This window comes from Amyelois transitella, chromosome 2 (assembly GCF_032362555.1).
Source record: "Amyelois transitella isolate CPQ chromosome 2, ilAmyTran1.1, whole genome shotgun sequence".
NCBI lineage: Eukaryota > Metazoa > Arthropoda > Insecta > Lepidoptera > Pyralidae > Amyelois > Amyelois transitella.
The window spans coordinates 7,114,561-7,217,063 of NC_083505.1; the positions used below are offsets into that span (position 1 = coordinate 7,114,561).

General features: G+C 34.6%; 5 protein-coding genes across 11 annotated transcripts; 3 read left to right on the forward strand and 2 right to left on the reverse strand.

Annotated features, from left to right (window-relative positions):
- The first annotated feature begins 18,701 nt into the window (after positions 1 to 18,701).
- LOC106133570 (uncharacterized) lies at positions 18,702 to 48,839 on the forward strand. The gene is made up of 6 exons (XM_013333352.2): positions 18,702 to 18,918; positions 43,173 to 43,371; positions 43,952 to 44,190; positions 44,310 to 44,570; positions 44,736 to 44,894; positions 47,450 to 48,839. The coding sequence occupies exons 2-6, from the start codon at positions 43,203 to 43,205 to the stop codon at positions 47,603 to 47,605; spliced, it is 984 nt and encodes a 327-aa protein (XP_013188806.2). The 5' UTR covers positions 18,702 to 18,918; positions 43,173 to 43,202; the 3' UTR covers positions 47,606 to 48,839.
- A 2,793-nt stretch (positions 48,840 to 51,632) lies between these two features.
- LOC106133625 (cullin-3) lies at positions 51,633 to 62,939 on the forward strand. Of its 2 annotated transcripts, XM_060945099.1 has the most exons (16): positions 51,633 to 51,796; positions 51,882 to 52,047; positions 53,387 to 53,584; positions 53,968 to 54,153; positions 54,786 to 54,989; positions 55,421 to 55,600; positions 56,143 to 56,337; positions 56,534 to 56,710; positions 56,904 to 57,074; positions 58,605 to 58,712; positions 59,072 to 59,196; positions 59,800 to 60,523; positions 60,746 to 60,915; positions 61,960 to 62,098; positions 62,411 to 62,563; positions 62,830 to 62,939. In XM_060945099.1, the coding sequence occupies exons 2-15, from the start codon at positions 51,988 to 51,990 to the stop codon at positions 62,561 to 62,563; spliced, it is 2,790 nt and encodes a 929-aa protein (XP_060801082.1). In that variant the 5' UTR covers positions 51,633 to 51,796; positions 51,882 to 51,987; the 3' UTR covers positions 62,830 to 62,939. The 2 variants fall into 2 exon arrangements, with proteins under 2 accessions (XP_060801082.1, XP_060801080.1); XM_060945097.1 differs by lacking the exon at positions 62,830 to 62,939 and having other exon boundaries at positions 62,411 to 62,762.
- Positions 62,940 to 62,946: 7 nt separating this feature from the next.
- Positions 62,947 to 67,447, reverse strand: LOC106133560 (tectonic-1). The gene is made up of 6 exons (XM_013333333.2): positions 67,312 to 67,447; positions 66,664 to 67,230; positions 65,395 to 65,616; positions 64,408 to 64,546; positions 64,145 to 64,326; positions 62,947 to 63,990 (listed from the first exon to the last, which is right to left on the reverse strand). The coding sequence occupies exons 2-6, from the start codon at positions 67,132 to 67,134 to the stop codon at positions 62,947 to 62,949; spliced, it is 2,058 nt and encodes a 685-aa protein (XP_013188787.2). The 5' UTR covers positions 67,135 to 67,230; positions 67,312 to 67,447.
- A 3,061-nt stretch (positions 67,448 to 70,508) lies between these two features.
- Positions 70,509 to 95,166, reverse strand: LOC106133607 (serine-protein kinase ATM). 6 transcript variants are annotated; one of them, XM_013333399.2, is made up of 36 exons: positions 95,152 to 95,166; positions 93,607 to 93,828; positions 92,643 to 92,739; positions 90,951 to 91,115; positions 90,335 to 90,558; positions 89,467 to 89,565; positions 88,811 to 89,047; positions 88,570 to 88,700; positions 88,251 to 88,481; positions 86,999 to 88,119; positions 86,472 to 86,899; positions 85,936 to 86,394; positions 85,427 to 85,753; positions 84,736 to 85,295; positions 84,472 to 84,643; positions 83,701 to 83,950; positions 83,188 to 83,426; positions 82,733 to 83,004; positions 82,176 to 82,386; positions 81,668 to 81,959; positions 81,013 to 81,474; positions 80,617 to 80,818; positions 80,133 to 80,298; positions 79,820 to 79,926; positions 79,270 to 79,377; positions 78,964 to 79,193; positions 78,395 to 78,619; positions 78,061 to 78,222; positions 77,622 to 77,728; positions 77,303 to 77,419; positions 76,960 to 77,070; positions 76,172 to 76,359; positions 75,780 to 75,886; positions 75,011 to 75,125; positions 74,602 to 74,744; positions 70,509 to 74,131 (listed from the first exon to the last, which is right to left on the reverse strand). In XM_013333399.2, the coding sequence occupies exons 2-36, from the start codon at positions 93,808 to 93,810 to the stop codon at positions 73,935 to 73,937; spliced, it is 8,466 nt and encodes a 2,821-aa protein (XP_013188853.2). In that variant the 5' UTR covers positions 93,811 to 93,828; positions 95,152 to 95,166; the 3' UTR covers positions 70,509 to 73,934. The 6 variants fall into 6 exon arrangements, with proteins under 6 accessions (XP_013188853.2, XP_060801768.1, XP_060801741.1 ...); XM_060945785.1 differs by having other exon boundaries at positions 95,029 to 95,160; XM_060945758.1 differs by having other exon boundaries at positions 94,953 to 95,160.
- A 2,188-nt stretch (positions 95,167 to 97,354) lies between these two features.
- On the forward strand, positions 97,355 to 99,052 carry LOC106133585 (pyruvate kinase-like). The gene has a single exon (XM_013333367.2). It carries the CDS (start codon positions 97,355 to 97,357, stop codon positions 99,050 to 99,052), a length of 1,698 nt encoding a protein of 565 aa, XP_013188821.1.
- Positions 99,053 to 102,503: the final 3,451 nt, after the last annotated feature.

The window sequence follows — 102,503 nt, forward strand, 5'->3', positions numbered from 1 at the left end:
CAAACTGTTTGTTATTCATCCAAATTTATTTTATCACCTTCAAAATATGCTCCTTTAGAAACGATACACTTACGCCAACGAATAATCCAATCATCAAAACATTTTTTAAACGCTGTTTCCGGAATTGAGGTCAGTTCTCGCCGCGAATTCTCTTTTATGTCTTCTACCGATTGAAAACGGGTGCCACGAAGTGGTAATTTCAGTTTAGGAAAAAGAAAAAAGTCTGCTGGAGCCATATCTGGTGAATATGGTGGTTGCTCGATGGTATTTGTTGAGTGTTTGGTTAAAAATTCGTTCACAATGATGGCCTTGTGCGAAGGTGCATTATCATGGTGCAAAATCCAAGAATTTTCTTTCCACAAATCTGGCCTTTTTCCTCGGATTTGCTCTCTTAAACGCCGCATAACACTCAAATAATATTCCTTATTTACCGTTTGACCTTCCGGCAAGAATTCCGAGTGCACAACACCGCGATAGTCAAAGAAAACAGTCAACATGACTTTGACTTTTGAACGACTTTGGCGTGGTTTTTTCGGTTTCGGTTCAGTTGGAAGGCGCCACTCCGAAGCTTGTTGACTAGTTTGCATGTCAAACTCGTAAACCCACGTCTCGTCACCAGTAACAATGCGTTTCATGAATGTTGGGTCGGAATTGACTCGTTCTAGCATGTCCTCAGCGACTCTCATGCGATTGGGTTTTTGAAAAAAATTCAGGTCTTTTGGGACTAGCCGAGCGGCAACATGTTTCATACCCAAATTATTAGTTAAAATGGTACGGATCGACTCGTGAGATACAGAAAGTTCGGTGGCTATCTCTCTCAAAGTTGAATGAGGATTTTCAGTCACTATTTCCTTCACTTTTGCGATGTTAACTTCAGTTGCAGACGTTAATGGCCTACCAGAGCGAGGCAAATCTTCCATCACATCTCGACCGCTTTTGAACGCTTTGTACCACTCATAAGCACGAGTTTTTGATAAAGTCGATTCACCGTAAGCCTTCTGTAACATTTTCAGTGACTCCGAACACGATATTCCATTGGCAATGCAAAATTTAAGACAAACTCTTTGTTCGATGTTTTTATCCATTATGAAATTAGCAATACACACTAGATATGATATAACTAAAAATAGCACTGTATTTAATGTAAACAACAGATGCAACTCAAACTCCGCGCCAAAATGGAAAACAGTTGTGCCAATCTAACAACAACAAAAAAAACAAAAATTTGAATTTGGAACCATAAATAAATAATCCATTCCCGATACTTTTCTGACTGAATGTATATTACGGGTAAAAGCCGGAGTAAGGTTACACCTAGGCCGGCTACAAGTACAAATTTCAGATATTGATGGTGAAACTTAGGTGTTTCAATCAAACAAATTATCTGTTTGACTAAAACTAGGTAAATTTAGCAGGTCGTAGTTCCCGTGTCCTAAAATAACTCGATTTTTGTGCTTAACCTTCCCTGCCTAGGTTTGATAATAACTATGTTTTTTGTGATCAATTTTCCGAAGTAGGTACGACAATCTTGGCGTTGTTTGGTTACATTTACTTATAGCCTCTGAAAAACGTTGCAGAGGTGAAGAGAGAGAAGAGAAGAAATGAAATAAACAGGCAGTCGCCCTAATAAGGGCGACTGCCTGTTTATTTTATTTCTTGCCAAACTTTACAATAGTAAAAATCTGACTTTCCCAATCTAGGATCATGGTCACAGGCAGATCTTAGGCTTTCCTCCAGAGATATGAGTAAGCAACCGGGCCTCCAAGAGAATGATGATGAACTATGATGAGTTATACATAAGTATAACTACAGTACAAGTATCAGCTACAATAGCTGATACGATGAAATTGGATATAAATCCATTGCAACCAACTCCACCTAGTGCAAGCCGGTCTGATAGCGAAAAAAAACATATGGTGACTCAGCTGCTTTTCTTATCACGCATACTTTCAGCTATACAGAACTGCAAAACTAGATAAAAACTCACTTTGACTTTAGTGTTTACATACCAAGAATATAGTTTCATACCTAAATTACGCCCCCTAAACTCAAATATTTAATAGACAGTTCAGTAAAAGTTCTATTGCTATGGACTAACAAAGGGAATTCATAATGGAATTCAATACAAATATTGTAGGTACTCATCATCCTGGTAATTGTTCTTGCTCTTTTCCCCGGAGAGAACCCGCGGCATTAGGACTACGATCGTGGAGTGGAAGGGACAGGTAACTTCATTCAAATGACTCCCTTCTGACCTTGAGCATTAGATCCTGATTCTACTATTATATAATGTAGATTTATAAGTAATATTTTTGTAGTTTGATTCTTAAAACAGATTTAACATTGACTTCCCTAACTTTTTATAGTCGTACTTGTATATCCTCAATTATTCATAAGGCTTCATTATTTTTATTTCAATATTAAAATTACAAGGGATCAGCTATTATTATTCTTTGAGGCGATGGGCTAGCAACCTCTCAATTTTTGAATATCAATTAAGTAAAACAGTGATTGTGTGTGCGCGTGACATAAGTCGGATCTGTAGCACATGATAAAGCAATATGAATTTTATAAGAATAAATATAACGTTTAACCAGAATAACGTTTCGTTACGTGTAATGAAATAAAAACTAATGATTTCGGACACATCAGATTATAAAAATGGAGCGATTGTAAAATCGTAAGGTTAAGCTGTAATAGTGGAGAACTCTCGATAAGTCTAGAAAATAATTTTGTATTAGATTTGCATTCTAATACAAAATCATTATATAAGAATGCAAATAGTGGCGAAGTGAAATAAGAAAAGAAAATTGTTAATGAATCTGAATGTACCCACAATATTAACAAACCTATAATTGAATAAAGTAAATTGGAAAGTATTCATAAATTTCCATAAGACCTAAAGAATCCACGGTCAAGGCAACTTTAAATGAACAACAAACTAAACAACAATAAAATAAAAAGCCAAAGAATGATCCATTTTGACCTTCTGCAACTTTAACATTGAGCTGTAAAAGGAGCTATAAGAAGACCAACATCTACCCTTTCATTTGGTACCGCACTCAAACTTATTTACATACTTTAGTTTGTTGACCCAATTTATTTCCCGTATTTCTTTTAAAACTGCTTGCCTTTCAACGGGGAACATCACAACAAACAGTAGACCAATTTTGATGCATTTCGGTTATACGCCTATAACCGAAATGTCTACATATTAGATTGGCTAACTTAAATACCTTTACCACAACATACGACAGGCAAGTTACTTGGCATAAAACGCTATTTTGTGGAGTTATAAATGCTAATTGTACTGTATTTGTTCAACTTCACAGTCTAATTAAATAGTAATGTTTTGTATTAAAGTTAAAATGTATTTATCTGTTAAATAAAAATTTAATACATCTCAGAAATTTCGCGTTTGAAATAATGTTTTAAGACACGAGAAGGTCACGCCATTTATTTTACATTTTATCGCATCCCTGGGATGAGATCCACTCGCAAGGAGGGATATGAATATCAAATGTAAAAGGTGCCTTGAACTGCATACTAGGATCATGTTTCCAAAACTTCACAAAATATTTCACTGATTTTCTTCGTCGCTTAATAATGCTAAATAATAATACTCTTGCATCACTGAAACTAAAAATGGCAGAGGAAGTGGTCGTAGAAAATTACAGAAAAAATTATTTTTATCTTTACACATAAAAACATATTTATACTTCTACTTATTTGAAAGATCAAAGAATTTGATAATATTTTTGCAGAGTTAATCTTACTTCGTATTCCTAAAGCAATGATGCGCAAGCGAAATCTGTGTGTAAAGAACCCCTTAGTTGTTGGTATGTACGTACATAATCCCAACAAATTTTGACCTCAACTTATCAGGTTCAAATCTAAGAAAGACGAATCGTAAATCCTCCATTGATCATTATTATTAGTTAGTGATAAATATGAGTAATTGTTAAGTCACGCTCAGCGGTTTGGGTCCCTGAATGCTGAAAATGCTCGTTAATCTTAACAATTATTTTTACTTTGATCTTATGCGATGGCCATATCTGGATGATCAAGTGACTTTAACTTAAAAAAAACTAAATTAATATATGGGGAATTATTGATTGCTAACCTAACCTACAATCTCGTTCATAAATACTAACACACGTTTCCAAATAACGGCTATATTATTTTGTTCATTTGTTTTACTCGCGAGCCTATTTATTTTTTTATCAAATTTCAGAAGCTTTACCTAACTAAACCTTAAAGTTTTAAATATTGTTACATACTGGCTTACCCCACAGCTACGAAATTGCTGTTTACGTTATGGCCATAAAATCATTTACTAGTCAAGGTGAGTTTTTGTGCCAAAAATAAATCGAGTACATCAACAGCTCACGGAACTGTCTATACAGGTGCAGAAAAAGGGGAGAATTTAAATTACGAATTACCTAATTCATATCAAGCAGATAAACAGGCATACGGCCAACCATTATGGATGCTCGCTCATACGTAGACGTAAAAAAGTTATTGAGATCTGACTCTGACGAAATCTCATGCCAGTCACTCCTTAAATCTCAAAATTTTTGTTTTGATGAGTTAATGAAAATGGAAAAAGTCTTTATTCGTTAAATAAAATATTTATTCGAAAGTGGTACAGACACAAAATAAACATAACAATAACGAATCCTTAAAACTAACACAGGTGTGCAGTGCAGGTAAGTTGAAATGATCATAACTCAGCGATCTTTTTGCACTGAATAGTACAAAAACGTTGATTTATGTAGTAACTAGCATGTTTTAAAAGTAGGGAGTAGATTTCAGATACCTAAATACATAGTAATACAAACTATGTACTTACTATTTTCTTGTTACTGTGTAAATTTCTATGCAAGAAAGATATTACAAACGAACAAACAAAACATAGTCTAAAACATGGTCATTTCACGTGGTCTGTCCCTATAAGTATATAGGTAATATATATAACATCAGCACTTTACCCGTACAAGAATTGCGTGCATTTATGAATATTATTTATTTTTTGCAAATTTTCTTAGTTTTGACTGGCACATAATGCTTTGTAAGTAAGGCTTAATAAAGGTTTGAATAAATAAATAGACACACTTTAGGAGTTTCAAAGCACTATTGCTGCGGCCATTTAGCGGCATGACAAAATGGATGCCAACGGTTGTAAACACCTGATACTAACTTAAATCTATAAATGTAATGAAAATCACTTGAACGTTAAGAAATGTTCAAATCTGAGAATAAAATTTTATAAATGGACAAAGGACAAATCCAATAGCTGACTGCGACTGTATGCTGAAATTAATAAAGAATGATAAACAAAAATGAAACTTTTCTGTTCACGAGAAAAAACGTCCAAACAAAGGTTGTAAAACGCTGGAATTTGCCATGTTGGGTCCTTGGGTAACGACGAAAATGTTTCAAAATTTTTACGAATTAACGGATTACGGGCTTATAAGTCACTTACAAAAGCTAGATTGTATAACAATATGTATTACGTACAAAGAAAACATGTCTGACGTTGACACAGTATCAGTACCGTTCACCAGAACCAATAAACTGAGTTGATTTGATATTTGTAATACAGACAGGAATATATCTAATGACGCAGGCAACCGCTAACGAAGGATTTTGGGAAATGCCACGGAAGTAAATCCCCGAGCCAAATATAATATCACATAACAATGATAATATACTTAATTTTAAAGTAATTAACTACTTCCGTAAATACACTCATGTACAATAATATGTATATCATGTCGTCATTCTTTGCACGGTAGACATAGTCAAAAGTCCCGAAGCTTCGAAGGCCACGTTCAGCTGAAGAGCAAATATTCCTTTGTAAATGATTAAAGAATACAATTGTGAAAAATTAAGAAGAAAGTGTTTGTAAGTGATACGTTTCCAATAAAATATTTTAGACACTTATTATGTTCTCATATAAGATAAGTATTGGTTTCTAAAGTCGCAAACTTTGCTGTCCTTCATTAACATAAATCTCTGCGTGCAGTTGCTTTAAGATTTTGTTCAACTTCTTGTACTTTACAAAACACGCAATCTTATTTTAGATACAAAGCTGTAACTAGAACGGCTACGAAAATTCATTGGATCACCACAGGACCACAGGACCACCTTTACCCAGGTTTCCGCTATATGCTACCAAATTTGCCACCGCGTTCTGCTGTGTTGCCCCATTGATTAAGAGACTATACAGTCTCGTTTCGCGTTAATTTAAACATGAATTTTTCATTTAATTACGTTGCATTAAAAATACCTCTCTGTTTGGATAAATCAATTTTTTTTTATTGAAACCGTGACAATAAGAAATAGCTACTTCATTTGTTTTGAGTACCTGTTCTAGTATGCTACATGTTAAGAATTTAGTTTAAAAATAATTATAAAGGAATAGTGTACGTGCTGTCAGTGATTATTTCTATTTAGAAGATAAACTGACTTTTAAGATAATAGAATAAAACATTCTTAAAATTTGAATTTGATCGTCATGACTAAAATAAACTTGTTTTGCTTTTCTTTTAAATCTTTCATTTTCCTTGATGAGTGGTAATTGCTTTGAAGATTTACTCTCTTGGAAATTACAGCTTCAAGGCAAAGCAAACCTTCATTTGCTTGAAATATGCACATTTCCACACGAAATTTTCTCTCACCGTAAGAGCATCGGATGTCATTAGTGCATTATCAAAACAGAGTCATTTGAACTTCGAGACCGGTGCGTTTGGTGGTAAAACCGTGGTGTGGTTACGTTTATCTTCACCACTCTGCCACCAACGCTTGTTGTGTGAAGATCAGGCTTCTTGACGACGAATAAAAAAATTAGATTTGAGCTTAACACTTAACTTTTAACCTTTGAAACATTAAATTGCGGTATGCCCTTTGTTAATCTTTAACCCCTTTTCCGTCAATTTTTATGAAGAGTTGTGTTAGCTTTACTTTATACCTGTTGTGGTTATAAATTTGGGCTGTTTGTGCAGGTCATCATGCTTTCAACAAAAGGAGATATATAACAATTTCTAACCCTTTTTTCAGTTAAAATATTGTTACCTGTATCACATTCAAATAATTATCACGTAACCGTGATATAAAAATAGATTTAAATAATAGAGTAGGCACAGAGTTCTCATTTGCTTTGTGTGTTAATACTGTGAATGAGGAAAAAAATGTGAATAAAAACGTTTGTCATTTATTAGATAATTGGAATAGAATAATACACAGCTGAACATTGCATTTCAGTCTTGACAAGTCTGTTGGCTATATCTACCCCGCAAGGGATAGATACATGACTATATGTAAGTATATAGATTAGTTATATATACGATATATACGAAATTACTAGCTAAATTTCATTCCCACAGAAATTTTGGGAAATCTTCTCTTAGTGTGCAACTGTGCACTCCTAGATTGCACACTACGAACTAACATGTCAAATTTTAAAAATTTTACACCCTGCTGTTTAAGCTGTGCGTTATCAGTCAGTCACTCAAGAATTGAATAGTTTTATAAAGAGGTAAGACATGTTGACTATTTTACGAGCTTTTAACTTGTAGTCTATCTTATCTTAATATATGTATATATAATTACATAAATGTGTTTGATTGGGTGAAGTCTTGCTTATAAATTTAGACTCTCACATCCAACGTCAATTTGTCCAGCATGGGCGATGTGGCATTCCACGAAGACTATTTTAGGTATTCTTCCTGAAAAAATACTTATTATTTTATTCTGAGATTTTAGCAGTAACAGCAATTTCCAAATTCTGACATTTTAATTTTACACAGAAAGCGATGTTGTCTTCTAACTGTAGGAGGGTACGCCTTAAAGCTGGTTACGTGTAGGTAATACGATACCTTCAATACTCTCAGCGATCCAATCCTTATTGGAAGCTTATTCGCAATAAACATGAACTAGGTACTCGTTTAACTTAGCCGTACCTATTGGTAGGTACGGTACGTAAGAACCAATATAAATTGGTTCTTAGGTAGGTATTATATTGCAACACAATACCTAAATTCCAAAACCCGAATCTAACATGTGTAGGTAATAGAGAATAACAATTTATTTTGCACTTTGGCCTTTTAAAAGCTTTTACTTTATAAAGTTGTTTTAATTACTTCAAGTCTTCAACTGCATTATAATGTTTTAATTTATGTTTTTATTGTATGAACAAGATTTGCCTGAACTTTATTTTGCCGGACTTTATATTATATTTTTACAAAATGTGTATTTGGTGGACTATTAATCTATACATATAAAAACAGTAAAAATATTTTGTCTGTACATTTATTATTTTTGACTGAAATGGATAATGGGACACTTAGAATTAGTAATAGAAAACAAAAAATTTTTTTTTTTTATTTCTTGTCTGTCTGTCTGTATGTATGATCACGATTATCTCCGAAAGTACTGAACCGATTTACTTGAAACTTTCACGAATTGCTTTGTTTTAACTCAGAAGAACATTTAAAGTTTGTATATAATAAAAAAGTTATCGACATTTGAATGAACTCAAGGCATGAGTTTGCCTGCAAATAAGTAAAGAAATTTAAAATTCAAAGTCATTTATTATTGTACGACAGCATAATTCCTATAACATATAAATATAAGTGGAAATCAGTTTGATAATATTCTGGTTTTGCCGCACATAACATGCGTAATTCTCACGTAAAAAGATTTTTGGTTTGTTTGTCTACTTTAGTACCGTGTGGTTCCCGGCACTAATAATGGATGTCATAAAAGGTGACTAAGGGATAGGCTTACAAACTTGGGATTCTTTTTTAGGCGATGGACGAGCAACCTACCACTATTTGAATCTCAATTCTATCATTAAGCCAAATAGTTGAACGTGGCCATTTAGACTTTTCAAGCCTGTTGGCTCTGTCTACTCCGCAAGGGATATAGACGTGACCATATGTATGTATGTAGTCTACTTTAATTTCGACACCACCGCAACGGCATCGATGGGCCAATGGTTGGCGCGTGAGACTGTGAAGTTGGCGGTCCATGTTTGAGCCAAAACAATATATTTTATTTTATTAATTTTTTTTGTGTTGTTTGAGTATTTTATTTAAAAAAAACGAAAATCAAAATACTACATATAATTAAACGGTAAAAATATTTTGTCTTTACATTTAACTGAAACGGATAGTGTTTCAATATTGGATTTTATGACTTTTGATTTTGTCCCAAAAAATCCCGAGAAAGGACGGAGTAAAGCACCCACAGCTATTACTCGACCAATATAAAGTATAATTCTATGACTAGAACTCTCTAAACTCGACACTGGCAAACATTCATAAAGAAGAGTGATTGCCAAAACGAAAAAAAGTAGAAACAAATAGATTCAGGCAACTACAACGTTTTAGACGCAAAGAGATCCGGCGCTTCGTTACAAAAAATTTTAAAAACAAATATCTGCCTTCACATTATGAAATCGTTTTGAACGAAATTGTTCATTTCATGTTCACTGTACCGTAAAAGATGTTATGATGAGTTCACAGTTATATAGAAAAATTTCAAGTCACTTCTGTTATAATATTATTTTCGTGCAAATTTACAATATAAGTAGGTAATAGGTTCAAGAAAATAATTTTGAGTGTATATTGTGAAGATATGTTGCAGAGAATGCGATACCAGTATTACGGAATTTTCGCAATTTCCCTGCAGCACAATATATTTTGTTATCGTTTCAATAATAAAAAGACCGAAACGTAGCCGTGACTCGTGAGATAAGGAAAAACATTTGATATATATCCTCAAATGGCTGGATCTATATCACTTACAAACCGTTACAGAATTTATTATCACACGTTTTATTATCACAAGTTTCCGCAGCAGCTGGGTTTTTAGCAACCAATATAACATTAAATATGTCAAAAACTTAACTCGTAATTTTGCTTTTAGCCTTGGAGCATCTCCAACGGCATTGAAAAATATGTAGATTACAATTTTGTACAAAGTTAAGCAGAATATAATTTAGATACTTTTTAGTTTCTTAATAGATTTTCAGGCAGAGCACAGAAGCTAAAGTTACAGGAAGCTTGGAATATCATTATAAAGTTAACTTCCTGACGTGATTACAGATATTTAAGTTTTGACATCGAGTTCTTTAAAAGGGACGGGACGAGACTCAAGGAACGACACATATCTAAACTTTAATATAATTTACTTATTGAAATTAAAAAAAGGCCTGCGAAGACCTATTTTCTGAACAAAATATTGATTTTGATTCTTGAGCTACTCTAGGGCTACATTTCTAGTCGCAGAAAATCGTATAATAACAGTCGGTAGAAAAGTTTTATAGAAATCTAGCTATCGAGGTACACTAAACATATGCACTCTTAGTTTATTTTTTAACTATATACGTTAGTTCAGGTACTTAGAAACAGATTTAGGAATTTCCCCATGAAAGCGCCAACTTGTTTAAAAATGAAATGAAAAAAGTTATCGAGGAGTGCATAGTGCAAGTGTTTGCATATACTTGACCGTGCTGTGAGCGTGTGCTCTCTGACTTCAAGTTGAAAATTACATCTCTTCAGAATTTCAATACTAAGCCGCTGAACAAATGACGAGAACTATCTTTCATTGCCATAGTTAGTATCTCCTTCCTAGAAATTTCATTTAGTTATAACCTGAACGACCGAACCCTGCTTGATGTTTTTTGTGAACATTTTCAGATAAAAACAGATAAACTGCTCAAAAATTTGGTAGTTTAATTTTCTTTTTAACGCACACAAAAAGTATTTTTTCCAAACACAGACGAAAGCCTGTGTACTCATAGTTGCGAATCGAACTTAGAACGCCAACGCCCAACTATAACGAAATTATCGTAACCTGTTATATTATGTGGGAAAATCATTTTTGATAACGAATTTTCGAAACGATTGGATGGGATTGAAATTCAAACAGTGATGGTTGTTAGTCCATAGCCTAAAGGAAAAGAAGGTAATTAGTTTTTAGGTCATTTTAATGGCTATTACTATCTGCATGCGATAAAAAGAGGCGGTACACCGAAACACCAGACTGGCGTGGAAGTTTGCATGGGGCTATTCCCTTAGTCGCATTTAATGACATCCATTGGAGAAAGAAGTCCAAAGAGATAATAGAAAGTCCTGTTCTGAAGTACTCGGAACCACTTATTACGAAAGTTTGCGAAATCCTCACGTAGAGTGATATACTTATTGTTAACTAGTTGACGCCCGCAACTCCGTTTGCGTGTTATTGGAAATACGTACGAAGGTTAAGATATGAAATTTAGTAAAGTATCGGTATATATTACAGAGTAGCTGTCGATGATGATCCAGATCATCCATTTTTTTTTTCGCCAAAAGAAAATGCTCATCAGGTTGAATAACTTTTGTCAAGACGTATTTTTCATAATTCAGATTATTTAGTTGATCTATGATAGTTCTGCACCAGGTTTTCCAGGTCTTCGATTTTTATACGCCAACAAAAAATGGCCATCAGGTTGCACAACTTTACTTAAGACGTCATTTCGATATTTCCTATAGTTTAACTGAGTTTTTATGGTTCGATATTAGCAGTACCAGATTCCAAAATAATACCCTATATGCTGGCCAGGTATAAGAGCTATACAACAAAAAAGTTTCATTTTAATCCGTTCAGTAGTTGCGGAGATTACCGTGTACAAACCAACAAACAGAAATACTTTTTTTTTCAAATTCATGCTTGGTTACTATTTATATATCGTTATAAATTATTTTTTTGAATATACTCAATGTACAAACAAAAATTTTTTACTGTTTTATTATATGTATTGATAAGGAGTATGATTTTTACGATTTTCTAACTTTGGCCTACGTTTCGCCCCTTTTACCTTCTTCCTTAGCAATAGCAACGAAAGATTTATTTTTGTTCCAATTTCAGGAAACCGATTCACGATTTCAGCTGAGCATAATTTTTTTTTTGAGCTACCTTTTCCTATCATAGATTCGTGTTTATTTTAATAAAGGAACTTCGTCGAATGTAAAAGATCCATTATTACGAAAAAAGTTCTTAATAAAAATAATTTATTACGAACTCCGGTAACAGTGTGAAGTTTCATAATTGAGGAGTTACGTTGAGCCCTAACTTAGAATTTCGTTTCAAATTCCCATTCGATGTATAATTCGACTTATAATGAAAAAAATCAAATATCTGTAAGAAAGATAATATCATATTTACAGTATACACATCATTATTTCACGCCCGTTTCCCATTTCCTAGCACAGATTCAGTTTTAAAAAGAAAAAATATATTTTTCTTTTCATTTCCCTTGATTTTTTTCCGTTCATTACCAACATGAAAGGGTATCTTTTCATGTTGGTAATAAGCAATAAATTCAACTAATCTGAAGTTGATGAAAAAACAGAACCCTCACTTGATCGGCTTAAGTTTCTATATCAATCGCCCATTTTGAAAGGCTGCGAAATACCCACGCCTGACAAGGTTAGCTTCCGGCAAGGAATTTCCGTAATGATTTTCTAAACAGACTTTTTACCAAAGTTTTCGTATAAAAAACAATCCCCTTATTTTTACTTGTAAATGTGAAAAAACAGGAATTTACTATTACTAAGTTGAGATACTTAATATTTACGCTATTTATTCGTTAATAGCGACGCGATGGAATTTTCTCTTTTAAACAAATAATTATAGTTTTGTATGTGTCGGGAAATATTGTTTATGTTACAATGGAAAATGCATTGACATGTTAAATTTATTCAAATAAGAAACGAACAGTGGTGGCGAGCGACTTTGATTTATGCTGCTTTCACTCAAAAGCTTGTTAAACCCCCATTTGTGACATTACGATATGAGAGAAAGCCTTTCTCGTTGTCTGTAGTGAAACAAGAATTGTGCAAGATTAACGAAATTGCAAAACTCCTTAACAATATCATTGTATATTTTACACCTACAAAAAAATCCGCATCATTTTTGCTGCAAACGGCGCCCTTTCATTCCTTTCACTTGGCGCTTTCCCAGAGCGCTTTGCAAATACCTATGCTTTCAAAATTTGAAATCTACGTTTGAACGCGCTGTTTCATACTGAAACTTTGATACAAATAGGTTATCAAAGCAACATCTTACATTCGTTGGTTCAAAATACAGTAAATTTGTATAAATAGATAAATTCACTACGCCGCTCTAGGCGAGGAAGTACATAAAGAGCTTTCTAGAATTATATCCATACGTATGAGTAAATACTTTAAGTCTAAAGTACCTAGCTGCGTCTTGCGACTTTCTAATTTGGTAGATACAATGTCAACTAAATATATTTCTCAATAGGATTTCTTCGCACGTAACCCTAAAAACAATACACATACACGAATCGAAATAATATAGGACTAATATTATTCTGATTTCTACAAAACTACCCTAAATATTTTGTTATTAATAAATAAATAAATACAATATAATTGATTGGTTAGTATCTTTATTTTTTATTATATACTACTTATTATTTTATACCTGCATGGTTTCCTGTACCAATATACCAAGAGTTCATCCGTCCAGTTGATTTTGCGTTAAATAGTTACAAACAATACCAACAAATAAAGTACAAACATATATTCACACCCTTACGAACTTTCGCATTTATAAATATATAATCATCTATAGTAATACTAGTCGTCCGCGAAATTATCCGAAAATATATCCTAAAGCCCTAAGCAGTAAAAAGCCTAAACGTAACTTACCTATACGGGTGCAATATGGTTTTATTTTATTCGTTATTTAAAAACTTTATTCATCTACACACATTCGAAACCTAATAAGAGGAAAAAGCCTACAAGCCTCAAAGGTAACCCAATATTTGAATCAATGTAATTAAGTAGGCATAGAGAGCCGAATTTCTCGTTATGTCAAACTGTTCAAATGTTCTTGATTAGGGTATTCACCTTTTTGTAAGACTAATTCTTGGATGAACGAATATGTTATGTGAATTGAATCATTTAGAGACATTAAAGAAATGACCGGATTACTCTTATTAAGCTTATATTATCGTATTTTTTTATTCTCCCATATCAGTACCAGATCTTATATAACCTACTCTACTATAGGCAGAACATAGGATAATATCAATATTATGGTGTCCCACATGCCTAATCGCAAGCAATAACACGTTGTTCTAATTGCTAGAGAAATATAATAGTAAGTGGCAAAGTGAAAAGTACCAGGATCTTATTGCATTCTAGGTGAATCTTTTCTCAGTTACGTTTACATGTTAGTTTAAATGCTAACAATGTTCATTGGGTGACAAAACCCGCACATTCCAATCTAGTCTGGCAGCTTCCACGAAGTCAGACGGTAATCGCCCCACTGTAACCTTTAAACGAAACGACCTTTTAAAATTTCAAAGGAAGATTGACGCCAAAGAGCAGCCCATCGTAAATACTTTATCAAATTAAAACGGCTGTATGCTGTCATCATTACAACTCCCGAGTAGAAGAGGAATTCTGAGACCGTGATTATTATAAGCATAGGCAACTTTTTTTTTCTCAGACAAATTTAATAGTCACGAATTGATAGGATGTTTGTACTATGTCAAGGGCAACATCCGAGCACGTTAATTACAATAAGAATTGCACCCCGTAGTGCGAACTTGGGGCTCGGTCGGCAGGGGACAAATAGGCGATTACTTCGCTATTACAACCATATACACATGTGACTGTAACTGGCCACTCATACTACTCTCTTTTATTAAATATTTATCTAGTTACTTGAAGTGGTAGTTTCGTTCAGCAATTTATATAATCGGTTGGGTAAACTGCCAAAAATTATTAACATTAACGTTGGCCTTTGTATAAATTTATCTAAAACTGCAATTGTAGTTACATGAAGCTGGTATTATTTGTGAACCTTGTGTAGATCGACGAAATTTTCCTCCCAAGCGACCTAAAATTACATATATCGTACAGAGCGACATATGTACGTAAGGGTCCAGAAAGCTAAGAATCTTCTCTTATTTAGCACAGTATACACAATACCTAACTTGATTATATTTAGGCTGCGATTGTTCTTAGATATTTGTACTTGCCTTCATAATTACAAACGCGACAGAAAGATCCCAGTGGATTGCAACACAAACAATGCTTCTAAATAAATTGCGGAGTTTGGAAACATCTATTGTGACTACGTGAAGTTCTTTAGCGTTACTTATATTATTTTAAAATGATATATCATTGAAAAATCGAAGAAAATTAAACGATTTTATTCAAAGCAAATATTTGTAAATTCTACTTGAAAGGCCATAGATTATTCAATAGTATTTGAAAGAGATCGAGCTTCTTAAAACAAAAGGTTACCTGTCATAGATTATTTTATTAGTACAGAGAGACTAATAGTATCTCTGTTTGATCTATTGAGTTTATTGTTCTTATGATAATACTAGTACAAAACAAATCAATGTTTTTTATGCACGCCTATAAATTACACCTGTATTTATTACTCGATCTCATCTCGCCCGGAGATTTCTGACGGACGGACACTGATGCCGTCTCCATCAGTCGCACGACGCACCCGGGCTCCTGTCCAGTGAGGTGTAGGTTCAACCAGAATACACACCAGAAGGAAGAAATGAATACCTATGGAATCTCTTTTTAAACTGTGCCTCTCAAACAGTTTTCAAATCTCTTCAAATAGAGTCATTAATATCAAAATATATTCAAAATTTATATAAAGACTATTTAATCAATGAGGAGGGGTGAGTATTTCGGGAAACAAGACTATAGAATAAATTATTCTAAATTCGGAACAAAGTGACAATGTAATGAAAGCAAAATCAAATCGTATTTTCGAAAATATTACATAGTTTTAAATGTAAAATTTAAACGCTGTTGTTGATTGTAAAATTTATTGTTAACTATTCTTAGTTTTCTCATTTCATGCAATTTTTTTTTTATATTTTACTAGCTGTAGCCCATGGCTTCGCTCACAGACATTGGTATAGTATCGTACTCCTACTGGTAATGGCTCTAGGTATACTTTGAATAACTTTGTCCACGAATTCGTACGCATTTGTCCGTAAGTACCTACTTTGTAATTAAATATACTTTACCTGGTCAAGTTATAATTATAGTAAAACTAACACAGTAAGATAAGTTTTTTATAACTACTCAAACTTTATTGTTTCTTTCCAAACACATTTTGTTTCGTTCTAGATAAGGGTTTTGCGTCAAAAATAACCAAGTTATCAATCATAATGAGTGCCATTATGTTCGGCTAGAACGTAGATTTAGAAAATTATTAATACAACCCCAGGCAATTGCATTTTATTAAGTGCTCTAAGTAGATACTTGCGTTGTCTTTGATTACGATAAAACTACATTTGGTTTCTTGTGAAAAATTTAACAATTTCTTATTAGGAAGTATAGTTTATCACATTTATATTTATAAATATCATTAAGCCAAATAGCTGAACGTGGCCATTCAGTCTTTTCAAGACTGTTGGCTCTGTCTACCCCGCAAGGGATATAGACGTGATCATATGTATGTATGTATGTATCATAAATGTGACCATATATAAGGACTAGCTGTACCCGCGACTTCATCCGCGTGGAATAGTTATTTTGGGCATCATTTATTTTTGCGAACAGCCTCCTCAGCTTTATAAATTTTGATTACCATAAAAATGGTTCTAGTGAGTTAATCTTAAAAGGTAGACATATACTGTCGTGGACATTTTTTAGATTATTTCAAGAGGAATAGTTCTTTCGTACATATATTTTTGGTATCTTGAACCGTTTTCGCAGCGAACGCAATGGGCTTCCATCTTATTCTCAAGGATGAATAATTTTCACCTTTTTTTTTACATTTTCCATAATTTCTTCGCTCCTATTAGTTGCAACGTCATGTTTTATAGCGTAAAGCCTTTCTTGACAAATGGTCTATTCAACTAATAATTTTTCAATTCAAACCAGCAGTTCCTGAGATTAGCGCGTTCAAACAAACTCTTCAGCTTTTTAATATTAGTATAAATAGTATAGATATTTAAGTATACTTACATCTATATTGTAAAAGGCCAAATACAAAGACCAAGTTTGCTATTTGAATTATTGTAGGATTGTTTTATTCTTAGTAGAAATTATGTTTGTATCACACAAGCTTTAAGGCCTTGCCAAATTATGCGTATCGTGTCGACTTAAAAGTTTCTTACTGACAGCCAACACATTATAAACGACATGAAAGTGCTACGAGTTACTGCTACAATTGAGAACTTTTTAAATTAATTACACTATCAATGAGAAGAATAAGATCTTCGTATTTTGTAGTCTAGATGAAATCACGATGAGAATTATAAGAGTTTTTAATTTGTTTATGCATTCAAAGGTCAAGTGTTGTGGATTTTCGCTCCACTTTGTTAACTAAGTAATCTAAATTTCACACCTATGTGCTGACATGTATCCTGAATTAAAAAAATATTTGTTTACTTGTCGTGAGAAGCTTATTAAGCCTGCTATATTCTGTTCATACTATAGTTATAATTCGCCTTATGTTACGGAACTGGCAACGTCATTCGCTCGTGTGTTGGCTTATGTATGGCCACAAGTGTGTTGCCCTCCACTGCTACCTATGCTTTTTTCGCTTTGTAACATTTCTCTCTCTCTCCACTTTGTTGTCTTCGCATCATCAATTTTATGTTTATTGGCATGCATATATCAAACCAGCATTTTCTTCAGCTTGTTTCTATAATACAATAAAATGTTTCTAAGAACAATACTTTTTATACAATGTTGCGATAAAAATTTGTGCTCTTTCCTAAAAGACGAAAAATTTGTCGCCTTAATTGGCCAATTAACAAATGTTGTTCAGAGCCCATATCGATCTTTGTCACGTCATTATTCAAATGCCCGCCACCTTGTTCTCGTAAGCTACAGTAAATTAAACTTGACATAAAACGGCACATTACTCTTCCGCTCAAAAGGTAATGTGACAAAAACTGGGACGGGATAGCAGCCCGTGTCTCCGTGGATTCGATAGCATCTGTTGAAATGTCAAGTTCGAATGTAGTGCCTTACAGTGGCGTAATTTATGTGCTGGAAGATTTGGCTACCATTATAATTTACTTTATTATTGTGTTAAATGAAATAAAACCTCTTGCAAATTTTGGATTTCATCAGTTTAATAACCTTTTTATTTTAGGGTTGAAATGTTAAAAATTACATTTCTAAAATAAAAATACCTATGGTTTTGATTTTTCTTCTCATGGCTATAAATTTATTTTAAATATATTTGTACGGGAAATGGACTATACAATAACAATAATTAGACAATCTCACATGATTCAGTGGTGCCTGCGCGATTGTCTTTTGAATTTGTGATCAAGGCGCGTACCGTGTAGTACCTATAGCATACTTTTAACAACTGCCTTAATAATTATATTTGTATTGACGTATTATTGAAAAACTCCCTGACTCGTGATATAAGTAGGTTTACTAAAGAATTTCTTTGGTAACTTCGAATTAGATTTCAAAATCGCAAATAAGTAAAGATTCATCAGTGACGTCTAAACACTTCTGTCAATGCCTTAGGGACATTGAACAGATGAGAGTACCTGTGAGGTACCTAACTCCATGAATAAAATGCTTGACGAATCAACAATGCACTACTGAAGATACCGTGAGCTCAGTACTGTACCAACCGGCGTTTTATTGTGTTTAGTTGATAAACGTGTGTCGCGCGCGCCGCCTGTGCTCCACTCCACGCGGCACGACCAGCGCGCGCTCCGATCATCTCGCGCCCAGTGCACTCCAACTATTTCCCAAAAAAAACATTACAATTCAACATTAATTTCATTTCGAAATTTGGCATTCTTCAGGAGCTGTATAGCCATTGTCAAGCTAGAAACTTCACAAGTCGATATACGGAGTTACCGATTGCAATCGATTCAAGGTATATGGAATAGGTTAACCTATTTTTCATTTAACATATTTATGTTTCATGGCTAAGGAGTGCATTATTGAGCAGAAATGTATTATTCTACTTTAAACTGTCCTCGTATGTATTTCTCTCTGCTTTGTTTACTAACGACCTATCTTGACTTGATCACGCAAGATGAAATTATAGGATAGTAAAGAAACATAGTGATTATGGCATGTGATTTCATTTTTGCATTGTAATAGGTAGACCTAAATTGGTATCTACACGGGTTTGTGATCACCACATCAAATAAATACAAATTACATCGTCATTATAATACGTGCTGAAATAAGTAAGATACGTGTAAAACTTGTTTACTGCGCATCTTTACAAATTACCGTGAGGAAGATAACAATGAAAACTTTTGTTATTTTTTAATATGTACTTTTAATTATAATTTCACAAGTTGCTGTACATAAATCTATTGTCAATCTAGGTTCTAGCCTGTGTGATTCCGACATTCAGTGTAAGTACATACATTATTTTTCAATCCCATACTTCATAACAAACTTTCTCGTTTACGAACTTAATAGGAAGGATAACCTTCAAGATACGCAATGTAATAGGAAAAAATCCGTAATATTATCGCAAAACTTTTTAAAGAGTAATTTTAAAAAGTTTCGCATATAATACGAGACTTCTCTGAAGTAAATCTGATAAATTTGCATCGTTTAATCGCTTGAGTTTGGAGGACAAAACTTCATAAAAGCTACAAAAATGGTCATAAGAAACATTATAAGGCCAAACAAAGTAATATCGCGGCGAGTGAGATATGGATAGGTATCTAAAGTTGCCCGGCGCGGAGAGTGTCGGAGACGGCGGCTGCTCGATCTTCAGACGTCATATCTGATGCAGCACACGTACTTGCGGTACTCACAAAGACTAACTGTACATATTGTATAGGTACATACTTTTAGAATAAAATACTATGTAGACAGGTTTACTTGTTAGTCTCTGTGTAAGTAATTTCCTAAGATATTTTACACACTATGAATCTTGCCGTGAAGCTCTCTGAAATGATGAAAAACAAATTTCATATTTACCGAGATGAATTCTTAATATTAATATTTGTGGCAGTCCAAGCATAAAGGTACCACTTGGGTGGTATTGAGTTAAGGCCATATTTGGATAGTTAAATAGTTGGTTGATCATATGGAATAAAAAAAAATTAATCATAATAACATTTCTTGGAATAAAAAATTTTCAAAGTTCACACTTACAAAAATCAAATTGTTGGGAAACAGGCATTGAAAGTTTAAGCTGTATTATCTAAAGATCTAGTTGTCAGTTACATAGATTATTATTTATTATTATAGAGCAATATGTTTAGTATAAAATCAATTAGTTAATGTTATGGAAACATTATCGAATAAAAAAATAGAAGCTTAAAACTAACTTTATAATAAGTTTAGTAAAAAGGCCCAGTTGAATACAATAAAATTTTAAACTGTAATAGCTAGAGATCTAGTTGTCAGTTACATAGATTCTTATTTATTACAATAGAACAATATGTTAAGTATAAAATCGACTAGTTATTATTATGGCAACACCATCGAATAAAAAAATAGAAGCTTAAAACTAACTTTATAATAAGTTTAGTAAAAGGGCCCAGTTGAATACAATAAAATTTTAAATTGTAATAGCTAGAGATCAAGATGTCAGTTACATAGATTCTTATTTATAATAATAGAGATATATATTAAGTATAAAATCGACTAGTTTTTATTATGGCAATACTATTGAATAAAAAAATAAAAACTTAAAACTAATTGGTAGTTATGTTAAGTTTAGGAAATGGGTCGAGTTGACCAAAATTAGGTTATATTTCGCGTACATTGTAACACACATTTATTAAGAATATACTACTCGTAGGACATTATACAAAAACAGATTAAATTTACGTCAAAAGAATAAAAATTAATGAATTAAAAGTCATTAATACGACACATTACAAAAAAAAAAGAATTAACCTATTACAGGTTTCAAAAGTCAGAATTAAATCTCAAATATTTTCTGACCTGCGCTTTGGACAAAAATATGACCCGTTTCTTACTTGATTGAGTTTTTGACAAACTGCGCAAATGTCAGTTTTCGGTTTCTGCACAACAACATTTGGGCAAAATGTTTCCCAGAGGTCGTACCAAGTACTCCTACCAACAGGAATATTATTCAGTGAAATTAGTGAATCACAATATGTTTTATAAACGTATGATTTGGTCATACTGCAAGGAAGTATTACTAGATCAGAATTATATCGGTGACCTGGTAGACGGCCAGGTAAAACTAAACCATTATCATTGGAGTACTGTTTTATATAATTAACTGCATCAGCTCTGGTTTGTAAATTATAACAATTGTAAGGAGCTTTTCGTGACTTATGGACATTTGGCGCGACACCGTTAGTCAAAAAATCTCTATTATAAAATATCGCTGTTGACAGTAGATGTCTTTGTGGTTGGTTAAACATCGACATTAGTTGTTATTTAACTCATTATCATTATAGAATTCAATTTCAATCATTCAATTTAAAGAGTGTTGATAACTGGTCCCTTTTCACTAAACATATAATTGCAATTTTCTCACGTTGTGTTCGTTATTTACAGACGATTATTATACGAAAATGTAGCCCATTGCATGTTGCATTAAAATCCATTAAAATCGCATAATGCCAATTTTCCACCTTTTTTCACAAAATCTCAAATATCTCGGAAACTAGAAAGTGCTCAGTGGGCCCTTTTCGCTTGGACGGCCACATTTTTACAAAGTTTGATATTATATAATAGGCGATCACTGTACACTGGGAAACATAATCTTATTAAAACGGAACCCTTTTCGTATAGGTTTCGGAAACCGTATTTATTGTAAAAGTTAAAAGAAAAAGACATAAACATAATGAAGTACTTATAAAGAATCATATAAAATCCGAAAACTATAGCGCAATATTATTTTTTAAAAAATTGGTTTGTATATTTTAACAGATACCGATATAAACTGATTCAAAGATACATTGACTATACGAAAATTGTGTTTCAAATTTTAAAATTAACCTCCATTTAGGCCCATGGATTTATGTTACGGAATCTATTAAACCTAACCAGCTTCCTTCGCTCATATATAATAGGCTATTTGACAAAGTTCTAAAAACTATCTTAGGGTATTTATTTGTTTATAAGGAGCCCTACAAAAATACTTTTCTGCCTTTATTACAGCTATTTTATTAAAAAATCGAAAAAGAAAATGAAATATTCAAATATGCCGCCAAAACGCAACTTTTAGCAATATGGCGGCCATGGCATGTAGTGACGTAAATTTCGTGTAAATATCATACAAAGCTTGTTGGTGTTTCGAAAAGTTTTGATTTTCTCTTGTTTTATTTAACTTGTGCCACGTCATATGTGTGAAAATAATTAAAATGAGTTCCTATAAATGTTGTGCAGTGCCTCAATGCACGAATACAACAATAAAATCTCCTACGAAACCGTTTTTTTTTTGCCGATGGATTTGAATATTCGCAAGAAGTGGTTTCAGATCATGATCTAAGATCAGTGGTTACCAAGATATAATTACATTGATGTTTTCACATTCCTCAGTTCGGCAGCATAGAAATCTGGATTGTCTTTGAAGAAGACGCCAACCATTATTGCGTCCACTTTTGGTAGGTTTCGACTGTCAGCTTTCGCGGAATTGGTTTTCATTATTAAATACCTATGTTATCTGAGTAATCCTGAGCGATCAAACACTTATAAAATTTTGAAAAATAATAGCGAACACTAAGGAACGGTACGATCCACAGTCTGTTTATGGATAATTGACGTCATAATAGAAATAGCCAATCACGTTCGTTTTTAGTCACGTGACAGCTGCATAAAAAACCCTAATTTTCTGAGACGGATTTTGTTAAAATAATGCAATATTTTTATCTCGCGTTATTACAAATCGCTCCAAAAAAATAATATTAAGACGGATGACATAAAAGAAATGTGTATTTTTAATACAGTCAAATAGCCTATACATACACAGTCTCGCAAAGACCGAGAGGGGCACGTCCAACTGTACGGCTTAATGATGGAATTGAGATTTAAATAGTGACAGGTTACTTCCCATCCCCTTAATGAAGTCCCTTAGTCGCATTTTGGAAATGGGAAATAGATGGAGTGGTCCAGTTCTAAAGAGCCGAGAACCACACGGCATATAAGTATTTATCTAAATACATGATCGAATCAGTCTTCCGTAAAAAATTCAAAAAATAATACCATATTAGACCTGTATTCCAAATTTAATAGAAATTCATAAAGTGGTAGATATCTACTCCATGTTAAAAAGTAAATACGAGTAATATCTTTCCTTATGTGTATTTTACGAATTAGCATGATCTTGTCTTATGATGTAATTTACTACTACTTTCGATGTAAATAAGTACCTAGGTATAATTAGATAGGATGAAAATACGCTTCTACACATTGTAATAATCGCCTAAATCGAGAAGATAAAAAGGCGGCCACAAAGCTTTGACAAGGATAAGACCGGAGTTTCCTTGTTTATATTCCTTGAATTCCCTTGGCAACAATATGGCAATATATCTAAATGAAATTTCTGAAGTAACTCGCAGAATACTTTTTAAAAATAAATACTAAATAATAATACTTCATCCAAAAAATAAGTCTGCTAGTTTATAGGTTTTCTATTGAAAGGTAATGTTTTACGGATTACTGTTAATTATTTGTAAAATAAAACGACAGCTTGCGGTCATCAATTGCAGATTAATTTTTGTATGAGAGAGTCATGTTTCTCCCGCCATTTATTCTACCAACTGCCAAAATAAGAATTTTTCTCTTTCTTTTTTTATTTTTATATATACAATTTAACCTTGATTCCTTCCTGGGACGAGGCAGTTGATCGCATCAGTCTGATGACACAACATCAAGATAAGCGCGCTTGAGTTTTGTAAATTAGAAATTGAATAAGAGAATGGACATTTAGTAGGTATAGGTATATTTCTTTGTACGGAGTTAAATAAAGCTTAGGTGAATAACATATTACGGTAGCACTTTGCCTCATTGGTATATATCTTGAACATTTAGTTGTCATGTTTATGGTGCGTGTGATGTGGGCATAACTTTTCCTAGCTAAGTATAGACAACTTTGTGAGAGATTTTGAAAAGTTGAAATAGGTATAAGTTTTCAATAAAATTTTTCCCTCCGGGAAAGAGCCACCGCTGCATAAAATTTTGTAGTTCATAAATCCGTAACAGTTAAATAATTTTCCATAAGCCCAACATCCTTAGTACTTAAATGGTCAAAGGTTCTTACCAAAATCCCCTGACATTACCTTAAATCGCAATAAATCAAATACTTAAAACAGCTTGAATAAGTAATCTCACTTTACGAAAGTAAAAATTCTAAAAAGTACTTATAAATTTTCCACGAAGTTTCCTTTGAACATCCCGAATTAGTACAATAAGGCACGGGCGGATAGATAATATTTTAATAAACATTGTACAAAAATTTAGTTTAATAACGTACAAAATGATTTGTCTACACAATAAAACGTAAAAGTATCTCTGTAAATTGAACATAGGTATTATCTCAATATTAAATCATATTGATTCTATTACAACAATATAAAACTCATTTATTTTTAAAAAAATCTGTAAATCAGAAACTTCTATAGGTCTTATATACGTACTTTTTAACTCCAGTGGACAAGTCAATGTGCGTAAAACGGGTATAAAATACATAATGGGCATGGAGACACAGGTTCAAATCCATATCACATTCGGACTCGCGCTCGAAAGGTTCCGTACTTAAATTTTCTACATTTCTACGGGATAGACAGACTGCGGAGACTTTAATAGGTTTCCGTTTTTACCTTTTACCTTTGAGATCATTAGGTATGTTGATTGAGAGCCCAAGGTCCACTAATTTCGAATGACTCTTCGAGTATTCTACTCTACTGAAATCTACGAGTATTTAGGGCTTGTGTCCGTATAGGCTGGCTACGTATTCAAAGACGAAGTATTCGATTTAAGTTTAAAATAGTATTGTAATGATTCACTTCTTACCCAGACTAATGTAGACATTTAATCCATTTTTTATTCTTACGAGTACTTTGCTCTAGTTGTAGCATAATTAAGTTTGCCTTAAAGAAAAGATAAAAAGTACAATTCTTAGACTCCCATAAATTACAGATCTCATGAATAAAACATGTCTTGTTTGTCATTCAATGATTTCCATAAGATATTTTTTTGCAATGTTGTAGAACAATATTGATTAACTTAGAATTATTCATTGTTATAAAAATAATGGTAAGAAATAATAATGAAATTGTTCATGTTTTATTTAAGTTTACTCAAATAATAAAAGCAAGATATTTATAGCTACATATGCTCGTAAATACGAGTATATATTTGTATCAATTTAACACAGTTCCCATATTACAAACAAAAGCTAATTTGCCAACATTACTGAAAAATATCTTCAAATTGATAATAAGAATTAATATGCTCACGGCGTGACGGCGGCATTAAAAATTATCCCAGTGAAATGCTAATTTGATACATTCGGGATCATATAAGTGTAGGTACCTAATAATAAAACCCTGAACGAATCCGGATTTTGCATACGCAACCAACCGGGCATCATAGCCAGTATCACTAATTGGCTTACAAATTTGCAAGCCGGTTCAAACGCAGCATGCGAAATAATTGAGGTTGGTGTAAGCATGGCATCGAAACATATTTTGTCATCAAAAAGTTATTAGTGTAGCTTTTACAAAGCAAATGTTAGAACAAAGGACAAGTATCGCTAACAGACATTAAGTGGCAGTAACCGTTGAAAGAGATTAATGTTAATGGACTTTTGTATGCACGTAGGCCCAAAAGTGCAGTTCCAGGCTCGCCACAATGCACTATGGTGCAAGTGAAGCCGGTTTATGTAGCGCGAATCCGAATTTATTAAAATGTCTAGCTGAGTACTCATGATAATTCTTAAGCAAACACCACGTTACATACACCAAAATTACAGCCTATTTAACAAATACTGTTTGTCATTTAAAAATTTAAAATATTCAAAACAATAATGTTTTGAACTTTAACTGAAACTTATAAAAGTTTATTAAAATGTCCAGCGTTTCTAATATTATAAAGAGGTAAAGTTAGTACAAGTAACGTTCTGTTGTAGAAGAAGCCCAGACAGATCGTAATTTATAACAATATTTGTGAACGAATAATACGAAAATATTGATTTGAAATTGAAAAAACAAAGACTTTTTCCTTACTTATATAATAACGTATGAGTAATATACGTATTTTTGTGAAATATCTATATCAATATTTCATAAGTGTTTATCTATACATATAATAAAACAGTAAAAATATTTTGTCTGTACATGTAGTATTTTTGACTGAAATGGATAGAGGGACACTTAGAATGAATAATAGAAAGCAAACATATTTTTTTTTTAATTTCTTGTCTGTCTGTCTGTATGTATGATCACGATTATCTCCGAATGTACTGAATCGATTTACTTAAAACGGTAAAAATATTTTGTCTGTACATTTGATAATTTGGCTGAAACAGATAGAGAAATTTTTTTTACATTTTTTGTCTGTCTGTATCTGACTGTATGATCAAAATTCAACTCGAAATTTACGCCGACGAAGTCGCGGGCAGCATCTAGTTTTAGAATATCCGTTATCCAGCCAGATACCTAATGAGTACCACTCAGCAACATTTCTGGAAACCACCAAGGCCGAGGCCAGATCCTATTTGGGAGCCCTTTGTACCTACTGTAACCAATGGCGCCAGACTAAGGGCGGTAATATCATGTGTACGCAGTTCCCTTCCGTCTCGCGCCCTATTTTCAATGTTACGAAGGCCAATCATTTAATGAATTAGAATAAAATCTAGCTTTATTTGTTTTTCCTTAATTCGATCTTACAGGTACTAAGATTTGCTATAATGAGATTTGTTTTACTTTAGTTAGCACACATACATACAAATATTAAGTGGAATCAATCCCGTTAAACTCTGGGATAAAAAGTAGCCTATATGTTCTGGGTCTTCAGCTACCTACATACCAAATTTCATCGTAATCGGTTCAGTCGTTTTTGCGTGAAAGAGTAACAAACATCCATACTGACATCCTGACATCCTGACATACTCACAAACTTTCGCATTTATAATATTAGTAGGATGGAATGAGAAGATTACCACATCTGGTTAATTTAGCTACCGAGTTACATTTTTTCATTGCATTCATTGAAATTTATTTTGAAATTTTCAGTACCTAAGTTTTAAAATCATTTTCCCACGATGTTGAATTTCCATCACGTTGATTCTGTGGAAAAATTATGTTTCCTAAACTCCGTTTGGATGGCCTTCACACAACTTTGGCTACAGGTAACCATATCACTTTATACATATTGCGTCATTATTTGACGCAACTAGAACGTTTTCTTTGTTACAGGCAATTACCGTACGATTCAAGTATTTTGAAAATTATTTCTAAAATTATCGACATGCAAAATTAGATGTGTTTCTTTGTTCTTCGTTTAATGTGATAATTGTTTACACTGGTACGCTGCGTTCGGCAGCGCGGCGGGCGGTCGTAAACGGAAGCCTGGCGCGGTATCTGCGCCGTCGGTTCCTCTGCAAACACGCGCAGGATAATTGGGCCATACGCACCGTACTATCTGCAGATGACACACTTTCGCACCCATTACTCATCACTTCTCAATTAAACTAATTTAACTCGAAATTGATTTGAGTACTTTAGTGACCTTAACGCCAGCGATGCGTCCTTGCTGATGTAATTACTAAAATAATTTATATGTGGTTTCTCACCTGATAAAACTTCCTGCGAATAAATTTATATATTTATATTAGGTTAGTGTCAAGTTAGTACCTACTTTCCTCGTGTAAGTTGTTCCTATAGGTTTATTCGATTACAATCTATATCTCAAAACACAGTATTTATATAAGTAATTGAAGAAAATTGAAAGACAGTCAAAAGTACCTAAGTCGTACAATGGAAAGTCAAAATTTCAAGTGTCGTACTATAACATGCATTTCATGATTTGTTAATTCCACAGAGAGAATGAGATTACATTGATAATGGTAGGAAAGAAGCCCCAAAGAAAATATTGGAGTATCTCTAAGTAATTGAATTAATTTTGCGGTTCTGACGTTAACACGATAAGGGTTTTAACAGATTCAAAAGGTTTACGCGAATTACATCCTAATATTTTTGTAAACAAAATATAATCTATAGGCTTCGCTGGAGTGGATAATGGACTATTGTTTGAACTATGTATGTACTTAATTTACTTTTTTATGCACATTATACGTCAAATTAGAACCCTAAATACATACATACTTATTTGTATCGTTTGATATTTGAAAAAAACTTTTTACAAATGATTGTAACACAATCATTTGTAAAAAGTGTTTTTCAAACTCACTCGACATATGAGTTTTTTAACTTATAAATACCTTGTTATTTACTGGATAAGTGAAAGATAAAATGTACTTGCAAATAAGTATATCCTCAGAGAGACTTCATGTTACATCCACTCCAGGAAACATAAGTGAAATATTAGGCCTTCATTCTTCCCTAAGGAGCTATTCCGTCACTAGACTCTGCAATTTATATATTAAATGCCAAACCATAGTAGGTGCCTGATATTATTACCCGCTAATCATGTCTATTTGTGTACTGCAAACGCCTAATGATGGCATGTGTTCTAACCTCTAATCCGTATAAGATAATTATATGTTGTAAAAGGTGACTAATGTTGGTACATACGCGTTAGATATCTTTTACATCGGAAAATTATTCTTGTGGAAAGAATTTGCGAATATAAAAATACCGATTTGTTTATTAAAAAATAGGTTTAACTTGAACATTTCATAATTACATATAATTTCTTATGGGTTAGACAGAGTCAATTGTCTTGCAAATCGACTGCATCGATCTCAACTGAAAGGACACGTTCAGCTGTATAGCTGATAAAATTGAGAGGTACTTTAAAAACTAATGTTTTAAAGTATATAGGTATGTGCGGTAAAAACATATTGCTTCCAATTCATTTGATGGCTTAGTCACTATACTTTTTACATAAGTTCCGTCCATGATATTTATTTTTAAATTAAGTAAGCACTTAGTTTACTTTATCCAAATAAACAACGATCGTCTTAGTATGCCTAATACTCATAAGTGTAGACATATTTTATTTGCATTGACACAATTTCACAGCTCCGAGCAAAAGCAATAATGATTTCAATTCGATAGCTGAGAGTCTCAAACACAAAGTGATCCTTGGGAATTCTTTTTTCTTTTGAGTTACGGTACCCAATACAGCGTTTTTTTTCTTGTGTCACTTCAAACGGAGTGTAATGAGAATGACCGAAATCTGCTGAACTTACATATTTTTGCTCAAAGGGACATATTCATTTCTTGTTTATTGAGTGTTAATCGATCTTTATAGGGTTACGTATTTAACCAAGAACCCTCTCTATGTCGAACCATTGCTCTGCTTGCCTGCCCGTCTTTCGTCTTACCGTCCGAATTCTCTTTTGGAATTTTGCTACGTCATAAAGCTGTCATTTGGCATGTTACCTACATATGTATATATTTATCGTCAACATGGAAATTTAAGAAATGTATCTATATTTGACCTTTCCCGAAATGGGAATGCTATTTCTTATTCTCGCGATTTTCTTGCGATTTTTTCAGATTTACATACATATTTATTTCATCTAGTAGAAGGTAACTTAATTCTTGCAAACACTGGTCATCATCAAGAAGATGTTGATATCTTCTGTTGAGAATAAGACTCGAAAACTAATTAGTCTGAAATAAATTTGTAAGTACAAATACTTGTCTTTAACAATTCTTATTTCAAATTACACAATGAGAATGCTACAAAGAAAACAGACCACAATATACAAAGCTAAATGCGGCTGGCTAAAACTTCACCAGAATATTTGGAACAAAGCAAAACGACTAAAACTCACTTGTGAAGCGCGACACTTTGTTCGCCTAAAATCCATTTATTTGGATGGGCTGCTCGGAATCTATTCGGTTTAATATTCCACCCACCCAACCGGAAATATTAATTCCTTCCTTACTGTATAAAAGCCGAAAGATTTATATATTAGAAAACAGAAGCTCTTACTGATTGCAATTAATTCCAATACTTTATAAGATCACTATACCTTGTCCGACGATTTGTATTCTTAATGTTACTGCTACGATTTCATGAGACAATCGATTTAACATTTTATAGATTTAATAATTTATTTCATTCATCTTTTATAAACAACAAAAATATAATTTTAGCCTTAATATTGATTGATACATAAGAAGATATAAATAAATTTTTAAAGTTATCATTGAGTATTTAAGCGATTTAAATCGATTTAATAGACAGTAAAATCGTAAAATCAATTTAATTGACAGTAAAATGGTGATAATAACTTTTTTCAAGCACTATCAATGATTTCGGTCTTCATAACTAATTTTTAATCATAAGTTAAGATAAAAATATTTAAAAAAAAACTTAAACATTGGAGACATTTAAAATAATTCAATAAGTAACAATTTTGTTAGATAAATGTTATAATACAATCAGAATAATTTTTATACGACGTAACTATTTAAAAATTGGTTATCACGAAATGTTAAACATTTACGTAGAACGTTATTGCAGTGGCAGTTGTCAAATACAAAATAAACAGACAGACTAGGAAAACGTAGTGAGTAGTACTTTGAGACAAGGTGTTATAGCTTCAACTCTACAATCAACCTACACAGTTAACCAAGTGGTTAACATTAAATAATTCTCTTGAGATTGTTGAGTAATTAAAGTTATCACTTGTTCTCGAAACCTAATTTACTCACAAAATTAATTACTCTGAAATTAAAAAATAATTTGAAATTCAATTAGAAACCTCATCTTACCAGATATTTTTTTAATTTCCGAATTCTTTTTTTACCCAAAATATTTATAATCTACAAATCTATAGCAAAACAAGCCTCTTTCTTTTAAAATATAAATGATAACCCTCTTTTGCCGTCGGGGGTTAAAAACATTTTACATAGAAGTGTGACTCCTGATAAATTCGCTTTCCTACTTATACAAAATAAGTATTATATTTCCAATAATTTCAAATATACCTAATTAATGATTAAAACATGGTGAGGAAATCTGTGGTCGAACAATTAAAGACAGGAACAGAGGGAGACGCAGGTTCAAATCCTACATGGGCAATTACCAAAGACTCTTTTCTAAGTTATAAGTAGTTAGTTTGTATACACTTACGATGGAGAAAAATATAATTCAGGTAAAAAGATTTGTAAATATAATCCAATGTGCGCTATGTTCCCCTAAGAAGGTCGCTGAAGTCAGTTAGGGAGTCGCTTCGTGTATAACCTGACTTACCTAATCCAGGATCGTAGTCATAGGCGCAAAGGCGCACCCTAAAACTTCTCCAGAGAGGTGAGGACGAAACCGAGACTTACTCCAGGAGGAAATGAAAATCAGAAGCCCGATATTGGACAACAAACCTAGATAGATTTCGTAGATGCGTCTGATTTCTATACGTTAATGATCATGAGTAATAAAGTTGCATAACTAAACAATAGGTAATCACAATGGGTACCTGTCATTATCAAAATGCGCTGTGCCTAATATGGTTAACTACACTAAAATTAAGGGAATTTGTTAATTTTTATCAATCAGTAATGACATCGGACAGGTTCATAAGTACCACGCTACAAAACTACAAATCAATTAATTTTCAATAATAGCTGTGTTCAGACGGAAAGAAAGAACTTTATTTTGTTTATTGTTAAATTGGTTTGGCCGCGACAAGGTTGCGACATCGTTTAGAATTTGTGTAAGATCAGTGACCCTATTAAAATGCAACGGCATAGGCGAGATTCCAGCGAAAGCAGTGACAGCGACGATGAATTACGCATTATTAAGCAGTACCGAAATAGAAAGAAGGTAGGTACCTGACTGGTCTTCTTTTATGTTATAAATTTTATCTCTATCGATATAAGAGGTATTGAAGATAAATAACTAAGTACCTACTGACTCGCACTAAGTTTCTTTATCACTTCTCTATATGATATCATAGAAGACGAAAACTTTGCATATGTTAATCGAAAACCTAATCTGTCAAAATAGCTACATTTGATGGAAATCAGTTGAGCGATTTCAAAGTTACTAGGTATAGAAATTAGAGGAGCAACCCAAATTAAGCGAATATGCATGAGTGTCTACATGAAAGGGTTTCATTCATTGATTCAAATGTCTTGTACTGAAATTTATTTAACCTTTCAGTACTTATTGTACATATACATATATCTTGCTATAATTTTTTCTAGAACAAATGTATATTTATAAAAAAATACAACAATGAGGAAAATAAATAATAAGCATTTAATAATTGATTGTAAAACTTGTTTTGCATTTTGCATTTATATTTCACTTTTCTTATCTCGTCTGCATCTATAAAAATATGTGGTTTATCTTAGTCTGAGCATTGAAGAAATTTCTATCTTTAAGTTCTTTAAGCAATATCAACACATGACTATATATATATACAGCGAAATATTTGATTTGCCATCGCCATTAACTGTCCCGGGCACATACTCGGCTGCATATAACACAGGAATGCTGATCTAATACACATGTAGAGCCCATGTCAGATGGAGATTACTCTGACAAGGCATAAGATATTCCAGTCAAGTTTGCAGTGTTAGGCCGAATGTGGATTGACGCTTGTCTCATAATCTCTTGACTTATTTATCGACACACAGTCGAAACCATAGAAATATTTTTAAACAAAATATAACATATTCACAAAATCCCAAAAGTTCAAAGACAATCGCGTATTTTTTAGTAGAAGTAACATACTTCCTTTTTCCTTGTTATAATTATCGCCGTGTCTGTGATTCAAACCGAACATAAAATTTTACGGGTCTAGTGCATTACCACTTGGATTGCATTGCATCTTGGCGTGTTCCAAGTTGCACCCGCATCCAAGAAGCTAGGGGTCCGCTTAGGTCGCACTACGCTAGTTAAACAAATTGGAGGCTTTATCTTGGAAATTTTATCTCGTAAATTACCTTTCTTACAAAAAACAGAAAAAAGAAGTAATTTAAGTAATTTATAGCTTAATGAATATCAGATTTTCCAGGAATTTTGTAATAATATTTAATTCAATTAATTTTAGAGTAATTAAAGTCAATAAAGTTCTACAACATTCTCTTACTTAAATCCCAATTAGGTATTATACTCGTACTTAACTTATTGAGTAAACAGACATTAACTACTTTAATTATTCGGCGCTGTACTAAATTGCGCTAGTTAAATACTTCGCCCATGGCTGTAGCGAAATCTAATGCATTCTGAACATTCCTCGTTTAATTACTTAATTCTATATTTGGAATCTCGAAATTTGCAATTCTTTCCTCAGTAACGTGAAGCCTCTTTAAGTATAAGAGAAGGAATATAAATGACATAGGCTCAGATAACTTAATCCTATTAATTCAATCAATTACCTGTTTTCAGATTAATATCTTTTAAGAAGTCAAAGAATAACGTATAATACAAATAACTTGGACTTCATAAAGCATCAGTTTGATCTAAGAGCACGAAATTTATTTGGCCAGAAACTAAACATCAATAGCATTACAGAAGTTAATATCTGCGATTTGAAATTATTTGTCGTCAAGTACTTTTCTTAGTTCATTGGTATTTTACATTCTGATTATGTGCTGTGCTCTCACGTTTTGTTGGTACCTATCTTCGAGTTCCCATATATATCGCCTCTGGCCTTTCGACAGACGATGCGCGCGCGGTTTGCGACATACCCATTTATATTTTACTTACTTCCCTGGTAACTCATTGTCATGTAGATGTCCGTCGTTTTAAATTTGTATTGTTCCGTGGTAGCCATGTTATTTATGAGTGACGTCATATTTTCTGCCATTTGGTTTATCAGTACTAAAGATCAGGCCACACAAATAGAGATGTTATTTAATTCCTCCCGAACCCTGATAATAAAGTTTAAAATTGATATCGTAAGTGAAAATTGCTACCCTTATTTATATTCCTAAGCAATTCAAAGGGATATTATACGCCCTTAGTGAACGCAATTTTCGTGAGCTAATATTGTGTGGGATTGTTACTACGAGTATATTCATTTCAGTAGATACTTTAATAAAAAGCAATAAATATTAATCTTCAAGGACTGAATTGGGCATAAGCAGCATACCTATACACGGATATAACATAGAATGTTAACTTATTATAATATTTCATGATAAGACAATGCTCGTAAATGATCGCATTTAACAATATTCTCATTTTTAAACCAAAGTTGCCGTGTGGTGCCGTGTGCCGTGTGGTTCCCGGCATCAATAAAAAAAAGAATAGGACCACTCCATCTCGTTCCCATGGATGTTGTTAAAGACGACTAAGGGATAGGCTTATAAACTTGGGATTCTTCTTTTAGGCGACGGGCTAGCATCCTGTCACTATTTGAATCACAATCTACCCCGCAAGGGATATAGACGTGATTATATGTATGTATTAAACCAAAGTTATTATACATATTTAATATGGAAACACATATCCCGCAAATTAACTTTTCACGAACAACAATGACAGCAAAGAAAATAGTATGCAGATTTCATTTCGGCCTCACAACAGCTGCCCCGCAGTGCAGTCGTAATATCTACATAGATATACCTACATCATTGCAATATGTGTATTAAATTCGTACATCGTCGTGGTTAGACGAAGCTGTGGTAATATTTCAATGCAATTCTACGACAAGCAAATCCGTGTCGTAAATGCACATACCGTAAACAGCGTCGCACGTTTGCTCACAACGTGATTTATAATGCCTCCGCTTTCTTATTCAAATGTTTTAATGGTTCATGTGTTGCCTTGGTACGCCTCAATGTAACAAAGAAAAGAGTACACCATGTCTTCCTCCTTTATCAGAGGATTATTACCTAGTAAAGATAACAGAGTACTGACCCGTACCCGTTTCGGCTTTGTTCCAGAAACTCTTTAATGATAAAATTCCCTAACACCTACTAAAAAGTTATTTTGGCCTTAAACTGATAAATGTCCGCCATCACCATTAGCGCTCTCTTATCACCTCTCATGAATACCGGCTAAAGTATACTCTAACGGGGCAAAGCCCTTGGCCCATTACGACTTCCATAGAACCACATTCCAAATGTTGTTTATTATGTACCCAAAATGTTCCTATAATATGCAATCGAGGTAATTTTTGTAGATCCGTAAACGAAACGGAAATCAATAAAACTTAATTAACTTACCTTTAATGGCTCTATATGTTGAAATATTATTTATCGATATGAATGGTTTGATACGGATTATCTAAATCGATCTGATATCTACTGGTTTGTATAGCATATCACTCTGAACTACGCCGCCCACATTTGCATCAATTTCGCAGTCCGAGCCCTGCCAAAAGATTCGCGAGTAATTTATAATTATCTTTTGTTATCAGAACTGGTGGTCCATGAGTTGGTAACTGGTGATACTGAATTGCTTAATTAATAAATATGTTTGTTTTTGTTTTGTCTGTAAATCTGTAGAATATCTTTTTCATTTGACCTACTTATCTATCAACATACAGCCGAAAACACTAAACGGATTACGCCGGTTGTATTTTTAAAATAAAAGCTTTTCGTTAAATATTGAGGTAATCCCCGAAGTTTTTATTTTAGTAAGGTGTATTTTTCTGTCATGGACTTTTGGAAAATCCCATTGAAAAAAAAGACCCAGTGAAAATAAAATTTAAAAATAATACCATAATAAACGCATTAGTTTTGGTCATCATCCAAGAATCATACATACATATGAACCACCGACAAGCAGTTTTCACTTGTTAAGCGTTAGTAATCCCTAAGCTTTGCATATTGAAACAGAAAGCACTCAATGAATAAGGAAGTTGGTATACCTGGTAAGAACTGAGAGACAAAGGCTTGGCTTACAAGTGATAACAACTTATGTCGAACATTCTGAATTGCATTATATTGTTTATTTTAGCACACATCTACATATGTTTTTGGATATTTCGATGCAATTGCGTATTTTTCAGAGATTTTCTTTAAAGAAAAAATGCTTTCCTTTAGAAAACTTTTTTTCTTTTATATACCTACATATATTCCATATTAAAAAAAAAGTGCCGTGTGGTTCCCGGCATCAATAGAAAAAAAGAAAAGGACCACTCCATCTCTTTCCCATGGATGTCGTAAAAGGCGACTAAGGGGTAGGCTTATAAACTTGGGATTCTTCTTACAACAGGTGGACACCATAAAGCATTCTCTGTCAGTCGAATTCCGCAGTCGGATGGCCTGCACTTGGAATGAGTTATTAGAAGAGCGATCGAGCGCGGGTAGCCCTTGGAACTGGGAATCCGGACCGACAAAGTCATTAAATAAGAACTAAACTTTGAACTTTAAAAAAACGTTAAACATTGTGATGTATGAAATTTTATTACAACAGGATTCTCAGAATCAACTTTTCTAAGTATATAAAACTTGAAAAGAATGTAGTGTCTAGGTAAACTCACTTATTATATCAACGAAACCGTTACGACCTTTGACATTATACACATTAAAGATATTGGCTAGATATAATTTACTGACTTTTGAATAAACCTAATTTCAGTCACGCTCGTATTATTATCCTAAGATCAACTCAGCATTTATCCGCTTAATTCATTAAAATGAGGTAAATTGCCAATTAAGTAGCTAACTTTTGCAAATAGGAGACTAAACTGAGAGAACTGAATGTTTTAATAAACGTCGGCTTGAAAGTTACCGTAGTCAAATAACTCTTTTACGATGCGTCTTAAGGAAAATAACTTCAAAAATCATCGACCTGCGGAAGAAAAAATTTTAAATTTAACAATTTTCTACCCACAACCACTGCGAAAACAAAGTCTTAGTAACAATAAAATAATAACTTTCCATGTGAAAACACCTACATGCAATCTGCACGGAGATTGAAAGGACTTTAAAAGTTGGCCAACTAAGCCTGACTTGGAACCGGGTTAGAAAGTCGCCATGTCCCAATTTGAGTTCCCCTCGACTCACATTACCTGGAAACTTCGCCAACAGTCTTGTCTGCCACGCTAGTTCACAAAATAAATAAAGGTTAGAATCTGCTTATCAATTTGACTTGAATCTTGTTATTAGAATGGAAAAACTAACTATGAGTGATTCTTTATATTAATTCAATGATTTGCAACGTACCTCAATGTCATAGTTCGTAAATAATGTCAGGAATATATTTTTTTATATCAAGGCGAAAAAGCAAAGGTTTCAAGATCTGTGCTCCAAAATTTTTGTGCCTAGGGTAGGTACCCCTACAACGACCGCATTCAATTTCTTTCATGACTGCAAGCTGCCGGCGTAGTTGCCAACTCTCTTTACCACTTAATTTGTAAAGTTTGAACCTCAATTGCAAGACACAGCCCAATGGTTTTAACAAATTCAATATTTCTTAGTTAAAATAAAAAAGTGTGTATATAACAGCGATTTATCTTGTATTGTATCTATATAAAAGAGAAAACTAATATATATTGACTGACTGACAAATCAACGCTCATCCCAGACCTACTACTGCTTTAATTGTATATGTATGTACACTGTACATACCTGTACATTGTACAGGTTTCATCTGGTCCAAGACGAGTAAGTATCTGTACTAAGACAGCAGATAATCCGAAATTCCGAATTTGCGAATTAATAGGATTAACGTTTTACGCGGGTGTAGATTTAAGTATTTTCTAGAAATATTTTATTCATAGAACTGAACACGTAGGATTACACAAGTACTGTAAGCTAGCGCTACGTTGAGGGTTATGTCACTAACACCAGCACGCTCTCTTGTTCTCTTAACCTATTTCAAGTGATTAACTAAACAAGTAAGTACAGTTATTTTTACACTTAGTTTACCTACTTAATCTTCTTTATGGAATAGTAGAATGAAAAACACGTTAAGTTGTATTATGCTGAAGATCAATAAGGTTCAATCAAATATGATATTAACGTATATGTATTTATTTCAACCTCCGCGATATTATTAGAAATTTCACATCTTTATCCATTACGGGGCAGATAGGGCCAGCAGTCTCTAACAGACTTGACTATGTAATTTCGGTGACGTCGATCATCCTGTTAAATTACTCGTATTGATGAAATGTAGAATCAAATATAATAACATCACTTGATTGACTACACCATGACTACATTTTCTTAACTCCTAGACCAGCAAGGGATATCATTATTTTAAAACAATAAAACAAGGATAACACAATAAAGAAACATTGGTTACAATTAGTTTACGACTAGACTACTAAGCTACGACATTAGCTCTTAGCTATTAAGAATAAATGGCCGTTATAAAACCTACTTTTCTCAGTCAAATTATACTGCAAAAATATATGGCGACCTCGAATCGGCTTAATTTTTTTATAAGTATGCTGAGAACGCCTGGGAATCTTTCATAACAACATTCGGAATTTAGAATACCCAAGGGGGAAATATAAAAAATATGTAGGTATATCTCTATTATTTCTAATCTTTGCCGTGTGGTTCCTGGCACCAATAGAAAAAGAATAGGACTACTCCATCTCTTCCCCACGGATGTCGTAAAAGGCGACTAAGGGATTGGTTTATAAACTTAAGATTCTTCCTTTAGGCAATGGGCTAGCAACCTGTCACTATTTGAATCTTAATTCTATCAAAAAGCCAAACAGCTGAACGTGGCCTTTCAGTCTTTTCAAGACTGTTGGCTCTGTCAACCCCGTAAGGAATATAGACGTGATGATATGTATGTATGTTTCTAATCTTAGTTAAAGGTACTAGATTGTTTTCTTGCTACTTAAGTTCAGTTCAAGCAACTTTTAAAAGATGATGCCTCATTATATTTCCAAGTGATTATACAATAATTTTCATACATGAATTGTTATTTTAGCTTACCTTACTTAAAATTTTTACAACCTGTCAAAAATATTAATCTTTAGAATCAAAACTTAATATTCATTTAAATTATGATACCAAGGAGAAAATATTTCATACTTGAATTCATTTTAATTTTTACTATATTTTCGAATAGTATGCCTATATGTATTCCAATAAAAATGTACCTACTTATACGAAAGTAGCTATGTTGAATATGGATCGTTATATCGTTTGAAGCGATCATTATTTTCACGGCTCGATGTAGGTTATCTTTAATATCTGATATGAGATAAATGGACATTAGTTATGCACATAGTCCTGAATATAAACGAAATTAATACTTATTAGATAAAAAATATACGTAAGTACGAACATAAAAATACTTTTTATACTTCTGATTTTCCTTGGCAATTTTCTGGAGTAAGTAAAAATAGGTAAGTAGATATAACAGTTATTAAATGAAGATTTAATATTAAATCCTTACCGTTAAAAGGGCTACGAGGAAGTGGCCTATTTGCGGACAAGGGATCCTTGACGAAAGTAGGTAGTTGTATCACTATAATTTTTACTTTAATCGTTGAATGCAAAAAAAAATCTGATCAAGCATTAAAATACATATTTTACTATATTTCAAACAAAGTTTTGTAGGCCGCTACACCATTAAAGTATCACTACAAATAACAAAATAACAAAACGATGATATTAATATAAAAATACAATACACCAGGAAGCAGACGGATATCTATAAAATGTTTTACGAGATCGTAGGGAAAGTATGAACTCATAGTAATAATAAAAATGCGAATGGAAGTAAGAAGATAAGCTCCGACGTTTTCGAAAATAGAAGTCATATTATTTTCTTATTTCAAACTTTGTCATTTAAGTTATGTTGCTATGTCAAACGTTAGGATATATTTTAATATTAATAAATGTAGAATGTTATGCTTCAGAATCACATCAATTAGGTGTAATTAATGTTTTATTAATTATAACAATAGGCAATAGCTGCACAACGTTTGATGTGATTCTAAGATGTAATAAAAAGGTTAAGATCTTAGGTTAGGTTAATATTTATAGGTAATTCAATTAAATATGTTTGGGATCGTAGGCAATAAAAGTACAAATCTTTGTAATTCGAAGGTAATCCTATTAGAATTAATCGAATTGTCTCCGCACGCTCCTCAGATAACTGAAACTTGATTACGACAGAATTCGTTATTCATATGTAAAAAAGATATGTATATTTTCCATAAGCTAAAATAATGTGCAGAAGGTAATATAAGTTTTTCATGACTAACTGAATTATTGCCAGACAAAGCAAATCCGACACTTCTTAGATTTTCTTATTTAGGCATCATTGAAGATTTATGGAATTTCGCGGAAATGGAAAGAAACGAAAATTTGTGCTAAATAAGTACACAGTTGCGTTGTGAGTATAAGCTTATAGTACAAAACTTCATAAATGACAGGTAGATTTAATACCTTGTATAAACCGAAATAAGTACCTATAAGTAAAAATAATATTTTGCCTAACCTAGAATAGAAATTTAACTTTAACCTAAAAAGCCAAACTAAATGGATCGCAATGTACCTAATTAGTACGATGCGGAAGGCCCTCGTGGAACATACATAAGTGTTTTAAGGATAACACTTCATTAAGTATTCCTGCATCGATTCAGTTTATCAATAGCATTGGGGAGCAGCATTAACATGAGCAACGCGGCGGCTGTCACGGTCAAAAGCGATCGAACTCTTCACGCCACAGAACATTCATTGGTATTTAATCCACGATTTCGTTTTGATGTCCAATTTCCCACTACACTTGTTTGTTTGAGTCACATAATTCAAGGACGGTTATGGTGTAATACTTCAGGAACGTTAACTTACTTTTTTTATAAACTAAACTAAATAATGTCTTTCTAGAAACATAAACGTCTTCTAATGAACTTCTATATCGATTAATGAAAAGAGTCGAGTGAGTTTCTTGTAATATTTTAATCTTATTATCACTAACTTGTTTCAGGTTCATAATTTTTTCTCTCGACAAATTTACTGACGCTTATTAAAGTAAATCTATACACAATATCACTGCGAAAATTGATTGAGTATGCTGTATGTTATAGCGCCCCATTTATTTGGATAGCCGTTGGGCTGTGAAATAACTACCTACGTGCTATCTACGACTGGTTATTATGAGTTTTTGTCTTTTTTTTGTATAAAATTTCAGTACGAATATTTAATTTAAATGCGGCTGCCTACTTTATTGTCATAAATGAAGATTTCACTAATTTCCTCAATTTTTTGTTCTGTATAAAAATTTAAGCGTGTTAATTAATTAGGTATACGAGTATTTTTTTTATTTTGAGAAGTTTGTTACAATTTTTTTTTGTTTGAATGCAAAGTTAATACCAGCTTAAGATTTCCTGCACGTCTGAATTTCAGTTTCAATCGTATCATACTTTTAACGGCACGTTGAACATTTCTGAATTCATTGAAATTCGTTTTTCGTTCTGCTGCCATGGGAATATCTAGAAAATATCTGAGAAAAATTGCTCGGTAAACTTTCCGACGGGAAGCAGACTTACAAAACGTTATAATTTTTTTTTGTTCAATGTTTTATACACATATTACATTTACATTTAAAAATAATATCTGTTTGTTTGTATTGAGTGAGTACCTAATATTGTCATCGCGTGATGGTTTATGTTGTGGTTTCTATCGAGTAAAACCTCCATGGAGTTGGCCCACTATCACGATCCAGGAGTGGTAGTAATAAGTGATGGTTGTGGATTTTATTATGTACTTAGAACGACATTTGTCCGGAAGAGGCTTAGAAGAAAGGAACTAGTATTGATTGTAGGTTTTCCGTAACCGTAATAAGTTCATTTCGGTTAACTTTCAAATAAAATTATGTAAATAAAAATTAAAACTTGTTTTTGTTGGGCCTCGAACTTGGACCGCCGACTTCACAGTCTCACGCGCCAACCACTGGACCATCTAGGCCGTTGCGTTGGTGTCGAAATTAAAGTAAACTACATACATACATATGGTCACGTCTATATCCCTTGCCGGGTAGACAGAGCCAACAGGCTTGACAAGACTGAATGGCCACGTTCAGCTATTTAGCTTAATGATAGAATTGAGATTCAAATAGTGATAAGTTGCTCGCCCATCGCCCAAAAATGAATCCCAAGTTTGTAAGCCTATCCCTTAGTCGCCATTTACGACATCCATGGGGAAGAGCCATCTCTTGGTCCTATTCTTTTTTGTATTGTTGCCGGGTACCACACGGTACTAAAGTAGACTAACAAACCAAAAATCTATTTACGTGAGAATTACGCATGTTATGTCCGGCTAAACCAGAATATTATCAAAAATATTTTTACATACATACATATTGTCACGTCTATATCCCTTGCGGGGTAGACAGAGCCAACAGTCTTGAAAAGACTGAATGGCCACGTTCAGCTATTTGGCTTTATGATAGAATTGAGATTCAAATAGTGATAGGTTGCTAGCCCATCGCCTAAAAAAAAAGAATCCCAATATTGTAAGCCTATCCCTTGGTCGCCTTTTACGACATCCATGGGAAAGAGATGGAGTGGTCCTATTCTTTTTTTCATTGGTGCCGGGAACCACACGGCAAATAAATTTTTACTTATATTTATATGTTATAGGTATTATGCTGCTGTATAATGATAAATGACTTTGAATTTTAAATTTCGTAACTTATTTGCAGGCAAACTTATGCCTTGAGTTCATTCAAATGTCGATAACTTTTTTTTAGTGAACCGATTTTGATGAAACAAACTTTAAATGTTTTTCTGAGTTTATACATAGCAATTAGCGAAAGTTTCAAGTAAATCAGTTCAGTACTTTCGGAAATAATCGTGATCATACATTCAGACAGACAGACAAGAAATTAAAAAAATATATATATTTGCTTTCTATTATTCATTCGAAGTGTCCCTCTATCCAATTCAGTCAAAAATACTAGATGTACAGACAAAATATTTTTACTGTTTGTATGTATAGATTTATTTATAATAATATATTAAGGAAAGAAAATAGAACTAGAAGGTACAAGGGCACTAAAATCTTCCAAATTATTCAATATCTCATTAACTATTTGATCGATTTTGTTCAAACTGCCATATTATTCCAAAGGATTTCTTCTGTTTGAACGTCAATTATGTTTTAGATAGGACCGCTAACGGATTTCCGATGGCATATGGGGGGCGCAAGAAAGCAGGAGACCACGCGAAACATCGCCATCCACGTGACGCCTCCAGACGAGGAAGATGACGATGAGTTTGTGCCGCCCCTGCGCGTGCGACGGAAACTAAGCACACCGCTTACGACTCTACCCGGGACCACAGAGGACCTGGAGGGAATACCACGTAAGGCTGCTGTTACATATGTGATGAGATTTTGTGCAAACTCTTTTAGGGACTTACAGGAATGACAGTCACAACGACTTTAACTGCCCAAAACTAATTAGTAAGGATTGAACAAGGCCTGCACAGAACTGGTGACTTCTTCGTGGACGTTGAAGGGCAATATCGTCACTTTTTACGTTCTTGAATGAAGGTGCTAGTCGAAGAAGGCTTGAGGCTATGATGAAGATGAAGAAATAATTTTATGTAGATAATAATAACCTAAAATTACAATCCTCATAACTATTTCAGTTATATCTTCTACTTTATAAATCGCTTTACTCAACTTTGAGCTATAATTAAAACTTAGTCTAGCATCTGGTGGCTGACGCGAGATTATTCATTTTAGAGTTATCGTGTTTTAATGCGAGTTCCTGGTTAGATTGTCTATGACATTTTTAATTTTAATACTTCCCTCAAGAAAAGATGTCTTTTAGCACTTGGCAGTGTCTTCATATACTTACTAGAAAGAATACCTTCTTCAGCAAGGCAGCTATCAAAAAGAACTTTTGTAAAAATATTAAGAAACTATGTATTTGTATAGACTCGCGGACATCATCGCCAGCGCGGTCGCTATCGCCGCTGGACCGCACCAAGCGCCGCTTCAGCACCATGGTATCCAGCGCTACAGCTGCTGCTGTGTCCCGACGACTCTCGGCCACTATCGGCTGGTGCCTCGCCACACCTACGCAGGTCAAACCGCAAATAGTCCGCCAGGGACGGGCGCTGTGCCTGCAGTACATTAAGACTCAAATTCGAAGATCTACCCTTTGTCAGAAAAAGGTAATATATTATACCTTTACATTATTTGTCAAGAGGATTAAAATGTAACATTTATCAACTTTATTTATATTTCTCTTAATGAACATTTAAAATGTAATGTTACCTTTATGTATTTTCAGCAAATAGTAATGAAGCGTTTGCAACGAATGTTAGAAACTGAATGCGGTGAAGAGGCTATAAACAACACCGAGAGCGGAGTGCTGGCTGCAATGAGGGCCCTTTGTGCAGCTTTAGAGAGGAAGAGGCCCGAAGCGTTTCGGCACGTGGCGCGGCAAGCCACTCGGGCCCCCTACGCCATGTTGCGGTCAGACACGGCCCTAGCTGAGCTGGCTCTGGCTTTGGCGCGTCGGATCACGAGGGAAAATATTACTTGGTCCAAGGTAAAATTGATTCTGTTTCTTAATCCACAAGTCTGACATATGGTTGATGGTGCACACAAGCATGCCAATTCACTCATGCCCTGTAAATTCCTAAGCTGTAGTAATCTGGAAACAGAGTTTTCAAATATAGGTACCTAACAATTTTGTTGTTTCACAAAATTACAGATAGCAGCCGTATACTGCATTTGTGGAGCGTTAGCAAGAGAAGCAGCTGAGGCGGTCGATGATGAGCCAGCATTGGAGCTGGTGGCGGCACCAGCGGCAGCCATCGCAGACCTGCTGCATGAGGAGCCGGGCTCATGGATCGCCGCCCATGGTGGATGGGTTAGCATTTAAAACCTTTATTCTTCTTTAAAGCTTATTATTTATATAGGACCAATATAGGTAGTGCCGTGTGGTGCCCGGCACAAATAGGAAAAAGAATAGGACTACTCCATCTCTTTCACATGGATGTCGTAAAAGGCGACTAGGGGATGGGCTTATAAACTTGGGCTTCTTCCTTTAGGCGACAGGCTAGCAACCTATCACTATTTGAATCTCCATTCTATCATTTAGCCAAGCAGCTGAACGTAGCCTATTAGTCTTTTTAAGATTATCGGCTCTGTCTACCCCGCAAGGAATATAGACGTGACCACATGTATATGTATGTACATAGGTAAGTACAGGTCTTGTACTATATTCCAAATTACCCAAATAAATTATCTCGACCTGTGGACGTACATATCTGTTCATGAACATTAACAAGGCTAATCATCGTCAACATTTGTTCTGCTCTTTTGTAGATCATTTGATAAATAAATAAATATATACCGGGGACAAATTACACGGATTGAGTTAGCCTCGAAGTAAGTTCGCGACTTGTGTTACGAGATACTAACACAACGATACTATATTTTTATAATAAATACTTAAATAAATAAATAAATATATACGGGACAAATTACACTGATTGAGTTAGCCTCGAAGTAAGTTCTAGACTTGTGTTACTAGATACTAATTCAACGATACTATATTTTATAATAAATACTTATATAGATAAACATCCAAGACCCAGGCCAATCAGAAAAAGTTCTTTTCTCATCATGCCCTGGCCGGGATTCGAACCCAGGACCTCTGGTGTCACAGACAAGCGTACTACCGCTGCGCCACAGAGGCCGTCAAAACTGAACTTGAACTATAATACAGACATCTTCATTGACATTTAGTAACAACAACGTCGTCTATATATAATCTTTTTCCAATAAGTTGTTAAAAGATTAAAATGTATTTAGGTACTTATACTTACTGTAATCTAGACAGCGGTGTGCTTGTTAAGTACTGATAAAATCAAAGTTGTTGAGCCATCGAGAAGACAGTGCACGGAAATTAGCTTTCAGGTCGTGCTGGAAATGGGGTTATATGGGAGAGGACTAAAATCTCCATCTTAATAAAGCCCATTACACATTGGGACACGTTCAGAATAGACGTGTGAGGGAATAGGATACTTAAGTTTATGATATCAATATAAATCTTTCAAGGTTAAAGGCATATGGATTTTTTCTATTGGATAAGCATTGCTCTTAGTCGTCTGATTTTTGTTTATGCTAAAATTCTCCCTCAGACGTCTCTGGAGACTCTTCAAATACTCGATGCTTCACAAGCGGGAAGCGCCAATTATCTTGTTATACATACATACATAAAATGACGCCTCTTTCCCGGAGGGGTAGGCAGAGACTACCTCTTTCCACTTGCCACGATCTCTGCATATTTCCTTTGCTTCATCCACATTCATAACTCTCTTCATGCAAGCTCGGCGGTTTCGGGTACTTTTGACCTGACCCTTTACCAGGACGTCCTTAATTTGATCAAGATATGTTCGTCTAGGTCTTCCCACTCCGACCTTTCCCTCCACACTCTCCATGTATATCTGCTTAGTCAACCTGTTATATCTATCCGTAATATGGCCAACTTTTCGTTGTACGTTTTCGATGAAAATAGAGTAGGTACAAATAAGGATTTCCTTAGAATCTTGGTTACCGCTATAATATAAATAATATTTATAAAAGTATTAAGTGAAAACAAACAGACAAAAAGATAAACAAAAGTACCTTTACATGTAGGCATTATACATATGACTAGTCAGCTGATATGGCCTGGTCCATGATATCAATAAAAGGCACTCAATCAGTTTATTTTCATGGGCATTTCATAGGCTAGCTCAATTGATAAATAGCCAGTGTCAATATAATGGTCAGCTCAATTCGCCCGTTTTGTATCTTACTTAGCTTTTCTAGTTCATAATTCTAACATGAGATCTATATGTATAATGTAAGACATAGGCGTTCGTATGCAAACTTACTTTTTTTTAACATATCGGCCATGCGCTTATGTGTTACGAACTCGTTGAGTGGACCGCCGACTGCTGACTTTACTTGGTCTGTTTATCGCATAGGTGACTTTCCGCATATTTTCGTTTATCGCACTACTTATTCAATATGCATCTCATGGAGACGCTGCAGTTTTGCGATACAGCAAGACAAAACACTCCCCGACTTTACTTAGTCGGTTTATAGCATAGGTGACTTTCCGCATATTTTCGTTTATCGCACTAATTCAATATGCATCTCATGGAGACGCTGGCAGTTTTGCGATACAACAAGACAAAGCACTCCTCTTTGTGTAATTATTTAACCTTCAAAACATTAGCAGACCGTCGCGTACCGTTTGAAATCCAAGCTAAGAAAGCAAACGGGAAACTCTATGAGAAAGACTACTTTTACGATTTTCGGCCTCATATAAATTGATGTCTCACAGTGTTCAAAATATTTTGAACTTTCTTTTTTAAATATAACATAACGCTTTATTTATACGTAATGGTTTTAAACATGATTTTGTTTCAGACCGGTTTGATAGAAAGATTGCGAGAAAGCGAACGTGACCAGCGATCAGAGAAAAACCTTCAAGTAATGGTGTCATTCTTCGTCATGGTGTGCCTCGTGCTGTTGCTGCTAAGATGGGCCCTCCATTCACACCCCGCCTATTACGATAATCTCTGACTTAATTATTACGCTTACACAAAATCAATCAAATTCATTGTTATGTGTCAAATGCAAAAAAAAACACCAATGCTTAATTTTAATATTTATATAAAAATTTATCTACTAAGTACACAGTACCTATCTATAACTTTACTAGTAGAAAAACACTTTACCGATTATTCCATGTGAACAGAAAATCTTTTACCCTATCATAGTTTCCGAATAGGTTACTCAGCACTAATTTATACAAAAATATATATAGAAGGTATTCATTAACGTAATAATTCTGAAACACAACAGCATGTTACTTGTATTGCCTGGAGTAGAACACCGCCGGGTGAACCTAAACAATAAACGGGAGTTCATACATACATATAATCACTTCTATATCCCTTGCAGACAGAGTCAACAGTCGTGAAAAGACGTTTAATGGTAGAATTAAGATTTAAATATTAACAGTTTGCTAGCCCATCGCCTAGAAGAAGAATCCCAAGTTTATTAGTCACTTAGTGCCTTAGTCACCTATTATGACATCCATCAGTAAACTTAATCAAAGTGACAACATTTTATAGTTAAGTAAGTCTTAGTTATACAATTTCATCTTGTATGTATCTGATTGAACAGTTATTTTACTTACGCGGGTAAGAAGGGTAACGTATTTCCTGGAGTATAGGTAAGTAAAATGTAATTGAATCGCCAACTACTCGGAAACTATAATTCGACTTCAACTCGAATTTCACTTCACTGGCCTACCTTTCGTGTATAATTTTCCGCGAAGGGTAACCATGCATATAAATGTTTTGAAACAAAATATAGGTAATTTGTTTGTACCGATTATGGTAATTACTTAATGTATGTACATATTATAATTTATTATGTATTTTTGGTGAATAATTTTTAAACTAGTATCAAATCAAATCAACCAATCAGTATTTTTATTTTCAAAGTTATATGATATCTATCAATTTTCCACCAATTGGATATTAATAAAAGATTATAATTTCCCACATTGTTTTACTACCTGTTGAATAAAAACCTGCTGGCAGGGACTTATTTGTATAAAAACAATATTTATAAAAAAAATAGCTTACTGTAATAATATTATGACATAATTCTACTGAAAATTTTAATAATTTAGTGTAATAAATTTAGTGTTATTATCAAAATAGTTAGAGCTATTGTGACAGTTTATGATAGGTAACTTATTGTTGTTTATCAGAAAATATGTGTTATTTCGGAAAACGTAATTGAAATTAAATAAAAGGAATTAAAAATGAAAGTTTTTTTAATTTCTTCCACGTTCTACCTTCTCAGCGCTACCTAGTTAAAATGCCTACTTAAATAAACTTAAACTGTGCAGCTAAGTAAAGCCATAACATCATGAAAACTGCGTACATAATCTATAGGTACAATATAACAAAACAGTAAAAATATTTTGTCTGTACATTTAGTATTTTGACTGATAGAGACAAGAAATATAAATTTGTTTTTTACATTTTTTGTCTGTCTGTATCTGACAGTAAGATCACGCTTATCTCCGAAAGTAGGTACTAAACCGATTTCATTATAACCTTCCGCAATTGTAGATTCGACTCGTAATTTACGCGAACGAAGTCGCGGGCAACAGCTAGTAATCCTATAAAAGTACCTACATTATTTTCACTCAAAGTTCACTATATATATAGACAATAGAGGAGTGCCTTTATTGATGACTAGCCTTTGCCCTCGGCTACACCCGCGTGAAAGTATCCTATGTCCTTTTCTGTACTCCACTTATAATGTAAAATTTTACGGAGGTCGATTTAGTGGTCTAATTGTGAAGATATATACAATAAACCGACTTACTTGCGCATTTATTGGGCAAGCGAAGCAAGCCCATACTATGCCACTGCCAGTAACTACTTTAGTTACCTATACATTTTTGTAGTAACTACGGAAAAACCTTTGGTTTTAGGTTAGTTATAATGACTATCATTTAAATATTTATGTCTAGATGTGATATCTTATCTTATATACTTAATATAAATAAAATGGAATGTGCAACTGTAAGGGTAAATGGTAAACTTAGTACAAATCCAGAACCCTGAAGTTTTATATAAAATAATCTGTTTAGACATAACAAAAATATGAAAAATATTTATACATACATACATAAAATCACGCCTCTTTTCCGGAAGGGTAGGCAGAGACAACCTCTTTCCACTTGCCACGATCTTTGCATACTTCCTTCGCTTCATCCACATTTATAACTCACTTCATGCAAGCTCGGCGGTTTCGGGTACTTTTGACCTGACTCTTTACCAGGACGTCCTAAATTTGATCAAGATACGTTCGTCTAGGTCTTCCCACTCCGACCTTTCCCTCCACACTCTCCACATGACCGAACCATCTCAACATACCCTTTTCTATTCCTGTAACTACATCTTCTTTCACATCACAACATTCCCTTATCACGCTGTTCCTTATCCGGTCACTCAATTTCACACCCAACATACTCCTTAACGCTCTCATTTCCACTGCATTTATTATAAAAATATTTATAGATTACCTACCGGTTTAAAAAAAATGTTTCAGATAGAGGGACAGGTTGGTAATCTATCACATAAAATGAAAATCCTATAGTGTAACCCTTTCCCATGATTTTAAAATAAAAAATAAAAAAAACATCCATCAGGCGGACCCCGGGTCTCGAAACACTTCTGTGAAGGGTGCAACCGGGATCACATAGAGATGAGAGAGACTTCATCACAACATCAAAAGGTATGTCAAACAACACTTAATGATTGACATACCTTTTGGTTTCACAACATTGGTTGACGTCAAATAAATTACTTAAAACTAAGTTTACTGCCGCTTTCTAAGCGCCGTTGCAGAATAAGCGGTAACAAACAGCACTACAGCATTTTCTTTAATAACGTTGACTTCACAATTATCCAAACTAAGAATAGAAATCTCGTCCAACGAGAGAATACATTGTAATTATTGATTGATTTAAAGGGAATTTAAATAATTAAAGATATAATTGAAAAGGAATGTCTTATTAAAATAATTGATGTACAGTGTGTACTGAACTATTGGATAACTTTAGGATTGGCTAATGATCTACACTTACTTAACTATTCAGAATTCAAAATATGTTGATAAGGCATAATGTCCTATTTATGACTAGGAAACATAGCCAATAATTAGGGTTCGCTCTTAAAATGCCCAAAACGGTAGTGGTTATAATAAAGAGTAAATACCTAACAATTACCGTTTTCGCTACCCTTTACATCTCTATCAATATGACGTATAAAAATGCGTTAATACGTCTAAGTTGTTTATTTAATATATAGTTAGAAAATTGTTGATAGTTTGGAGGTACTACCTACGTAATATTGAGCGAAGACTATTTTCTTGTTTTGTACTTTTTAGATCTTTAAATTATCTGGTTTAAGTTTATAAACTTGATTTTTAATTCACTTACAATTCGTGTTAGGTACAAACTTATTATGTAGAGCAAACCTAACTAAAATAAGATGCCCAGCTAGTTTAAAAGTGATTTTATAAATTCTTGCAATTACCTATCTAGTGATTGCAAAGCAAAGCCGTTAGCAACAACTATTATCGTTTACTTATTTAAAATGTGCTAAAAAACTCTTCCATTTGATATCCCACACGACACCGTTGACAATTTATTTCAGTTCTTTCCTAGAGCGCTGTACCTTATTAAATTAAAATTCCTTATTAAACGACGTTTACGTTTCTTGCTTGGTCCGGTGTGTACACAGCTGTAATGTCAGTCTTTAAAAAGTAAAGCTTTTGTCTATGTTTAAGGAGGAAGTAAATGTCTTAAGTACTAAAACACTTTTTTTTATTAAACTGGCAAATTTTAAAATAAATACATAATTACAAATAAAAAGAAGTTGTAATAAGCTTAGAGCTTGGTTTTTTGATTTTGCATCTACTTATTTCAATAAAAATATGGTAAACGATATGAAATAGCTGTCAAGTGACAACTGCTGCTGAATGAAAGAGAGATCAATCAAAGTACTGTCACTGTCACTCTGTCATCTTGTATCATCTTTATTCTCATTTGTAATGAGTGGTGTCGTATAATTATTTTATTTGGTACATTACCTACACAAATATTAAAGTTAGTAATAACATATGCATATAAACAAAATATCTATCCACTGAAATATAATACACGCTGGCTCTCTTATACGAGTAAGTGTCCAAAATAGTGTATGTTTATCAACCAAATGACGTTTACCTTTTCACAATGTATAAACTACCTAAATCCTAATTTCAGATGTATATGAGAGCAACAATGAAGTATTCTTGTAACCGCAAATGAACACTGAAGCAAAATATAATATACATTTAGTGTTTTGTTGGTGTGATAGATTAGAGCTACAATGATGAAGAGTGCAATGCCGAAGGACAAACCAGGCAAGATGAGGATCAGAGCTTTTCCCGTAAGTTTTATACAGTCTTTTTGTTTATTGAAACTATTTCCTATACTTATTTTTTTGTAGTAAGATACTACATTGAAACAATATTACTATATTTGTCAAAAAATTACCTGAACTCTAGTCAAACTTCAGTAAGTTGTAGATACAATTATAATATTTTGAATATTGCTGTTGGAAAACAAGCATTACAATTGTTCAATATCATAATAACTACTCCCTTTTATTACTTTCCTACATTATTATATTTTTTCAGTACATTTTGTACTAGGATTATTTTGATGCTATACACAACTGCAGAAATAATGATGTGGCTGCCCTACTCAAATGTGAAATGAACTGAAAATGAAGGGTTGATCTTGTTTCATTTTATTTCAATTTAATGCAAACTTACTTAACCTTCCTTACCACAGAAATTAAGTTGGTAACACTTTTTCTTATCAATAAATCTCTTTTGTACATATCATATCCACTGTATCCTAGAACATATTTGACAAGAATATGGCAATCTTCAATTAAATACATTTAAAAATGGAAATGACTCAATAATGTTGGAACAAAATTTTTGTAGTGAATATGTCATGAATTTAAGTATTTTGACAGGAGTGTAAAATCAATCAAAAGAATAATATTGTTATTATATTATTTTTATATACCATAAATGTTTAATGTTTTGTTACTTCAGTTTTAATTTTCTAAAATGTGTATTTGAATTTGAAGTCCAATAAGACTTTCAAAATGACAAGAAAATTCCAAGTGTGGAACTACTCCGAGCCATATTACCAAATGTATCCAGATACATGGGTTTGTAGCCAAACAGAATGTAAAATTGATCTTTTTCATGTAGAACCCATAGTTTGGCATGAAAGTGAAAGAAAACAACAAAAATGTTATTAATTTTTCATGCATAGTTCATGAAATGGGCACTTGATGACTTTTTGCCATATTAGTGCATCTTTATATAAGCATATTGGTGTGATAATACTTGCACACAATTCAAATATTTTTTAAAGAAAATACAATCAATTTATAACTTTATCACAAAATGTTGACATGGTAAAATGTTAAAATTGATTTAATATTAAATTGACATAGACAATATATTGGCAAGAAATAAACTGTGTACTATCAGTAAAAAATATTTCAGAAACTATTATGTGTTAAAGTCCAATCGCAGCACCAGTTCACCCTGTTAGTCCAACAAGGGCACTTTTTCTTCCAATTCATAGTTTTGTGACTCTTGGTGTTGCCTACCCTGCAAGGGATACATGTTTGTATGTGCCATGTGCATACCATAAAAAATTTGAGCCTCATTATTTAAATTTACAAACATTATTGTTCACAGATGACTATGGATGAAAAGTATGTGGAAAGCATATGGAGCTTGCTGAAGAATGCCATACAAGAAATACAGAAGAAAAATAACTCCGGGCTTTCTTTTGAAGAACTCTACCGTAATGCTTACACTATGGTCCTTCACAAACACGGAGAACGGTTGTACTCAGGTTTGAAGGAAGTTGTCACTAATCATCTTGAAACAAAGGTACACTTATAATTTTTATATTTAATTTTATAAACTTGTATTTACTTTATATTGTTCTTAGATTAAAATGCAAAATAAAATCCTAGGTTGGTTCTAGACTAGTCCTTTGTCTGTGAAGGTCAGATGACAGGCACTCTGTATATTGTTAGCACTCTTAGTACACATAGCTTAGTAAAATTGATTTTGTTGAGAAATACATTGCCTGAGAATGGCCATGCAGATAGAATTGATTTTACATATGAACTCCATCCCTTAAGAAAATTCATACAAGATATAACTCGCTAACTAATTATGTGTTATCGTAAATCATGGCCAGAACCTACACTCAGTTGTAGTATGGCATTACACAAAAAGAAGTCTGAGATACCAATTTTATCTTTTAGGTGAGGAAAGATGTCATCCACTCTTTGAACAATGGATTCCTTCAAACTCTGAACAATGCTTGGACTGATCATCAAACAAGTATGGTTATGATTCGTGACATACTTATGTATATGGACAGGGTATATGTGCAACAGAATGACGTGGACAATGTATACAATCTGGGACTCATCATTTTCAGAGATCAGGTTAGTTAGATTCTTAGTTGCAGTCATTTTATTTATTTTCCTTACAATCCCTTTTTGACATTTAACAGTAGATTTTTATTATCAATTAATTTGTGCACAAATTACATTTATCTATTAATTTTCATTATTGTGGCCGAAGCATTCTAGGACATTTTTTTCTGATATGCTCAAATCCAAGGGAGATTCCTTTATTATGCAGGAAACGCTCATTCCACGTAGACATTATTGAGCTTAAACAACGAAAAATAAAAGAATTTTAAACAGAGTAAATCATAGTCACACACATTACACAGTGGCATCGTTTTTGACGACACAGTTATATGATGTATAATGATGATACATAATGATATACGAGTAAATAATTTGTACAAGTACTTTATCATAATAACAAAAATCTTGACTTTGTATTGAAGTTATATCATAATGATAGAACAGAAGAATACAATTTAAACAAAATTATTAAAGGTTAAACCATATATGTATGTATATCTAGGTAGTCAAAAATTACCCTTAATCTCTAATTCGCTTAATTATTTCACACTAAATTCAAATTTGCAAAAAACTGCAACATATACATAATATTATTTAAAATACAGATATTATTTACAAAGTATGTAATTTTTCTATTTTAGGTTGTTCGCTACGGTTCCATACGTGACCATCTCCGACAAACTCTACTAGAAATGGTGGCTCGCGAGCGACGTGGGGAGGTTGTAGATCGGCTGGCCATCCGCAACGCTTGCCAGATGCTCATGGTACTGGGGATCAATTCCCGGGCCGTTTACGAAGAGGACTTCGAAACACCCTTCTTGCATCAGTCTGCTGAGTTTTATAGGGTAAGATGCAAGGGAGATGATGGCTAGTGATTGTTGTTAGTGTAAGTGGGTAATTAGATATTTAGGCTGCAACTTTACTAATCCTGTTATCTAAAAATTCTGTTCCAGAAAATGCTTTTATCGTTATGCAAAATTTCAGCTAAATTAGTGCAGTAGTGTTCAACAAAGTCTGTCACCTTTTCTTTCTATTGTTTTATTATTAACAGCTGTAATTTAGGATCCCATGATATAAGATAATGAAGATATAGGAATCAAAGACGCAGTTCCTCAAAAATAAACACCTTTTTACTTTAACTTTTCTTTACTTCTTATACATCAGCAGTTATGGGATATTGACTACACAATAAATTAAAGACAGATTGGATTTTGAAACACTAGAAATTTTTAGGGTACAGCTAGTATTCTATATTTATATAATTTAATTTGTCTAGATGGAATCTCAGAAGTTCTTAGCCGAGAACAGCGCCGCGGTGTACATCCAGCGCGTCGAGGCGCGCATCAGCGAGGAGGCGGAGCGCGCGCGCCACTACCTCGACGAGACCACGGAGCCGCGCGTCGTGGCCGTCCTCGAGCACGAGCTCATCGAGCAGCACATGAAGACCATTGTCGAGGTTGGTATTACTCATTTATATTGTTGTTTCAAATTGGGTTCTATAAAAACCAACATACACATTCTTACAAATATACCTACTAATTTGCTTAGGTTTTAGACATACATACATACATACATACATATAATCACGTCTATATCCCTTGCGGGGTAGACAGAGCCAACAGTCCTGAGCGGACTGATAGGCCACGTTCAGCTATTTGGCTTTAAGATAGAATTGAGATTCGAATAGTGACAAGTTGCTAGCCTATCGCCTAAAAAAAGAATCTCAAGTTTGTAAGCCTATCCTTAGGTTTTAGATTTAAAGAAAATTACGTCCATAAAATCATTTAGGCCCTCGTCATGTTTGTTAAATCAATTTCCTAAAGGCAGTTTTCAATTTCGTCTACTCAATAATAGCTGTGAATAATTCTGCCTTTCTTAGGACTTTTTGGGTTTATATCAATAACCACTGTATCGGGTACTATACACTCCAATGCTTATTCGGTCTATTTTGCTATGTGCATTACTTAAGTAAATTCAATATCTATTATAATATTTAAGATGGAAAACTCCGGCGTGGTCCACATGCTGATGCACACTCGCACCGGCGAGCTGGCTTGTGTGTACAAGCTGTTGTCCCGCGTGCCCGACGGGCTGCGGACCGTGGCGGACGCCGTGTCCTCGCACCTGCGCGAGCAAGGCCGCGCCCTGGTCACCGACCACCACAACAACACCAACGCTATCACCTACGTCCAGGTGAGACTGACTGCCCACCACTCTCACCGACTGCGGCATATGCAGCCGACCAATAGCATACACATCACATAAATCTCTCCAGGGGGTTCCATACAACTTATGCATTTTCAATTTTGAAATATATTGTGTTCTTGGCCATTGTTTATTCAAATAGTGTGATACCGTATAAAAATCTTGATCATTTTATATTTTTCAGAACCTTCTGGACCTGAAAGCCCGGTTCGACCACTTCCTGCAGAACTCCTTCAATAATGACAAACTGTTCAAGCACATGATCGCCTCAGATTTCGAGTACTTCCTTAACCTGAATAACAAATCTCCAGAGTTTTTGTCGCTCTTCATTGACGGCAAATTGAAGAAGGGAGAAAAAGGCGTAAGTACCTTCTCTAGTTCTTATCAAAGTAATAAAAAAAAAGTTTTATCTTTATTATTTAAACCCACATGCAATACACTGGATTGTTGTCAAAATCGAAACACGGGTTCTACAGCGACAGTAACTGTATCATCAAGGTACATTTATAAAAAAATTAGTCACTATTTCACATGACATTGCTTGCTTGTAACAGATGAGTGAACAAGAGATCGAGGCGGTGTTGGACAAGACGATGGTGCTGTTCCGTTTCCTGCAAGAGAAGGACGTGTTCGAGCGCTACTACAAGCAGCACCTGGCCAAGCGGCTGCTACTCAACAAGTCCGTCTCCGACGACAGCGAGAAGAATATGATCTCCAAACTGAAGGTTTGCTTTATTTAAAAACATATTTTCAAATGAAGACAATGTGCATTCCTTGTTTAAAATCTGTGACCAGTGAAAATATTGCAGTGTAATTTGTTCCGCCGCTTCTTCTACACATGCGCTTTGGAAGTGGTAGTACATATAATTATTATTATACTTTACGTTTGTATCTCAATAAGTGAAACCTTTTATCCCATTTTGAAACTAAATCTGTAGAATTTGTTAGCACTGATGAATGTAACATCACATTTAATATCAGTCTTAAATCTCACATCTGAGATTGATTTGTCAGCTTTGAAACTACACATAAAATTACAATGGATGATGAAAAAATATAATTCCAATGGATTCAATAATAATACAAAAGCCTAGACAAAGTGGAAAAAGAAATTTCCGGCAAGCGGACTCTGCGGTGAAGTACCAATAGCGGGGGGTGCAACCCGCAAAGGTGAAAGGGAGACTGAATATTAGTTTACATGTTTAACATATTGCTATTCTATCCATCTATAGTCACTATAGTTATCAATTCCTTCCAAGAATTCTATTCCCTTTGTTTTCCCTTATATTTCTTATCTTATAATCGGTGGGGTTATATTTTTTAATTACATCAAATAAAAGGAGATGCCTTATCATCTGCGTTACATACATCTTTATTTTCATGCAAGTTTAACGCATTAGAGTAGTCATCCGCGCATTCAAAGCTAACTATAAAATAGCTTTTCGACTTTCCCAGAGTGAAGGTTTGATAAAGGACGTGGAACCGCGGGACTTCCACTGTATAATCGGAGATGTTTCGCTGATCGAGAACACAGTGGGCGAACAGTGACTCTCCTCGACAAACAACCTCCACTCATTCTGCAAAATTCTTTACCGTTTACAAAAACCGGTTTGTGAATGCTCACATCCTTCGTAGTTCATTGAGACGATATCTTGCTTAAAGTCTCGTTTTTTTTTATTCTTTGCTTTGTTCCCTTTTTAATCGGGTTTTGAACTTTACGAATCAAATATATGCACGAACAAGTAAAGAATTTTGCAGACTTTAAGCAGGATTTTTATTATATTTTATATCTAGTGGGTTTTTACTGTTGTACTGCTTTAAATAAATATTATTAGATATTTAAATGTGTATAGTTAAGTATAATAGGAGATGATTATAATTAAACTTAGCACATAAACAGTCCAAATTCCCAACTTTACCAACTTTTATTGTCTTGTCATAATTTCTTATTCAGATCTAGCTGTTGCCCACCGCCTTGAAAATTCACTGTCTCTAATTTCATCTCCTCTTTTAAACCCATTTCCCTTTTTTAACAATAAAAAGTAGCCTTCGAGTTTCAAAATATAATCAAAATCTGTTCAGTGCAAAGCTACACAGACCGAGTTACTATTTTTTTATATATTAGTAGGCAAGTAGGGATAATAAGTATTGTTTAATTGGTATTTATTGTATCGTTCCGTAACGAATTAACGTATAACATTGGTTTTACGTCTTAAAAATTGAACATTTTTTCAAACTTTGTTATATAATTGCAGACTGAATGCGGGAGTCAGTTTACATCAAAGCTGGAAGGCATGTTCAAGGATATGACCGTCTCAAACACCATCATGGAAGAGTTCAAAGAGCATGTCTTGTCCTCTGGCGTAAGTTTTTGGATATAAAATTAGATTAATAAACAATTTAACGGCATTGTAGCCCATACTCGCACTTAAAATGTGACCGAAGAAAAACTTTCAAGAGTAAGTAAATAAGAAAGTAATGGACAGTTTATGTTCAACCAAAAATGTAATTTTTTTGTGTTCATCTACTGTCGGAAAGTGCTTCTGCTGTAACATTATTCACTGTTGCATGGCATTGAAACGAGTTGAACCTTGTTATCTGGAAGGTAATTCAGCTACATGACATAATACACGGAGAGTATTTGGTAAACAGAAGCAACAATGCCATGTGTTCCGGCCCAGTCTTGTCTTTCTACTTCTAGGAAAATTAATGTATTTTTCAGACGAATCTGTACGGCGTCGAGTTGTCAGTGCGCGTGCTGACGACGGGTCTGTGGCCCACTCAGAGCGTCACGCCCAAGTGCAACATACCCATAGCGCCCAGAAATGCCTTCGAAGTCTTCAGAAGGTGAGTAAATTACGGTTATTAGGTTACATATACACTCACACAAATATCTTCTTCTTCTTCAGCATATATTCGCCCACTACTGGGCATATTTCTTTCCAATATTTTTCACCTAGCTCTATCAAAGGTTATTCAGGCCCAGGTTATTCCAATCACGGCATTTTATGTCGTCGGACCAGCGGGTTAATAGTCTGCCAGTTTTCCTCTAGCTCTTGGTCGTTATTCCAGGACAGATTTGCTCTATTGACCGTCTCCACGTCTGTTCACATAACCGGCCTACGCCCACTTAAGTTTAGCAAAACAATAATCTATACACACAAATATATCACGTCTATTTCTTACGGGAAACATCATAATATTGCGTAGGATCTACACGGATGGAAAAGCAATAGGCACACATTGGTAATAACGTAAAAATAATTTTTTTTTCTCCATCGATCAGCATGGGAATAATCTATCTTTTTCAACACGTGATCAATTCATGTCGAGTTGGATTGAAAGGGTGGTGTGGTGTTTTAATAACCTACGCCACGTAGACTTGCTATTAATTAGCATGGTGCTGATTACAGACACTTTTGACGAGTATAACTTAATTGAATGTTCCAGTTTCTACTTGGCCAAACACTCGGGCCGGCAGTTGTCTCTGCAGCCGCAGCTGGGCAACGTGGACCTGCACGCGACCTTCCGTGGCTCGTCCTCGCCGCCCGCCTCCCCCCACTCCCCGCCCGCGCCGCGGCGGCACATCATACAGGTGTCGCCCTTCCAGATGTGCGTGCTGCTGCTCTTCAACAAGCGGGACCGGCTCACTTACGAGGTAACCACACACTCCCCGCCCGCCTCCCCCCACTCCCCGCCCGCGCCGCGGCGGCACATCATACAGGTGTCGCCCTTCCAGATGTGCGTGCTGCTGCTCTTCAACAAGCGGGACCGGCTCACTTACGAGGTAACCACACACTCCCCGCCCGCCTCCCCCCACTCCCCGCCCGCGCCGCGGCGGCACATCATACAGGTGTCGCCCTTCCAGATGTGCGTGCTGCTGCTCTTCAACAAGCGGGACCGGCTCACTTACGAGGTAACCACACACTCCCCGCCCGCCTCCCCCCACTCCCCGCCCGCGCCGCGGCGGCACATCATACAGGTGTCGCCCTTCCAGATGTGCGTGCTGCTGCTCTTCAACAAGCGGGACCGGCTCACTTACGAGGTAACCACACACTCCCCGCCCGCCTCCCCCCACTCCCCGCCCGCGCCGCGGCGGCACATCATACAGGTGTCGCCCTTCCAGATGTGCGTGCTGCTGCTCTTCAACAAGCGGGACCGGCTCACTTACGAGGTAACCACACACTCCCCGCCCGCCTCCCCCCACTCCCCGCCCGCGCCGCGGCGGCACATCATACAGGTGTCGCCCTTCCAGATGTGCGTGCTGCCGCTCTTCAACAAGCGGGACCGGCTCACTTACGAGGTAACCACACACTCCCCGCCCGCCTCCCCTCATTCCCCGCTGGCTTTGTCTTCATACCTACTTTATTGTATTCAAATCTTTGAATAATTCCAGGAAATACTCAACGAGACTGATATCCCCGAGAAGGACCTGGTCCGCGCTTTACAGTCGTTAGCTATGGGCAAGCCCACGCAGAGAGTACTCATCAAACATCCCAAGACGAAGGAGATTGAGCCTTCACACCAGTTCTACGTCAATGACGCCTTCACTTCTAAACTGTACAGGTGAGCAACAACTAGCCAGATTTCTGATACGAGATCTTTAAAGGGCAACAAAAGTTAGTACTTCCTTGACAACTGGCAATGACATCAAATTCAAACTAAATTCAAAATTCTTTATTGTTTAGAAAAATGTTACAAAAATCTGGCGAGACCCGCTCCTTCGCTACAATGACCTTATAAAATACATATAAAGAATAAAAAGGATTTTTTTTTATATAAAACAAACATAAATGTAGCCGCTATTTCCATGCAAGGAAAATAGCATAATATCGGATCAATAAATGTCGGGTTTGCCCATACAAATATGTGTTTATATAATATTATATTTTATAATTAATTCCCATTCATACCACAATCTTGTAATTTAAATCAAGTCAGGCATTAAGCCGTCCTTCGAGACGGATTAACTAACAAAATATTAAATCGTGTCTTTATTTTTCATACTCGTGCCTGCTGACACGAGCTTTTCGCTTCAATTTTAAAATTTAAAAATAGTGCTTCAAAATACTTTTAAGAGCGGCTTCACTCTATCAATGTTCAGTGTACGCGTTCCATGAACGTTGTAGTACGAGTACCTATGCTTCACGTTTTTGCGGCCTCTACTAAGTTTGCTCTTATCTCGAATACCTACGCTAGTTTTAAAATTAGGCGGATTTGGCTAACGACAGCAAAGAATTCGAGAGATACACTTACCTTTGTGTTTTTTATCTCCGTACTACATCCCTACTTTACCGAACACATACGTACATACAATCATCACGTCTTTATCCCTTGCATGGTAGCCAAGCCAAATAGTCTTGAAAAGACTAATAGGCCACGTTTAGCTTTATGACTAAATGATAGAATTGAGATTCATATAGTGACAGGTTGCTAGCCCATCGCCTAAAAGAAGTATCCCAAGTTTATAAGCCTATCCCTTATTCACTTTTTACGACATCTATGGGAAAGATTTGAAGTGGTCCTATTATTTTTCTATTGGCGCCGGGAAGCACACAGCACACATATTTACTTACCGAACACACATTTACTTTTATAATTTTTTTACAGAGTGAAGATTCAAACAGTGGCGGCCAAGGGCGAGTCGGAGCCGGAGCGCCGCGAGACTCGCAACAAGGTGGACGAGGACCGCAAGCACGAGATCGAGGCGGCCATCGTCAGGATCATGAAGGCCAGGAAGAAGATGGCGGTAAGTACATTCTCATATAGTTAGATACTCTTATTTCAATTGAATTTGGAGCCAATGTTCTGGTCTATTATCTTCTTCATATTATTGTGGAAGGCACGTGAATAGCTCGGATGGTATACCATAACACAAGTCTCGAACATATTTGGGGCTAGATTTATTTGTCTTTAAGAAATTTTGTTATCAATCTGGCTCGTTGGCTAATTAGTGGCCGTTCTGTCTGGACACTTAGTTGCATAAATCAGCAAACTAAAATTCTGAACTTGTATGTATTACAACGATATTATATAAGATGAATGTGTACAATAACTGCAGCACACGCTGCTGGTGGCGGAGGTGACGGAGCAGCTGCGCGCGCGCTTCCTGCCGTCGCCGGTGGTCATCAAGAAGCGCATCGAGGGGCTGATCGAGCGCGAGTACCTGGCGCGCACGCCCGACGACCGCAAGGTGTACACGTACGTGGCCTAGGTGCGTACCGCCTCCCGACCCGCTTCACGCGACCACTCCCAGCGCAATCGTTATCGAACTCCACTAGCAGCCGGACGTCGACGGTTTCAACTGTATCATAAATATTGTAAATAGCGGTAGCTTTAGTTCGAGCCTTGCGTGATGTGAGACAGTGTTCGTCGTTTCCTGAATCGAATGTATTAAAATCTTCTTTTTTTAATCCCATCTTTCACTTTACCTGTTGTCCGTGTGAACCCCGGTTAGCCTAAAATAGGTTTTATTTTCAGGCCCGAAAACTTCGACTTCGTTAAGTCCTTGAATGGTGGATGCCAAGTTAGCAGTGATAGAAGTAACAGAAGTATTTAAATTATTTCGAAATAAAAATTATTAGTTATTATCACAAGTTATTTTATTTGCTGAATTAAAAATACGAGACAATTAAATACTATGCTTATAATAATATTGTACTTAAGTTTATTAGATCTACTATTAGGAAATGGAAAGAAGAAATCTCTGGGTAAATAAATGTTCAAATGTGGTGCTGCGGCATACTCGTACACGGTCGGTTTTGTTTCATCAATAAACATAGTATCAATAGTTAAAACTACAGTAATATCTTCGATGTTAAAAGTTACATTGCCAGCAGTTAAAATTATTTTTGCAGATAATATTCTCAGTATCTGATTCTTTTCGCCAGTATTGGCGAAAGTAAATACATAAGACAGACGAGTGATCATGTTGTAACAATGTAATTTTGATCCTTGCTCATTATACTCTCCGTAAACAGGTTCTTTATCGTTAATGTCATTTAATAAAGGTATCCAATCCTTATCGTCCAGATTTAATGGATTCCCGTAAGGAGAAACAAAAAGCTTTCTTTTTACTCCTAGTAATTCGGAGATTTCTTTGTTAATTTTTGTACATGTGTTTGTATCATTAAAAATTCTTATTGGTTTTTCATATTGGAATCTACACTTCATCCTTTTAATGGTATTAAATGTGAGGTAAGTATTCGTTTCATTTGTGATTCTGCATATTCCATTGGGATTATCCAGATGCATGATGTATTTATCTGAAGAAGTGCTTTTGAAGAAGTTGTGTGAGTGATTCTCTTTAGAATATGATACAATGACTGGCAAGCCATCCAAGTACCCCGGGTTCCCACTCATTCTTAGAACGTTGGTTGTTTCGTTTGATATAACAAATCTGACATTTATATTTTGAATCATAAATGGCATTATGTTCAGAACCTTCCGAATGTACAATTTTATTGTGGCATTCAATATTTTGGAATCGTAGTAATAAAAGATATAATCAAAATTTAGAGCAAGATTTGTACAATTGACATCATTGCATGAAGGTTCATGCATACTTTTATTATAGTCAATACATTTTTCACCTTCACAAACAATTATAGTCCAATTTGTACAGTGTAGAGTTGAGCAGTCCTGCAAAAATCATGTGTTTGTTAAAGAAAACAGGTTTTAGCGGTATTAGCGCACATACCACTAAGGTGCACACCACGGTATCATCATTCCTTGTAAAATAAAAGTAAAATATTTGGGAAAACGCTATGAGTTAATGTTGAATTTTTAATCTCACCAGTGTTGAACTGATGCTATTAGAATCCAAAACGCTAACAACTGTAGCTTCTTGAGAAGCTTTTATAATTTCCAACATTTCTAGATCTTTTAATGTCACGCTGCACTTAATTGTTTCTTCTTTTAAAAATGTTATCGGTTTTCTCCCAGTGCAATAACTATTAAAAACAGGCGTTGGCAGATCTGTAAGAAAATGTGATAAAATATAATACAATGCTACAATAAAATAATCCATAACAACAAATTGGACAAATTATTTATTACCCATGTATTTTATGGATCCATTTTTTAACACCCAAATATGGTCACCATACATGTACGGTTCCTTTGTGAATGTGCTTGGTGATTGGTATTTATCTTCAGAGTGCCACTTATAAATTTTGTCAAACACATTGCGGTCATGCTAGAAGGAAATTAAAAAACCTTTTACTTTTTATTATCATAAAGTTGTGTTTCATTTTTCTTTTATATATTTTGATAATCATGCAAATATCACAATATACATATTTGCTTTGCAGAGAAAAACAAAAAATTCTAAAAGAAACAATTGTTACTATTTGTGCATAAAAGTTGGTCTTCGTATTCCTCGCCATTTTCGCATTTGGTCATTTTCGTAACTTATCATTGACATCACGTGTTTGTCACCTCTTGATGTTATTAACCGATAAACAAATTTGGATAAAATGACTAGTCGTTGGATACAATTGATGATAAATATGTGGTTTGGTGTCAAATGGGAAATCAGAAATATTTTATACATGTCTTTTTTCTCAATGCGAGCTATTTTTGCAGATTGCTCAGTATAAAAAACGTTTAACGATTTATAACGTATCCCATAACAAAAATTAAATATGAGAATTGTAACGGCTAAGTCTGCATGATGAATTGCGCATTCGTGACGAGTTTGCGTTTATTATGAGTTGTTATTATTCCTAATTTTAATGGATTCGTTTCGTTCGTCAGATTTTTTTCCTCAGCACCCTTAGCAGGGAACCAAACTATGTATACCTCTAGTTGCCTAGATAGATTAGCGGGTTTCTTCACAATTTGCGATGCGTCACCGTGTGTTGGTTAGCAAATTAGGAACATACCTACCTAAAAAAAAGGCCGCGTTAGAATTTAAAAAGCAGCGCGTCACGAAATTTCATTAATTTATAAAAATAACGACAGTCTATGTTTGTATCACGGACGAAACCATGGCGAGTCGCTAGTGAATAATAAAACTACTAATTAAATTTATGGAAAACATACCTTATGTCTTTTGATATTTCGTTTTTCAGGCAAATTGGTTTTAGCAATACAAAACATGTCTATAATCTTATTGCCGTAATACCAATATATGTTGGGCATTTCAGAGTGGCACACATTATCATATCGATTCATAGTGGCAGTCTCTTCACCACATATGAATATTTTCAAATCTGACTCCGTGCAGTCACTATCACAGCAACAATTGATATCACATACTTTATACTGAAAATGAATGTTTCGAAATTAAGGCTGGTTGAAGTTCCTATTAAATTAATAATTTAGTACTCAGTATTATGCTGCCTCTAATGTTCGACGGCACTGTGATCGAAAGTGACGCGAGCGAGACACCGTTGAGCAGCGCGTTCAAACCACGCGCTTGACCGGCGGACCGCTGTAAATGACTATAATTATAGCGCGTTTCATTGCGCTTTTGCGTTTTCATTGGCGCTATAGCAGTGTTTACCGACGCCGCACTTCTCAAAAATGGCGTGGCGCGTTTGAACTGCGTGACGTGATTACGAAGTGGGGCTCTTGTAATTGAAAGCGCGCGAGTGTGATGTAGCCGGCGCTATTCAAAGGCATTCCTGAAACTAGCTTTAATTACGACCAATGACAACACCTATAACTTTAAAAATATTTTTATATGACAATACAAACAAATATTTTTTCATCACTCAAACTGGATTACAACAGTTCAGGTAAAAACCTGGCGTGATATTTTGTCGAGTGCGAAACAAACACTGCCATACTATTCTTTTCTGGGACTATTTCACTGCATTTGAGATCCTCTGGATAAGACCAGAACGCAGAAGTATTCGTCATGCAGTAAGCTTTAATCACACTACATAAAATCCAAAATTTCAAGTCTGTAGTATGAAGATCTAGAGAACCTGGTGACCCTGATAAGAAAACACAAGAGCCCAATCAAACTATATTCAATTTGATGTCAAAAATCGAAGGTCTGGAGTATCTGATGAAGAACCCTTAGCTGTATTAGAGAAATGGTAATGCCTCTTTCTACTATTGGCCCATAAAAAAATCAATGGCAAATCCCACATTTCAACCAAAAGTGAAATCCCACCAAAACATTCTGTAAATAGCCAAGTCTTGATAGAGATGTATCAAGACTTAGTAGTTCGCAGGACCCTTAAGACTTGGCACGTATTGGTATGGATTTCATTACTTTTAAAAAATGCTAGATACAGAATGTTTTGGTGGGATAAAAATATATATGAATACACAGACAAATAACTATGTACCTATACATACCAGTAAATTGCAATTGCAATGTTCTTGTGTTAAAATTTTCTTGCGTATTATATTTGGTTTAATAGTTGCATTATTCTTCTTATCAAATAGAGTAATTTCAGTAACATTCTCAAATTCTGTGGTGGTGTAACTAACGTCAGTAGTGCTGACTAAAGATGTGTTATCATCATATAATTCATCTATAATTGTGGTAGTTGCAAGGTCTGTTGTTATATCTATCATTGTTTTCAACAAAGATACATTTAGATACTCAGTTGTTGGATCATTGTTTTCTTGTAAATTACTTGACAGTGATCGATAGTACAGGGCATGGGGTTTTTGATTATTTCTTCCATCACTGTTTTGATGAAAAATTGTGTGATCATCAGAATCAGGTTTGTCTGGTTTTATTTTTCCTTCAATAAAAGAGATCACAGTGAATTGCATCACTATAGATAACAAAGTAAGACCTAGGAAAGTTATGACTTTCATGTTTACTTATATTCTACACCAAATTGAGAGAAATTTCTCAAAACAATATCGAAATCTAAGACTATGTTTCCTTTGGTTTGAGTTTTCAATTTATACCTGCAAATGAAGGCACTTAATTCCTATTCAAAATATTTAAATAAATACTTAGTCAGTCATTCAATAAAATATATGAATTACCTATCTGTACCAAGATTAATTATGTCACTTTGAAGTAACTGATGAGATCCTCCAAGGAATAACTGTCGTATTCGGTCAGACAAAGTAGTAGCTGTTGGAGCCCAACATGGCACATGCACTTTGTGATGACCCGGCGTGACAGGCAAACAACAGCAACTATAGCCTACTATCCATGAACGACCAAAAGTGTCCAGGCAGCTTACCTGCAGCACTAACTTAGGCCAACCTGAAATAATTGGTTAAAAACTATGAAAAATTTTGGTTACCTATTAAAGTTTAAGTATCACAATAAAATAACATGTTGTAATTAAAAGGAATCAAGGATGTAGGGAATCTTCTTGGTATATGCCATAGCAGACTACTAGCAACCCAACGGACTACTCCTGATTCACTAGGACTTCAAGCAACTTCGGACTCACTGGAAGACAACTGGCACTTGCAAGCTACTGAAGCACAGATTGCACAGCAAAATCAAGACTTCAGTCCTCCGGTCTTGGGGTACTGTGGCTATATCTACACGATACAAATCACAAAAATAAAATGATATCTATTCTATTCTAATATATAAAGCTAAAGAGTTTGTTTGTTTGTTTGTTTGAACGCGTTAACTCAGGAACTACTGGTTCGAATTGAAAAATTCCTATTGTGTTGAATAGACCATTTATCGAGGAAGGCTTTAGGCTATATAACATCACGCTGGAACTATTTGGAGCAAAGAAATAAAAGAAAATGTAAAAAAAACGGAGAAAATTATTCATCCTTGAGGGCTTCAGTCATGCCCAAAATAACTATTTGATGCGGACGAAGTCGCGGGCACAGCTAGTATCTGATATTTTTCTAACAAACAAAACCATGGCAACCGTTGCTATAGCGTATACCAAGAAGGTTGCCAAGGAATAAAAAATTAAGTAGATATCAATCTAGACTAAACAAGGGCAACTATATATAACTGTCGCTCTCGTGGTGGTGAAGAGCACATTTTTAAATTAAAGTTAGCATAATGCAATGACTACATGAAATTTGGATACTCAAAGGGAAGACAAACCAATACTGAACAATGGATTGAAATAAAGTATGGATTGTACACCCTCTAGTACAGTATTGTATAAATGGTACAATAAATAAAAACTAGAACCTTGAATTCCTTTTGTGATATAGTGCAGATCAATAGGATGTGTCCAAACTACTATGTTGTTATGGTCTGGCCTCCCAGATATTGTCTGACCTTCAGAATATCCCGAGATGACTGTCCAGTTGGGTCCTTGAAAACAACCAATAAATAATTTTTCAACAGTGCTGTAATATATTTTGAACATCGTTATAATAAAATTTTTTGTACAAACCACTTTGAAACGAATATCGACAAAACAATGCAGTCTTCTCTTGAAAGTTAGAAGCACTCTGTAAATGCCCTATTACGTGCAATTCTGCCATGGAACCTTCTTTTTTTCATTACAACAGAACAGTATCATTTTTCTAAATCCCTACACTCTGCACTGGTAGCCCAAACAACTGCAATGTTTATTCGTTTGGTAACCATGGAAACAAAAGTGACATAAAATAAATTACACATGACATGACTTAATGACGCACAGATAAAAGACAGCTTTTTTCTTTGTTATGGCTAAGCGATGTAGGCTAGCTCAGCTAAGACGATTGATTTTGCTTTTAGAAATAATTCCTAAAACATAAAATAATCAAACCTTATAATAAAACAGTAAAACAAATTTGTCTGTACATTGAGTGTATTTCCAAAAAAATACCTCATTTATAACGATGAAGATTTAGTAACCGAGCATGAATTTGAAAAAGTCTGTTTGTACATACGTACATTTTCGGTACTACTGAACGGATTTAAACTTTTTTCGTTGTATAGCTTTTATACCTGGCCATGTTCGCCAGGTATAAAAGCTATACTAAAAAGCTAAAAAGGAATAATTTATAAAGGGTATAATTTATTTTGATTCCAGATTGATTATACCCTTTAGGTATAATTTATTTTGGAATCTGGAACAGCTGGTATCGAACCAAAATAACTCAGCTAAACTATAGGAAATATCGAAATGACGACTTAACAAAGTTGTTCAACCTGATGAACATTTACTGTTAGCGTATAAAAATCGAAGATCTTAGAAGAATATGATCGAAATGGAACTCCTGATGTAGAACCATTATAGACCAGCTTAATCATCCGAATTATATAGAACTTCTTCTGTCTTAACAAAAGTTGTTCAACCTGATAAGCATTTTCTGTTAGTGCGTATTAAAATCAAAGATCTGGAACACCTGATGCATAACCATTATAGACCAGCTAAATCTACGAGTTTTTTTTTACGTCTTAACAAAAGTTAATCAACCTGATGAAAAAATGGAAGATCTGGATCACGTGCTCCAGCTATTCTGTAATATGTACGGAAATTACAGCTTGACATACCTATATAACAACAAAGGGGCCCCATGGCCTCGCCCGTGGTACTAACCGGCATTTAATGTACCTACAACCTTTTTAACGATAAATAATTTACATGACTGGTTCCTTATTTCGTTACGAGAAGATTACCCCTTACGAACATTACTTAGGTAAGTAGATACCTCTTTATTTTATTATTAATCTAGCGACCCGCCCCGGCTTCGCACAGGACAAATAACAAGTGTAATATGGCTATGTAGTGATATAGATGTATTATGGCTTACCTATTAGAAATCTGAGAGAAAGCTTCGGTGGATGAACGGTTAAGGTATCTGGACAAAAAAGAGCGTAGCGTGATGCGCAGGTTTAAATCCCACCAATGGCGGTTTACTGAGTACATATTTACTTATGTACCTACTTACAGTAGTTGATTGCTAATCATTCTCTTGAGGTGAGATAAAAAGCGGCTAGTTTCTACACGGGTGGCGAGTGTATTGAATTGATATCGATATACTTTGAATTAATAGCGATATTTTCCCGCATAATGCAGTGGGTCCACGGGTAAACAGAAATTTTCCGTGGGCCCACCGGTGGATGAAGTTGGTGGGTGAAAGGGTGACGGCAGGAGGAAAAACATCTCATGAGGGAACCTGCACCTCCAAGCAACTTAATCTTTGTGATACAATACTAAAATCATTTTTTTTTATTCTACCATTGGGTTGGTTCGTATTAAATTGGGAAGAAGACAGTTAATAAGGCAATTTTCTTTTTATGTTTTTTATTGACATTCATTCTTATCTCTAACAGAACGGAACATAATATAGATGATGTAGCCATAAGTTGCGCTGATAGATACAATAAAATGAAAGTGAAGAAAAATCACTATACTCTATTATAACTAAATACCAAAATTTATTTACAAAAAGAACAAGCAATTTAATTTTTCGTTTCATTTTTTCACACAAATCATTCATTTTTAATATAAGCATGTTAGGTCTAATAATAATTAATGTGACAAATTTTGTTACCCACTTTATAAGTTACAACATTCGGAATATGCTCTGTGCCCCAATATCGTCATAAAAACCGACCCCGGGTATTCTCAGGAAGAGCACAACCGGGTCCAGGCCCTCGATTTGCTGCCAATTTCTCCCGCTAGAAGCGCCAACGATTTAACAAAAAAAAATTTTTTGTCAATATTGACGTGATAATAAAATAAACCATATGCATATAATAATATCTTAAAAATGCATATAATATCTTCCTGGAATGAGTGGATTAGTCTTAGGTATATTCTTCATAAAATGAAATATGAAGTATCTCAGAGTCACACAATAAAATTAATAATAGTACTTACATAGAAAACCAAAACTAGCACTTTTACCACGCTTTAAAGTGAACTAAAAGTGAAGAAAAAAATAAAAACTTTCAAACGCCTTTTTTGTCAGATATCAGTATAGGCGGTATAGCTTCTTGCAAGCAACTCGTCGAATAGACGAAAAAAGAAACAAATAATATTGTAACAATGATTGAACAATCAACAAATAATACTTATCTTACACAAATGAATCAACATCAAATAAACAAACCTATCAACATTAAATCACAATAAAAAATCACACTAATGAAATAAATGTATTGAATCAATCATTTGCTACATCAGTTTTTATAATAATAAGACTATTACATAATGACACGGCAAATTTTGTATAATGTTTCAATATCTTTACCCTAATAATGAATATTAACCAATTGTTATATCAAATAATTGTTCTGTTTATAACACTAAGAAACTAAACAAAAAATACTTCAATTACAACAGAAAAAAATAATTGGGTTTAATTTAGGGCTGTTTTGCTTTTACTTACCACACTTCTACTCAGGAATCGATAAAACATGCAACAACTACTTATACTGTATTTTTTATATTACTTACAATCATCCTTATTTTAATTCAAATCGCTCTTTATAAATCGCATTGGCACTTCAAAATTTCTATCAATTCCACATTCAGTTCTTTTTTATCACATATTTTTCCTTCTCATCACGTACTTGTATGTTAGTAACGTATGTGGTATTCCATTTATAAAATATATTATTCAAATTTTACTGTCCAATATGCCCATGGCCATACCTGTTCTTTATCTTCAATCTTAGTCTAAAATTTTCATAGTACCTACTACCACGACAGTACTGACACATATTTTTTTAACAAAAATACATTGAAGATAGATATTTGATAAATGAAAACCACCTTAAAGCTACCGCTTCCAATCTTTTTCATGCTTCATTTTATCAACTTTATAGTTGAAGATTAAAGTTTAAAGATACCTTATATAAAGCACCATAAGACGTTAGTTAATAAATAGTCAGAAAATTTAGAAACTACGTATTTATCAACTTGGTATATTAATGACAGGTTCGAAACCTTATTTTTCAAGAAAACTTCCTGTAAGCTCATTTTTAACTAATTTATTATATTACGAAAGAAAACCCTCTCCGCCTCACTGGGATATTATTAATCCTCCGCATTACGTTCTCGCTGATAGAGAAAATCGTATCAAATTGTGTGATTAAGAGAACAGCTACTATAATTTATACTTATTAGTATCTATAAGAAAAAAAAATAACACGAATCTATGCCAATTATACATGATAAGTCTTAAGTAATATACGATTATCTGAATAAGTTTATAAAATAATTATAGTTGTGTACTTAATACAACATTCAGTTTTAAACCCAACTTTCTTTGTTTTAACTATCAGATATTTTCATATCGAATCTTATACCTAACCTTATACCTAGCTAAGGATCATCCCTCACTGGCACGAAATGTTGAGGTAAGTATAAATGTTAAAAAAATTATCCAATAAAAGTCCCGTGTAGATTTTTGGCGACATTTGGCCACATTACGGAGGCACTCCCATAAATCCGTTGGCTTTTGTTATAAAATCTATTGACTTTTTCTAATGCTCTGAATACAAATTTCATAAAAGCATGCATTTATCTTCCAATACATTTGCTAGACTCCAATAACCAGCTACTTAATTACCTTTTTGTTGGTTTATTTTTCGTTATTCCAATACATTTGCTAGACTCCAATAACCAGCTACTTAACTACCTTTTTGTTGGTTTATTTTTCGTTAACTTCTGAGGAAAAATCTCAGATATTCGGTTAAAAGATTCATCTCATAATGAAAACTGCATTGAAACCGGATGCGTGGTGTAAAAGCCAGCGATTTTTAGCCTAGTAGATGTAACACCGAATACACCATATTTATGGCACAATAGCGTACCAAACTAATATTCAATTAAAAGCAGTCACGCACGCAAAAATTGTTGGCCTTGTTTGATTTCAATGATATAAAATGCACACCTTCGCTTTTGATCTGCCTCGGGTTTATGTGTCTCAGTTTGAAAAAAAAGGGTAAATGGTAATATTCTAATCACTACAACTATGTGTATTAAATTTAATGTTCTATTTTAGAAATAAATATAACAAAAGTCAACCATAGAAATATCAAAATGGCTAAATATTTTGGTTGACTGGAGGAACCTAATTGGAATAAATCCATCATTATATACATTCTTCTAAATCCAACGACAGTTTTGTATTTTGTTATATTCTTTTTTTAAAGCAATAAAGAGTTTTCAAACAAAACTAATAATGCTGCAAACGAAGTTTTAACTTTATAATTGGAATGAAATGTTAAAATGGTAACATGATAAGATATAACACAATAATAAATCTATGGTTATTCGTGGCACATATAAATGGTAATATTCGATTATGTGAACGGTATTTTTTATACTGATAATGAGCACATAATACAAAAGTACCCTATACCTTTGGTTATATAGACGATATAGAGTTCGCTTGGTAATATTCTATGAATATTCATGCTACATATGTGGTGCGGTTCAAACGCGTCGGGACATGAATCATAGGCTGCTATCAAAGAACGAAAGTTTGGAGGCATGTTCGATACGGAACGATGGTAAGGTGTTTCGATACGGAGATAGGTTCGTTCCGATCCATCGCAAAAAGGTATAATATATACTATTACGCGTCCAGAGTTATCGATCGCAACGCAGATACGACACGGAGGTACGGTACGGACAAAAAAAAATGTCTAGAACCAGCATAAGGGCAGCCATTCGACGTGTCAGACGTTTAACGGTAGGGCTGCCTACCAACACGTGCACAGCAGTTTACAGATAAGGCTGCCAGCCGGGGAAGAGGCGGCACAGGTTGTTATGGTCCGTGGCCTGGTGTATGAGCCGCGCGACCTGCCCGGGCACGGCCACGCCGCCCGCCGCGCCGCCCTCCGTGCCGCCGAGCTTGCTGCTCACGGACAGCAGCGCCCGCGCCGCCAGGTGGTGCCGCTCGCGACCCTCGCCACCACCACCTATGCACAGGCAAACTGTTGAAGGTCTACACATCAAACATCAGGGCCGTGCCCGGGCATACATAATCTATAGATCGATCACACACGTCCGTCAGGATGTGTGTGTCGACAATTAAGCTATATATTAAGCATAAGCAGTGTTAATCCGAATCAAATGTATGAAAAAATATTTATTAGACTCCGAACTTCCCGAGGACGGGCATGTGTGGAAATAGACCTTTAAAGTAAATGTACACACCAGGCCAACGAATGAGTTGAATGAAGGCGAGGGAGGCCTTCTCTCATCCTGTTTCTTCAAAAACCTACAAACATGCCAACATTCACGCTGGTTTTCATTGGCCTGACGTGTACCCTTACTTGGCTTGAGATGTTTAAGCACGGAACTGGATTTTGTTTTTACTGTTCGTAAAAAAATAGATAACTATAACTTTCTGCTGGCGGAAACCAAAAATAAAGAAAATATAACTCACCAACTGCAGTGCTCCTGAAAGCGGATTGAGCAGTCTGCCGCGACGATGTTAGCGAATAGAGCGGGTCGTACAACAGCACCTCTAAAATGGTCAGCAAAGTCTCTTGGTTGTCTCGGAGAAGTTGCATTGTTTTCTCACAACATCTAAAAATACAAACATACATAAAATCACGCCTTTTCCTCGGAGGGATGCAGAGACCAATTTTTTTCCACTTGCCACGATAATGAAGCGAAAAAAGTATGCAGAGGCATACTTCTTTTGCTCGATCCATATTCATAACTCACTTCATGCTTATAAAAATATGTAGTAGGTAATATAACAAAGATTTCTCTCATCATCTCAAGTTTTCATATTTTAGGTTGCTTTCTTTCATTCCATTGTTGGATCCACACTTAATACTAAAACATACCTCCTAAATACTCCTTCCACTCCGCAAGATCCAAAACCGGCTACAATGTCCTGCGTCAAGCGGAACGGCACTGTTTCCGGTGTGCGAAGAATCTTGCCTTGATCGAATGCAAATCCTAAAAAGATAAGCATTTAAGCAAATCAACATCTTTGAAAGACTTGAGTTTGACTTTCCTTTTAAATATCTATTACCTTCTCTCTCTCTCTCTCATTCTCGTAACAATCAATAAATATATATTTTTATTTGTGAAATAAAAATATCTACATACTACTACATAGCTTGCTGTCCATTGCATTCTTAGAGGTTTCAAGCGGACAGCTTAGTTGTTATAACGAGAATAGTTCCCGGCACCAATGAAAAAAGAATAGGACCACTCCATCTCTTTCCCATGGATGTCGTAAAAGGCGACTAAGGGATAGGCTTACAAACTTGGGATTCTTTTTTAGGCGATGAGCTAGCAACCTATCACTATTTGAATCTCAATTCTATCATTAAGCCAAATAGCTGAACGTGGCCATTCAGTCTTTTCAAGACTATTGGCTCTGTCTACTACGCAAGGGTTATAGACGTGACCATATGTATGTATGTACAAGTAATACTTTCTAGATGTAACGGACAGGTGACCGACACCTACATACACGCATTTGGAAGAATTATTATTAATAATTTGAGAACCTTAAACGAGTGAATATAATAACATAGAAGGTAACTAACATTCTACGAGTATTGTGTATAGGTAAAACGGTAAACTAAGTGTACAAGTACTTACCAAAATCAATATGGACCACTTCAGCAGTTTCCTTGTCGATTAGTATGTTTTGCACATGTCTGTCTCCCAAACCCATCACATATCCGACCATTGAAGAAGCAGCAACACTGTAGGTTTGATTAAAGTTTAATAAAAGTATCGAAATTGTCACAAGAGGCACATAAACATCAAAAAAGGAATTTCCAGCCTTACTTATCTTGGATATCTAATATGATGGTGTAAATATACCTATTTTGTAACTTTATGAAAATTTTATGAATTTTTCTCGGATTTGGAATACTATTCAAAAAGTGAACCACTTTGAAGAAATTTTACGTATTTAACAAGCTATTAATACAATTAAAAACCAATATAGTAGGGAGCAAACTAGCAAACACTTATATTTTACCCACCTTTTAGTGTAAGTTTGTCGTCGTTCATACCAAGACACAGGATCGAGATAGTGCTCCGTGAAAAAGTAGTGGAATACAGGTTTAAAGGACTCCAGTATCTTCTTAAAAACCCGCAATTTCTCCTCGTTGCACTTACCAGTTTCATGACAATTTGCTAATGTTTTACGAGCAGCTTCACATGTTATGTCCTGTCAATATCAAGACAAAATTAAAACATACGCTGAAACTTTATCTGTATACAAAAAATAATAAAGAAATATTTCATTCTATGTTAATGTTTCACGCTGTATTTATACATAGAAAATACTTATGTGGACTATACCCGTAATATATCATTAATTTGCTCTGTGTGTTATCGGTTGCATCCCTTAGCTATTATATAAACTTATGATAGATAACCAATACAGTTAACCAATATAAGTAAATGCTTTATTGTTCACTAAAGTAGTACCTTACAAATATAAAATAGTAGTACAGTACAAAGGCAGACTTATCTCTAAGTGGGTTCTCTTCCAGCCAACCTGACAATAAGAGGAGCATACAAAATTGAGGCAAGGTTGAACTAATATTATTACAAATAAAAACAACATTAATGTATGGGAGTGAAAGTTGGGTGTGGCAAAAGAAGCACGAAAGAAAAATAAATGCGTGGAAAATGAGAGCATTAAGGAGCATGATCGGTGGAAAGCTGTAGTCTCTGCCTATCCCTCTGGAAAAAAGGCGTGATGTTTGTTTGTACGTTTTTACATATTCATCATCATCAAAATATTAAAAACTATTTATTTTACCTGAGGCCGATACCGCGCATGCGCTCCAATAGCGCCGGTCAAGTACCCGCCAATCGGAATGGTGCCCACGCACCACTCCAGAACACCTGACCGTTTTGATAAGGGTACCACCTAAATACCAAAAACATTTTATAAAGTATTTTTGGTACATTCGAAATCCTTCACAAAAACTATGATTTATTTTCCACTGAATAATAATTGTAAGTTTTTGGTTTCAGTGTTATCTATGGTAAGTGATTCATCAAAGTACTGAATAGAAACAACATCTAAAGTTCTATAAAATTACTTTTTTTTTTAAATATAAAGAGTATGATATTGAACTAGTAGTCAAAAGATATTGTACCTTGTAGGTGCGAATGAGTAGATTATTTCGACTAGTGACGTCATTCTTTCCCAATAATGTGTTGACAATGTTGAACACTTGTTGCATTACGGCGTCCTGTCGCAAATCATCTCTACCCTAAAACGAAGTATGGTACATGTTATCAATAAAAATATAATTTGTTAAAATTTAAAATTTTTATCAAACTTGAAGTTGCAAAAATCGTGAATACTTTTACAATTTCCAATGGCGTTGGACACCATTAAATTTTAACATTATTTATTGCAGTCTTATATACTACAAAAATGGTGCTAAGATATGTTTCAAGTTTCAAGCTTACCTTTACTAACAAAATTCTTGTAACACCATCGGAACTTTTACAATTTATTTTCTTAGGACAGTTGATCCCGCCCATAATTTCGAAGTAATTGTCAAACGATACCAACGCTGCAAAGAGAACTAATTCAAAAAAATGTATCGAATAATAAACAATTTAATGTTTTTTTTTAAATCTCTGGTGATTTTGTTTGATCTGCATATTACATCATTTGATGGATTCACATCATTGATTATTCCTTGTGGGTTAGTTCATATTTCTGCGTGGGCGACTGTACAAAGGCGGGGGCCTAGTGGGGTCTCTTCCAGTCTGAATTAAGTTAGACAACAGTATATTAAGTTGACAACTTGTCAATCTTTCAGCACATTTTCGCTTTATACCTTAATTATAAGAATTGAAACCGATTTTAGCTCCAGAAAGATAGCAACAAATAAGTACTTACTGGGTAGATTGTCGTAATTACAATCATGGCGGACGGGTATGGGGACGGTGGGCACTGGCACGGCGTCCAGCCTGTTCAGTTTGTGAATGTTTTCCGCTGAAGGAATCTCCTGTTTGGTTAAAGCCTTTGCTTTCACCGTGAAGTTGGCAAAACTAATTGTTGCTTAAATAAATAATTATCACATTAAATTAAAATAAAAGTAACATCAGATATAATATTGAGATCAATATTCAAAACTAAATAACAGAACACTAGCTTATAGGTGGAACAAAAAATAAATATTCTTGTACTCAATTTAATGCAATCAGATTTAAATTTTGAAATCGTTACTTACCATCACACAACTTTTCCATTTGACTTATAATAAGAGAGAGTTCCTGGTCCTTCGCCAAATCCCTGACCAGCGCTTCTGCGGTCACCACGCGCGGCTCCTGCGAACGTTTTCTTTGCGCGACCGTCGGACTCGCACTGGCGTTCAGAATATACATGTCTTTGTCGGAATTCTTCAGGCTGAACAGGATAGGCAAGGTATGGTGGGGGTGATCTCTAGCACACCTTTCTATAATGTGATAAAAAAAATTGGTATTATTACAATCACCGAAATTTCCATATTTCATATAAGTGATTTTGAAGCATGTCAAACATTTTCAGTTTCGAAAAATCTTGCTAGACTTCAAAGAACTAAGCCCGTTACGTTATCCACTTAATCCGCATACAGAATATCACTTTGTACAAAGTCGCTTTCCGCGTCTGTCCTTCTGTATGTATATATGATGATATATGTAAAACTACACGACGGATTTAGATGCAGTCTTTTTGAATAAATAGAGTGATTCATGAGGAAGGTTTATATGTATAAATGTAATGGCGGGTCGCTAGTTCATAATAAAGAAAAATACTTACCTATGATTCTCTTGAGATTATTGGCGAACACACTATTGTCTGTAGTGAGCCTGGGCGCCAGCTGTGGCAACACTGTGACGAACTTGTGGGAAGGGATGGAATCCAAAAGATGTTGCAGAGGACGCCAGCCGTCTATCACCTCCAGGCCCGGATTATCCAACCATAGCGATATCACACGAAATATTGACAGGTTATTTTCATCACATTGCGCCAAGGAAAGTAAGTAATATCTGTAAAAATTATATATGTAGCAAAGGTTTACCAGTTCAACAAGTACTATTACTTGCAACAACATGGAAACGTTACCTCAAAGCAGAATGTAGGAAGTTCTCTTTTTCAGCTTTGGTAAAAGCTATCTCTGCCTCTTCCAAATGCATAAATTTATTGTTGGTGTTCAATGCTACCTTGTCGTCGCTATAATACAAAAGGAGTAGGGTTTAAGGTTAAGGGTAATTGTAGTTTTATATTATTAATCCCAACTGATATTATAAATGTAAAAGTTGTTGCCTGTTCACGGGTTACTCGTATCTACTGAACCAATCTTCTTCAAATTTTGCGTATATTTAATTAAGAGTATGGGAAAGGACATAAGGTACTTTTACATGCCGGAAAAAAACTATAGTTCCCGTGGGATTTGCGAAAAACCCGTTTTGTAGATGGTGCTAAATTCTTCGCTTTTTGTAGGTGGCGTTTAATTCGTTGCGTTTTGTAGGTGGTGCTAATTTCGTCGCTTTTTTGTAGATGCCGAATTATCGTCGCTTTTTGTAAATGAAATTGTACTTCACGTGGGCGAAATGGCGGGTCCTTTACCGCCATCACCTTAGGTCAGGCCTTATAAGATTATTAAATAACTCACATTGTCATTGGTTGTTGGGTCTGCTGCGACGACGCACATGTATCCTGCATTTTCTTTAGACAGTCCACTTTGTTTTGGAATATTGGCGAGTTGATATATGCAACCACCTGTTGATAAGGTAAAAATATAGTAATTTTTAAATATTTTTATCCTCAGCTGATTGAGCATAGACCTCAGCCAAACTCCCAGATATTTGACTAAAATTTTTGTCTAAAGTTTTAAATAAACACAATATATGATATGTGTCTCACTATAAAATGTAAGAGTAAAATAGCAAACTCATATTGAAGGGACAAAGAATTACAACACAAACCTTTTTATATTCTGCGTCAGAGAATTTCGCAATATCGTTGTATAATTTTAGCCTCGTTTTTTCATCATGAGTATTATTCAAAATGTCAAGACTCTTCTTCAAGTACTTATTCACTATATCTTTAGGACTATCACATTTAGATTCCGCCATCCACAATCCATATTGCCTAAAAACAAGTGTTGCTTTTATTTTTAAAAATATATTTTTTTATTGCATAGGTAATAATATCATCAGATTTTTCACTCACACAAAGATCAAATCAAAGGCTCTCTCAATATTTAAAAAAGATTAAATGGGAACTGGGTCTTCGATCTATGTATATTAGTACATAATTATCGTAAGGAAAAAATAAGTTATACCAAATGACATGAAGTCATTCCTGTTCAGTAAGACTTTCCTTTTTACATCAAAGGCAAATTAATAGTTAATTTGAAAAAAATTTGCCAAAGAAAATATATATTAATATTACAGCCTATCATCGTACCTCAGTGATTTGGCTTTAAAACTGTCATTGGAAGTATGGTTAGACACAACATCGCGTAGTAACGACAGGGCAATGTCCGTGTGCCCGCGCGCCCAAGATATCTGGCTTTCCACCAGCGCCGCCTCCTCCGACGGACGCAACTTTTTTACTGTCGCCAAGAAACGTTGCGCCAGTTGCACTCTCTCATTCTTCAGCCCGAATTCTAAGAGCAAGTATTAGTATTGTTATTAGGCAATTTACAGGTGACGACTTAATACACACACAAAAATACATAACTTTAAGAAAATACTAGCAACTCGGTTATATTATTACACGGCATACGACATTTCAGTGAAATGGGGGAAATATTAGTACTCTGGGTTTCGCTTTCGTAGGGGAAAAGAAATTACGAGTTACCAGCATATTGCAGTTGAAGTCTCACTATAGATTCAATCTCATTTGCCTGGGCCTTTGCTGCATGCTCTAGTATTAAATTGCGCTGCGATATCAAATCTTCCAAATGTTTGAAATCCTGGAACGCAGGCAAATTTTCAAGCTGCCAATTAGTAAGTAACGCATGCAATGGCCGCTCACTTGCTCTTACGGCAACATAATCTTCAATATCACTAAATAAATGTAGCTTTGCCACGACTTTGTATACGTTTTGGCAGTTTTCCATGTTGAGATCCTGACAAAGGCGCGATATTGCTAATTTAGCTCTATTCAACGACAGCTCAACTTTTTTGATGCTAGGCTTGGCTTCTACCGTGAGGCAGTCCTTGAGACATGCGTAACGGAACGTTTTTATTATGGACTGCGGGTTGCAAATGTTCAATTGTTCCTCCAAGTCGCGGGTGTCTATCACTTCACTCCAGTCACCTATGATAATACACGTTATTTATAATTATATATTACAGTACATCCATAAGTTACAATATCACAACAAAATTTGTTGCACTCAAATAAATAAAGCATCAATGATTAATTAAAAAATATTGCGAACTGGAAGTTTGAAAGCAAAAAAGCGTTGTCAAATTTTTTCATTAGCATATTTTAATAACTTCTTACTCACCCAGGGTCGCCATACATTCAAATTTGATATCATTTATTTCGTCGTTCTCCGGCAAAGACTTGGTATGCTGCACAGCCAAATGGAATAGTCCCGACTTCTGCAGTGACCGAAGCGTGCCGCACTGCAACTCAACCGCGGTCGCGTCGCCGCACGACAGCGCAATGTCGTGTAGTAATAACGCGTCTATGTACTTCCCCGTGTGGAGGAGATGCCGCCGCCTCTCATCTTCAATAGTCAAGTGAGCGGTGCCGCAGCCATCTACCGCGTCCATTTCGCCGATTGACACGAAACACTGGTAAATCAAAACAGAATGTATCTGTTGGAGACATTCGGCGAAGCTAAAGTTAATTTTATTCTTACGTGTAAAGTGTTGCTTTTTACAACTACGGGATTATTTCGGCTGGCAGAGACTACTAGGTGATTAAAAAAAACAACTTTTCTGTTGTGTCCAAAATACAGGAACTTCAATAGTTACCTACCAAAATTTGAACAAAAAAATTCTTAATACCTTTCTAAATATTCTTTGAATATTTTTGCCGCCTTCCAAAACGGTAGTAGCTTCGGGTGATGGTGGAGGTACCCTGTCGTTCTGCGCCATGGCCCACAGTTCACCGTAATAGATCGCCGCCAAATTCTGGTCGGCCACAGTCGCCGCCCACGCGACCTTGTCATACTCCAATCGCAAGTAATTCAATGTCTGAGCAGCCGCCCGCGCCCGTCTACAACCTCGAGACTTTTAATAGTGAAAAAAGCAAATACATATCCAAGATTACCTGCGTAGCTTTCCACGAGCGTTGATAAGGTTGGTTGTTGATAAGGCATTATGGCATATCGCTTTTCTATGATATCGGTAAACTCAAGAGTCAGACAGAGGGGCAAACAGTTAACGACACATAACGTTACATGTTCACGTTCGTGGAAGAATCCGCCAAAGAAACCAAATCTTACATTAAACTTATATTTGGCAGAAAAAATCACTGTTAAAATTATAAATATGTTAATTTCTATCAGTTACCTACAATAAAGTACCTAAATTTAAAGAATTATACAATAAAGTACACTTGCCTTGAATGATAATGGCTACTTTGTAGGCGCACAAAGTGGACCACACTCAACACGTACTGAATAATCATTTTGTGATCGTGAGTAAGAATATTTGCAAGTCTCTTGTGATTGCTGTCACTGCCGCTGTTTTCAATTTTGTACTCGAAGCTAATATCCCAGATATACTTGAAGAAATTATTGATATGAGTAGTCATCATTCGTTCGCATTTTTCACTACCGCAACTAAGCATCAGACCGATCAATGACGGCAACATTTTTTGGGCAAGACTGGGCTGTAATTCAATGCAATTTTATGCCAATGTTATGGTTTGGGACATTAAAATATGTTCGAATAACATGTTTACACAATATGTTTAGAATATGAATGTTTATTTAAAGAAGGTATTTTTCTAGCAAGGCTGAATACCTTTGTTTTCATCAAGCATAAAATATTGGAAAGTTATTATTTTTTTTACCTTCAATGTGCATACTTCTTGCAGTTCATTCAAATAATTATCTGATGATGTCAATATATTTAAGAAAGCAGAGGTGACTCGAGTGAGCCAAACGCAATGTTTCTCATTAGAGACAGGCAACCAAAAATTTGAGGAATGAAAGAAGCAATTTAATTTAGAATCATTGACTTCAAAATTAGATACAGTATTTGCTTCTGCCGTTTCAAACGGTTTCAGTATTTGTTTGACCTCATCAACATCTGTAAAATAAAAATTTTGAGATAAACAAATTAAAAAATACTCGTATTGTTTCATTCTTCCATTAAATTGTCAGTACTGTAAGACAGTACTGATAATTTAAGCATAAGTAAGTCCACCTTGTTAACATAAAGCAATTAATGTTATAAATACCGTTTCAATCTTTCTAGGACCTTTGGTTCTGTCTACTCCGCTAGGGATAAAGACGCAATAAATGTATATGAAACACAAATATTGTATATTGGAACTCATTACCATCTAGTATTGTGTACCCACCTTCACGATTCAATGCATCTATACCGTCACGGAATTTCAACAATTTATTAAGGGCCTTCGCTACTTTTTTTGTGAGATTCGGACCTTCTTCGAATAATACACTAGAAAGTGATTTCATCAAAATTGTAGTGAAATAAGAGTTCGGTGGCATTATTTTTATTTGAGATGGGTCGGGTGGCGATACAGTGACCAAAGTTTTCAAGTTGTATGTACCAATTGCAGATATACAATTACAAGCTTCTGTTATAGTCTGTAATAAAAAATACTTACTTCATATGTATAACAAAAAAATACAAAGACACTAAATAATTAACTTTTCCTAGCGTTATTTTGAGTAATTCTCAAATATTGTGAGCAGTAACATCAATCGTTCTACTGGAATACAGCAATATAATATACTCGTACATGGTCCAATCCCGGTGACATCCTCACCTCTCTGAGGAGGAGCCCTATGATCACAGTCCTGCATTAGGATAATCAGGTAGTTTTAGGGAGCAACTCCAGTCTGCGCTCAGCCACCTTGCAGGGAACCCTCACCCATAATGAATCTATTGCTAGAAGGAAGGACTTAATCGTCGTTGCATCCAACGCGTCAGACCACGCTTCTTAGTGGGGCGTGGTAATAATATATAGATCTCGGCTTTAATGCCTAGTAAATATTACTTATATTAATAGTATAGCTTACCTCGTCACTGGTGTGAATTCTAAGAAGCATCTACTAATGGAAATTTCAATACCATACCTAGCTTCCGTTCGTTATCCATAACATACCTTTTTATCTGTAGTTCTATTCAAAATGTTACTGAGAGAGTAAATTATTTGATGTACTAAACTTGATTCACAGCTCTCGGAAAATCCTTTTCTGTCTATTTCATCACATAGATTGTTAATAAAGTTTTTATTGTTAGTCAAAAATTTGCGCATGTTTACAAGAGATTCATGGCTGTAAATGTGAAATTATTTTAAGAAAGTTTTAAAAGGTGATACATATGTATTTATATACATACACATAATAAACAAAAGACGTTACTTTACCTTGGACATTTCAAACTCGTTTTGTATTGTTTCAGTTTAATGCAAAATTGTGGATACGCTGTGCAAACATCATCAACATTGCCTTGAGACAGCGCATTTATGAAGTCTACAACATCTTCACTATCATTCAAACAATCTTTTAGATCTTCCACGAGAGAACTTAATAAAGGAGCGCATTCTTCATCAAAACCATCTTCCTTTTTTATGACTAAAATCGACAATAGATGCGACGCAGCAATGCGAAGATGATTAATTTTTTCTGGTAAATATAGTTTCAAAATTAAATGCAGTGCTTTAGCTAATGTTTCCACCTCTCTTTTTTCAACAGAATCTTTAATTGCTTGTGTAACGCTATTGCATACAAAATTGCATATAAATGCATCAGTCGTGAATCCCAATGGAATGTTTTGAACAAATGTAATAAAGGCATTCAAAGCCAACACTTTAAATTCGTAAACGTGCTCTTTGAGAATATTATCCCACAACTTGAAGAGTGCTTTAAATATTGCAACTGATTGGTTTTCACAGAGATACTGCATAATATTCTCATCTGTCAACTCCTAAAAAAATATAAAACAAGAGTATGAAGATATTAACAAAGCAACAAAAAAAAGCAGAAAATATAGCTTATATCATTAATGATATCATATTGCTTTTTTATTGTTTTACACAAAAATAAAACTGAACTTACTCCAAAATACTCTAGTATTGCTAAAAATACATTCTTGGGATAATAGTAGGTTTCGGTTCGCTGCGGCAATCCAACTTGGAACATGTTCTCCGCATCTATAGCGTCACTCAGGTGTTTCGCTGACAAAAACAGCAACTCTGCAATATTCTCCTCAAACAAGTTACTCCATTTTTCATTCTCTAGCACTTCTCTCATTAATTGAAACATTTTATTTGCACTACTTCTTAACTTTTGATTATTTCGTTCAGTCATCCCTACATACTCTAGATTATACTTTTCGGCTACAACGTATGGCAAACATAAGGACATAAAATTGCAGAAACAATCCTAAAAAAAAAAAAATAAAATACAATAAATCTGCTACCGCCTCAAACCCAAACCACAGCCAGTTACCTTTTCCGCAACTCACGGTTTAAGAACTTAGGTAATTACATGATAAAGTTTTAAAAACGACAATTTACAGTGGAAAGCGAAAAACTTATAAATTTGTATAAAAAATTGTAGATTACCTCAAATATAGCTTTGTCGGTTTTATTTAATACTGTTTTAGTTTCTTTCAACAAATCACTACTGTAAATATTTGCGTTTTTGGCCCACAAGATATCTGCTGGTATCAGCCATCTCATATGCTTCTTTAGAAATAATTGTCTTTTTTCCATTCCAAACAAACTAATAGGCAAATCTTCAACATTGAATTTGTTAAGAAACCAAAAATTGAGGACATATAATATATGATTATTTAAATGAAAACTAATATCATTTTTGGAAATCGTAATCGTTATAATATTCAAAACTTTCTTTACAAGATTTTCATCTAATGATTTCTCCTTTTGTATTTCTAGAATAGAAGTTACAATTTTATGCATCAAAGTGGACTTAGATTGAGCCAATGCCACATGACTATGCAGCAGTGTAGCTGTTCTGTTTGCTGATTCATCTTTTACAATAAGTTCATCATTTTCTGGCACCTGAAATTATTTCACAATTTAGCATAAAGCGATATGTTTATCACAGCACTTTTTGAAAGATAGTGATAAATACATACGTCTACAACGAAAATATCCACAAATCCAGATAACTTTTGTTTTATTTCTTCATCGCTGGAATCTGCTAACAATAATTTCAGGGTATAGACGCAATACAACCGTAAACAATGCGTCTCTCGTTTTGTTCCATCGATCACTGCTTTGATAAAATAATCTTCATCTAAATTGATATCTGTTCCATGTTTCCTATTAAACTCAATCATTTTCGCTGCGCATTTGTACACAAGGGCCGCTACTCGTGGTGGATAATGCAATTTACCGCATCTGACTAAGTAGCCCCTGATCATGATGATGCAGTTTTGTTTTATACTATCATTTACCCAAATTCTGTCCAGAAGTGATAGCAAGATTATTAGCAGTCTCTGTGTTTCATTAGACCCTCTAAACATAACCTTACATATGAACATCATAACAGTAAAAATTCCATCTGAAATAAAAAATATGTAGGTATAATAAACCTACATCATTTGAAAGCATAAATTCTGATATTTTAGAGCCGCTCCTAAACAATAAATAAGAAGCATACCTAGCGGAGGATCTGCAACAGCATTATCGCTTAAAAGTTCAATACATCTAAAAACACACTGCACATCCCAATATGAAGAGAAGTCATACATTTTGTAATCTAATACCAACTCCAATAATTCAGTTCTATAATTAACAAACTTTCGACAATATGCTGCGAGTAAGATTACACTATTATATCTCAACGCAGACAAACTAGATTCATCATCGCAATTTTCTAAATCCTCGACAGGTGAATCCTCTTTATTAACGATGTTGTTAATAGCATGGAAGAATGTTTCATCAATGCACCGACGTACTTCGACGCAGAGAAGAGGATAATATTCGCAAATTAAAATGTCTTGAATATATTTCAGTAATTTGATTTTCACTAAATTATTACCATCACTTTTTAAGGCATCTGTCACATTAGTATAAATAAACCGTAGTGTTGTTTTCAAAATGCAATATATCTCAGTTGTTTGGATATTGTTTTCGCTCACGATTTTGTAATGCAGCGCAACGTCTAAATAAGCCAGCAGAACTCGCGAAAACTGAATGAGTTCGGGCAAACTGCTATTTGTTTCTGTACCATTATGTACATATTCTTTGGTTTTGACACATAAATATTCATACATTAAATTATTGATATCTGAATGATATTCAAAAGCTTCTTTTAAATAGATGTCTTTATGTGTGGCAGGCCTATTATATTCCACGTCCTGAATTGAAAATTCACTAAACAGAATACTTTTTTCGATTGAATTGAACAATATTTCATGTAGATTGTCACAGAAAACACTTTGACTTCCATTCTGAAGTTGTGACACATTGCTGATATTCTCTTTAAGAATCAATCTAAGTATTAATTCTCTTGCTTGAACTGCGTCCACACAATGTAATTGTCCCTGTTTAAACCAAGTGAAGAAATTTAGTCTATCCTCAAAACTACTACATTTGTTGAAAATCTTTTGCAAAACCACATTCAATGTTTCCACACTATTGCTATGTATTGGCATAGCCTTATCAAAGTATACTTTTAATAATGGTTGTACATCTTGATATTTTAAATCGATACTAGTCAATAGAAACTGTAGAATTTTATGTATTGGTTTTTGTAATGCATTGACTGAAATTGATTGTCTGTAAAAAAAACAGTTAATTTAGAGTATCTGCAATTATAAAGAAAACTTTGTATTTTATAAAAAATAATTCCCTGTAATTCATAATCTATTATGATAAAAATCACAAATAAAATGATGCAGGACAGGTACCTCACACATGAATTCCACAGTAACAGAAAAGCATCATCCCTTTTCCCTATATGTACCGATCGACCCGACAACTCTTTTACTATCAAGACAATCGTCTCTGTAAAACTGTCCCAATCAATAATATTGATATTTTTTATTATATAAAAATTCAAAGTGTTCAATAACGATAAAAAGGTATTAGTTTCAATTGTGCTGCCGTATTTCTTGGAATATGATAATATGACACCCAACCTGCAAAACCAAAATAAAATGATAAATGCGCATGTATTATACTACTATCACACATATTACAGTATTTGTACTAATAGTTTTTCTTTACCATGGTATCTGGTTTTGTGTAAGCTCATGGGCAAGATCAGAAAATCTTCTTATTTTGTTTATAATGACCCTAGGTCGTTTCGGAGTACTGCCAGTTTCCGAAGTTTCGGCAATTTCTAATAATTTAAAGGTCTGTAAGAAGAATAAGCTCTGTGACGATTACAATAAAAAAGATCTAGTATTTTTATACATAAAAATGTTATTTTAAAGCAACTATATACTTTTAATTTCAGCATAGCTACCTGAAAGTATACGGATGCAGATAAAGAATAAAACTGTCCACATCCAACTTCAGATAAATCAAGTTGTTTATGTGGTTTCTGCAAGAATGTCACTTCAATACACATAATTTCTAGTATACTATGCAAATTTTTATTCCAAATTGTCCAATCATAGGCTAAACTGCTTTCCTCCTTTTGGTATCGACCTTCTGGATGGTGAATTTTTACCGTCAATTCCAGGAACTTAAACAATGAGTTCTACAAAAAAAAAGCATTATAGGTACGTTAATCTTTTGACAAGTGTGAGATTCTATATAAAATCAAAGGGAATTATAATTTATCTCAAAAGAAAGAGTATATTTGCCATCAACTTGTGTCATCTATTTAAAAGATCTGTCACCACGATATATTTTCATCCTTACATTAATAAAACGTGTCCTAAGGTATGAATTTTTAATTTAATGTCATTATACAACTAACAATATAAAAAATCCTTAAATAATAGTTTTGCATTTAGAACGGTAGATATGTCGCCAAATAAATCGATTATCAATCGTTCGAAGCTACCCATGGGCAAAATAACCAGTAGCAGAAAAATCAACTGTCATAAAATTTATAAGTATTTAAAGTAATTTCAGTTTGGAACTATTAGGATATTTTTATTAATTTATTGTTACCTTTTTCTTTTGGTCGATATTCTGTTCGTAGTAATGTAATAACGACAATAAAATGTTTTCCGTAAATTCACACATACTTAATCGATATTCAGGCGCAAGCTGCAAAACAAAAATAATGTTATTTTCATACGTGAACTTTAGTTACTACCTACTCTTAAATAAAAATGAGTTCAATACATAAGGAATTGAAAGAATTAGGATCAGCCAGCCGAACGTTCATAATACCGTTAATTTTGCAAATGTATCACTTGAAGGTTAATTATTAGTACAAATAATTTAACGATGCCGTGTGGTTCCCGGCATCTTAGAATACCACCCCTTCATGCCTTACCCGTAGATGTCGTTAAAGGCGACTAAGGGAAAGGCGATGGGCTAGTAACTTGTCACTATTTGAATCTCATAAATACGTTAGCATAATAGCTGAACATGACGGTTTAGTCTTTTCAAGACTGTCTACCCCGCAAGGGATTTAGACGTGACAATATATAATTTAAACCAAATCAAAAGCGCGTCATTTGGTAAGATACTTACCATAAAATATCGAATTTAAGAAGGGTTTAAAGACTTAAGGGTTCAAAGATGACTTACTTTGAATATTAAAAACTCAATGATCGCTTAAGATGCTTTTTCTATAACAATCATTGGCATGGATATAAAAGTTGCTGCCTTTCTTTAAACAATTGACAATAAATAATGACAGGAAACAATATACAAGAAAAAGGTAAGCTGTTGTTAATCCTTGATGATATTTGGCACAGAGACAGACAAATATATTGTCAAATATCAACAAAATCGGTCCTGTAGTTTTTGCGATTATACAAAAATAACTATTCTATATAATATTTGTATGGAAGTATGAATAACATACCACTTCCAGCAGCAAAATGGTAATGTCAATAACCACTTCAAGAATTTTTTTTTCACTGAATGTTCTAAGTATCTTTAATTTCGCCAATGAATCCCTTAATGGGACAGTAAGATGACATGATGACGTGCCATTCTTGATAACCATCCATAACAGCCTTAGTTTAGTAAAATTATCAAGATTGGAATGATTTGAGTGAAGCATTGATATGCAGACATGAAGCAATTCTGAAATATGAAAAGTAAGAATTAAATATGGCAAGTCCCCATTATACTATGGTCGCGTTAGTCCCAGTTGCATCCTCAACCATCTGAAGAGCCCGGATTTCCCCAATTGGTTTATCCTATTGATGAAATCGCGTTTTTTACACGATGGGACTCCCGTCGTCATAGAATCTTCACTTTGTTTTCCCTCACCGTAAGAACATCGCCTATTATGACTATAACTGTCATAGTTAAATGATAGCAGTGGCATTCAAACCCATATTCACTGTACATGGTGAATATTTAATATTCTCCTTAAAGCTGTATGCCGTAGCCGATTATTTACCTATGTGACACTCCTGAGATATGCATGCTCTTTTTTAAATAGGTTTAACTTAATCTTAAGGTTGACTCACCTTCCCAGTAAACAGGGGTCATTAATGTTCTGTAGTAATTATGTGGTAGAATATGTTTATACAACAGATTTAAATAAGCGTCGCCAATCGCTTTTGTAAGCTGAATGTCTTTTAGTATGTATAAACATGCTGTCATAATCTTCTCACATTTAATACTAGTCTGGCCTGTAGAAGAATTAAGACCAGTAAGCAACATATAATCAAAAGACTCATTTTATACATATAAAAAAATATGGGCCATGATAAGAAGTAATGCAAACAGATTAAAAGTTGTTATGGTTAGTAGTAATACTAGTTATCCTGTACATAAACTTAAAACAATAAATTATGAAATGTTTTTTTAACGAATTACTTGAAATTTTTGTTTTTTTATACAGTCAAATACTATACTATACTATACTACTTCAAATAAATCTGCTCTCTTTATAAAATTAGTATGATAAAATAAACCGTGCCAACTGGCAACAGATTATCAGAACAATACATACAAAAAACAAAATATAGAATGAAGTTTAAATAATTGTAATGATAATCTCAATAAAGGCCTATTTACGAAGGCGACACTGAAAGTTTTTAGAACTGGCCATTTGGTATTTATATATTAAAAAATTGAATTCGGATTTCAAAAATACATAATTCGTGCCAAAAATATGAATTTAACGCGAGAAAATTTTCGCGCAATGATTTTTTATGACTTTCGGTGTAAGTAAACTCAACAAGAAAGTTACAATAGACTTCGATTAGCCTTTCATAATGAAGCCCCATCTCGTGCCACTGGTTCAATGAATTTAAGCGTGGTCGGTCTAATCTCACCGATGATCTGCGTGAGGGACGGCCTTCTACGGCGACGACTGAAGAAAACATCAGTGTTGTGCGACGTATGATGACAAAAGAGTTACCTATCAGCAGATTCGGACAAGTCTAGGCATTGGTATGAGCCAAATCCATAAAATCCTTCATGAACATCTAGAGGTCAGGAAGCTTTGTGCCCGGTGGATACCCCATAATTTGACTGAGGCCCAGAAACTCCGTCGTGTTAATTGGTGCCGTGATATGATTGAAAAATTTAACGGAGGTGACTCAAATGCCGTATTCGACATACTTACGGGCGACGAAAGCTGGATTTATTGTTATGATCCAGAAACTAAAAGGCAGTCGGCCCAGCGGGTGTTTCCGTTCGAGGAGTTGCCCGCCGAAAAGTGAAGAGAGGTCGAAGTGTGGGAAAAAAGATGGTGGCTTCGTTCTTCGGAAGGGAAGGCCATTACGCAACAATTGTTTTAGAGGATCAAAAAACAGTTAATGCAGAGTGGTACACCAATATTTGTTTGCCACTTTGAAAAAGTTCGGTAGAATAGATTCTAATCTATCTATCTTGAACATTATTTGGTTTAAATAATATATGTATTATAGCGGGCAACATTGTAGGCTATTCCGGGGAGACATCGCGTCACTCTCCGCCCCCCTCGTCCATACCACGCCGTTCCCAGCGCCTGCGTCGAGGACCGCCCGCGCGCCTCATTGAACAAGTCACTCTCTAAACAACGCGCGAACCGGTGCGATATGCACTTCTTGTTAGCGAGCGATTTTGTATTTATAAGTTACCAAAGTGTGTTATCCCGAAGTTGGCTTTTACTTTTCAATCTCGCCCCGCTATAGTATTCATAATAATGTGATACTAAAAAATGGCCCAACCTTTATTAGCTCCAGCAACACACAAATGTAGTAAACTTGCACATAATGGTCCTATGGTGCTTTGATATGTTTTGGAAGTCTGATAGTTTTCTGCTTCCTGTAAAAAACTCATGAACTACACAAGTATACAAAAGAATTAAAAATTATTATTGTTTTTATTTTATACAAGGATAACAGAGAATACATGCACAAAAATGCTTTGCAAAAAAATGGTATGCAGGGCTTCATCCTCTAAATCTTAAATACTAAAATTTAAGAGCTAACTTTTGTTGATGGACTTAAGTAGAGTGTCCTCCATTGATCTCTTTTTCTCTGCAATTTTTTTATTTGTACTTTTTCCTTTATGGACTGAGCGGTATCGAGGACACCTGCATAGAGTGCACATACAATTTTTTTCCATATTTATTTATTTAAAACTTTAACTCTACTAGTCAACCTTTAGAAAATAGCAAACAGATATTTAAACTGGTGTCAATTAAAGAGTAAGAAAAAAATACACAAGTTTTATTCATAGACACAAATAAATAACAATAAAGATAAACATACAGAAATATTATTTACATAAGTAAGAGATTCTTCTTCGGATTCTTCGTTTAGAAGATGGGCTAGCAACCTGTCACTATTTGAATCTCAATTTTATCATTAAGCCAAACAGCTGAACATGGCTGTTTAGTCTTTGATGGCTCTGTGTTCCCGCAAGGTATATAGAAGTGATTATATATATGAATGAATGAATAGGTAAGAGATGATGAATCATTTCGCTTTTTGCTTTTTTTGGAAGAAAGAATGTACCTTTCCATTATTTAAATTATGCCTGTTGGATCCATTTGAAGGCTTCATCATGTATATCTATGGGATGAGTGTAAGTACTGACAAATTGGTGACCAGACAATATGATAAGTACTAAAATTTAATTATAAAATACTTTTATTAATTATATTTTAACATATCATTTTATGCTTACCTTTAATATGTAGTCTTTCACATACTCAAATAGATTGTTCCAAGTAAAACCTTCTTCATTGAGACTATTTTTTGATAAAAATGCTCCTAAAGCATTACGTGACAATAAATCCTTCAAGTTTTCGGCATTTTTCTTTCTCTCGTGAGCTCTAGATGATGTAAGCCCACTACAGATATCTCGTATAGTACTCTCCAAATTGTCCATGGATTTAAAAATTCAAAACTGCAAGCGAGGATTCATGGAGGTCAGTCTATTTATTTATTTATTTCATTAACCAACAGCGCAACAGTATTTTTTTTACAATGATCTTAGTTATATCTTAAAGCCAATGATAGGTTTCCCTTTCTATAAAAATTGTAAGTGTAACATACTAATAATTGACAAACTTATAGTTAATAGTTTGTTATGCATAAAAAAGAAATAACAAAGTTTTATTGAAGAGAGATTGATTGCTCAGATTCTAAGTAAAGAAACATGTTGATCGAAATAAGCACATTACTTCTGCAGAATTACAACAGCAATAAAGTATAGACAAAAAAAATAATTACATGTCTATGTATGGACAAAATAATAACACAATGTGATCAAGCCACACAGTATGAGCGAGAATAACTTTGCTTTTATTAACAATTTGAAGGATTTAAAGATTCAATGCCCAATTTTGCCCTTGAAAATAGCTTTGCAATTGGCAAAAGGATCTATATTACTGAATTTTTCATTATATGTACTAGGCAAATGTGTTGTAATCATGTTTTGAGCGTACTTTGTGCGATGAAGCGGTGGGTCATCTTAGGTTAGTTCCAATTATAATATTAAGAAAGCAAAATATTTTGTTTCCATCTCCTGATTATCAAAAATCATCAATGATCATAAAGTTATAAAGGTTTACAGATAGCAGGTGCTTTTAAAATGCGAGATGTCAGCAAGCTGTCTAAACAGAAACTGACACATAATATGCAAGAAAATTGGTTCCAGACAGACAGTCTAATATGCCCAGGGCAGGAAAATATACAGTAGATGGTTGATGAGTTATCACAAGAAAAGAACTTAAATACATATTGCACCCACGTTTTACCATTAGCGCTCTAAGCTGTCCTTACTGCCAACGGTAACTTGCGAAAAATTCAACTCATATCTATTAAACGTAGAATAGAAAGCAGTGTAAAAATTATGTATATGAATAGTAGGTATGTATAGTTTCAGATTTATTACGATGAAACAGAGTTGAAAAGCAAAGATTAAATCAACATCTGAAAACACAGATATCAGTACATTAAAATGTCTGATAAGATCAATCGAACCACCACCAAGCAGAAGCGGAAAGAAATTCATTCATACATACATACATAAAATCACGCCTCTTTCCCGGAGGGGTAGGCAGAGACTACCTGTTTCCACTTGCCACGATCTCTGCATACTTACTTCGCTTCATCCACATTCATAAAATTAGATTATAATAAATAGAAATCATTAGATTCATTCATGAATTCAAGAAATTCACATAAAGCGGTTATAGTCATAATGCCACTATGGATTCAGATTTACCACAGCTTAATTGCTGTATGTATATACCCGTGCTGGACTGGAGACTGGACAGACTTTCTTTATTTTCTATGTTATGGCTTCCAACGGACTTTCAGTGATTCTGCCAATTCTCTCATGGTTTGAAACCTCTGTAGTTTGAAAAACTTGTTTTGTTTGACATATGATATTTGACTTGACAACAATAATAAGGCTTGACTTTTTTTTTCTTTTCTTGGTTTTGGCAATCTATCAATCTTCTTTATTCTGTTCATGAGCTAATTTTTTGGAACATCATTTTAAATCTGAGTGCAAGACAGCGATTAATAGCTGTCTGTCTCTTTCTTGTCGTTTTTTCGGGTCTTTTTTGGGACAACATAAAAAGTCATAAATCCGATATTGTAACACTCACCAACACTTATGTTTGTCACACATATAATATAAGTGGCCTTATGATTTGTAGTCCACAACATACATTTTGGAAAAATATTACAACACAAACTACATGACGTTTGGGTTCTCGCCAAAAAGCCGAGCTCAAGGCTTGACTTATGATAAGCGTAACAGTGGCACAACGTCTGGATCCAAGGACGCTCGATAAAATGACATCAATTTGACTCTAAAAAGCTCTAGAATATATTCCTTAATTATAAAAGTTTTTTTCTTTTATAACCTTGTACAGATTTTGCGATATGACTTCTTTGTAATGTTTAACCGACTTTAAAAAAGGAGATGAGCTCCATCTGGATCATGGATAGCCGTAAATCCAAGCGTGGCCTTTCAGTCTTCCAAGACTATTTGCTCTGTCTACCCCGCAAAGGATATATACGTAATTATACTTATGCATGAATTCACCATGCGTGGAAACGGATAAGTAAGTACGTTAATGGAAACACCTGTTGACAAAAAATGCAATCAGTAAAAATTTTGTCTGTCTGGCTGTCTGTCTGTCTGTCTGTATGTATGTTCTTTATAGAAACAAAAACTACTTGACGGATTTTAACGAAACTTGGTACAGTTATTCTTCATACTCCTGAGCAGGTTATAGAATACTTTTCATTACCCTACAATCAGTAGATATATCATATTAAAAAAAGAATCATCGAAATCGGTATAGAAACACCAAACTTATACATGAAATGAAATACGCTAACAAGCCATCGCGCGTAAATACTGAATCATGCTATAAGGATTATTTTTGCGTAACGGTTGCCGCGCTCGACACGGCTCGCGGCGCCAGATAAAATAGGTTAGGTTTAGTTGTTTTGTTTCAATTCTAAATTATTAATAGTTTCTATTTTATTTCTTTTTAGGTTAAGTAGAAGTAGAAGTAGTAAATCTATATTTTAGATAACGATATGTTAGTTTTCGGTAATTTTTGTAATTTTTTTTGTATTAGCATAGGTACTTTTATTAATTATAATAGTAATAGTTATAGGTAGGTATTTATTGTTTATTTTTAAGTGAAATAGGTTTAAGTAGATAGTATTGCACAGGCGTTTCAACTTTATTTTCATTTCTTTGTAGGAACATATTTCTGGTTATAATTCTATTGGAATATTTGTGAGAACTCAAATTGCATGGAGTAGTTATTTTATGATAATAAATTGATAATATAAGTAGTACTTTATGTGCATAGCCACGGGGTCTATTATCTATACTCATATTATAAAGCTGAAGAGTTTGTTTGTTTGAACACGCTAATCTCAGGACCTACTGGTTCGAATTAAAAAAATATTTTTGTCTTGAATAGACCATTTATCGAGGAAGGCTTTGGGCTATATTATCACGCTGCAACTATAAGAAATAATGGAATATGTGAAAAAAAAGGGGATAATTATTCATCCTTGAGAGCTTTAATGTTGCCCAGAATAACAATTCCACGCGGATGGAGTCGCGGGCACAGCTAGTAAAAAATTTTTGTAAATTTTTTTTTCGAAGAACTCGGCGAAATTCTTACGAGAAAACTCGCGAGAGTGTTGAGCGCCCATATAAGTATACAATTTTCGTGATAAAATTCACCACGAAATGTGTATGGGACAATTCAAAAAGATTCCTTACAATTATTACCTAGTCAATACTTTCTTTTTTTGTTATTATTTAAATTATTGACAATAGGTATGTCATATTTTACAAAATATTAAACATCTGAGTTTTATACCTACGGTTTTATTTTTTAACTGGTTTTGCTTCATTAAGACCGGATATATTATAGTACCTTCTTAAAATGGCATTACCATGGCATATTCCTCTAGAAGCTGCACCTATTTTCAAACCTAAGGGTACGCTACCCGAAACATCGTTATTACAACATTACTGTAAAATGAAACTGCATGAAAACCCATGTGAAGAATTACAGACAGGGTTAATGTGTGATATTGGTATTAGCAACCGCGAACCAGCAACCATACAAAGACTCATAGCTTCTGGTATGACAGTCGCTCGATTAAATATGCGAGATTTAGAGCCTGATGCTTGTGCTCAGCTTATTCAAAGTATTCGACAAGCGGTGTACAATTATAGCGCTGAATTAGAATATATTTATCCCTTAGCGCTGATTGTTGATGTAAGAGGTCCTGACATAGTTACAGGTGATTTAAAAGGTGGACCCCATGCTGCAGTAGAACTTATTCAATACGGAACAATAAGACTTACTACTGATACGAGTTGGCGAGAAAGTGGTACTGCTGATTGTTTGTATGTAGGTTACGATCATCTTACAGAACTACAACCAAATGACATAGTTTACGTAGATAGTCTTACCCCTGGAAAAATAAAACTCACAGTTTTAGAGATTGGAGATGATTCAATCGAGTGTTCTATTGCTATTGGTGGTACTATAGGCCCTAAAATGACTGTTCGTATTTCTCAAGTGCCTCGTGAGGCAGAAACACGAGGTAAACAAGACGACAGCATACAATCGATTTCATGCAGTGACAGCTCTCAACAATCCTTTGAACATATGGAACAACAAATAGCTTGGGCAGTTGCATCGGATGTAGATGGAGTTTTAGTCCCCAACACTCAAAGCGCATACGATATTAGACAAATAAGAAGCATCTTATCAGAAAAAGGTAAACACATATTAGTGTTTGCTTGTATTGATTCAGTATTAGGGTTCGATAATATTGGAGAAATTTTAACTGAAGCTGATGGAATATATATAGATCGAGCAGTTTTGAGTATGGATTTACCGGTAGAAAAAATATTTATTGCACAGAAAATTGTTCTGGCTAAATGTAATGAAATGGGAAAACCTTGTTTAATCAAAGCTGTGATAAATGAACAGATACCAACGTTATGTGTAACAGATATTGCTAATTTAGTGCTTGACGGGGCTGATGTTCTGTGTTTGGAACTACACTATGACTCCCCTTTAAAAAAATTGGCACCTACTTATGACGCAATTCGCATGGCTGAACACTGCATAGCTGCTGCTGCAGTTATTTGTCGACATGCAGAAAGAATTATTTGGCAACCACGAATCTACGGAAATGTAGAACTAATGCAAACGCCACTTCAAGAGCCTACTAAAGCTGTATGTGTTGGTGCGGTAGAACTAGCAATGCGATCAAATGCTGTTGTTATCATATGCTTAACGAATTCTGGTCGAACTGCCAAAATTTTATCTCATGCAAAACCAGCTTGTCCAATAATAGCAGTGACACGGGCATGTCACACAGCAAGACAACTTCGTTTCTGGCGTGGAGTGAGAGCAATACATTATTTTGAAGTAGCTAAAGGAAATTGGACTTCAGAAACTGATTCCAGAGTTCACACTGCGCTAGATTATTGTAAAGCTAAGCGCATATTACGAGCAGGTGATGCATATGTAATTGTGACAGGTTCACGGCGAGGAGTCGGCTATTGTGATTCGGTTCGCCTTTTGTATGCTAGTGCCAGAGATACAGTGACTGTTGAATAGTTTTGTCAATTCATAAGTATATTATGTCTCCGTCCCTTACGGGGTAGACAGAGCAAACAGTCTTGAAGTCTTGAAGACTCGAAGGCCAGGATTTGCTACATAATTTGGTAATATATATGATTATAATAAATAAAAGATATTCGTGCAAAAATGTCTGGTTCTCGTTTTCAACCCAAAATATTATAATCATTACGTACCAAGAATTTACCTTAAAATTGCAAATCACATGGAAACTATGCTTTTTATGTCGTTTGCAGACTCTTATTTGTATAAAACTAATAAAAAATATTTCAAGAAGATTGTTCAGTAGTTAACGCGCGAAAAGGTAACCAAACAAACTCATTTTCGCATTGTATTAATATTAGTGCAGCATGGTTCCCGGCACCAGTAGAAAAAAGAATAGGAGCACTCCATCTTTTACCCATGGATATCGTCAAAAGTGACTAAGGGATAGGCTTATAAACTTGGGATTCTTCTTTTAGTATGGGCTAGCAACCTGTCTTTATTTAAATCTCGATTCTATCATTATGGCAAATAGCTGAACATGGCCTCTCAGTCTTTTCAAGACTGTCGGCACTGTCTACTCCGCAATAGACATACATATAGACATGATTATATGTAGGTATGTATTATTTATTAGTTGGTACTAGCTTTTGCCCTCGACTTCATCCGCGTGATTTTAGTAGTAGAAGAAAGATTTCTATTGTTTATAAGTGTTCCCAGTTTTTGGTGGGAAATTTACCCCAAAATAAAGGTCAAATAGAGGAGAGTCAAGTATCACTGAATTTTAGATTTTTTTTTTAAATTCCCTGATACCCGTGACCTACGGAATTTGTAGATTGCATCCACGAAAATAATAAATCAGGTTTCAAAATGTTCTTCTATAATACGAAGTGAACATTTTGATAAAATTGCGGAATAAATGCAGATTTACATTCCTTTCAACTAATGCTGTGCCCCGAAAAGGTAATACTGTGTGTGCTAAAGGTAAACTGAGATAATAAAATGGACGAGTTGTTTCATGGCACCATCTGAAATTTTGTATGGACTATGTTTGATATATTTTAATGAAACCATAACACAATATGTCAATTTTACTGTAAACTGATTATTCGTCTCGGTTAACTTTTTTCATACATTTTTATTATATACATACATATGGTCACGTCTATATCCCTTGCGGGATAGACAGAGCCAACAGTCTTGAAAAGACTGAATGGCCACGTTCAGCTATTTGGCTTAATGATAGAACTGAGATTCAAATAGTGACAGGTTGCTAGCCCATCGCCTAAAAGAGGAATCCTAAGTTTATAAACCTATCCCTTAGTCGCCTTTTACGACATCCATGGGAAAGAGATGGAGTGGTCCTATTCTTTTTTGTAATGGTGTCGGGAACCACACATTTTATTATATGCGTAGGTATATAGTATTATGCGTATTGAAAACAAATTCTATAAATAAGATGAACATTGATTGTATTTTATTACTTTAACAAAGTGGATCGGATGAATGTAAAAACAATTTTAAAAAAATTGTTTTTGAAGCGCAAGAGAGTACTAAAATGAAAAAAAATCCCAATATTACCACACAAACAGTACAAGCAGGGGTTTTTATTATCCGCGTGTCTGCTTTCTTTTGTTCCTGAGCAGTATGGAGGAATTCAATATAGGACATAAAAGTGATATTCTGATTATAATGTAACTGTTATGTCAATAGTAATTACATATTATCATTGTTTAATTTTTAGTTGGAGGAATTGAAGTCCTCTACTAGCATTGCTTTTATTTCAACATTAGAACAAAATGCAGTAAATATGCAAACTGTTTCCTGTCCATATCAGCAACACGCTCACTAGCTGTTACCTATAGGTACTCTTGTTCTCGCGAACAATGTAGTAACCGTCAAAGTGGCCCTACTAGTGGTACCTTGTACCTATAACATAGCAGATTTTAACAGTGAAAAGTTTTCTTTTATTTGTTAACAAAATAACACCTTGTGCAATGCTCTATGGTAACAAAGTGAGATACTACGACTTACTCAAAGACATAAAAATTTATTAAGACTATGGCCCAAGGCGTCCAAAATTTTAGCCGACAAAGTATTCTAGGTTATATCATGAACATTTTACGAGGGTGGTTTGAAAAATTCTCGGCCCGCCTAAGAAAACAAATATAAATAAACAAAAAAATATTTTTATTTTTCTACATAATCCCCTCTTGTCTCAATACACTTATTTAATCTATATTCTAGGGCTTCTATGCCACTCTTATAGGCCAATTCTTCCAACTCGTCGAAAAAACGTTCCGCCTCAGCTATGACCTCTTCATTTGAGGAAAATTTCTTTCCAGCCAGGTGTTTTTTTCAAATTAGGGAACAGATAATAGTCCGATGGTGCTAAATCAATCAATACCGCAAAACGCAGTTCATGGAGTTTAGCCATTGCAACAACTGACTTGTGCACTGGTGCATTATCCTGATAAAAAGGATAATTTTTTTTGCCAATCCCGGGCGTTTTTCACGGATTTTTTCTGCTAATTTATCCAACAGGTTAGCATGGTATGGGCCTATAATAGTTTCTCCTTTCGGAAGGTAGTCAATAAAAATTATTCCCTTGTAATCCCAAAACACGGATGCCATCACTTTTCCTGCAGACTTTATCGCCTTGGCCTTCTTTGGAGGCGGAGAACCTCTATGTTTCCACTGTTTTGATTGTTTTTTTGTTTCAGGAATATAATGATGTATCCAAGTTTCATCGGTGGTAACAAATCTTCTCAAAAAATCGGCGGTATTTGACGTAAACAAGGCCAGAATCTCACTTGAAATTTCAACTCTGTTGAGTTTTTGTTCGGCGGTCAGCAAACGCGGCACCCATCTTGCCGAAACCTTTTTCATTCCAAGTTCATTGGTTAAAATATTAAATACCCGTTCGGTTGAGATCCCTATAGTGTCACTTATCTCTCGCACTTTTAATCTGCGGTCGTCTAAAACCATTTTATGGATTTTATCGATCATTTCTGGCGTGGTGGACGTTGGAGGCCTTCCGCTCCTAGGGTCATCTTCGACGCTTTCTCTGCCTTGTTTAAATAGGTAAAGCTGCCCACTTTTTTTATCGTCGAATACGAAGGCGCAGATTCACCTAAAGTGTTATCCACGTCTTCCTTAATTTGACTAGGTGTCATATTTTTTTGACGAAATATTTAATAACGGCTCTTACTTCGGTTTTTTCCATTTTTCCGGTAGAGAGTCAGATAAGCTCAAACAAAAAATCGTAAAAAAATAATCACACAACCTATCACAATGAAATTTAACACACTTGTAATTAAAGAATCAATCTATCGAATGAGTATATTCTTATTTTTATTCTACCCTCAAATCTAGGTTAGGCCGAGAACTCTTCAAACCACCCTCGTACTTAAAAAAATCTATGAAAGTTGCAACAGATTCACAAGTA

Bases quoted from the DNA above. Each gene is read 5' to 3' on its own strand.
- LOC106133570 (XM_013333352.2), top strand. From the start codon at position 43,203: ATGGGGGGCGCAAGAAAGCAGGAGACCACGCGAAACATCGCCATCCAC. The intron at 43,372-43,951 runs GTAAGGCTGCTG...GTATTTGTATAG, and splicing joins GGACCTGGAGGGAATACCAC to ACTCGCGGACATCATCGCCA. The intron at 44,191-44,309 runs GTAATATATTAT...ATGTATTTTCAG, and splicing joins CTACCCTTTGTCAGAAAAAG to CAAATAGTAATGAAGCGTTT.
- LOC106133625 (XM_060945099.1), top strand. From the start codon at position 51,988: ATGATGAAGAGTGCAATGCCGAAGGACAAACCAGGCAAGATGAGGATC. The intron at 58,713-59,071 runs GTAAGTTTTTGG...TGTATTTTTCAG, and splicing joins AGCATGTCTTGTCCTCTGGC to ACGAATCTGTACGGCGTCGA. The intron at 62,099-62,410 runs GTAAGTACATTC...CAATAACTGCAG, and splicing joins AGGCCAGGAAGAAGATGGCG to CACACGCTGCTGGTGGCGGA.
- LOC106133560 (XM_013333333.2), bottom strand. From the start codon at position 67,134: ATGAAAGTCATAACTTTCCTAGGTCTTACTTTGTTATCTATAGTGATG. The intron at 65,617-66,663 runs GTATGTATAGGT...ATTCATTTTCAG, and splicing joins ATTGCAATTGCAATTTACTG to TATAAAGTATGTGATATCAA. The intron at 63,991-64,144 runs GTGAGATTAAAA...TGATTTTTGCAG, and splicing joins ATAGCATCAGTTCAACACTG to GACTGCTCAACTCTACACTG.
- LOC106133607 (XM_013333399.2), bottom strand. From the start codon at position 93,810: ATGGACAATTTGGAGAGTACTATACGAGATATCTGTAGTGGGCTTACA. The intron at 77,729-78,060 runs GTAAGTACTTAT...TTCTCTTTGCAG, and splicing joins TAATTACGACAATCTACCCA to CGTTGGTATCGTTTGACAAT. The intron at 75,887-76,171 runs GTGGGTAAAATA...TCAAACCTACAG, and splicing joins CGACAAACTTACACTAAAAG to TGTTGCTGCTTCTTCAATGG.
- LOC106133585 (XM_013333367.2), top strand. From the start codon at position 97,355: ATGGCATTACCATGGCATATTCCTCTAGAAGCTGCACCTATTTTCAAA.